Genomic DNA, 144,179 nt, shown 5'->3' on the forward strand with positions numbered 1-144,179 from the left:
CTTCGAACTTCTACTAACACAGACCTACCGGCACACGAGGAATGAGTGTGCTTGTGTGTGTGCTTCTAAACTTGATAAGGACGTTAGAGGAAAGCCCTTAGACCAAGAAGAGAAAATCCACCATTCTGCTAAATGACAGTAATTGCTCCCTGATCCTGTCATGCTGCTAAGGATAGTATAGAAACCTCTGAGAAAACTAGTGTAAGATAGCAGCATCGTTAACATTGTTTTAATGATTTTTTTTTTTCAATGAATTGTTATGGTGGTGTATCTGGTGATTTTTTACTATACCACCTGGAATCCTAAAGCTTCCTTCTTATGAAACATTAAATTGGATAGGTTATGACTGCCTGATTTCAGTTACTCTCCAAGGTATGCATCTCATGGGAGATTTTACGAATGAAAGCTTTTACCAATGAAACACATAATAGGCAGGTGTGAGGCAGAATGTAGGAATACATCCTTAGTTCAGTTATAGTCTGAAATTGGGAGAAATGCTAATAAATTCTTAAAAGCCTTTAATTTAGTGTGGCCCAAATAAATTGTGTGCTGTTTGCATGGGAACTTAGAGATCATAAAACCTCAAAAACTCTTATGAATTTGGACCTATGACAGCCTGGAGACATTGAACATGCCACAGGAAAAGCAAAAGACAGTGCAATTACTTCGGCAGTCTTCATCGCCCCAGTATCTTCCTGAGGGTTTCATGACCAACAGAACAAAGCGTGCCAGGATTCACATGCTACAGCCAGACCACCTACCAACTGAGCAAAACCAAGCAGCAAAGTGCAAAAAAATGCTTACCTTACTTTTAGTTACCTTTCATACAGAAGCAAGACCTGCAGAACCAGGCTCCTGAGGTGACAGGTTCCAGGTGGGGCATACTATCTGTCTGTATTGTGTCCTTTAATACTTTTTGAATTTCAAACATGTCTTAAGGACAGCTAAGCTTCTCCAGGTTGGGTAAAAATCAGTATTTGTTTAGAAGAGAAAGACCCTCTGAGTGAACCTATGCATACTCTAAGGAAGCATTTATCGCACAACAGTATCTCTGACAGTATTAGATGTCAGAGAATCTTCAGAGGATTGCTCCTTCCTAGCATCCCAAAAGCCTCAGTTAGAGCTTGTATCACTGAAGACAGTTATCCTAAGACATAAATTCATAGAGAAGTCCAGTCTTCATTAGCTCTAATTCCCATAGAATGGTTTGTTTCAACTCTCTGATCTTGAGGCTGCCCAAAGGCAGTTCTAGCTGCATGCCATAAACTTCAAGGGCTGTTCAGAAGTCATAGATCATGATGGTATCAGGTGAATGTCTTCAGCCCTGGAAGACAGCCAGGAGTGAATTGTAAGCTGGATTGCTGAACTGACTTTTCACCAAGTGGGAATTTTCTCCATCCTAGAGTTTCTTCCCATTGCCAACTGGAACTGACTTTGTGCTTGGTGCATTTGCTGTTGTATCCTCCAGAATGCTCTGCACTTCCAAGAGCTCCTTGGTACAGAATGGTACAAAAGGCAAATCAAGCTCAAGTAACTAAATAAGACGGTACTCCCTGCATCTGTACTGAACACAGAAACACGCATGTTCATTATTTAAAACACCCCCCTTCTGCCATTCATATGTTGTTGCTTTTCTCTAATGACGCTTCCACTTTGCCAGTGTCCCCTCCTGACCAAGAGATGCACAACAGCTGGTGAAACAGTACAAGGTCAGGGGAGAGTAGCTAATAGAGGAGTTAACTGGTGAAGCCTGGACACCACTAGGAGACATTTTCCGTGTCACTGTGTATTCAGCATGGAATCTGTGTCATCACATGGTGCGGCAGTCTTGGCAAATCTGTTCCAAAGCTGAGTCTGCTGGCACTTTGCAGCTACCATCATCCCTGCTGTCGTTGCTCTTTGGCTGCCTTACTGCAAATGGTATTCTCTTGTCACCTTTGCTGCCACACAGACATACAGAGCTAAGTTCAGTTCTAGCTTACCTACGTAGTGTGTCACTAGGCTGAATGGTATTATTCTGGATTCCCTTTTAGATGGTATTTGTCCATAATAGGCATCCTGTAAAAACAGGGATATAATTTTCTGCTTTTATCCAGGAATAGAGGGAATAGGGGAGGAATTCCTGATTCTTTTCGGACGTAACTGTGTTCAAGTCAGCTCAGTTCAGATGTTATTTTTTCAGTGAAGGTCATTCATCAGATAAAGATTCCCTGAACTTCAGGCACTAAACCTGAATTCTTTAAAGGGATGGCAGACCTTACTGGGAACTGTAGTTTCTTTTGTGTGTAAATCAACATAGGAGCAGATAATAAACTATGCTGGTGTTAAGGTAATTTTGTATCTGTCAGAGGCAGTTCCTTCTACATAAAACTCTATTCACTGTGGCTATGCAGTTATAAAAATGGAAAGGCATGAGGACACAGCAGCTCCTGGCTCATTTGTCAAATGTTGGGAACATATCATGCTTCCTACTGTAATAGACAAACTTGTTTTTCCTATTGTGCTAGTCCTTTTCTGCATTTCACCCCTTTCATGCATCCAATTAAAGTGTACATTATTTTATGAATTTTGAGGAATCCTTCAAACCAGTTACTCTGCTCCGATGCAAACGTTGTACAGAAAGTAGGATATTAGTTATCATTCCATTCTGCTGCTCTCATTTACCGTGGAGAGGACACACTTGTTGTTAGCTGACCCCTCTGGATTGCAGGCAGCAAATGTCAAAGGGATTTGCTCTTTACCCACCCTATGGAAGTCCTTCCCAGTGTGACTAATTCCCTCTGCTAACACGTACTTAAACACACCTTAGGATTTTTGCTTGTTTTTTTTCCTGAATCTGCATGCAGCTAAAACTTTGCGCAAGTCTCAAGGAGGATGAATTCCCACTTTACGCAGAAACTGGCTTGTACGTTCTGGGGGCTCACAGTAATGAGCCACTTCATACAGCCAGCATGTTGACACAGGTCCACAAGCATTTTGTACAAATCTACAAGATTTGAGAGTTGGGTTCATTATCCACATGCCACATTATCGTGCTACGACATAAAAACCGAGGAGTAACAGCCATGCACCGAGGCATCCTCAGAGAAGTAGAATTGTTGGTAGCCATATTTTTTCTTACTTCTGCCAACTCCTGAATAAAGCAAAACAATAATATCTGTACAGCCTCTACTTCTTTTAGGAAATTCCCTGACTCTGAAAGGTTTCATAAGTTCTTTCATTAACCTGCTATTATGTATCTAATGCATGCGTTTATTTACAAAAAAAAAAAGTTCAATCTTTTGATGTAGAAAATGAAATACTATTCTTTAAATGTTCTTATTATTTGAGCAGTTATAGTTTCAGGGTCCAGGTCTCTTTCCTCTGTCCTGTACAATTGAAAAAATTTTCAGGTTAATTTTTGCTGGCTTTGACATATTTTCACACCTCTTGTCTATGTATTTTACTCCCCACCTGCTCCTAGGTACTCTATTGCAAGAGGGAACCTGTGGCATTTAGGGGTAATGCAATTTTTCGGAAACCTTGCCCGCAGCAGGGGGACCAACAGGACAAAGTCCGTTTGTTCTACTTGTCCCAGATACACCAGATGATACACAAAATACGTAGACATGCATAAGTCTCACATTCATATATACAAAAACTGTGCGGGTGTTAGCTAACAAACTCCCCTCAAGCATTTTTTTCTCAAGCAATCAGAAGACTTCCCTGATACCAATACCAAGTAATTTTCATCTAGCGTGTTTGGACTAACCTAATCAACTTGATATGACTATATATTTTAAACGGTACAGGAGGACAACTGGAACAGTGCAGTACGACTTGGAGCAATTTTTACTCTAAACTTTACCAGACATTGTCTGGTTTAGTTTATCTTTATGGCTGGTTCCTTAGCTTCTGGCAAGGCAAGTATTTAAAAAATGAACATATGTTGCATAAAATGACAATGCATGTAATTATTTTACTCTGACATACATTTCTAGCGTAGCCCTCTTTCTGCAGAGCAATCTCTATTGCTAGCAATTCTGATCATGTCTGTGTGGCCACGTCTGTTAAAATGCAGCTGCATTTCACAAGTCATTCATTACCTGTAAATGCAGGTAAGCAACCTATATGAAGTTAAGATGAACTTTCAAATAATTCATCTAATGAAGATGGGGAATATTGTAGTAATTAGTGCTTTGGGAGTAGCCATTAGGGTTCATAAGCTCTTTCTGTGGATTATTGAATGTCTGATTCCTGGATTCGAGTTACTTACATGCAGTGCAGGTGCTGTTTACTCATCTGCCTTGTGGATCAGTTGTAGATAAATTTTTTTTAAGTAACAGCAAAGAAATACAAAGCATTGTGGTTAATAGCTTCAAAGAGTGCTAATAATAATCATACTTTTTGCCTACTGCTCCCCAGATAACCTTCCTGACTGGATTTTTGTTCTTAAAAACTGAAATTGAATGAGAGAAAACAGAATCAGAACTGCCTAAAATGTCAAATCTTAGGAGCACAGCTTGGAGAGCAGACAGATGGACCTAGCAAAAAGCAACTGCATATAAAAGTGCTATAATCCGTTGAAGCAGCATGTTAGTCGAGAACAATCAGATTCAAAATTGTTCCTCTGAAATTTTCTCGCTGGCAACCAAACATTGTGACTTTTGTCATCGTGCTACGAGGATGAATCATATGGGTGACAAGAGCCAGGGACTGGAGAGAAAGCAGCAGATGTGAAGACAGAAAAGTGAAGCCAGCACAAAATGCCGCTATCGCTTACGAGGGGAGGTAGTGATTATGGCATTAATCAACATTCCATAATCAATGGCAAAAATTCTGAGGAGTGCCAATATCTATTCATCTTTATTTATGCATATGCCAATCCTTCTTTATAATGTTGTCCCTGGGAGTAGTTTCTAGGTTATAAAGATTGTTGCCATGAAAAGAGATAATTGTAGTTCATGACCTGGAGGCCAAGGTAGTGCATAATAACGCTATTGTGCTCTGGGATGTACAGAGAGCTCTATAATGAGGGTGGAATGTAACCAAATACGGCATTCCAGTGTAAAGTCAACAATGCATTTTAAACAGAAAATTCTAGCTGTGCTATTAGAAATATGCTTTTGCCAGGATGTAATTACAAGAAAACCAAATTATATCATAAAAGTGACAGCATTCCTGACGTCAACAGCCAAAAAGGTACTTTACCCCATAAGCTTACCAGACCTGTGAACAATGGAAAGTTGTGTTGGAAGGCTGTTAGCCTGTGACTGAATCCTACCTTTGAGTGCATAATGCTTAACTCTTTCGTTGCCTCTTGAGCAATGTTTTCTGTCTTGCTCACCCCATAATTACATCCAACATCTGCCATATTTGAGACTAAGAACTATTTCCCTGTATAGTACTAAAATGTCCTAGTTATAAGCCTTAAAATTATCTAAGAGAGAGTCTGGCTTAGCAGCCTTTGAGCCTGCTGTTTCCAGAAGGCTTCAGCTAAGTGCACCAGGTAAGGAGGCCTCAGGGATGCTTTGCTGGTTTTGGCAAGGACCATACAAAAATCCTAAACCAATTCTGACTTCTCCACTCTACTGGTTGCAATTTCATTTTCTGTTTTCAGCATACTTTTAGAAGAATACTAGAGTGCCTTTTTTATACTCAGACATACAGATAATAAGTTGCATCTCACCAAGTTGGAGGCTGACATGCTTTTTTGAAAGAGTGGAGTGTTAAAAGTTTATGGGAAGTTTGACTTAAAACTACAGTCTACACCATGCTCCCCAGAGGAAAAGACAAGGCTCCTTTAAAGCTTGGAAATGATGCTCCATTTGCATTGCATGGTATCTGAATATACTGGATTAAGTTGCTTTATGTGATGTTATGTGACTGAACGTAACCAAGTATAACCATATGGTCCATAAAGTAACTTGTGAAATAGACTTGCCTTACCCTGGGAATAGATGTTGCTCATTTACGATCTCCAAAATATTCTATGTCTGAATTGCTTGCAAGTAGTGCAAGGGAACTAGGCTGTATTTTGAGGCCAGTGCAGCAGCCAGACAGAATCCTGACACCAGTTCAGATATAAAATGTATTTGTAGGTCAAAGATACAGAACAATCTGTATCATGCTGATTGCTGTCTTTAGTGTTTCTCAGTGCAGATCTGTTCAACATATAAGAACCCAGAATTACTGTTCCTGGTTATGTTAAACTGAACGCTATAAAGACTATCACATTATTCTGGTTAGTTCTCCAAGGAAAAGAACAATCTCAGAATCCAGTTCTACACGTCTACCCCAAGGATAAGATCATCTATTTGAAGTGATCCCAATACATTTCTCTGTAGCCTTAGTCCCTGTCTGCTATCTTTGACAGCTAATGCTTTCCCATTCTTTCAGAGTGTAGTTTAATCACGTAAAACTGCACTAACATTTCTCAAATATCCTAAATGCCCACTATTTCTGGTTTGTCCCTTATAATGATTTGTAAATCCTAGAAGCTTTCCTGACAAAGACGCTTCCTTGAAAGACGCTACTAGCATTTCCGTGTTTGTCATTTTCGGTAGCAACTGGATGTTACGAAGTCACTGGATGTTACTAAAATGAACCATAATTACAAAGTTAAGACTCAGATCATAGTTACTTCAATATCCTGGATTAATCGGAATTTGGAGCCTGGGTCTAGGCTATGACAAAAAGATACAGAAGTTTGAAACGGGGTCTTCCCCAGGGCTAAAGAAGGCTTGGATCTAGAATTTTCGCTTGAACTTTTTGCTAATATCTGAATTTTTTTTACTTCGAAGAATGGCTGGGCATAGCTGAATACTAACAGCACAATCCTGTGAGAACAGAATTGGAGCACATTGAACAGTTGACTGACTTTCTTTTCTTTGTTCTTCATTGTCAATAACACCCATGAAATTCATATTTTAAAATAAATAAAAGGACAGGGAGGAAAGAATAAATAATTTAGTCGGTGGATTAATCTAATAATCTTATGGTAATACTGGCAATAACCATTGTTGTTTTAAAGTATGATGAACAGTGCTGTTTTTATTAAAGCTGCGTGGAAAAAATGCACGCTCTGGTTCTTAAATATCCTAATGAAAATAGTTTTACTGTCAGATACATCCTTTCCCATTTGCCTTTGAATTAAGTTGTACTCGCTAGAAACCAATGGTTAGGTAAGTAAATTAAAGGGAGATATTTCTGATGAATGTCCAGAGGCGGTTCTATATATTACATGTTGTAACCGTATAATTAAAAAGTGTAGTCTAAATTCAAATATTGCATCAACTACCTGTTGACTTTATTACATCAGTACTTCTTTATTACTTATTAGATTTTTGGGAGGCACCCATAAAGATCTAAACCCCTGCTAAAAGTATAAATCTGGAGGTGATGAACTCTATTTCATTATGGAGATTTATGCCTTTAACAAAAAAAAAAGAGAATATTTGATATTAATAATAAAGATCCTTGCAAATTTCGTAGGGAGTTACTTGACTATATCATCTTGTGCAAGTTACTCTATTCATAACCAGTTTTGTGTGCTTTTTAATTCTGAACATCCTTCTTTTCTATTGTGTTAAGTAAGAGAGATTTTGGAAGTCATATAACATATCTCTCTGTGGATGTGTGCTCGCATGTGAATGTGCATGTATGTGGAGGAAAGTTTCTCTATACCTTGCACTCAGTGAGGTACCACACCAATCCACATAAAACTCTGTTTTCTCAATTTTTTACCAGTCAGAGGGCGTTCCCACAGATGTCAGTGGTAGAAGGATCAAGCCCTGCTCATAAATGTTGGATGAAAAGCGATAGAGATATTAGCTTCCCCACTGCTCAAGGAACTCGTTTTTGAGACCTATTTCACCTCCAGAAGGAGCCGAGTGCCTGAACTATTTAGACTTAAATTATAGTGATGGGGACCAAATATAATTATCTTACCAGGTATTGAATTCTCATCCACAACTGGCACTAACATGCAGTGATGAAATAGGCAGGAAAAAGAGGAATTAGCGGTAAAGAAATGTAGGAATGGATATTCATTCTTAGAGGTATGCATCAAAGCACCGAGTACTATGTCCTTGTCACAGTGTTTTCCACTGTCCCTCAGTTTCTTCCTAAAAAATAATTTGAGCAGGTGGCCAGAAAACAAAGCAAGCAAACTCACAAGCAATTAAAAAAACCTTTGATCTTGTTATTTCATATCTGAAAGTCCAATAGTAAGACACTAAATGTGGAAAAAAAGGGGAATAAAGTTTTTTTGACCTTTGTCCTTTGGACATCAGCTAGATCTTTTTTCCCCACTGTGACTGATAAGCATAGCTAAAAGGGAAAGAAGACATGCCAAGCATGTCCAAGTTTTTCATTTGCAAGCTTACTGTTTCCTTCCTAGAAAGGGAAAAACCTCTGCATGTTACATTATTAAGCTGCAACTCACAAAAATGGTGCCTCCTTCCTGTCACACTTTACAGCAGACTGAGGATATGCAAATCATGAGACTATAGATTTATTTCCCCTTATTTCACTAAATATGTATCTGTGAGGGAAACAGGCACAGCCAGGATTATTCCCACAGAACAATTTCATAAATTGCACATGTTCTGCACAGACTTTTAGGCACAGACTAAACATTCATCACTCCTTTCTTAGATTTTTTCCTCAGGTCTTTCATTTTATTTTTTTCTCCCCTCTGGCTTGTAAAAAGTTGAGCCATTTCCTCCATAAAATAATCATCTTCCTAAAATAAGAAAATAGAAGCTTCTGACAACTGTATATCATTATGGTATTCAAGCTACATAAAATAATCCCAACATCTGTTTCTCTGTCAATTTTCCAAACCCTAACCTACTAATAATATGCTAGACGGATGGAAAAACCAACTATCATGCTATCTGGATCCTTCTGATTAAATAAATGCATTAGGTTGTGTGGCAGCTTTTGTGACAACATGAAATCAGGGGAAAAAAATAGATGCAAAAAGGATCACAACAAAAAAGGAGCATATGCCATCAATAAGCAAACATTAAAAGTAAACTCCAGAAAAATAATTTTAAGACCAGTAGTTTATCAGAACAGATTTGAGACATTCTGGTTTTACAGTTACATCACTTACAAGATGGTTTCTTGCTGGTTTTGAAATCATGGCTGACCAATGAGGTATCAGCTTGGTATAATTTTCTTTTTCTGAGTATGTCTAATGCTTGGAAAGATGTTCTCTTGATTGACCTTGACATTTCACCCTGGATACTTGCATCCTGGGACTGCTTTAACATTTCAGTGTTAGGAATTCTACAGTGAAGGCTGTTGTCATCTAGTCATGCAAGAATATTAAGAATGTTCTATTGCATATGACTGTGACCTTGGTTAATGTTTAGGAAGCAATAGCTGGATTTGATAAAATAGTTTTCCCTAACTATGTTGGGACCATTGACAGGAGGGGAAAAGAGGCTGTCATGTAATCCATTTCTATGCCAGACTTGAAAAAGACCTTTCTTCTGCTCGGTACTTGTAGTGTGACTAATGACTGTAAGTACCTAAGAATGGCAAACTGAATCAAACTGGAGACCCTGCTGCTTTAATATCCTGTCTCCAATAGCAGTGAGCAGCTGAAAGAAGCATATAAGAACAGAACAAGTAGATAGGTGGACAGTGATACCTTCTCCCAGGTTCTGACAACCTGCATTGTATGAATTTCCAAAGCCAGAGATGGTGTTCACATCTTTGTGCTGAACAGCCCTTGCTGGACTTTGCTTCTCTCAATTTGAACAATCAGTTTTTGAGTTGCCTTTTCCTTGTGGTCTCCACAGCTGTCTGGATGCTGCAACTTGGAAGAATTAATGTTACTATCTCCTCATCTTTTTTGTGCTATTTGATGTGAAAACTGAAAGTCGTCTGTAGCTGCCTCATTCCTTTTCATCGACTCTGTATCTAACTTCCAACTAATTTTAAATTGCACATTACCCTATAACCCTAATACCTCCCTTTGTTTGTAACAACTGGCTTTATGAATGAAGGCGCAGTGATTAAATTACAGTGATGACATGCCTGCATTGACTTCTTTGCTATGCATTGTGGTATATGACAGGGTTTGTTATCTAAAGCCTCTCAGGTTATTAGTTGTCTGAAATAATTTTGCAAAAAAAAATTCAGTTTTTAGTGATATACTTTTAAGTATCAAAATGTAGCTGAGAAGGGAAAAAAATGGAATGAAGTAGCAAACTAATATGATAGAACACCTTCTAATTACAATAACGCACTCCAGGGCTCAAATTATCAAATGATAATTTACACCTAGGTGATTTGACAGCACTCGGCCTTTGGCCTTCTGCCTAACAACACAATAGGCGTAAATCATTACCAAGTGACTCACACCCTGTCATGTCTTATTGCTTAATTAATTTGTCTAAAAGGCTTTCCATGAGAACTTATAGCAAATGCCTTTGTTGTACATCTTTCAGTATGGAGGTCAGTACCTGCCCTCTTTGTCATTCTCAGCTCTCATTTCAGCCTCTTGTGTTTTAAAAGCGTCCAGCAAATTTTTGCTTTTACCATGCAGTCATTTAAATTTGTGCTTGCATTTTATGCTCTCTTCCTTTAGGTAAGTTCGTCTGGTGTTCTATGGCTGACCCGTGGATGGAGGTTAAACTCACGCTGAGATTAAGACTGCAGAGAGCCTAGAACAATTGATCTTGTGGGTCATTGGAAAATTGCACTCAAGCACTTAAGATATTATTTTTGTTAACTAGTAACTGTATGTTTACTCAAGCAGGAATATCGGCCTTGTATATAATAGAACAAGTAAAGCTATATTGTTGAGGTAAACATTAAATATTTTGAATATAAATAGTGTATAGTGTACTCTTGCAATGATCCAATCCTAAGCCCCATCAGTGTTCTGAAGAATAATAAATTTGATGATACAAAAAAGCAGTTAAACAAATTCATAGAGAATATACCTACTGATAGCCATTAGACAGGATGACCCAGCTGCAGCCTTGAGTCCTTAACTGAATTGCTGAAAACCAGAATGATTGTAGAAAGGAAAGGTCACTGTAATGCTGTTTTTATACTCTACCCTTAGAATTCAATTCCGACTCCTTTACTAGGGAGGATGCTAGGTCAGATGGATCAAACATGCAGAAAGACATATCTTATGTTCTTATGACATTGACAACCAGAATTTCCCAAGGACTGTTTTCTGCTAGAAAGACAAAGAAATTACAAGAAATATTCCATGAGCTTTGCAATGGCAGTATTTTTTCTAGGTGCTTACACAGGACACACAAGCCCTACCCAATCCCCCCAAAATGCTTCCTTTACCAAAATAATTTACACATCATACAGGCTGCCTTTCCTGGGAATGAGGGAACAAACAACATGTGACAGGTCCTTGCATCCGCAATAGTCACTGTTGGAAGATGCCCAGGATCTAGAATGATGAGCATGATACAAAACTGAAGGTAGGAGCCGTAAACGCATGTGACAATCAAGGCAAGGGAAAAGCTGGAGATCTGAATTACATCTTTGAGTAATCAATAGTCTTCTAAGGAAAAGCTCTTCTTCTTCTTCTACATTCCCCTTGTTCTAAATGTTATGTTTTTTTATAAAATCATCGCTCTTGTAAATTAAAAAAAAAAAAGGAATAATTTCTAGGGAGTGAAATGGCTCTGACTCAAAAGCTGAAGTCCTTTAGCTATTCTTGCAACAACAGGCACAGTGGGAGGGCCAGCAAGCCACCAGTGTGCCTCCAGCACTTCTTATAGGACAAATAATGATGAGCTGACTTCATGCTTATTCAAATATTTGGTGTTTCTTGCTTTGACTGTCACCTAAAACTCAGCAAATATTTAATGATAACTTGCTTATTTTGATTTTACTTTACTATTTGCAATTTTTCCATGATGAGATCATGATTTCTATCAGACTTTGTCTCATGGCTGAAGAGTAACTGGGGTGGAAATTGTCCTTGAACTATCTCAAGCCATGGAACAGTCGTTAGTGGCCACATGGAGGTTTTTAATGTCTGTGCAGGTGAATGCAGAATCAAGTTTCTGTCCAAGTAGCATTTATTTTCTTGGATACACCTCCAATTCTTGTTAGAAATTATATTTTGGGAAACTATCAATGTAAGGAAACTCCACTGCCAGGTTATTGCAGACAAAAGAACGGACGCAACTTCAGGAAAACAGAAATTAGCTAAATAGCTGAATAGCCATACAAATCTATGAAATTTTCACTTCTATCTTCAGATGGGATATCCTTCCAGCCACACAGAGCAGCAGTGAAACACCTGTCCCTAAGGAACAAAATCAAGACAATTTGTGTATGCCATAGAGATCACTTAAGAGCTTTGAGATGGTTAAAACTTGTGGGGTTTGACACAACAAGTGAGGACTGAAAGTCTTTTAATCTGAAAGCTACCCCAGAGCTCTTCCTTGATTATTAATGCTATTAATATAAGTAACACATCAGTGCTAGGAATGAAAAAATAGACACTAGACTACATTTAGCTTCCAAGAATCTTATTTCTCCTTATTTTTCTCTTTGAAAATGAAAGTTCACTATCTGCAACCTATCTTATCTCAAAATAAACACCTGCAAACTACAGAAATTTATTTCACTTCTTTGACAGCTAAAGAGGGAACATCTGGGAAATGCAACCCAGAATCTGGGCAGTTGGGAATTTGATTGCAAAAGAATATAAATTGTTTCCTTAAATACAGTTTCCAAATTAAGACTATTTTCTGAGAATATTCCTTATCAAAAGTACTTTCCTTCTAACACTTAAAAATGCAACTATTTCTTAACTCAAATCTCAAATGAACATGTTCCAACAAACACATTTACATTTTTTCTTGCTTATGTTTATTTGCCCTGTCAATAACAAACAGAGTCTTCACCTTTCCACTTATCTGAGATTGAGTTTCCTGATAAGACCATGTTTTTCTATGTATTTGTGTAATGGTAAAATCAAGATGCTGATGTCAGAATTTGGCTCTCCCTGCTTACAAGTGTGTTGACTTTAATTATGTAAGGGTGACTGGGACATATCTTCAGTTGTCTTTCAGCAGAGCAACGCTCACTGTTGTCTTTGCAGCCATTTGTTCCAGAGCCTCTTTTGTGTGTCCTGTTTTGCACAATGGAAAGGATGCCGTGAAGTAATAGATAATTAAGCCAACTGTGCAGTAGGATGCTTTGAAGAGGCAGGGGACTATATCAGCCCAGAGTGTTACTAAACTTGTTTTCATTCAATAGAAAAAACTCATAGAATTGACATAATTTTTCAAGCAGTTAAGGAGTATATACCGTGCAGGCTATGCACAATGCAGACATGCTCAGCAGTGCTCAAGGACGGTTTGTTTGTCTAGACCTAATCACAGTGATGCATGGATGAAAGCCATTAAAGTAATTTCAGGTTGTGAAGTGCATGTTTCTGGTGTTTAACTGTCCACTGAAAAAAATAAAGAGCTAATAACTGTGTTTTCTATTTATTTACTTTCATATAATCTCTGCAGTATGATGTTGATTTTATTTACCTGCTGTTATGTCACCTGCTTCGCATCATGGGTACCAACTGAGGGTATGAATATACTGCCACAGTGGTCCCTCTTCAGACAACCTCTTTCAGCAGAAGCTGGGCAAAAGGAGGTCACAGCCTGACTCCTGCAGCCCATCCCTGCTATACTGCTATTGCTATTGTCTGGTGATGTGGGTGCTCCTGGGAGACCTCCCTTACCCCACATCAGTCCAAAGGCGGTGGGTTCATCTGAAGGAGGCCAACCATCCAGCCCATTTTGTCTCCAGTAGATAAGGAAGGTCATTCCATGAAGGAATTCCAAAACAGGTCTTTGGAAAGAGAAGATCTAGTGAAGGAGTGATAATGAGTAATGGAGGGCAGTGCAGGGTGGCTGATCTTGTTAGGCAGTATAGCTGTATCATGAAGAGGAGACAGCAACAAGCTCAGAACTTAAGCAGTCATGAAACCAAAATTTTCCTAGCTTAGGAATAGCTTTTTTGAGAAAGAAATGGCTGTAAAATACATCATTAATATTTTGAAGGAACAGCAGGAAAAATCTCCTCTTGATTCTGAAGATTTCTTGTTTACAGCTTTGTCAAATATTTAGCTTGTTTGGGGACCTTGTATATAAGGTAGCCAATTCAACCAGTAGTTTTAGCAATTGTTACCTAATAGTTTTATATCACGTATATGTGGTTCCTACAGTGCAGGAGAACACGACTTGGAGATGGCAGATGACTACATTTTCTAAGAAGCCAGGTGAGCAGGTCACGTATTTTACCACTGTTAAGTATCTTTGCATTTAGCAGTACCTTCCTGAACACTGGCCAGCCCAAGTGTTCTGCCGTTATCAAGTGAGGCATCCCAGGGCACCAAGATCAGCTGTTTAGCCCAAAGGAAAGCCAGACCATGCGAATACATAATATTGCATAGAACACACAGACAAGCACAATAGTGATGATTTCAAAGGCGGTTGTATAGAGATCTAGCTGTTCCTTTCATTCCTTTTATTTAAAAAAAAGGAAATTAATTCAGTGTCATTTCATCCCCTACAACTGTTGGAAAAGTACCCATGAGTCTGGCTATCAAGTTAAAAAGAAACTTTATGGGGACCACCCAGAATCTGTCCTTGGTTATCCAGGGCAACAGAGCCTTAATGAAAGATTTTCTTTTTTCCTTGTTTTTGTCTTAAACTTTAAAAGGCAAGGAAAGCCCTTTAAGCACTTACGCAGCTGCTCAGACACTAGCTTGCTCTGTCAGTCAGCTTGGCCCACACTCTCTGGCTTCTGTTATCTTAATGCTGAGCTCTTCAGTAGTAACGTTGAGTTCTCAAACCATAAGCCACTTTTGACATTTTTATTAAAAAAAAAAAACGGGTCTGGGTTGTTGGATTTTGAAGATGCATACACCTCCTGTTACTGATTTGCTTATTCTTGGCCTTAAAAAATGCACTGAAAGGTATCATTAACTGTAGGATCTTCTTTATTTCTTTGACTTCTAAAACCCTGGTTCTTGCATGGATCAGCCTCATTTCTGCTCACTTCACATAACGTTCCAAACATAAAGCAATAAATGCAGCTTTCCCTGGTAAAAGAAGCATCTCTGCTATTTGCCAACACTGTCTTTAAAACAAGCAGTTTTCTTTACTCTGTTTCTGAATTCAGATGACCCCTATTTTGCAAACGTACTGACTCAAGCAAAAAAAAGGAAATTAAAACAAAGCAGTCTATATTGAAAAGTGGGAGATGATAATCTATTTAGGGAGACTCCCCTTTTGATTTTTATTTGAGTACAAGGCTAAGTTTCTACTCATTTGATCAAATTTTACTGTCATTACACCTGGCAAGATAATCAAAGGCAGTGTGACTATAGAACAGCAATTGAATTTCACAAGAATGACATGGCACAGTCAGAAAGATTAGCTTGTAAATCCTCTGTAAAGACTATATGCAGGACAGTGAAAAAATACTTTTAACGTCAAAATAGAATGCAACATTTGAGCAATAACAGGGCCTCTATCATTTTTTTCAGTTTGAATAGAAATTCCAGATTAGAAGTGCCCTTTAAGATTCATCAAACCTTTGGGGCTCATTTCCTGCAGTAGGACACAGGATACTCCACATAACAAGGAAGCCTTGCAAAAGAGAAGATTCATGCAGCATGACCCAAATGTGACATGAGAGCTCAGCTTGACCTATGAATTGTATCTCGGTCTCTGTCACCAGGACTGCCCTAACTCTGGCCACTTTTGATTAGGAGATTTATTCAAAGGTTTATAATAAATATTTTTCCTGCTCTTTCATTCTATTCTTTCTCATTGCAGCTAATACCATTGTGGAAATAGAAGCTGAAAAGAGTTCATTTGATGCAAATGCTTTACAAGCACCTCTAAATTGTGATCATACCAAATTTGCATGCCTGCCATCTGCACATAAAAACCTTGTCTTTGCTCCAGTGAAGCTGACTTGCTGAACTTACAGTCTCTAGATTTCTACATCTCCACACCATTGCACGGTTATTTGTGTAAACACGGACAATAGGAATAGCAGCAGCTGCCCATGTCCATCTGAGGGCAGAATGCACTCTTAATCTTCAATAATAATAGTGGCAATGTGTAACATTCAAATAAGCCTTTTCATCTTCAAAGTCCTCTGCAGGCACACGGATTCACCCAACATCCTCTGTTGTGGATATTATTAGCATCATTTTACAGGAACAGTTAGGGGACAAAGAAAAACAATGCGATTTGCCCAGGGCCAATTGTGGGATCACTAGCAGAGAGATTATTACGAATTGGCATTACCTGGAAACTTGGTTTAGAGACCATCAGAAAGAATAACATAGGAACATGTGTTCAAAGAACCACAAAGAGAGCTGACGCTGTTTGTGTGATGCTGTTCTTTCCTACGAATTTACAGGGATATATCCCAACCATTAACCTCTCTAACAAGAGAAAAAGAGGAAATTTTTAACTGTTGAAAGTCATCTGGAATTCTTCTGTTGGTAGTTCAGGGTGTCGCTCAGTGTATTACGATGTAGATTAGATCGATTTGTCGCAGAAAAGTGCAGCATACTGCAGTGAAAGTGAAATATCACCTGGGTTTTGCTTCACTGCACATTGATTTAAACCACATTGAACTAAACTGCAACAATCTAGAGGCTTCGGATCAAGCTATCCTCCTATAAATATATGATCAATCTTTTTATTTTTAAGGGATCACATTTTCATAGGAGCAAATTCCTGTGCAAAGACTGAAATGCAAAAGAGTATCAAAACTATATTACGGTAGCTGAAATACTAATGCACTGCATCCTGGATTGTACCTCTCTCAGAAACATGACATGTTTTTGATCTAAGCTTTGGAGAATAGTGTGGACAAAAAGCCTTTTCAAAGCAGAGAATAAAAATGGTCTTATTTGAAATTTGAGTGTAACGGCTGAAAAACACACCATCCTCATCTTTATTAGCCTGCTATTCAATCCACATGAAGTGAAGACATCATAACACTGCTATTATCACCCCACTGGATGTGGAGTGATAATAAATGGAAAGAAACGCATTACATACTATCCAAGAGACCTGATCCTGAAATGCACTGAGCTTCTTATTCCAAGGAGTCCTTTTAGCTCTCCTTGACCTCAGTGAGAAATTTGGGCTCTCCAGAGCTAGTGCACAACGCTCTTTATTTTTACAACTCTGGGATAGGTGTTTGGAAAATACATTTAAAAGAAACAGTTGCAAAATGTATTTACTCACTTTTTTTTTTTTTGTTCTTACATCTCATCTTAACATAGTACATCTGGCAACGTAAAGGTATGGCAGCTGAACACTATGTGAAAAATGATGTCTATTGATGAAAGAATGATGTCTATTTTGTCTGGGATTTGTAAATTGTATAAAGTTAAGGATATTCTGCAGGAAAAAAGCACATTATCCTTCCGGAAGTGGATTTGCACATATATTCTCCTGTAAAAAAATCTTTAACACACTCAAGTTCCTTATGTGAATAAATACAGAGTAGACACATATTACACCAGCAGTATAATATTGACTGGAAAAATGTGGGTTTTTTTTCCCTAAGGAACTACAGTTAATGCTAGAAATCTTATCATCTAGGGCGCTGTTGATTTTTCTCTTGTTCTTTATTTCTAGGAGACAGCTATAGGCATACCACTCACTCTCTAATATTCCTACAGAAATGGCAACCATCTGGGTGCTGGGGTGGGTGCACTGAGCCCTAGGGTGCCTTTAGCCAGTTCACTTGAAATCTCGAGTCTGTCCTGTCCTATCACCCAGCAGCAATGGAACATTTGTTCCCCGAAGGGCCGGCACGCTGCCAGCAGCAGGTGTTAGGCTGTCCTCTGGGATGAAGGCAGCAGGCATGAGCACTGATGTGTGCCTATGACAAGATGTTGCAAATCTGCTCTCATAGCGACGGTGACAGCATCTGGGACAGTGTTGTGAGTCACCATTCTGTAACCATTAAAAACCAGTTGCCATTCCTTTCATAATAATAAATTAAAATATCATTCCAAAGCATGCTGGTCTCAGGAAGAAAATTAAAGAATGCATGTACGGATAAACACATGTGTGTGTGCACTTGCACACACAGAGCTTTACAGAATGTATTATCAAACCGTGTTCAAGTGATTGTATCTGAAATTAACAGGTAGAATTGATTGATAGGATAGGTTTGTGGCTACTATTAAGACTGCATTTTTAGATTTTCTTAAAGGAAATACAATCAAGTAGAACATGTTTAAGAGTCAGTAAAAAAGTTACAAATACTATTAGGAATATATATCCTTTTGAATTAATGATTTTACAATTAATAGATAATGCTAACACAGTTGCCTCTATTAAGTCCAGATCCCTAAACCATTTAAGTCTTGAATTTTGTTTGCATAGGCTGAAGTTGTGCTTCTTCTGCCTATATTCAAAGCTAAGCAGAGTATGTGGCATTTTACAAGAAGAGGATTTATATAAATATCTGCATGGAAACAATAATAGATTAGCAGTAGCTGTCTGTTTCCAAAATGTCTGTTTTGAAAATGCTTGCATAGATCTGTAGGCAGGTGCACAGATATTGTTTCCATGACCTCTTCCCACGGAGATCATATTCTTCTACTTCAGTTTATACTGGATTTAAATATGGATAAAGCACATTTTAAAAATTCTCAAACAAGCCATACAGCAAATATCCAAATAATGCTGTCCCTTAATTTCTCTGGAGTCTTGTTTCAGCCTGGCATGCTTATCATCCTAGCGATCTAAATCCGAGACCTTCCATCTTATTGACCTTTGTTGAACATAACACATGGGATTGACGAACTCAATGACTGGGCCTCCCTTTGACTAGTGGCCTTTTGTCAGCAAGGCTACTGCTTTAATTTGGGCTGATCCTGACCCGGTTCAGATCAATGGCAGAACTGTTAATGATGTCAACAGAGCCAGGATTTCACCCTTGCCCTCGACACTTACAATGGTTAGCATTATCATGATGGAGTTTTACAAGCAGGGCTCATCAACACGAGGGGCTTCAGAAAGAGACAATTCATATGAGGGTCGATGCCTCGAGTCGCATTAAATCCAACACAGTTTATCCCAAGTAGCTTTTATCGTCATTAGTGTTTCCCTTCCATTCATGCTCAGTCTCTACTTTGCTTAACAATCCGGGTGGTTGTTCACTGCTTTTAGTCTACCGAATAAATCATTTGCTCACCCGCTTCTCTTTACACTTTCCTATAAGCCTCATTTTTGCAGGTTTGCCTAGTAATATCTCGTGCACTGCTGAAGACCAGATAGCTTGGCCCTGCTACATTTTCACCACATTTTGGTGAAAAATAAGTTATTCCTTCAAAGATAGACAAGAAGTTGGTTTCAAATGGTCCATCTTGTGGAAATACATTTTACTTTTTGCCTTCTATCTCTTTTATTTCTCTGTTTTTAAATAAAAATTTGTTCTGTTTTTTTTTCTTCTCACAAATGAAACATGCAAAATAGAACCTTTTTTTTTTTTGACAGTTTTGAAAAACCAAAATTATTTGTTAGTAGAACAGATTCAGTCAATAATTTGGTAAAAAAATGCAGAAAATATTGTAAATGGTAAAATATTTTTTTCTGGTCCTTTTCAAAATAAAAATGTGTGATTTCAGGATGCTGATACTTTTCAATTAAGAAAACTTCAGAATTTTCCCACAGAAACAAGTATTTTTCATTTAAAATTTGACCTAGATCTCTAAGACAAGAGTCTCTAGAACTTTTAAGTGATATAAAAAGGAAACAAAAGAATTCATTTAAATTTGAATAATAAATTCAGGGATGAGCAATTTTTTTTAATTTTTATTTTGTGACGGTATTGAAAAATCCATTGATCGCTCAGCTATTTTTTGCAACATATGGCAAACACAGAAAACCAGAGAGCCAGCTATAGTGGCAAGATCAAACAACACCCCCCACCCAAGGTACTCTCATCATACACTAGGTTAATTGGTTACCTATAATACTACTACTGACTTTAAATCTAAATCAGACATGTCGACATTACTCTATAGTTATTACAGTGTCTTCAGCATAAACACCTGATAAGACAGAAAATAAACTTCCTTATAAAAGGGAAGAGAGACAGAAAAACACACAAAAATATTAAGTGCAGCTTTGAACCTCTGATGTCTTTTTTAGGATTAGCTGCTGGGTACGTGTTTAGCTACGTAACGACATCAAATCCAAAAGGTGCCAATTACCAGTCACCCCCTTGACCCCTGCTAAAGCTTGGTGATGGGGACCTCTCAGGTCATGGTTCTTTTGATATTTTTAGCTGAACACTGAAGTTTTCCTTCAGTCTCCCACATCATTCACTCACCTGCTGTGTATTTAAGATCAGGTTTTCAAAGCCAGGCATATGAATTTGTGCATGTACATCTGCACATATCGACATTTGAAAATCCAGCCCATGGTTCAAATGAAAAAAAAAACCACAATCCTATTCCAATGTGAATTCTACAAATACCCCTGAAAAAGCTGAATGATTTATTGACATGTTTGACAAAGAAACCTCATACAGCGTCGTTTTGATGCATTAGATGTGGGTCTGATTTTTTGAAGAAAAAAGCCTTTGCTGTAAATCAGTAGCATGAAGAATTAAAACATGAAAACAAAAGCATATTATTTAAAGAACAGCCTGTTCCCTAAACTGTTACTGTGCTTGGTGCCAAACCACATTTTGTGATATATCATGTACAACCTCCTCTTGCATGTTTTACTGTTATGCTTCAGATGACTTGGAGTGAGAAAACCCCGATAGTTCTGTCTTAGACTTACCACTGCCATCAAAGACAGGTCCACTCATAGATCTGGATCACAACATGACAACTTCCTCCAAGGATGATGACTCTAAAAGAGGTGGAAAAGTGTTTGTTTACTTGGCAATGTTAATGAAAAGAAATCTGAGTTAACTAGAAATGTGAATTTACAGTGGATCTGTTACCCTTCATAAAACACTTGGTGGACGCAGAATGACAATGACCTTGCTTGCAAAGTGCAACGCATTCAAAGGCCTAGAAATAAATGACAGTGCCCTAAGCTTGAATGTGAATTTACAGCATATCAACTATAATTACTATGGGTATGCAAGCTAGTGTGTAGAGGTAAATGTGAAATAGTTTATTTCACACAGGGCTATGTTATGTTTCATTTACAATGGAGTAACAACAAGCACGCAGGCAACTACTGCAGAACAGCTCATGTCCACCAAATTCACGCTCAAATTTGTGCCGAAATGTTTTGTTTATATGCCTCTATCTTCTGTCACTGTATTTACATTAATCCATTTTCGAAATTCATCATTTTCCAAGGCATACCTGAGAGGACAAGCCTAACTTTCAGCACTGTGGTAGAGAGAAGGGTTCAGCAGCCTTTTATAGATCTTGTTTCTAGCCTCTCACTGAACAAACCCTAACTCAGCGACACTCACAGGCTAGAAAAAAACAGGTCTGACAAGTTAGCAACAAAAAAAAGCACTGGAGCTCTTTGTATTGAGGGTGATGCAGACACTCAAAGGTATTTCAAGTGTAAATCTTTCTGTGCCTTTTAATAAAAAGGATTAAATGAAAGTGAAATAGAAAGTTAGGAATGCTCATTCATTCATCCCTATTGCCTAACAACTTTCCCCTTTGAGAAAGGCCTTATGTCCTGCCTGAGCTCAAAGCAGAGAAAAATATTTGTGATCTAAGTAAAGGTGGAGCAGGTAAAACAGCTTGTTATTGAGATGGCTCCAAAACTGCTACTTCTGATTGCTTATACTCTTGCCAACTCAACCCTTTGGGCTGAAGTTCTCCATGTTGCAGAAAGCTCTCTTAGGCTGATTTGGGCAAGTCATTAGCCTTTGAAAAGGACCGCATCAAACAGCGTGATCTTGGTAGCTGCAGCTCTGGTCTGTTGCAAGCCATTTTGGGTCAGCGTCATGTTTGTCCCCGTGGTCCATTGGCAGTGTGAAAGGCAAAGCTGCCTTATGCAAATGCAGAAGAGCCTGTCTCATGTAAAGTAACTGGGGCGAAGAGCCTGAAGGAGTCACAGCCTAGAGCTGCAGGCTGGTGGGTAAAAGAATGAAACTGAGACTCGAGGTGCGGGGAGACTGAATAAAGAGATGAGAACTGGAGCCAAGGACCAAAAAAGATCGAGTTCTGGTAGAGAGAGGAGGCAGACTGAAGGAGGATCTGGGACCAAATACAGGAGGGAGCACCACTAGGTGGAAGGAAAGAAGGAAAAGGCTGGCTATGGAAAGGATGTAAGCAGAGTAAACTGCAATTGGAAGCCAAAGGGGAAAGCATGTGTAAAAGCTGCCACTGCTGCTAACCGCTCCATTAGCTCAGATAGAGAGATCCATGCTATGGTACAAAAAGTCCCACACTCAGGAGTGACCCACAGGGTTGTCAGTGTGATGCAAGATCTGTTTTCCGTTTTATTTATAAGCCTTTTAGAAAGATGACATGCAGGAACTATACTAAAATTATATATATTTCAATGCCAAGGACTCACAGGAAAAGAGATTACAGAATCAATGTTACTCCCTCAGCTGAAAGTGAACTCTCCCTGTTCATATGCATTATATCTTTAATAACATAATTGTGATCTAGTTTTTTCTACAAGACTCTTGCCTTATTCCTTGCATAGTTCTGACCTACTTTGGGATGAATCAGGGTTGTATAGTGAAGTAGACTCTTCTGGATCTCCACATATTGAGAAACTGGAGGTAATAAATGAGCGATTCCTGGAAGTGACAGGAAAGTTAAATCCACTTAAGACTGGGATCTGGATTCTCTGGGTGCCATTACTAAAGTCATCATGTGGTGTTAGGCAAATCACATAGTCAATGATATGTGGTCACTTATATGTACCTCATTTTCAGGGGACCCAAATTGATACGCAAGGGTTGGATATGCTGAAGTGCTGAACTACCTGAAGCTGAGGACAAAACAGAGCCATGCCTGGAACATGTGAAGTTTAATTTGGGTATTTCCATAATACATTTATAATAAACTCAAGTATCAGTAAAAAAGCAGTATCAACTATGAGTACATTGAAAAGCTATTTTTTTTAGATACACTGAAAATAGAAAGTAGCCAGAATCTAAAATTCTCTTTTGTACATATTAGTACTGTGAATTCAGTGGATTCCAAGGAGCAAAATGACTGACTTCAATACCTGACTAACGTCTCTCAGGTGATCCAATTGCTCCAGACTTTTACCTTGCTGCATTTTAAGAAAATAATGATCAGAAGAATCTGTAGTTAACCCCAAATTAGTGTATTAATATGAAGATGTAGTGGTAAGTATTTTAAAATAATTATAATCTTGCATTAGGATGCTTTTCTTTTTTTCTTTCTGTACCTCATTTCCTTTCACCTTCTGGTGGTATAAAGAAAATAAACTAAATCTTTTTATACATGTTTATATATGTTTGTCACATATATAAATGTTACTGTAAAAAGTGCTATAAAAGAGCTGAAGAGGAAATTAATAACTCTGGGCAGTAAACAAGGCCTGGGACCACACATTGAACTGTGAGGAAAAAGAGAAGCATGTCTATCTTGTATGTGAATAAAAAAACACACAGTCAAGTAAATGTAGCATAATGCATACGGAGAAGTTGTGCAATCTTAATTTCAGCTTTCTGATGTTTCAATCTTTGAAGTCCCCTGTCCTTTTAATATTCCTTAAATGTAATTTCTCTGTAATTGCTGTGTTTGCAGTGAGAGATTTGTTTTCCCAAATGGAGTTATTCACTATCAGACCAGAGTGGGAAGAGAGAGGCTCTGGGAAGGAGAGAAAGGCTGCAGAATTGTAGCTCACCTGTTCAAGTCTCTTGCACGCACGGCAGATAATTCTGACCAAACTGGAAGATTTTTCCTCAAAAATGTTCATTCCAGAAGAAAGAGGTCTTCACCTGGAGGAAATCACAGCAAAGAGCTGCTGTAACAGTTTATTCCTGAGCAGCTGCATGCGCTGTCCAGTCCATAACCTTGCCATAGTGAAGGCACACCCAGCTCGAGGGGGAGACAAGTGTGCATTGCACAAGAGTGACCACTGGTGGATGAGGAAAACCTTATGGTTTATGAGACAGCTTTGGTGAAGTGTGTTTATATTATGGCTGGGGGAAGGTGCAGCGTTTATGCTTTTTTTCCCAAAAAAGGGAAAACCACAGAAAGAAATTGAGATGAAAAGGAAACAAGTAAACAAATGTGGTTTTACAGAAACTGAGGGACAATTTATCCTCAGCACAGCAAGCAAAAACTTGGAAAACATTTGGAAAAGTCAGAAAACAAGTTAAAGTTGGTTGGCAGACTCTGACAGAGCTGACAGCTAAAACTACCCCTGGCATGTTGACAACAGTGTGGCATCAATCTGTGTGTAACAACCTATCCTTGAAAAACTCCATCCTGGATTTAAGCTAGCACTTCCTAACCTTTTCTCTACCCAGCCTCCAAACTGAAATGCAAAAAAAGTTTTCAGACATGACTTTTAACTTGCTTATGAGCAGGGGCCAGCACAGCCCCCCATCATGGTGGCAGCCTGCAGCCGCACTCCCTCAGGGGCCTGGCTCCCTCCTTCCCGCCTCACTGACTGGCAGAGGCCTCCCCTCCCCAGCTCCCCACTTGCCTCCTCACCTGGGGTCTTGCATCTACCCCATGTTCCCACTTTCTTTCTTCAGGACATGTTTCTGTCCCCTAAAGAAAGGCATGGGCAGGACGATGAGGAGTGTCATGACAACATGGCTTCTGTTACTGTAACCCAAGCCATTGTAGGCCGTGTGCTGCCTGAGGGGGCCCTGAGCACCCTTTCCCCACAAGGTTATTAGTTATTGCTGTCGGGTTATTGTACAGCTGCATTAGTTGTTCACACAAAGGCCAGCCCTTGAAACCTGTGGCTGCCGGTGCCTGACCCGTGCAGGAGGAGGAAGCAGCCACAGGAGTTTGTTTGCTATGGCTGCTGGGGGAGGGATGCAGCTGTCACGCTGGGTGAGCCCGAAAGCTCCTTCTGTCCTTAAAAGCCACAAATGTGATTCACAGGACTGAGGTCCCCTATAGTTTTCTGGCAACGTAAAGGATCTTGAGTGGGTCTGACATAGAAGCGGAAAGAGGTCACAGTAAAGCTTAAGCTTAGGCCCAGTAGCAGCCATTTCTGAGTTGCATGGCTGTTTGAGACGCGTACCTTCACACCGTGTTACATTGCTGTATGTTGTTGCATGAAGGTATACAAATGAATGCCATGACACCACTGTCCGTGAAATTTCCAGCTGCATCCACTGTTTGCTGGTAATGGCCAAGGCATCCCTATCTCCGAGCAGCTGTAGGGGCTTGCTCTGCCTCCGAGCAAACTATTGACCATTAGATCTCACCTGCGGTGCGGTGGTAGCAATAAGCACAACCAGTCTTCACCACCTGCAGCTTCAGTCCCAAGAAAAGGGGGTTTAGAAGGTTGTTTTCGTGCAACAACCTCACGTACTGCCATATAACATGCCACGGAAGTTACGCTTTCCGCATTGTTACTACACCTGGAAAATAGTCTTCTGTTTTGAGACCCTTCAGTGTTCTCAGATTATCTGTATTTATACAGTTCTTGTGGTCCTAAGATCCCTATGTGTTTAACTGGATGATGTTTTACACGGATAGCCTGAGTTGTGAGTCACTCTCTCCACCTCTCCTATCCATTGCTTGAGAGGCTCACCCCACTTCTATATACTTGTTTATATAATATCCCCAAGTGACTCAGCTCAAACACCTCAAACATATTAAAGACATCCGTATGTAAAATGCCAGCTTCTATGAGGGTGCAGCCAAAGGTTGCACTGCACAGCTCATACGCACACTATAATGACCATATTATTTTGATTACAGAAGAAAGCCGTGCTTTCTCAGTCGTGCTATGCCTAGCTATCATTTGCTGCCGCATACCACGTTGAGGTTGATACTTAGCAACTGATGGGGGGAAAATGAATTGCTAACATCTGTTTTATCATTTTTTGATGAATGAAAAACCAAATAGAGACCTTATTTGCGCCTGGATCATTCAAAACAATGAAATTTACACAGACTGATGTCATCATGTGTTGCATTTCTAGCAAACAGCTTACCAAACAATTTTAGAGATTTGCTAAAAGAAAAAAAATCTCATATATACTGCCACACAGACAACCTGTCATCCAGCCCAGCAGACCGCAGCCTTTGGACCCTTGGCTGGTGTGTCACTGGTCACTGTATTACACGTATCGAGACATCTATCAGAAAAATGAAGATTACTTTTCTTTCCAATTTCTCATTGCTAAAGCCATGTGAATAGTGGGTCTGTTTGGTTCCCAACTGCAAAAACAAATAAAAATTCCATCTTTAACACTTAGGAAACTGTCTATTTTTAGTTTGGTTTCCTATGGAAACAAGGCATCTGTGATCAGGCTGTCTCTGTGCATGTATCTGTCCTTGTGTACCCCCTAATAATTCTTGAATCTAGTGGCCTTTTCTAACCAAGTGTGACAAAATGACAGAAGTTTCAAGGTAACTGTTCTAACAAATGTCATGAAAATAAGTGGCCAGATAGATGAACAAAAAAATTTGACGTGGCCTAGCTGAAGGAAGGCTGCAGCATGAACTTACATCTTACGAGGCTCCGGAGAATCCATGGAGGTGAGAGCTGCAGTAAATAACACCACTATACAGAAAAGTTTCAGTCCAAGATCACACTTTTATGCACCTCAAATTCATAAGAACCCAGGCTTAATTCATTCCACTGCTCACACAACTATTTGTCTAATACTTGCAGAGGGCCCCCTTCACTCCTCAGTCAAAAGATTAGAGTCAATTCTCCCCTTTCCCTGTAACCAGCAAAGAATCTAGTCCCAGGTGTTCTCAAATCTGACCTGTCATTTGGGTCAGAGGATCAGGATCATGTCATACTAATCTATGAAATTACAGCTCCCCAAATGGTGTAGACTTCAGCATCAGAAAGCTTCAGGGAATGCCTGGAAGCAAGATGTCTTCGGGAATTAACCAGTGAGCCCTGCAAGGAGAAGAAAATAATGTAAGACTCAGCTCTCCTTTTTAAGCTGGCAATTAAAATATGTGAGTGTATTAAGAAATAAATGTAAAAGGTGTGTTGGTTTTGGCTATTGGGAGAATCAAGAGGAGAAATGGAAGCAGTAGCAAGGCATGGTGCTGAATAGACCTTGGTATGGAAGGATTGCCAGCTTAGACTATCTCGTTCCTTTTTTGCTGAATCCATCTCTTCCTATGTCTTCAGTTTTCCCAATATTGTCCAGAGCTGGAAAACAACCAGCCGAAAAAGGGGTCTTCTGGGGTAAGGAAACTGGAACAGAATATAGAATAGTTAATAGTACATATGTAAAGTTTATTTCGGTTGCAGATTAGAGATGTCCCAGTGGACTTGGTGCAGGCTAACTCTAGAACTGGAGTCACTGAGGCACAAGGTAAGGACACTCCTGTCTCTCTCTCTGAGCTGGATCTGAATCTGTACAGCTACACTTCTGCAACTTTGCATCCAAATTAATAAGCTCTATCCCCAAGGCAGAGCTGCTTCTGGATCTGTTTTGTGTAAGTACTGTGTAGAGACTTACTGGCCCAAGCTGGTGCTCGCTTGGGGCTCTTTGCACTGTGCTCTATTGCACAATAAAACACATCCAAGACGTATGAGGAACTGCGACTGTGGATGGTGTGTTACTAGGGGAGATAGCAAGGCCAGCAAACTGGGGAGAACGGCAGCTTCCACCTTCCCTGGAGAGCAAATGTTTTTCAAACCCTGCTAAGGTCTGCAGAGAAATCTCAGCTGAATTGTAGCTCTTTTCCACTTTCTAGGCTTATAAGAACTCAGCATCCTGGGATACAAATAAGCCTTTCGGTATGGAAATGGTCTTCCTAACAAGAAAATATCCCTGCTGTAGAGATGCTTCCCTACAGCTCTGATAGCTGCCTTGCCTCTCTCTTTGTGGTGGTCACAGAACCTCAGATGAATGGAGACGATGAGGGTATTTATCTTCACCATAGTGTGCTGAGGAGGAGTTCCCATGAAGTAAAGGTTTTGGATTTTCCCCAGATTAATATCACGGTTGCCATTTCTATGATGTAGCAGTCTGCTGTTACCTCATCCTGTTCTGTGTAATGTGCTAGTAAAATCAGTTACACTGCTTATTTGCCATTGTATGGACATTACAATTAGAGGTCTTCTAATTTCTGATCTTTTATATGGAATACTAATGGCAGTCTTTGAAAAATAAAAATAAGCAGACAAATTTTTGAGACCATTTCCCTGACGCTGAAAGATAATATCTTTTAGTTGTATAGGTTTTTTCTTTCCAATTTCCACAACAACACTTACCGTAATTCATTTTAAAAAAAGAGTTTAGAAAGCAGTGTATATAATTAATGTATTGATCTAGTTTTCCATTATGTTGTTATCACAGGTGAAAAATGTGCTTTTGATGAAATTGTTGATTAAAACTACTAAAAAATCCATTATATCTGTCTTACTTTTCCTTACCTAATGAAGCAGATGGATATAAAATGAAGGAATGCCATATTGACCTTTAATAGAAATATATATGGCATATAACTTGATACCTGTAAGATAATTAATATTAATCCACCCTTTTTATTTTCGGGGCTAGAGTTCTGTTACTAATAGCAGCTACATAATGTGTTGTATGTTTTCACTGAACAGGTCACACGCTGGCTGAGAGAAAGAAAACGTGGATTAGCTGGGGCTGTTCTCAGCATCTCTCAGATTCAGGACAGGGAGGAGGAACAACCCCATCTTCCTTGCCAGCCCTCTCATACACCTTCGTAGGTCAGCAATGTGCATAGTGCCTCTTCTGTGGGCAATATGTTTTAAAGAAGGAACATCAGATTGCTGACCAGCATGAGAAAGTGCAGAAACAGCTAAAATAGGATATTTGATGGTTTCAGCAAGACGGTCCCAGTTCTGCGCTAGTCGCTCCCCCTGAGCAGGGACCATTAGTACACTTGGTTTGCCCAGCACCTAACATGATAATACAGCAATGTTATTTTATGTGATAAGATAGTGGGGGCTATGTAAGTATGTGATTATGGCTTGCCTAGCATGGAATTACTCAGAAATGGCTTTTGCTTTCAAAATTCACATCAACCCTAGGTCAAATTAACTTTAAGTACAGACAAGTCCTAAAACAAATGCAGGGAACTCTGTAATAGGCTTTTAAGGAATGTTCTATTCATAAGCATTTTTTCTGACTATCCAGTCAGTGATTGGCCTTTTCTAAGATTTTAAAAAAATCCTGGATGTTTGCTGCATTATTTAGCAGCAGCTGTCCTTCATATTGGCATAACAATACAACTTGTGCCTCAATTTCTCCTTGGTCATTTGTTTAATGTTAGCATTTTGATCCCCAGCAGAAATTAGAAATTTTTTTTCAGGAAAAACAAAAGAATCCAAAGCAAAACCCCATTCTCTGGTTTGGGTCAAGTGCAGATCTTTACAGTCAAGCTAGCATGCCCAGCGCTGTCTCTGTGTTCACATCTCTTAAAGCTCCTGAACTCTTAGAGGGCATTGGTACTGATCACCTTTAGTCAAAGGTGCCCTCTGAGAGCCAGCTCACAAGGATGTGTGGAAAAATGCTTGATCCGCATTGGACATTTCTAGCTATTAGCTGAAGCAGTTCTGTTACTACATATCTCTATGGCAAAATACTCTCCAATTGTCAAAGTAAAGAGGTGAAGATGCAGACGAAACCTTATCTTCTGCTTGTTCAAAGCGTGTCCAGCTTTCCCAGCCATCTGAGCGCTGCCTATTTGCTCTGCCTTGTTTTCCCGTGGCATCACTCCCCTCCGTGCTGTGAGTGCCACAAGGCTGACCCCAGACACTTCTGTAGATACAGTATGCTGCATAATAACACAAGAAGGCTCCACATTTCTGAAACTAAATGTATTCTTTATTAGGAGCACTGGTTAGCGCTAAGCTGTGACTGCAGCCGGCGCTCCAGCCATTCTCATTCAGGCTGAATCCTTGGGTGCCTTCACTCACACAACCCCTGCTCCTCCCTTCAAATTCTAGACAGGCTGTTATCAGCAGTTGTCTGCCTGCTATATAGACCAAATGGAAAGGCTCCCCTTTCTCAGGATCACCACCTATAACAAGTTTCTCAGCTTCGAATTTCTTCCCTGTTTCTTACTTGACTGTACTTCAGTGAATTACCCTATGCTCCTTTCCGGGGTCTATGACTTCTCCCCTAAAGTCCTATGAAATTCTGCCTTTTCTCCCACTCCCTTCACTGTCTTGTGGACACTTACACCATAAACTGTTCCCCGGTCCCAGTTTCTTGCTTATTATCATCTGCCTGTTTCATACTTTGCCTGGCTTTCGTCCTACAGCATTCTGATCCCCTCGGGATTAGGAACATTGTCCTTCTCTCAGTTCTTCTGGGCCTATTTATATATACATACGTATACATATATATATATATTCCCAAGACTAGATTGTTATGCAAACTGTGTATGTTCAATCCATAAATAAAATATTTTGAGAATCTTTTTATATTTCTGTCTCTTTACAGTCAGCAGCATAGCTATCTCTTCTTTTAAAGATGCTTGCAACTCTTTTTCTGGCTAATATAAATAATGTAAATAATTCATGTATTTAGTAATGATAAATATTCATATTTCATTTGAACCAGACAGTGGTCGTCTAGATTAAATTAAACTGCTTTGGATTCAACAGCTGGCAATCTCCCCATGCCAAATAAGGGATTTTAGTCATACTTTATGTAAAGTATATAACTACCAGAAATGGGAGGTGAGGAGGAAAGGAAATGGACTCTCTTACCCATACATATAACACATCTGTCTATTGACTGTACTTTCTTCAGACTTTGCTACAAGCAAATATATTTATTTCTGGAACAGACTAAATGGGTGCTGAAAGGAAGAATACAGTTTGCATACTTTATGAGCATAGATAGCTATGTCAGAGTCTCTTACTATTTTTGGAGTTCAATTCTTAGTGAGTTGTATTCCTCTCGCCTGAGGAAGCTTGGTATTTTTGGGGGCCATTTGAAAAAAAAAAACAATACAGTAAAAAAAAAAGTAATGAAATAGAAGTCTCCTCCCCAAAGTAACCAAGACCTTTTCCTTATGTGTTAAACTCTTAAGCTGCATTTTCATTTGTCCATAATTTTCATCATTAATGAGAAACAAGAGCTTCATAAGCATGGAGCAGGAGTGAATTTTAACCGTGGAAGAAATTTAGGGATTCTGCTTTGAACGTTTGGAGAAATGGTGGTTTCCTTCCTACCTGTTCAAATCAATCATGCAAATACGGGGCCAGGGTAGGAAGAAAAGTGCTCATGTTTTCTTTCTCTGTTTCCTTGGTGTTAGTCTACCTTCCTAAATCTGTAAAATAGGCTACTGGGCAGGAGGACTGAGAGCAAATGTACCTTTTCTTGCTCAGGAAGTTGGAGTGCACATGGCTGTAACTGTTCTGAGCACTCTATATAAATCAGAAAAATTCAGAATTCAAAAGCAAACCTCGCTTCCTGACCAGATGAGGTAGAATCACCAGCCTTTAACAAATCTCAGGCAATGAGCTCTGCAGAACAGGGTAGAGAGATTTTTCCAAACAATTGCTCGAATGCTGCATATATCTTCATGAGGAAAAAGATGTGTTTTTTAAGCCAGTCTGAGTTAAATCATGTTAAAATCCTGCTGAAGACAAAGCAGTTGTATTTTAACTTGTGTTATCTAGTCGAGGTTAAAAATGAGCTTATTCCTAGGAGTTCATTAGCTAGGTAACATGAATTGAATCTGTATGTACTGCATTATGGGACTGGTTCTTGGGCTAAAGATACAGTATGTGTCTTTTGTTAGGATCAGGCTATTCTGGACTGGGCCTGTAAAGTATGAATGTAATTTCAAAGGTAGGTGGTGGTTTAGGGAGTCAAATTATTTTGTGAGTTTTCCCTGATTATCCTGAGATGAGGATAATGAGATGTTTGGGGTGAGAATATGGGGGGAATGAAGTGGGGAGAGCTTTGGGTCAGTGGGTTCCCTGAGAGGTTTCCCCAGTTTGCTGGCAGCAGCCTCATAAGTGACAGAGACATTAATAAATCCTTTGTGTTGTTATTTTTGCTTGCTTCTCTGTTCTTTCCAGCATTCGGCAGGATGTAGGGCAAGTAGGATGTGCCAGTAATAGGAGGCAAACACTGAGATGGCCAATGGAAATATTCTTCTTCCTATGCACGCTCACCATAAAACATTTGCAGGTGGGCCGTCTGGAATCACAGCCATGACTGGTGTTATTTCCTCATTTGTTGTTTTCTCCATCTGCTCATTTATTTTCCTGGTTATGGTCGTCTTCTCTCTGTCTCCATTTCCCCCTGCTCATTTGTGTAAGTAGAAATATCCTTCCCTCCGGCAACTGTGTAATATGCTTTCTCTTTTATGTATGTATTTGGCTTGCAAATAGGTAGCTTGAAAAGCTGAGACAAGACAGAGAAACCATCATCAAATTCCAGCAGATTCTTCACGTATTTAACTGTATTCCTGCAGATTTTCTCATCTTTTCCAGAGAAATGTTTTTGGCCATGGCATATCACAGTCTAAACACACAGTAATGAAGCTATATTCAGGACAGGTTATGTGGGAGATGAGACTGAAGCAGAGAACGCCACACGTAGTAACTGCAGGCTCAGTTACCACCTCACTTGTGCACAGCAGGGATGGGAAACGACTGGGTTTGCTGAGCAAAAGAAGGTGCTTTGCAAAATGTATGGCTTCTGCCTTGCTGCTGGAAAAGAGTGGTTGCATTGCTTGTGATGGATGCCAGTCGTGGGGTGCTTCTCCTCTATTTATGCTTTGCCAAGGAGAATTGCAAAGAAACTGAAATCTAACCTACCATTCTTTCCTGGGTTGTGAAGCTATTGGGTCTGACCTCATAAATGGTGTAAATCAGAAGCAAATTAATGGATTACAAAGGAGCACAGGGAGGGGGGAAGCCTCTTCTCTGTCAGATGGTGGTGAGGGCTACCGTACTTTCAGTTCCCCGCTAAATCTGCCCTTTCACAAAAGTATGCGAGAGTGCTATTATAATCTGTTATTGTTATTTTCAGCTACCCATTCTGCCTGGAAGTGAATTTTGATCTGCAGCACTGGGGAGCTGCTGGAGCCTGGTGGATAAGGCGCAAGCCTGGGTCACTGGTGGTGTGGATGGACTTGTTTTCTCTGTTAAAACATATGGATTTGGACAATGATTTGAAGATTTCCCCCCAGAAAAGGATTCTCATCTTTTCCGCAGACCCACTGTCTGACCTCTGGCCAACTCGGTCACCTTTCTACGCCTCTCTCTCATCCGTCCCATCTGTTTGGACTTTAAGCTCTTGAGAGCAGCCATTGTCTCTTAAAGTGTATTTATTTTGTACAGTACCTAGCACCGTGGGGCTCCTGCCTCAGTTGGAACCACTGGGTGTGACTGTAATGTAAATACTGAGTAATAATAATAGCATATGTGGGGGTGTAGAAACAGGGAGAGAGAGAAAAATATTTTCCCCATTCTTGTCTGCTTTTTGTTGTTGTTCTATTTCCTATTCACAGAAAGCATACAATACTGATTAATGAAAAATTTCTGGCTCCAGTTCAGTATCTGGCTTCAGTACATTTGCTATTTGATATCTGAGATATGTACAACATGTTCACAGTGAATTCTCCAACTGAAAACAGTAGAGTTCAAACCAAGTCAATTAATTCACAGAGTGAATGGATTCAAGCCCAGATTCTCGTGCCTTGTGGAGGCCTCTTTGAGTCTCCTGCCAAAAGATATCTGTTTATAAATGCAGTAAACGTAACTATTTGATACTTATAGCTCTTACAGCCTTATGTGATTTTTTCCTTGTTATGGCTGATCTCTGATAATTGAGTTACATTTTGCAGACATTTCAGGCATTCTCTGTCTCTCTGCGTTTTCTTCCCCCCCTGGCGCTACAGCTCAGCCAGTGCTTTGGACGGTTTCACATTTCCTTTCTCTTTGTTGCCTTGGATATTCTGCTGAAGTAAGGCATAACAAAACTGTATCCAAAATCCATACGTACTTCTAGCCAGGCTCCGTCTTGAACCTGCTTTGTGGCTCTTGCCTGTGAGAAACCTTACCATTTCTGCGGAAGGAGAGGAGAGATAAAACCTTACAGTGAAAATGACTCTGTGTTCTGCGTTGATGATCCAAGAACACTAATAATAGATCTTTGTTGAGCAGTATCTCTCATCCCTAACGTTCATGCATTTAATCAACTGAGGTGTATAGTACAATAAGCATTTTCAAAAAAACATTCATCACTTATGTTGATTATAGCAGGTAACATTATAAAACCGAATAGAAAAAACAATATGCAGGGAACATCTTTATCCATGTGAAAAATTGTTAGAACAATGGGGAGTGGAAATTTGGGCAGGGCATACGGGCTAGCATTTCTTCTCTAACAGGAAACATTCTGGATTTCTTTCTTTTATTCTTTAAATCTTGCTTTTGTTTATTTTTCCAGCTCTTTGTTGTGCCCTCTCCTTTCTTTCTCCCTCCAAGTGAGGGGACCCCAGGGTACCCTCTTTCAGTTGTGCTCTCCTCTCTTCTCTTCATACCCTTTGCCCATTTTTTAATCCAGCCATTCCGCGTACCCACCTGCTGTCTTTACACCCGCTGTCCTCTGACTTTCTGCTTCTAAACTGTTTCCAGTCATCCATCTCAGAGCATGGACATGTCTTCCTGGCTATTTTGCTACAGCTGAAATGCTTTATAGACAGAAGTTAACTCCTGACATATCCTTAATATTTCTCCGTCCCGTTTGTTCTTTATGATCCTTGGCTGCACCACTCTTCCCTTGCTGCTCAGGTCTGCAGCCTGGGATGATCAGGCTTGATTCATTCCAGTCTTTGGCCCAGAAAACAAGGAATTGATTCCTTTCCATCTCATGGACTTCTCCTCCATTTAGTCCAAAGGAATGACACCAGTAAAGATTATTTTCCTTGCCTCTGACAAATTCTTCTAATTACTCATCCTATTTTACCTCATCATCCCTAGTATTGCCTTAATCTTTTGGATCCTTCCTTACTTTCACCCCTACTATGTTCTTGCGTCTTTCGCTGCAGTACCCTGCTCCACTATGGCACCTGGACGAGTTGCTCATGGACCAGTATCTCATACAAGCAGCTCTGGTTTTTATATTATTTCTCATCGTGCATAGTGCACTGAGTGCCACTGTCTCCTTTTGGTTCCTGAGGTTCACCTCTATGATAATAACAAAACAAAATCAGTCAGTGAAAAAGACCTGGAGAGCAGGAAAATTAATAATATCCGTATTTTAAAAGTACATTAAAAATGCATACACCATCATATTATTCCCACTCTTCCAACAAGTTCTGTGTACCATTTCTATTCTGAATGGAAACTGCAAGGCAGGACTTGTTTCTTTCCATGTATTTCTGCAGCACCCGGCACAGTGGAGTCCCATTCTGCTGTATTATCATAAATGCTGCTGAGGAGCAGCTGTAGCAGATGAGTACTCCCTAACAGTATGCCGAAGCATTAGAATATTTTATTTAGCCGCCTAAAGAGAGGTAACATGAAGCTGGTACAATGTCAAATGAATATACATTGTCCTCAATATTTTTAGACTAGGAATTAGAGGACAGTTTGTAGCTGCCAAAAGTTCTGGAATGGCCTCACCAAAAGGATTGTGTTTCAAGAACAACTTAACGAATTAATGAAAGAGATTGTAAAACAGGATAATGGCAATCTTGAAACCGCTGTTTCTCATCATGAAGCTAGGGGTATTTCATTTGTTGATTCATTACCTGCAAAAGGGTGGTGAAAAGAGATTTGATCAGTCAACATGAATTGTGTTGTATTTGTGTGGTATTTAACTAATTCCATGCTTTAGGGCTTCTTTCCTCTATAGCACCAGAAACCGGCTAGATATGAGATGTAGTATGTAGTAGACTACATGTAGCATCTAGAAGTCTAGTATTAAAGATGCTTTCCTGTTTGTAACGGTGTATCTTAATTGCTCAGGTTGACTGGGGAGGTTTAGCTGCATATGCTCAGCTCACAGGATCTGGAGTCATTCCTGCTCCCTCCTGCTCCCATTCAATGGCAGATAGCTTTCCACTCTTTTGCAGCAAAGACCCGAAACTTGCTCGTGGTTCTTTGGGAAGCATTTTGTGTCACATGAAATGGGTGACCCGCGGTCCGTTCTGGCTTCAGCATCTGTGCTGGGGTTATCCGCAGCTGCAGGGGCTCAGGAGCATTGCCGCACGCAGCCTTTCCCAGCAGCTCCCCTCGCCGTTCGCCAGCCATCTCCTGCCCGCGTACGAAGGCAGTCGGGCTGCGCTTGGCAGATGCTGCTCAGCTAATGGGATCCCTGCAAAGGGTGCTATAACCTTCGGCAGGCAGTAGCACTGCTGTCAGCGCTAGCACGCTGAGCTGTTATTTGTGGTATATTTCGATAAGGAAAGATAGCTGAGGAAATAAGTGTCAAAACTTAAATCATTTCACATTGTAAACTGTTGAATTGCTTTAATCCTACAATAGTTCTGCTTCTTTCAGTTTATTTAAGTTCAGACACAGCTAGAAAATCAATTCCTCAGTATTTTTGCAACGGCAAGTGAACCTTGCCAGCAGTAAAAACGAGAGGAAAAGGTGAAGGGTTGAAACAGTAAAGCCTAGAAAATAATGAAAAGTCAGCATTACTGTGCTGGTAGCAGATCCCCAGCAAACCAGCAAAGAGCAAAAATGGTCATGTTAAATAGCCAGGAATAGCAAATCTAAGAAAGGTATTTGGACCCTGGGACAGTATTCCATAGCAAGCGATTCCCAGGAAGGTGCAGGAAAGCTTTTGTTAGAAATTCAGAGAAGTCAAGAGCAATTCTTTCTTCCATTTCTCTCCTTAGAGCATTTATTAAGGTTATCATTCTAAATCTGCCTCTCCTTGTCTTGAGGAATTCTCCTGAGTTTTATCCTAGGATAAAATCTTATGTGTACTAATTTAAAAAAGACATCCAACAGATTCTTCGCTGCATTTACCTTGCATATATATAGGTAGAATTTCATTCCAGCACTGCTCATGTGTAGTAGAAAGTGCTTACATAGCTTATATATGATTTCCCTCCTCCTGCTTAGGAAAGCATCAGTATCACATGGTTGGGGCATCCCATCACATACCACGGACATTGTTTAATTGAAAACATGTGAAACCAAATATCTGGTCATCAACCTCTAACTGAAACAGATTTTCAGAAAACTTTTCAACAATTTCAAATAAACAAAGTGTGTTGATAGACGAGTTCTGAGCAGGAGGAAGAAAGTCTAAATTCATCCATTTTAAGCTGTGAATTAATCATAACTTCAGAAACAGCTTCTGTCATGCCACAGGGTTGATGTCTCCCTCCCCAAATTTTACTCATACCTTCCCTTCCTTTCATCCTGATGATTAGAGCTTCCCTTGGGATGTCTGCTCCAAGACATGCATATCTAAACAACCACATTGATTCCAGTTTCTCACAGATCCTCTCTCTCTCCTTCAACCTACAGCTCGGAAATGCTATTGCTTTAAAATGTGTCCATAAAATGTCTCTGTCCAGCTGTCTCCTAGACAACTCACCCTCTTCCGTGTCTTGCTCATCTCTTTCCAACCCTCTACTCAAGGTTTCTTCTGTCCATCATTTTATTTAAAAAATTCTACCTCTCCTCATTACCTATTAGTGGCTTATGTCATGTTTATAGTCAGGTAATTTAAATTTTACTCATCTTTGCTCTATATTCTTTAGTGTTTTTAGGTAGATGGTGGTTCATAAAAGTAATGCAAAACAGAAAAAGTGGAATGAAACCGTCAAATAAAGCTAAGAGTGAGGCTAAGACCTATTTGCAGATGTTCAATGAAGTCAAAAAGAAGCTGATTTGAGGGGATAAATTATTCATAGCTAATTATTTGCTCTTCTTTAATGCTAAATATCCTACATTTCAGCCTCCTGCAGGCAACTCAAGCAGCGACTCCTGAGTTTTTTAACAGCAACAACCACACAGAGTTTTTGAAGTGGTTTTGGTCCCTCCGGGTTGACAGGTGCTACATAAAAACCAGACAGGATATTGTTATTAAGACTCTTGAGAGTTTGAAGCATAAAGTCCTGTAGAATGAGCTGAGATTGTATCTTCAAAACACACATATTACAACTTCAATGTACTCATAGGCTCCGGGCTGTTCTTTCGGCACAGGCTTGAGCAAAGAGCAGTGTGTCAGTGGCTCTGCCCCGGGGACTTGTTGACTCCAGCTCGGGGCTGAATTGTAGTTCATCATCTGCATCTACAGTGCTGTGAGGAAAGAAGATGAGAATGTATCATTTGCCTCACTGCACCAAGAGTTGCTGGTTCTCCTATGCACATGCTGACTTTGCTGTTTGCCCAAAGAGCAGTGGATAGACTCAAGTTTCTGGTCTTTCTCCATGCTTCCCGCCCGTCCCAGAGCAGGGAGCAATTGGGCACAAAGGTCCATTTCTCATATAAAGTGCCAGATGCAGCTTGCCTGGTTAGACCTGCAAGATTTTTCTCCAAACACATAGTTCAAGCCTCAAACAGACCATGCATGGTCCTTTTGGCTATGGATACTCTGCACTCTGGCCGATTTTATTCAAGGAAGTTGCTACCTGCTTGTTAGCCTGTAATTCAGATTATTCCAAGTCTGGAATATAGTTATCCATCGCTGAACTAAACTGTATATGTGATATATATTATCAATCCATTATAGTTGTAAATCCAATGTAAAGATTATAGTGGAAAAAACCTTGCTTTTCTTTCCTTTCTTTCCTTTCCTTTTTTCTTTTTTTTCTTTTCCCCAAACTGGAGATGCTTGTGTTATTCAAATGAACTCAGACAGCCCAGGTCAGTCCTTTGACAACCTAAGCCCTTCGGTAGTCGGTTCTGACTGGCACACAGCCACTCCCTTCTGCGCTTGCCCATAATGAAATCCATTCAAACATACCAGCTCCCTGAGAATGATGTGCCTCAATCTAAGATTACCATGAAGGAACCTACAAAACAGGCAGCTACAAAGCGAGGACTATTTATATGCATCATTTTATTTGCATTGTAAAAGGCTTTTCCAACACACAATGAGATCCAAGTTGTCTGCGATAAGTTTCAGGCTGGCTACTGGAGTGCATTGTACATTTTGTATATGTATTTATATGTAGATATATATGTCTATACTGTTAGAAGGATATTAGCTCAGCAACTTCAGAGTCATATCAGGCTATGAGAGGAAGTCAGTGTGTTTATACAGACACTGAGTAGTATGTTAAAGGGCTTGTTTTTTGGAAATAAAAGCTTAATTTCATTATCATAATGATGATAACATACAGCTTTGAATGGTATTAGTTCCTGTTTACATTACTCATGGTGTTGGTCTAAGCTGCATTTGCCATCTAGCCATAATTACTATTTTATTATTATTTTTTTCACAGTTAAGTGGAGCATTTTAGCACAGCTGAATTGCTGCAAGCCTTGGTGGAACAAATCTATTAGTGGTATGGCTTGAAACAATACACAAAAGAGCCCTGTGTGTGGTCTGCTCTACATGCTTTTCACTTCCTTATGTTAAACAATAAATCTCTGAGTCAGCTAGAACTCAGAGACTAACATCCAACGAGAGCCGCATTTTATCTTTTATTCATTGGCAGGAACATAGCTGTAGGAGGTATTCAAATCACACTTTTATTTAAACAAACACAGCTGGATCACAGCCTCTTAATATAGCAATTCTCTAATGAAAAATAACAACATAGTATTTATCTCTTTTCTTTTGTGCAGCTCTCAATTTGCTAAAATTAGGCAGACTTCAATCCCATACAAAATTGGCATGTTTTCATGACCAGAGCTCATAGCAACTAACTGCAAAATTATAATGGGAATGTAATTATAGTAGGGCATGTGAAATACACATCCTTTTGCTGCTGTAAGCTATATGGGGTTATACAATTATGCTGTAATAACATCATTTATCTTAAAGAAGTCAGACAGCTGATTTCATTTATTTAACTTGAGTTCTCCAGTTATTGTGCTGTGTCAGGTTAACATTAATGTATTGCACAAAGTAATACGGTACAAGAAGTCAGGGCTTCCCCGAGATGCATTGTTACCTTGTTTGCACAAGTTTCTTTTCTTCTTTACCCCTGTGAGTGTTTGGAGACAACCAACTGGAGTTTCTAGCTCTTTGGGAGCCTTGTAAAACATGTTTTTCTATCTTTGCGGCTGCACTGCTTGTTTCTTTCTGTGGCTGTGATTTGGATCCAAAAATTTGTAAGTAACTGCAGAAGGATAACTAAATAAAATAGCTGAGTCACCTGGCCACATGCTGAGTGAGAGTTTGAAAATAATCACCTTGCCATTCACGTGGTGTAATAATTAATATTAGCCAAATTCTGCACTCATCCTAGGCAAAACAATCTCATTGAAATCAAGAGGACTTTTGCAAGTCAGTCCAATCTTTTACCTCCCCGGGATTAAGCAGAGTACCCAGAATACCATATTTCTATGGGAGATGCAGTATTTAGTGATAATTTTTAAGATTATTCCAGCCAGTTGTAATACACTGGGAGTAGTGGCTTGGAGAGAGTCGCTTTGCAGAAACGGGACAGGGACGTGTGACACTAGAAAGATACTAATGAATGGTCAGGGAGGGCTGCGAGGTGCGGTATTCCCATTCAGATATCCTGGGAAGTTGTGTGACTCTCAGCACAGAAAGGATGTATGGAGCAGGGAGACTATCATCTGAGAAAAGCCTCTTCTTCGGGAGAGAGACTTTGATCAGGTATCAGGTATCGCTGTCAGCTATTTGTGTTTTATGATAATAAATAACTATAGTAATTATTATTGCTGTTCAATGGGACAATGCAGGCACAAGCCACAATGAAGTTCACATCTCTGGAAGTATTTTACCAAGCACTGGGGCGTATATTCCTTTCAAGTCCTGTTCTGTAGCTTAGGATAGCAACACCTTCCTAACACTATGTTTCCCTTTGCTTCTTCCTAATCAAGCATTTTTAATAGACAGGCACACAGTGAAAACTTTTCATTTCAGTCTGAACTCTCCATGTTCTTAGTGTATTAAACACGCCTTTTGTGGCCTGACAAAATATGCTGTTGTTGATGAAGGTAGCAAGTTCGGCTTCCCTCAGCAGCCATCAGTTCACTATACACACGTAACTCCTGAGGTAGACGGGGCTCGTTTCAGAAGGCTGGTGTTTAGCACACTTTCTGTAATGGATTTTGAAAAGAGTTCAGCCTGTTTAAAACAACAGCCATATGGCTTTCAATACTGGAGGGCTGGCCAGAATGTAAATGGATATGACACACATTGTCAATAAAAAGTCATTTTACCACTAAACACACATCTGTAATTTTAAGGACAGTTTTGGGTCCAAGTCCATATTTGTTCAAATGTATGGGGTACGGATAGCTCATGTGGGGCTGAATTTTGGCATTGTTATTTTGGATTACAAGCTCCATTTCCCAGTAAAAATACCAAATTTTGTTTGATCAAATTTGTATCAAATATCTTGGTTTTTGAACAAGATCGTTTATATTTGTACTTAACTTCCTGTGTTGCCCACTCTTATTTTTTGAGGTTTTCTTCTTCTGCCACTGTAGATATATCTATGATATAATATCTGAACTATGCTATCCTCCAGAAATCATTGGTCAATCTTCATTAAGTCCTATGAGGGTGAGTGGGGACTGAAGGCCAAAAAATCCCCCAAACACTGACTGGTCTCTAATTGCCAAACTGCAGCCTCAGAAAATAGAATTTTGCTTACAGGGACCTTTGCTTTTTACTTTTTGCCATGAAATGCAGTGTGCTCAAAGTGCAGTCAATGTTTCTACACTCTTAACTTCCCTTAAATAAGTGTGGCTTTATAATATGCTGAAGTTATTCATCATGGTGTTACTGAGAGCCAAAAATTTCTGAGTAAATGGTTCTTTAAGAAAGGTTTGTTTCCAAAGGTACAGTTGCAGCTGGTTATTATATGCCCATGAACACGTCTTTGAACCTTGGAAGCTAAAGCAAAAATATAGTGAAGAGTTACTTACAAAAATATAGTGAAGAATTCTTGAAACCTTTTCTCAGGTAAGACAGAATTTGATCGTACAACAGGCTATAAATTACAATATGGGATCTCAAGATTGTATCAAATAGAAAGCTTAGAAAGAGCCTGAAGGATAAGGGCACCTCAGGAAATTTCACCAATACCTCGTGCAGGCTCTCAAACAGCGAGGTATCATCTTACATTACAAAAGAAGCCACGGAAAAAGGCTAAATATTTTGCCTTTATCCCAGAGAGCAGTTCTTGAAGGGAGAGAGGACTTCACTCTTCAGTCAATGTGCGATTCCACTTCCCAAAAAAAAGAGGGTCTATTGTTTTTAGAGTTTCATTTTCTTTTTTGTTTCCCATCTCTACAGTTATCATGTCTCTCTAACATGATATCCATCATTTATTGGTATCTTTCTGGTGTCAGATGTCACTGACATTTAGCTATCCCAGTTTTCACTATTACAAATCCTGGAAAATTCAGGCAGGAGCCACTTGAGTGGAGCGAAACCTTGAGAAAGAACCTGAGCTTATGAACGCAGCCTACGTTCCTAGAGATGTTTGGGGAGGTGTGGAATAAAGAGTAGTCGGTGAGCAAATACTCCCAGAAACGCATTTGGCAAACACTACTACTCTTCCAGGGACTGTCCACCCCCAACTCAGAGTGAAAAACAAATAAATTAACCTTGGCGTTGTCCTTGAGGAACGAAGCTCAGTCAAAATGATTTCTTTCTATGGATGCCTTGCAGATCATCGTCATGACAAGTAACTTGTCTGGGCACTGTGACAATTTGTGGATTCTGTCTATGGATGTGAAGTTTCATTGAACACAGCACTCATGAATGCAGATATATTCCTTTTGGATCTAATTCCACTATGGTCCACTCCTCTATTAGAGATGGGTGTCAAACGTTAAGATGGGATAAAGCACTCAGCTCTTCCAGATGTTTATTCAAACCCATTTGAATAAACTAAGCTGAGGTAGAGCAGCCTCAGGAGAACGAGCTCTCTCACAAGACGTTTGATACTTCCTGTTTCTGACGTTACAAAAAATAAATATTTCTAAATACTCTTTCAGCTTTCGTGCTTCTATTCCTGATTAAAACCAGGAAATGTGGCGTTACGCTGGGGAGGTAAATGAAATCAAGGGAGGGAAATCCAGCCACTTCTTGATACTTCACAAGCATCCTGGTTCAGATTCTTGGAGAAGTGATTTCCCAATTCCCATTCCCAATACGCAGAGCTTAAGAAAAAATGCAGCGCTACCAATTCACAGGTTCGGCAGCGTAAGCCAGAGTGACATAACTGAAAGAATATTCCTTCCCCAAAATGAAGTGTGGTTATAGAGTTATAAAGCCAGCATGACTGTGTATAGTGGCAGTACGTTAGTGGTTCTTTCATTATTCTGCACAAGGCACCAAAACAAGCAGGACTTCAAACATAAATGTAAACAAACTTCACAGGAACCAGTGCTGGTTTCTAAGCACTGGCCTTCTGTGCAGCTGCCACATTTTCAGCAATCATCAGGAATGCCAGCACTGGAGCCTGCTGATCTAATTTCACCTTTAAGGTGCAAAGCTCTGGGTGTCCCTAGGAGAAAGACATTTTTGTATGGGCTTATGAGAGAGTACACAGAGTTTGCACTAAATGCAGGCTGGAAAAAGCACAACTTTAGCCATTTAGAAGCCTGTCCAAATGTGCATCCCATGTATCCTTTCTTATAGGGAGCTCTAGCCTGTCCATTTGGTTTTATGGTGAAATTTGGAAAGGGTGTCTTGCACGTTTTCCTTAATCACATGGTGCAGGAAGACCTTGTGTTTGCTCTTATGCATCAACATAGAGTTCATCCGCCAGTACATCATCAGCAAACACAGCCTCTCTCTGTCTGTGTTCCAGTTTGTCCAAATTCCATGTGGCTGTGTCAACACAGCACCAAGCCCAAGTTAATATATTTAGTCACTGGCAGGGCTTTCCCATTCAGGCTTGGCATGATGTTAACCACAAGGCTTTGACCACCCTGGAAAGCGGACAGATCGAGCTCATGTCTGTTCATGGCATGTCATATAAGTCCCTGAAGTACTGGGTACTGGAGTACTGGGGCCACTTCCACTTTGAACACCTTTTTCATCTGTTTACTTGCTTATTTTCTTAATGTATGGTATTCAGCTGTCTCCCCTCCTCCTTCCTTTCAGCAGCATCAGCACAAGACTAATTTTGATATAAAGCCTGGGGCAACTTGTCAAAAAGTTTAAAATCAGATTTTTGATGTATTATATCATCATGCAGAAGACATAAAATACATTTTATCAGATGCTTTTGCTGAATTGTTAAACTATCAGCTGTGTTTTCCCTCCAAAACCAGGTGGAATGGACTACTTGTGTTAATGACTCACAGGAGTGCCTACAACAGCATGGTACTTTGTTTATGGCTTACACTTCTATTGAGTAGTGGTACCTAAGGCAGGGAATATCATAATGGTAGGCAAAGTTTTCAACATGGAGTGCTGAGGAAGTACGCCTTTAGAAGTAGCCACAGATCTGGTTCAAGGTGTAGATTAAGTGACCAGCCCTTTTACATGGTTGTAGAATGCCTGGGCTGGTTGCTCCTGAGAAGAGGTAGAAGGTTTTTCCTAGCCTCTATCGATAATTTCTGCTCCACCTTTCACTGTCAAAAGCAGTAGTTGGAGTACCTTGTTCTGTTCCCATCCCTTTTCCCACCCGGCTTTGTCCCTAACCCCACATTAGGAAGAGGAGTGGAGAAGAAAGGATCTGAGTTCTGTGAAGTGGCGAGTATGTAGGTTATGTATCCCTGGTTAGTGGCAGCCACAGTACAAATAGGAAAACTGAGTAAATACTAATTTAAAAAATACTTTTAGACGCTTCTGCTTTAAATCACTTAAATCTCACTTCTCTCTATAACCTTATTCATTGTTCACAAACAGCAAAATTCCATAAAGTCCCATGTGGGGCAGAGAGCTTTTTAGTTTAACAAACCTTCTTGAATTGGTTTCTCCTGTGGGGCACTAGGCCAGGAGTGTGTGCAAAGCAAGGACAGAAAAAGACAGCAAAGCGAGGCATCGGTCAGCCAGACGAGCAGCACACCCATACTGCTTCGATCTCTCCCGCACTACCAGCACGCAGGAGGCTTTACCTGCAAACGCATGTTGAGTGCTACCTTATAGATCCAAACAGGCTGGAGCTCCGTGGACTTCCCTTTGAGGGAAGGATATAATGAAAAAGTGGGGAAGGGAACTGCTTCTTTCCTTCCTTCCTGTTTAGCCTAGACCTCATTTAGCATAATAAAAATCAAACAAAGAGGACTATGGAGACAAAATACTTGTGTTGTTTTCCAAAGTCTGCTAATCTTTAAATTTTACCTTGGATAGAGGAAAATGTTTGTTCAGAATACTGCCTTTTCACCCAATCACTTCACTGCCTCATTTACTGACAATAAATGAGATTAAGAATAAATATTGTTTCTACTTTCCAGTTAGATGTGCTGAACTACACAGCTATGGAAAAGGAGCGCAGGGTTCAATTCCAGAAGGCACTTCATTAACAAAAATGACATATAACCCCCCACCACACTTGGCAGCGACCTGAAAAGGGTTAATGAAGGACCTATTTGCCTCCCCCATCTGTGAAAAAGTGCCAATCAAAAACCAGCTGCTATAAAAGGCTGCAGCCCAGCAGGAATGGGAGCAGTAGGTGGAGAGGTGTTGGAGAAGCAAGCTGTAGGAGGCTAACCTGCCAAGGAGGGCTGATGGAGCTGGGAGGGGTAGGAAGGCTTGGTCCTTTGCTTGTTCAATGCTGGCTTGGAAGCTGGAGGAGAAGGTGGGTGTGGGGTCCCTGGTTTCCAGTGGGAAGGGGACTGAACTTTCAGATTTGGGAGCCCTGTATGTTTGGCCCTAATGCTGGATGCGTGATCTTCCAGGTTTTGGGGAGTGGTTCTGATGTTAACTGCTATCGTGGGGGGTGGGGAAAGTTCAATGGGCTTGAAAGAGCTTTCCCAAATAACTTCCTGCCCTCAGTGAAAAGAAGACAGAATAAAGGCTGCTGAATACCACCCCCAACATCAACACATGAGTTTCATTTAAAAAAAAAAAAAAACCTAAACAAAAAAACAACCCCAAAAAACTCTAATGTGATACTTGTATCACTCTAGACTCTTACCACAGAACTCATACTTGCTTCTCAATAATCCTGTTTTTACTACTGTATTTTATGTATATTTATGCTGTTGCTTGCTACGAATGTGCTGCAAATGACTTAGAAAAAAGAGGTGTTCACTGGGTTAGGTTTCAAGCTCAGTAACTTTCCCTTTCTGTCCACCCCCAGATGTGCCAGAGAGGCGAAATACAAACAGGGAGCCAGAACTTGCTGGATGCTACTGGAGAGAAGAAAGGAGTGTGGCATATGTACAGTCTTATGCTTCCTGTGAGAATTCTTTCCTCTGAGAGATTCCTTGGTTACTTCAGCCTTCACAATCTGTCTAGGGGGGACTGTACCCCTGTGGGTGTTGGTAAGTACAGGTATAATCCTGGGATCTCATTAAATTTAAAAAGCAGGTTTAGGGGAAAAAAGGTCATTTAAATTAATATTAGCACAAAAGTGTGCACTGGAGCTGGGAATGGAAAGGCTTAAGGGAGTTGGAAAATGCCTTCAGCAAAATAAGATGTGATAGAAACGATGTGTCAGCTATCAAAGACGTTGACTAAGAGCTGCAAATGGCAGTAGGAATACATTAATAAAACTTGAAAACAACAGCTTAAGGTGTTTGGTAGCTTGTTTCCTTCATATCTGTTGAAGAGATGGAAAGATGGTACGAGAGAATAGGGAATATTCCCCAAACTTGCTTATGTCATTCCCCAACAAATCTGGTGGGGACTTTGTCAGTGATCTGTTTCTCAAGTGCTTAATTTTGTACTCATTAGCTTTACCTGTAAAATAGAAAGTGCAAGAAAGAGCACGAGCCAAATGGCAGATCCCCAGATACGTTCGTCAGTAAACTTCTCTTGTGTAATTACAATTAAGCTTCCTCCATGTGACAGGAGTGGACTGGATATTGCAGCTGTCTGCTAACCCAGTAAAAACCAGGTCGCTCCCCTGCTTGTATGAAGGATGAACCTGTTGAGATTGGAACAGGGAAAGGGCTCCCTAGTGCTTCTTGCTGTTGTCCAAAGCCTTTTCCTATGGGAGTTGTGCTTGTTATATTTGCAATAGGACTACTAGAAATGTTACTGTTGGTATAGACTCTTTAATTTCATCTGTCCTGCATTATTTTGGTGTCTCTTCGGTATTGTGAGGTGAGTCTGCTGCCTTGTGTGGGGTCCTTGTCTGTGACAACCGTCCCTGTGCCAGGCTTGCTTGAGGCACTTGGTGGTCTCCAAGGTCTGTGCTCAGCATCTTGGAGTGCCTGCAACCTGCCTTTGTTAGTGTGCCTCTGTGGGAAGAGGACCTTGCTGGAGGTTGTGATCCTGGAGGAAACGGGTCATCTTGGGCAAAGCAAGGATTTCTTCTTGAAGAAGAGTGACTCCATCCTATGACTTGAAATCAGGATTCTTGATTCTTACTAAAGCCATCTTTCTCTCTGGTGTTCATGAAGAGACAGGTTTAGAGTTTGCTAATGAAGATGCAGTAGCAACCCCCATTGTAGGAATATCTACTTCTGGTATGCAAAGTTCTCTCTGCTGTACTGAATTTCCCCTTCTCTGTGTGAAGGTCTTCCTTGGCTCCTCTCTTCCCAGTCAGCTCAGCACACTTTAGTACACCTTCACGGGTCTGCAATATTTCACATTATTGAACATGGAGCATTAATGACACGTGTTCTGTTAGGAATATGGCAAAGACTGTAAGTTTAGCTTTTTGTGAAGACTGCATGATGTATTAACAGTGATGGCAGCTGACAAACTGCTTTGTCTGAACTCCTGTTTCTATTCTCACCCTGCCATTTTGCCAGGTCAGGGACTCCAACTATCACATTTCCTCTACTCTTTTCAGTATTCCATGCATCCTTTCCCCATATTTGTTCATAACTCTGCTTCACAACTCGCTCCGATCTCCCTGCAGCCTCCCTTGCTTCACCCTCCTGCCAAGAGAGGAGACTAGACCATGGGATGATGAGCGGGGATTTAAGAGCAGTGGTGGCCTTGGGATGCAGGATCTCTGCTGCGTGCCCCACGGGTGCAGTCCTTGCATTCAGCCTGGCCCTGTGCTGGCCGTTCAGCCCTCTGGAGAAGAGGCAGCTTCCGCTGATGAAGAGTTTGTTGGCAGTAAAATAAGTTAGTCTGGATTTCAAAAGCCACTTATTCATCAATTTCTGCTGTCCCACAATGTATGGAACGATTGTTCATTTAATCTAGCTTTCTTAAATAATGCTAGCTAATCTGTCTGCACCATGCACAGCTTAAAATTGAACCCTGTGTGTCATGTTTAACAATATGGTGGTCCTTTGCAGAGCTTGATATGCTACTCAGACACTTACCCGTATACTGAAGTTGGGAACCTCGCACATCCCGTAGCACAAGCCCAGAGTTGTTGATACGCATACTTGGATAAATAGATTGGTCCCAGTGTGCATGTGATGTTGGTGGCTTCCCTGCTGGGATGCCAGGATGTCACTTAATGCCCCTTGGCTCTGTAAGGTTTTAGATCTCGGGTTGTCCCCCGTTTACAATAGCTTTATAACGCTACCAGTGCGGGGCGTTATATTCTTGCAGTGACAAGGCCGGGAAATTTTTTAAGTGGAAGCTCAGATAAGTGTGGTTCTAGAAGCAGGGGGTGAATATGTGATAGAAATAGTGCCTATGACTTAATGAATGCTGAGTTACTCCATCTGGGACCACCACGGTGTTGGCTTCCTATGAATGAGAGTCCCGAGGGTTATTGCTAGCTGCTGCCCCAGCAATTCTAAGAAGCTGCTCTAGAAAGTAGCTGCATTATTCTGTGTTTGTCATGTCTGCACCTCCATCTCTTCAGCTGCTTGGGAAATATTCTTGGACAAGACATGCTTGACAGGTGGGGAAAAAAAAATCAAGCAAAGCAAAATGCTGGCTTCTTCCAAAGGCGGAAGTGTTACCACGTTGGCTGGGGCTCCAATGTTGCCATGATAGCCATATAGAAAAATGGCGTGGAAAGGAAAGCTTGAGTGTAGTCGGGAGTTCTCACAGTCCTGTTTTTGTGTTATTTGTGTTTGCGACAGTATCAGCTTTTTCCACATAAATACCCGGAAGGCAAAATTTCATTTTTTTTCTGCAAAAGCTCCAATAAACAATTGCTTGGTGCCTGCTCTGCAAACTGACCCTCTTCCTGAGATAGAAATGTGAGGGCTTTGCTTGTTGTCAATGAGCCTGTCATGGTTTTCAACATGTTACTTTGCAAGAAATTCATTTCCAGTGATCAGCTTATAAACCTGCCATAAGGAAGTGTGTTTTCACACTAGTCTAGTGTACTTCTTGTTTTCAAACTCTCAGGGACGTAGGAATACACCAGATTTTTGGCAGCACATGGTTTAAAAATCAGCACCAACGTATCTATTGAACATCTCAAATGGGTAAAGGAAAGGGCAGGTTTCATCAGGGGTCAGTAAACAACGAACATCTGCCTTGCCAATCTCCTCTTTTACTACAGTTTTGTGCAGTCCCAAAAATCCTTCAGACATATGTTGAACAGAGTTTCAAAGCACCCAAGCCTCCTGCTTCTGCTGATATTTTGGCCAGTGCTTAACCCTATGTAGTTCAGTCAGGATTTTTTTTCTGACTACAACTGAATCAGATTGGGTGGATTTGGCTGTGTTTCGGGCTGGGAAATTGAGGTTTCTGATTTCCAGCAGGTTAGACGTAGTATGGGCAGAAGCTCTCTAAGCCTCTTATGCAGTTACCCAGGAAAAACAGATGAGTGAAGTATTAACTGATGTTCTTCACCCCTCTTTGCCAGGTCTTGGCATGTGACACTTAGCGTTAATGTGCTTATAATAGTACGTCCCTGCCCAGTGCAATCTGCCCCAATTGGCCATAATAAATAGTTCCACAATGGTCTTCAGCCAAGTAAGTGTTTGACCTAATAATGCATCTTACGCTCTGCCTTGGAGCTCAGCAATGCCGTGCTGCGTAGGAAACAACAGTGCTCTCTGAAGGTCGACCTAAGCTCGTCTGCCAGCAAGGAATAGCCATCTGGTGACCCCTCGCTTAAAGCATCAGCTTTTATTCCATAAGCGTGCAGCCAATGGATTGCGGCAGATGCATTTAATTCTGAGCCTGGGCATTGCAATGGTGCACAGGGAGAGAAGTGATCCATAATGAAGCTCTGCTCCAACCCACGTGAGGCTTTATTGATAGACTGATGCCCAGCAGCAAACAGCAGGTCAGCTCACAGATCACAAGGAGTAACTCGCTCGTGCTGCTCCGCTCTGTCAAAGCGCTGACAAACTGAAGCTTGTGAGTAATCTTCAGGGAGAGTCACAAGCAAAATCAGTTGCCACTGCCCAATGTGGATACGCTTTGCTTTTAGTCTCTAAAACCCAGAAGGTTACCATCCTCTGACCCTAGTTCGTAGGTAGAAAATGAAAGGGGCCAAAGGCAGTATTGGAGCAATTGAGACTTAAGCACCATCCCAAGAGCATTTTTTGGTAATGTGGAGGTGTATGCCATTCTGTTCAATCCTTGTTTAATTTGCCCGAAATGTTAAGTAGTGCAAATAGTGACGCTGATCTTGGACAGAGGTGTCCACTAAAGACTAAGAAGAAATCCATTGTCCTGTTTAACGTCATTAGATCTTCTGTGTCTTAAAGTATTAGTTTGACCATGTCTGAATTGAAAGATGGCTCTCTGGCTTAAATGAAAGGAAGAAAGAAAACAAAAAAAAAAAAGAAAAATCCCATTGTCCATTTTTAATTAGGATCTGAATCGGGTGGGAGTGATGCAAGTGTGCTTGAAAGTGTGCTGATGCACTGCCTTTCATCCTCTACTAAGTAACTTGTCCAAAATACTGTAGAAATATAACTACACTGTGCTGGTAATGTTTCTCACCTGCTCTGCATGTTTTTAGGGAGCTGCATGTTGTAGTACGGCCACAGGTTAATGCTTTTTAGACCTATATGTTGCTCCAAATACTACTGGAAAAAGCATTTCTGATCCATGTCTTTGAAATGGAAAGAGAATTAGAAATGCTACAGATGTAGTAAAGTAGCATGGCTGAATTTTTTGATTATTTTTTCCTAGAAAATACAATTCTGTCAGAACTGAAAAATTCTTGATAGCAAGTTGATTTTAATGAAATTTCACTCATTTCTATATTCCCTTTCATGAAGAAAGAAGGCATATTCTAGCAATGTCAAAATGTTCTATTTGGACACTTTATTTTAAGCATTTTAATTTTCAAAGGACTTCTTAATTCCTTACTTATACAATGAACCTTAAATCAAAATGCAAATGGAACAATCTCCTGGAATATTTTGATCTATTTTTGAAAGTATTTTTCTTGGAGAACACAAATTTTGGGGCTTAGCTTTTACTCTGAATAAATGAAACAAATAATAAAATCCTTCTCGAAGCATATCATCTCCCTTTGTGACTCTTCTGATAATAAAGTGTTGTTCAGAGTTTCTCTTTAAGATAGAACAGGTCTCGTCATGATTTAAGTCTGGTGAAAAAGATTACGTTTTCTTTATTGTTTGAGAAGTATTTGCTTACATTTAACTTCTACTATCACACACACACACACGTTCAGCTTTCATAAAGAAGCCTTTCTGATGTGTAGGGACTTATCTCCACAGCAGTCACAGGGCTAAATATGTAATAACTGACAATGTCTAGAAGATTTTTGCCCCTGCTTGCTTGCTAACAGAATTTTCTCACAAACTAGACAAAGAATCACGTACCCTTTGAGCAGGAAATCATTGAATTTATTCAGCGAACGAGTCAGTAAAAAATGCAAAGACATTGACCTACTTATAACCTGAGTTTTGCTAACCTTATTGTGATCAGAAACTAAAATAGCATTTCTTACTCCTGTGTTCTGGTCCAAAGTAGTTGTCCTCCAACAGTAGCTGGTTATGTCCGAGATAGTGGAAAATGTTCAAAGTTTTGCATGAAAGAGATTATTAGGTGCTCAAAATGAGTCTAAGCTCCCTGAATTTTCTTAAGCCTCAGTACTACAGGAACATGCATTCAGGACCTGAGTAAGAGTAAAAAAGATGGCAAAATGTGGATTTTTTTCTATCATACCAATGCCTCTCTCTGAATAAAGGACTCCTTGGCCACACACAAGTGCCAGTTTCTTTCAGATGCCATCATGCAGCAGTGATACTCACAGTCATTGCAGGTCCCAGGTTCCCCTCCTCTGGTGTTGATTACACCTTGATGTCTGCCTGCAGAGTTAGAGACTATGTATTTTGATTAATTGTGGTACTCTGGGACAGTGAACAGGGCTGTAAGAGGCCATTTCTCCATGCATGTGAATCAGGTAGCTTTTGTTCCTTGGTTATTTGCAATGGAGAGACAAGACCAGAGGTAGACAGACCAGCAACACAATGTTTTTAGCAGGTCTGTAATACAGCCTTCACCACAACCAAGTTCTGCTGAACTTCATGTCAGCAGAAAGCCGGACAGACTTATTCAGGAATAGCCACCTACTCCTGGGGACGTCGTGTGGTAGCACCCACAGCCCTTGAGTTGCGGGACATGAGCACAGCATCCTTATGTTGTGCTCTTGGATGATCATACAAGGATGTGATGGTGCTGAGCTGAATGACCCTTTCGCAGCTGCCTTGAGCTGTACCAAGGCTTTGGTATTACTGATTGCCAGGAATCAGACTGTACTTACAGGCTTAAAGGTTTAAGTACCCACTGTATAATTCTTGTAGTACTGTAGTGAGGCAGGCTTGTATTAATACCGCCTCATCTTGGAAGCCTTCAAAGCCTGTCAGTACGTCTGATCGTGTTTGGCACTTAGATATGACAGTGAATGGTAATTTGCAAGTGCCTCAAATGGACAGAAAATAGTTTTCATTATTTTTACTTGATTTGGAGTAGTGTCAAGCACCCTGTAAGAGCTCAGATATTACTTGGGCTGCGGTGTTCCCTAACAGGTGGTACAGCATGTCCCATCCTTGGTGCAGGTCTTGAGAGGTTGGGTTCAATTCCTGGACTCAGCACTGATCTTCTGGGTGACCTTGGGCAGAGCAAGCAGCTTGTTTATTGCCTTTTGCAAAATGCTTTGAGAGTTACAGATGGAAGTGCTGTATAGAGGGAAGGCATGACTGCTGTGTTGATGGGTGTTGGGGAAACATGGGTTACGAAAGAACAAGTGGGTGTAACAAATAAGGAAGAGGAGCAGGAAAGTGGTGGAGAAGGTAGGAAGGGGTAGTTGCTCTTCTCTGCTGCTGTGGGACCTGGCTGAGCATGTCTGGGTGCCAACGTACTCATGCCCTTGGCACCAGGACTTCTGACAAATCAGCCAGTCTACTCTTGTGTTGGCTTTCGCTGCTTCTCTCTGCAGACCAAGTGATGTACTTTTCCTTTGAAGAAGCTGTAATTACAGAAGAGCCCGGTAGCACTTTCCTGTGGTGGTAATGGATATATTAGCATTTCCACAAAGTCCCTTGTGAGGGATTTACAGCTCTGCCATTAATATTAACCACACAGTGGGTGTATAAGCTGCTTGCCCAAAAGTATTCAAAAATAGTTTAAAACAGCATAGCAAATTTTAGCAGGCCTTGTCTAGAAGTAAACTTGCACTAGTTTGATAGAGTGATTTTAACCTCATTTGGTTGAAGTATTGCTTATTTGTATGTACTTGCTCATATCTGGCTTGAGGGTGACTTATTTCAGCCTATTCTGACTTTAACAAACTAGAGGCTATGCAGAAATTCTGTAAGGATTCCCTCTTCGTGCATAGCATCCCCTGTGCTGAACAGGTCTGGTATCTACTGCATTAAATAAAACAAGCTTTTCATCATACAAATGAGGGGCAGTACACAGAACCAGCAAGTATTTAGTCAAACTGGTTTTGAACATCACTAAAATGTAAATTGTGTGCAGCCACAGCTTAAAACTGGAGACAGGAGAAATACTGAGACTCCAGCTACTACCACGGTGTTAAAACTGAGAGGAAATATCATCGAATCACAAAATGGTTTGGGTTGGAAGGGGCCTTAAAGATCATCTAGTTCCAACCCCCCTGCCACGGGCAGGGACACTTTCCACTAGACCAGGCTGCTCAAAGCCCCACCCAACCTGGCCCCTTCCAGGGGTGGGGCATCCACAGGTTCTCTGGGCAACCTCTTCCAGTGCCTCATCACCCTCATATTGAAGAATTTCTTCCTTATGTTTAATCTCAATCTATCCTCTTCCAGTTTAAAGCCATTACCCCTTGTCCTATCACTACATGGCCTTGTAAATAGTCCCTTTCCAGCTTTCTTGTAGGCCCCCTTCAGGTACTGGAAGGCTGCTATAAGGTCTCCCCGGAGTCTTCTCTTCTCCAGGCTGAACAACCCCAACTCTCTCAGCCTGTCTTCATAGGAGAGGTGCTCCAGCCCTTTGATCATCTTCATGGCCCTTGTCTGGACTTGCTCCAACAGGTTCATGTCCTTCTTGTGTTGGGGGCCCCAGAGCTGAATGCAGTCCTCCAGGTGGGGTCTCATGAGAGTGGAGTAGAGGGGGAGAATCACCTCCCTCGACCTGCTGGCCACGCTGCTTTTGATGCCCAGGATATGGTTGGCTTTCTGGGCTGCAAGCGCACATTGCCAGGTCATGTTGAGCTTCTCATCAATCAATACCCCAAAGTCCTTTCCTCAGGACTGCTCTCAGTCCATTCTCCACCCAGCCTGCATTTGTGCTTGGGATTGCCCCAACCATGTGCAGGACGTTGCACTTGGCCTTGTTGAGGCCAAGGTTTGCATGGGCCCATCTCTCAAGCCTGTCAAGGTCCCTCTGGATGGCATCCCTTCCCTCCAGCGTGTCGACCGCATCACACAGCTTGGTGTCATTGGCAGACTTGCTGAGGGTGCACTCAATCCCACTGTCCATGCTGCTGACAAAGATGTTAAGTGGCGCCAGTCCCAATGCTGACTCCTGAGGAACGCCACTTGTCACTGGTCTCCACCTGGACATCAAGCTGTTGACCACAACCCTTTGAGTGCGACCAACCAGCCAATTCCTTATCCACCAGGTGGTCCATCTCTCAAATCCATGTCTCTCCAATTTAGAGACAAGGGTGTCAGGTGGGACAGTGTCAAATGCTTTGCACAAGTCCAGGTGCAGAACCTCTCAGCTCAGTTTAACACAGAACAGCACAAATATCCTTTTATCCTCTCCCATCTATTTTATTACATTGGGTAGGCATAAGAAAACATTTGTCTTCTATTTCTGTGAGTTAAAAATTACACGCACGCTTACTGAAATAAACAAAAGCTTTGAATGTCAGCGGTAAAGCTGAAGGCTTTTTCCCATGGATGATCTTCAGTATCAGGAATTCATGGTTCAAAAGGCACTTTCCTCTGGTAATGGAGTCTGGGGCGGTGTTACTATGTATGGCTTTTCCCATTCTGAGAAAATACTTCTGGCAGGAGGAAGGCAGGGAGGAGGAAGGAGGAGGACACTTCTCTACTGTGGAGATTTCCCTACAAGTAAGGAACAGGAAGCAATACAGGAGGCCTTGTACTGTCATCAAAGCAAGACTCTTTAAAAATCAAGTCAGATCCTGGGATGGCCACAGGATGGTGGACTGGGCACTTTACCAGTTTTATTTTTGCTTTATATGCTTTGCAATCCCTTTGCTTAGTTGTGGCTTTAGACTGGAAGTCCTTCTGCACAAGAACTGTCTCTTCTTCGCTTCTGTAGCGCACAGTGCAATGGGTTCCACTGGTGACTTTGCTCACCAATAATATTAATATTACTTACTTATTAATATTAATTACAGCTACTGCCATCACTTAATAAGTTGATTATAATATGGAGAAGAATGTTCTAAGAGAGCCTACCAGAGCCTCTTGATCAACTCTTAATCAAGACCCAGCCTGACTTGTAGTGGGTTTTTTTCCTTCTGTTTTCTGTTTCTGAAGATGATCTAAGTTAGGAATTTAAGAAAACAGAGAACAGACAGGTGTATGTCTAAGAACCTTTTCTGTGGGATATGCGTTTATGTTGAAAATGGAGTGCATGAATCCACATTTAACAATTTTTTAGCCTAAAAGGGTGGTTTTTCCTCCTGAATGTAAGGATTTTTCTTAGTTTAAAAGCATTGAAGTCTTATGTTAGGATGGTGAATGTCCTTAAGAATTCTTGTACCTCCATGAACCATAGCTGTAGCCTTTCTCCTCCCAAGAAACTCCTCTTGGTGATAAGCAATGGTGTTAATGAACAGCTGAGGAGCATTTTCCTGCTTTTCTCTTTAATACAGGAGAAATGTTGCAGTGAAAACTAAAATGGCAATTAGGTACAGAATTTGTGGAAGTGGCTTGATGCTACAACCTCAAAATTTCATAGCACTGCTACTCACGCTACCATCACAATAAATATTGGCAGGTTCTGAAGTGCTTGTACGATATAATAATGCTAGCATCTACATGAGCCAGTACATGGGAGCTAGTAACTTCCCGAAGGGAGATGCTGAATAATGTAACTAAATAGCAGAAATAATCGCATGTGTGAGCCCCCAAAGGTGGTCTGAAGGACTACAGAGGAGAAACTTTATCCTCCTGCTACCAAATCACAGAGAAAAAAGATGGAGGGTGTGTTGAACCCTTGTGACGACACTCCAGCCATCTGACTACATCAGTCTTCAAAGGAAGACGTCAATTTGCCCAGGAGGCAGAAGCCAGTGCATAGCAAGCTTCCAAAAAGAGTAGCTTCTATGAATTTTACGTGGATCTTGTGCTCTGTGTGTGGAAGACCTTTCCACGCCCATGAAAATAATCCTGGCACTTCAGCCTCATCTTGTCAGGCAAAGTGGTGGAGGTCCCCATGGAGTTTGTTTCTGTAAGACTAGGACTGGGAGTGCTGCTTGATTGAGTTCACACAACTTAATATACAGGAGGATGTTTCTGAAAATTCAGTCAGTCTAACATTTTAGTTATAATTGAATAATATTGCAGACTTGTTAAACACTCAATCCATTCCCTATTTAATACTTTCAGAATTGATAACTGATTCAGCCTGGGACATGATGAATGTCCATGTCAAAGTCTAATCATATCTGGCTTTTGTTCCAGCATATTCCAGAGACAAAACATTCTTTTATGACTCTCCTAGTCTATGCATTTTTTAAAACACAGAACAAAAAGTCTTGGCAGCAATCCAGTCACTAGAATGATATTCATTCCAGGAATATTTTTAAGGCCACTGCTTGCTGTTCATCCTCCTGGTATTCTTCAGCTGCTTGTTCCTCTCTTTACAATTGAGACATCCTTTTTTTTTTTTTCATTTACAAATTATATGTGGTTTCAGCTTGCTCTAGTAAGAAGACCTAAATTCTAATGATAAAAGCTATTTACCTGTATTTATTCACAAGCCATCACAGTTCTTTAAAATTCACAAAGCAAGTTTGAAGTAGGCTGTAACGTCAGAGTATGACTATGTATTTCAATCTTCATACCTTATGAAATACTCAGATGAACTACTACTACTTGCATTTCTATAGAGAAGCACTTTATCATGTGGAGAGTTCTAGAAACGGCAAAGAACCACATTTTTCTGATGTTACTGAAGCCTGAGTAACTGCTCATTTGCCTACCCTGCCTATGCTTGGAGATATAACACCAAGCTATTAGAGCAACATAAGGTACCCTGAAATATCTTAAAAATATCTTCAAAGGTGGTATGTGCACTCATGCTAGACATACCCAGTATTCACGACTTGGAGAATCTGGCCTATGGCAAAAGAGGAGTCCAAAAGAATCCATCTACTTTGAAGATACTAGGATTTACAAAAATAAACCCATGCAGTTACTTTCAGTCATAAAATTAATGACATTTGAATAACAATGCCTGGAAAAAGAAAGTTTGGTCATAACAAAATGTGCACTCCTTGAAGTTTTTTCAATTATTGATTGTTGGATTATGGTATTTGCAATAACTCAGAAATCTTGAAATGTTTTAAAGTAGCCTTTTCATTTCCATACAGAGATTGCAGAGGTGCTTGTTCAGCAGGATGTGAAGATGAACTCTGCATCCAAATGTATAAATAACTGATTAGGTTTTTAGTTTTTCCATCATAACAGTTGCTTTAATCGCCACCCTTCTATGGAAAAAGGTATTTTGATTTTTGGTTTTATAAAGACAAAAATACCTTGGAGATCATCAGTGTTTGGAATGTCTTTCTATAAGAAAGAAACCATAGAATCATAGAATCATTAAGGTTGGAAAAGACCTCCAAGATCATCGAGTCCAACCGTCAACCCAACACCACCATGCCCTCTACACCATGTCCCTAAGCGCCTCATCTACACGTCTTTTAAATACCTCTAGGGATGGTGACTCCACCACTTCCCTGGGCAGCCTGTGCCAAGGCCTGACCACTCTTTCAGTAAAGAAATTTCTCCTAACGTCCAGTCTAAACCTCCCCTGGCGCAACTTGAGGCCATTTCCTCTCGTCCTATCGCTGTTACTTGGCAGAAGAGACCAACCCCCACCTCGCTACAACCTCCTTTCAGGTAGTTGTAGAGCGCGATGAGGTCTCCCCTCAGCCTCCTCTTCTCCAGACTAAACAACCCCAGTTCCCTCAGCCGCTCCTCATCAGACTTGTGCTCCACGCCCTTCACCAGCTTCGTTGCCCTTCTCTGGACACGCTCCAGCACCTCCATGTCCTTCTTGTAGTGAGGGGCCCAAAACTGAACACAGGATTTGAGATGCGGCCTCACCAGTGCCGAGTACAGGGGCACGATCACCTCCCTGCTCCTGCTGGCCACAATATGTCTGATACAGGCCAGGATGCCGTTGGCCTTCTTGGCCACCTGGGCACACTGCCGGCTCATGTTCAGCTGGCTGTCAACCAGCACCTTAATATTAAGGCTATCATATGCAAACTGGCAGGGATCAAATACTTGTACCTGTTCTGACACTGAATAGCACTTTGTTAAAGGAACAATTCCAAGGTGACAGCTTGTAAACTTGCGGGTTATTTTAGGGCAGAAAGGGTCAATATGATCATCTAGCCCTGCTTTGTGGGTCATAGAAATTTAGCCATTCCTTTTGGATGTAGCCCTAAGACCAAGTCTGTCTGATATTTCAATGCTCTTATTCTCTTCAAGTTGTTTTTCTTCTCATAAAAAATAATAGCTTTTTGCTTCAGGAGTACTGCATCATTTTACAATTATGTCCAGCCCAAAGACAATTCTGATTTTGTAATCGAGGCATTTGAATGGGGAAAAAATAGGAAGTACAGTGATTAATTCTGATCTCTGAACAGCTTATCTAGGAAAGGGATAGATTTTCTCATCACTTGCAGGATTCAAGTCAAGATTTGGTATCATTTTAGCTCAGTAAGAAGGCATGAGTGCAGATAATGGACTAACATAGGGAAATTCTGTGGCACGCGTTATGAAGGAGGATCTGACTAAATGCACAAATGATCCCTCCTGGCCTTCAGACTGCTGAATTACTTCATGCATGTTAACCATAGTTTACGGTAAATGTGTGCAGTGGAAATTACCAACATAATGAAACAGGCTGTAAGGCTTTGTTGTATTTCTTTTTATTTTTCCACATGTGAACAAAATGTCAACAGAACTATGTAAGAAGATAGCATGTTACAAATGATATTACCTGTGCTCTTCTAAGACAACTTGCCCCGTGTCTCTAACTGTGAGGGGAAAAGTGGATATTCTTGTAATGGCTGGTGCATTTGTAATAATTAAGGGTTAAGATATGTGATTGGTACGAGAGGGGTGTTGATACTGGTGCACTTCTATGCAAAAATGATGGGTTCCCCTTCCAGCTCCCGCCTATTGCTAGCTGGCTAGCTAAAACAAATAACACTGCATGCTAAATATAAGTGGCTAGATCCTACTGTGGATCCATCTGCAAACATACCACGTGCCAGTTGCTCTAGGTAGGGTATCTTGGCATGGACATCTGTTTACAGGGAAAGCCTTTTTTTTGTTTTGCTGCCCTAATTGTTTCCATGTATCTCAGACTAGGGTTTCTCCCATTTCATGGACATGAGAGCAATTAGCCAAGAACTTACAAGCTCAGCAGTTAGGGGAGTAGTTTATAAACAAATCAAGGTTGCTTACAAGGCATGTTTTCTCAGATCCGGTGAAATGGTAAATACAGTCATCTCTCAATTAGTCTGACCAGCGAGGGGGAGATGGGATAACCTGGATAAAGAAAACACAAGATACTACAAAACACATGTAAATGAGTCAATAAGATTGTATGATAAAGGCATAAAAGGGAAAAGGTTTATGATGCTTTTGGCTTAGATTTATGGGTGCTAATGAGCTCCTGAGCTGGGAAATATACACAGTGTGCTGCTCTATACCTTAGCCCAAGTCTACCATGTATGGTATAAACACTTCCCTGGTTCCATGGCCCTAAGAAATCCCATTCCTCAGTGAGGACTCTGTGTTCATGCACAGGGCTGTGAGCAAGAGCAATGCCGCTCCCGAGTCGTGTCTGGCTCGGCTGGCCTCTGCACTGACATCGCCAGAGCTTCTGGTTATAGGGTCAGTGTGGGTGCAACACCCTCTGCGGTTATAGCGTAGCTGATCTGCTGCACAGGCACCCTGCCCCGTGGGTGGCAGAGCTCACTACGTGCAAGGCTTTCCTGGGATCTAGTTTATGAGTAGGTATTCTTCTAGCTGCTCTCTGTATTGTTGTTGCTCTCCCATACTTCTTTAATTAAATAGTTTCTGTCTGCTGTTCCAATATTATCTACTTGCCAATACTTAAACTGACATTTTCGTACACTTCTCTAAACACACTGCGTCAAAATTCAGCCTGACTTACACCGATGGGCTTTTCTGAGCTCTGAGAAAAACACAGTGGAAAGTCTCTTACACAAAGTTAACTTGTAAAGAATAACATAACCAGACATACTGTACTACGTGGTATCTTAAAAACTGCTGACCCGTGGTCATGCAGCGTGCTAGTAAATTGAAGTATGCTAGTATACCAAATGTCTAAAACCATAGCATGTGTGTATATAGCAAAAAAAAAAAAGATGAGAATGCCCTTTAAGGAGCTGCTGTTGTATAGATAAGTACTCTGTAGCACTTGCTTTCAGAATTAGTATTTATTAGCACAACAGATTTGGAACATGTAAATATTGTTAGCTATTCCTGAAGACTTAAATATCCACTCCGAGTTCAAGTTCTGCATTGCTACATATTTCATTCCTTCGGTGCAACTTGGGTTCTCAGCTGTCTAAAACTACACAAGGTTGATGCCGTTAAATATGCTTAATTTTTTAGAATGGACCCTCAAGAGTTAAAGCCCTCTATTCTGAACGGGCAATAATATCTCAAGGTATTTTTTCAAAACCCAAGGGCTTACCTCAGACAAGATTTTCTCTTTCTGCTGATGTTCCTCCTAATGGATACCAGCTGGCCAAGCGATGTTGGCAGGGATGGTGAAGGCATATGTACAGGTGTTGCACACGGTTGTAAAGCCATCAGGACCTTTGTGGTTCCCAGGCTGTTATGGATGGGAGCCTATCTCTAAGCCTGGTTACACTGCAGAGCTCCCGTCCAGCATCCTCATCCTGAGCAGCAGCAACGTTTACACAAGTCATTGAAGTCCACTGGGCTCCCAGGATGCGTAACTTGTGAGAAAGGGTTGGAGAATGAGGCCTTGAATATGCAATAGGCAAATGTCTACGACTACCTGCTCCCTTGGTAAAGTTAAGTTTTCTGCACTGACGCCGAAAGTTTTGGGAATCAAGCCCTTGTCTATTTTGTCACTGTCAAACCTGAGGAGGAGGATGCCGATCCACATCCACTTTGTAAATGTCTAAGGAGTTGGTTTTTTAAGAAGAGCCAGGTACATGTATACTAGTTGTCTCCTTAGCGCAGAGCCTCTCCAGCACTCTAACCCTATACTTTAGTCACTACTGACAGGTAGAGGGCAAATTTGCATAATGAACTGTTTAAATATTCAGTTTTATCAAGGCTTCAAGGCACTATTTGTCCTCCGCATCTTCAATAGCTAGTGACCCTATCTAAATCAACATCATTTGTCAAATCAAATTAGGCTTGTTGTTAATTTCAGACAGTGATGTTCATCTTTTTGATGCTTTCAAACAACTCTGAGGTAAATCCCTGTGACATAATGCTGCTTAGATATGCTAAATGAGTCACTTGTTCAATGCTGCAATTGTCAGAAAAATATGAAACTTAGCTCTAAGGTAAATATTGTTGGGTCACTTGAAATGTATGCAAATTTGACATTTCTCTGCTGATTAGCATATCTACACATCAAAGTTTTCTATATATCACATCAGATATTTTTGATTCAGGAGAGTTAAGGTCAGTGGCACTTGGCATACTCTTTACTTTGCATCAGACAAGATGAGAAATGAAAATCTTCTTAGGGAAACTTTCCAGCTGAAACCTTACTTTGCTGAAACAAGAACATTGCAGAGGAGCAGGGAAAAATAGCAGAGGTTCCTGGTTTTCGGTATAAAACTAATAAAGGAACATAAAGAGATTATTCACTTAACTAATGAATTCCAAAGGAAAAGAGAAAAAAAGGAATAGATTAGGTATTTGGGTGCAGAGAGAGTAAAAAGCTTCTCTTAATGTCTGCAATGAATTTGCCTATACAAAGTATACCTCCACATATAGATATGTTTGTTTGCTTTTGAAATTAGTCTTTTTTTAATGAAAAAAATAGGAGGAGGTATGTCCTGTTCTTTTAAAAATTGCGTTTTGATTTGTGGCTCAAACGCGCCAGTGGGAGTTTTGCACTGTCCTTCCACAAATCTGTCTGACCATGATGGAGTGCTGCAGTTCCTAAGTTCATTAGCTCAGTGGTTGCTTCCATAGATGCTGATATAACTGGTCACAAGAGTTAATTGTTCACACATTTTGCACATCAGGCCTTTAGAGATCATCAATAAATTGTCAGGGGGTTCAGGTCTCCAAAACTCTCTGTGAAAATCCATTCTGTTCAATGACAGACAGGTCTTGGTTTGAATGGTCCTAGGCTGCCGTGTACATCATCACGGGAAGGATAATTTATGTAGCCCCTTTGAAGTCCTGATACCTGAACAGATCTGTGTCGATGAGGGTAAGGAAGTACACAGCAAGCAGAGAGTAGGCACTCAAAACCCCGAAGAGCATCTTGCTGGAGAATAAACGCAGTGCACAAGTGCAGTGGCTTTCTGTTCTGCTGCAGTGGGGTAACTTGGTCATGTAGGGTTTTTTTCTTTCAAAAAGAGTGAAAGTATCTCAACTGCAGCATCCAGTGAATGCCAGCAAAATTTTGTTTTAAAAATAAAACAAACATTTTTCAAATTATTGGAGCAGAAAGATGTGTCAGACACCACTCACATATGTTTATTTTTCTTTTTCTCTCCTGTAACTGAAACATGGCCAAACTCTGTTTCCTTCTCCTTTACATTGTGTGAGTATGTGTGCGTATGTATATACAGATATAAATTTTATACTTGCTCTGCATGGAGACCTTACGTGCTACATTCTAGAAATGACTGAGTGGACTTAGACTCCAGAAAAGAAGACACAGAAATGCCGGTTGATCCATTATTACCGCAGGGCATATGGCACCACTCAACCACATTAGTAGTTGATGTTTGATGATAAATCAATAATAGCTTTTATCTTCTAAGTAAAAGATATTTTATTCTTTTCTGCCTTTCCCGCGATGGGTGATGTAAAACCAGGAACTGCGCTCACATTCTTAAGGCAAGATTTTAAAACTATTTTGGTGTAAGATTCACATTTGCAAGCTGCCCATGCTTCCCATATTGGCAATGATTTTGACAAATGTAAAAAAGTCACTAATATTTTGACACTTTCACTGCCCAACTATGATACCAGCTGGCTGTGAATTCAGTTATTCATTGTTCTGCTGTATTTTAAAGACTGGTCCAGAGCCAATGTACTGGACCAGCTCCATTCATTCATTTTCAAGATTGAAGTTTCAGCTAACTGTAGTGGCCATTTTTCAAATAGATCTGGAAACCTCTTCCAATTTAACAGGATCATACAGAACAGAAAAAGTCAAGTGTGCGTGTAGATTTAAAGCTCTTCTCTTAAGGGAAGGAATATATACGTTTCAGCATGAATCTTCACAGGATTTCTGACTGCTCTCATTTTTTTAAAGACATGACCAGTGTTTTCTTCACAGTAAAGCAAGCAAAAAAATATAATCTTTATAATGGTCAGATGGATTTAAAATAAAATTGAACTAAGGGATAACTGTTCTGAATTCTTAAAATGAGAAATCACTACACTGGACCCATGCTGCCTGAGATTCATAGCAACTCAATTGTTACTTTTAAAGAAACTAAAAAGAAACTTACACATTTTTGGCTCCAGATAGGCAAATACAACTTCAAAATGGACAAGGATGGAGCTCTCAGAAGTCCTTAGTGCACCTGCAGTGCAGACCAGAAGCACAGGACCCTTTGTAAGTCCAACCTTTTCTGATCTGAGCATCCTGGAGAGCAGGTATACATCTAAGTTAGCAGGTCCTTTTGAAGTGCCCTTCTTTAACAAATATGATAAAAATGTGCTTACTTAGTAAGTCTTCTTTATTGTGCCTGCTAACGTATTACACTATTTTCCAAAGCCAGTAACAATATTCATCCCTCTGGCTTGTAACTCACTGATTAAAAAACAGATTGCCAGCAGTCATCTGCTATTGTCTGGCTTCTTAAATTCTGTTTCTGGTTTAATTTACTTGATTGTTCCATGCACTATTCATGAGTTCTATAATATTCCAAACTTTAATTTCAACAGATTAATTCTTACTAATTATTCAACATATGAACCTGCACATGAGAATTGTACTGTATGCACCATCCTGAGGCACAGAATGCAATGTCGAATCGTTTTCTGATTTCAAGTGGAAAACAAACTAATTATGTGGAAATATGATAATATATTGTGCTGCAGGGACCAGCCCTTTGTCTGTTTAGAAATGTTTACTTATGATCGGCTCCCTGTGTTATTTCTTCCAGGAGGAGCTGCCCTTTCTTAATGCATAAACATTATTGACTTGTCCATGATTCTTTACTTCAAGAAAGCTGATTTACATAATTTTATATTACTTCCGTCTGGTGGAAACAAACAAGACATCCCAGGAAAGTAATAATTGAGCTAGCTGTAGCAATCTTCTGGAAAGATAAGACACGGAAGTCCTTGGAAATGAAGGATCACTTATTTCTCTTTTATTTCTCCTACTTTTTTTTTTTTTTTTAAGCTGTCATGCAGCTTTACCTCTGCACTGTTTGATTTGATGGTATCAGCATCCATCACTTCAGCACAGCATGGGGTGCAAATCAACCATCAAAAAATTCAAGCTAGAACACGCTTTCTCAGTTTTCTGTCAATGTACCCCAGTCGAGGCTAATTGGGTGACGTTGGTACTGTGAAATGTCGGGATACCGGATCACTCGTCGTTTGGGAGAAGCGCGGTGAAGTCCTGCCGCGGTGGGTGAAGCTGTCAGCAGTCTGGCCTCTGGTCTCAGCCTTACCAGGCTAGAAACTGTGGCAACGCAGCAAAACCCCACCGTAATGCTGCTCGGCTGAAAAAGAAATGATTTAGTCAAATACGGGAGGTGGGGGAGGAGGGGAAATAAGAGCCCCCCCAAAAAGTAATACATTTTTGCTTCCCATGCCATGTGAAATGCGATATGTGCTACAAACTGAAAGGTTGAAATATATTTTCAGAAATTAATCACCAGCGAAAAGTATAAAAATAAAAGAGAGGAATCAAGTTTCTTAAGGGACCCTGATCAGTAGTGGCATTATGTAGCAAGCCAAGACTCTACAAAAACAAACACCAGCAATGATGGAGGAAGATAAAATCTGGTCCCTAGGACTACATTTTAATAGACCTTGGGTGATACAACATGGTTTAGTATATATCATAATACTTTCATCCCCCTATAAAGCCAGCTCTTAAATAACAGGGAGAGTATTTGATTTTCCATCCTTCCATCTTCCCCAATACTTTGTAGGTTATGAACTTTATAGTATCTAAGCATTCCACTATTTACCCCATTTACTTTTTGCTTTATGATGGCAAAACGGTTTGCAGGCAGTCTGCTTTCTGCTTCATCTGTATTTTTGCTTTTATTTTTACTGTGCCTTGCCTAAAGACCCTGAGGGGCAATCAGAAGTACACGTAACGAATGCAAATAAAATTCCTATCCTAAAAGTTCCCATTCTAGGATCCAATTTCTAGGATCCAAATTTTAAGATGCCTAGCATTCATTTAGCCATTTTTCTTTAATAACTCTAATAGAAGTTTGCAAGTGGAAAAACGGAGTCGATGCTGTGACCCGAAGTTATTTCACTCCTCTCTGAAAGAAAGAATGTCTTCTCTCCCTTGTGCTGCCTTAGTATCTAACCAAATATTGAGTTAAAAGTCCCCTCATGCTCTGCATCTGCCTGTCCCAACCCTGCTGCTCATTACTGGTTGAGAGGAGGGATGGAAGGCAGAGCTGATCTTTGGGATTAATCCCTTCATTTGTTCCAGCCACTGGTTTTCCAAAGATTTTTCCTGCCACAATGAAAAATGGAGGAATTGATTTTTCACAATGAAAATGTTCCCAGAGAGACCAGGACAGCTCAGGAAGGATATGCAAATTCAAAGAGGCAGTACAGAGGGGAATTTTTAATTTTAATTTTAGATATCGCATTCAGGTTCGATATGAATCTAAAAAGTGCTGTCTTAAAAGACTCTGGTATGAATTTCCTGGTATCAGCTGGTTTTGTTGACACTTAATGAAGTGACCAGGGAATGAGGAGAAAGACGGGGCTATACGGATGTGATGGTTATTTTCCTCATGTGGGCTCAGACTTGAGAAGTAACTTGCTCCTTTGCTCAGAAATAAGGACCGTGAAAAACTTCCTTGGGAAATGGCTGTAGAGCATCTCTTAATGGTATTTAAATAATTGAAATGTAAATATCGCTGTAACCCAGCAGACTGTGTTTTCTCTCTGCCGCAGCGGTGCTTAGCGTGTTGGAAAGGCAACGCAAGGAAACCGCGGAGAAAGGAGGACGTTTCCCCAATCCCAGGGCGTACTACGGATCCTGCTACAGCCTGCAGCTGTACCACTGCCTCTAGGCTGCGATCTCGAACGATCTCCAGCTCAGCTGTGTCAGATCAGGTCAGTCCTTGGCTGAGAGATGTTCCTGGAAAAAAAAATCAGAGATGTTTCCAGAAATGAGAGGTGACTGAAGGTAGTTGGCTGGGGCTGGATCAGACCCCCCCCGCCAGGGAAGAGACCTTTCTGCTACTTCTAGCTCCGTATCTGCAACCAAACCAGCAATGCTGGCTGGCAGTCTGTGGAGTCGGTGCTGCCAACCGTGCAGCACTGGGCACTGCCCATTAGAAGTGCTGTTGCTCCACTTCACAGGTTGGGAGTGATGTGAATAAAGTATCTTGATCAGGACCGGGTAAAAACATTTCTAGCAGTGCAAGAACATGCAACTGTGCCTTCCATGTCCTGAGCTACTGCTTTGAGAAGGGCAGTCTTTTGATCTATGTATTCTGAGTCCCTTCAATTCAGCTTTCATAAATCCTGCGCATCTTTTTGCAAGAAGACAAGATTTTCAATTTTTTTTTTTTTTTTTCAGCACTATGACTGTACATGAGTATAAAATGAAGAAGGGAGGATTTTCTCACGCTTGCCTGGAGAGCTGGGAGTGCTCTGGGCTGGCCGATGTATTAATGTAGGAGATGCAGGGCTTGCTAGAGGTGGAAGGGTTGTTGCAAAGCTTGAAGTCGGTGCCTGACTGAGGGTACCACCACCCCCTTCCCTCCCTTAGCACAGTTTAAGCCCCGAGCTGAGAGCAGCTGGCAGAGCAGTGCCTCTTGCCCATATGGGTGCATTACAGGATCCCACCGAGGTCTCTGGGGTGTGGGGTGCTACTACATGTGCCGTCGGTTAATGCCTCTGCGCTGGCATGGAGCAACTTGTTAACTCCTGGCATCTCTGAGCACGTGGCTGAGTTGATTAAGCCTTCTGCGAGGGCCGTTGAAGGCATCAGGAAAGTTTGCTTTCTGCTGCTCTGATCTACCTTGAGCCTCAGACGTTCCCTGTTTCAGACACGAGAATTTGGCTGGGATTTGTGATGGTGTTAGGTGGTTTTGCTCAAAGAAGCAGTGAGGCAAGGGGCATCCTTGTTTCTGGATAAAGGGAGCTTTTTCAATCCCTCCCTCAAGTTACGTTCAGACTCTCCCTTTTTTCCCTTCCTTCCTATATGTGTGTCTCTTCATGGAAGGACAAGTTCCCCCTCTCAGCCCATTTCTCCCAGGTGGTCCCCAGCAGATTTACCTTCATCTCCTTGACTTGTGCTCTGCTTCTTTCACTGCATCAGCTCATCTCTGCCAGCAGGACGGGGCTTGCAGAACGTTTTCTATAAAGGACAGGCTCCTGCTCCACTGTCATTTGTCATTATTAATCCATAGAAAACCCGAGGAAGCTAAAAAATGGTAAGTCCTCAGCCAGGACATCTGAAGGGGACCATGTCTTGCACCCATGCTGTTTCTGGTGCTCACACCAGCTCCTGCAGGCTGGTGCTTTTGTAACCAGCCTACACCCTTTGGCCAGAATTTATGGACGTCGGTTAGCTTGGCTGCTCTATCAGAAATTGCCATGCTCAGAAGGTGCTGAGCATGCTCAGATTTACCATGTACATTTTTTGCGGTGTCTCTGCAGGGGTTAGCTGGTGCCACCCATACTAGATTTCACTGGAAAGAAGCCTGCCATGGTTAATAACTTAAATGATATATGCTGAGAGACTTTTGTGGAGGGAGTGACTGATCCAAAGCCTGTCGAATTAAATGCAAAGAATAGCCTTGTCTCCAGCAGGCGTTGAATCAGGCCCAGATTCATGATCATAATACACTGCCTTTTTTCATAATTTTGTGAGAATGGCTTTTTCTTTTGTGCAATAAACCATAGCTAAGGGGAGTGGGGAAGAAAGGAAGGCAAAGTGAACCACAGGAACTGTGCGAAAGGAATTTAAAATGAAAAATGCATTAAAAATTTAGTATGTGAGCAAAAACAGACTACTTTGCTCTGGAAGGGTGAAAGGGAGGAAAAATTATTATTTTAATATGTACCAGGCAAGAACAAGGACAAATTTGACCACGTCTGAGAACAGCAGAGAGCCACAGCCTTGGCTTACATTGAGAAGTTCTGGCAAATAGCTCTGTTAAAAAGAAGGAGTGAGAGAAGGAAAGAGCCAGATCTGCCACATAAGCTCCTACATGTTTGCATGAAGCTATCCCACATTTAGCTTTTGAGACTTTTTGCCTGATTTGAATGCATACGTTTGATAATGGGAAATGCCATATTTATATTTACTCCTTACGTTACCCAGGGGTTTTTTAAAAAGTTCAGGGAATGAGTACAAACGGTCCTGCAAGCTTCTGGGTCATTCATGCCAAGGCAACCTGATAATTAAGGGTCACACTTGGGAAGTAATGTAAATCTAATGGCACTGGGGGCTCATGTGACTGGCGGGTAACTCCGAGATCTTTAGTGGGGAAAGACAATTTTCTCACGTGAGCAGAGCGAGTTTGGGTTGGGTCCATCGGCAAGGACTCTTGGCTGTGCAAAGACTCCCAGTAAGATCTGTTGTGTCCCACCTGGTCACACTAGTCCACCTGTGAGCATCACCTTGCGAACTGAGACCTTAAAGAGCGGTGGTCAGACATCCTCCCAGTGTTTCCATACGTTTTGAGTTTTTCTAATGGGCTACACCTGAATTGCCCATGATTTTTTTAATTTTTATTTTCATGGGGAAAAGTTGTCTTCTAGGGGCTAAGAGACAAATCAAGAGAAAATCTGGCTGTGCCTTTCAGGACTCTGTAATTGAGTTAGTTCCTTTATGAAACTGGATGTGTGTGTCAACAGTGTCTGTATGGAGACTTCTGGAAAGAGCGTTATCGTGGAGTCTCTTAGCAAAAACACTTCTTTGGGTGATTTTTCCTTCTAAAAGCCGCTGTGCAATCAAGAAGCTACATACGTGAAAGCGGGAAGATGCAAGTATGCAAGTCTAGGCCATCCACATTAAACACCCAAGAGGGGGAAACAAGCCCCCTCATTTTCCTGCAGGAGTAGACACGAGGAGGAGATGTCAGTGCAGCTATGACATCTGTTTACATGGGGATTTTATGCACCTGTTCACTAGGCAATAACAAATGCTTACCATGGTGGTAGCTGTATCACACGGTACATATGCTGCTTCTGACATACATAACACCTCTTTAAGGAAACACATGGCCCCATATGTCATGAGAACTTGTTTACATTCTACAATACAGTAATGGAAAATATGTTTCATAATAAATGTTTTCATCATTTTTGTGTTTAAGGAAAGAATGGGAGTTTCACGTCCTAGCTGTCAAGCTGAGTGTCCTCCCTCATTGTTCTCATTGAGAGATGTGTGGCTGTGGACTAAACTTCCTACAAGCTTTCAAAGTTCAGAGGAGTTGGGGTCTCAACGGGTCAGTTTTAAGGGCTGATGCCCATTAAAAAGGTAAAATTAAAAAAACTAAGTTTGGAACACATATTGGGTGCAAATCAGAGTATTTATTTATTTGGCTTGCTATCAAATGACCAATTTCTGGTCGCTTTGACAAGAGCAAATGTCACGTATTGCCTGTGTAAAGCTCTTGAGATACCCAGGAAGAGTAACCCAGTGGCTTTGCAGCCCCATCTTTTAGTTCATTCACCCTGGAACCAGGAAAAGGAATCGTATCCCTTTGTATCCATAAAATCAAGCAGGTTCCTGCTTGAAGGTTGTCTAGTCCAACCTCCTGAGAAATTAAGTTGAATAGGTTTTAGCTTTGATATGGTTTGGTTGAGATTCTTCAGATTTATGTTGCCATTTTGAGGCTTTTCCCTTCTAGTAGTTCTTCTGTTTTCAATTGTCAGTGTTTCCACCACGAAGACTGCTCATACACAGGAGTCTTTGTCCTCCATTCAATCCTCGCCGCTGAGGCAAGATTTTGTCCTACAATTAAACTAACAGTACTGTAAGAATTCAAAAGAAGAAACTGTTATTTCCTATGGAAGACAGGTCAAAGAGTTAATAATTCTTATTATAGGGAATTTTTTTTCTTGATATTTACTCTAATTGTCACTTTCTGAGATTTATTTTTGTGGAGTTAGCTAACGAGAGTGAAATCAGACTCTACCTTATTAGGGGAATCCACTCGTTTACAGACAAAACTGAAGTGTGAATGTTAGAGGTATGTGGACAAACAACTTTTATTATTTTGATGTAAGGAATGATACATTGATATATTGTTTCTCTGTTTAGTCCTTCTGCAAAGCAGTATTGACCACTATTTCAGCAGTTCACTTGATATAAAAGAATGGATGAATAGATCGTTTATTCCAAAATATAACAGCCTAAGCTTGTCTCTTTGTGCAAAGATTTAGTGTTGTTTAACAACAGAGAATTTTTATGAGTTTCATAGCATGTCCACCCCAAGTACTTTTCATTACCTTTTTTCACCTCTACTTTATCTATCACACATGTATATTAAAAAAAAAAAGGCATTTTATTTTCTTTATTTTAAACTAGCCGCCTGATAAATTCTTTGGGTGCCTTTAACTGCAGTCTTGTGAGAAATGCAAACAGTGTTTGGCTATTTCTTCTTTTTTTTTGCATTGGTTTAGATTTTATGCAGTGCAATATTTATTCCTTTCTCCCAGCCTCCTTCCTGGACTGGAAAGTCCTCGTCTGTTTTGGCCAAGCTTGGACAAGCTATGTAACTCTATGTGATCTGACAAACAGGGGCCACAGCGCAGTTCAAAACCTTCTTATGAAATGTGTCAATGCTAAAACGATAATAAATCTATAAAAATAGATTAAACTGCACTTCCAGTGACATTTTCTGGCTTATACTTTCTCGGTGTTAGTTTCTGAGTTTCTTGGGGCTTGTGCAATATGTTAGGGCATGAAAGTCCTCTTGCCCATATGTATTTGAGGACAAAGATACATATTTTGAGCACTCTGAGCTGAGCATGTGTTTTCGTGTTTTCTGTTTCAAACATGCTGCTCCAGTGTACTACCACATGAAAATACTTGTGCTAAAGTAACCCATTTTGCAGAAAGTCTGACCTTCCCAGGATAGCACGGAGCAGCTCTGACCTTCAGCATCTGCCGGGCAAAATTTAATCCTACTCTTGACTCTGACACTTACAATGTCATTGCAAAAAGTTAAAACGAAACACCTCCCAAACTGTCTGGTCCCTGCGGTTTGCATAATAGAGAGAAATATGATATATTCTTTTAATACCTCAAGAAGCCTAAGGCCCTAATTCAACAAAGCGTATAAGTTTCATTGACTTCAAGGATGCTTAAAGTTAACCATGTGCTTCATTGCCTTGTTGAATTGGGGCCATAGATATAGTGATAATACATACCCTCTTAAAAACTGACCTGGCTAAAAGCATGGGCTTACCAGGCTTCAATAGCGCTCAGTTTCATTTATAAATAATTCCACTTTCTTAAAAGGATCCCTTTAACACACAAAAACATACTTTTTTTGTCCCTAGGATAAATTCTCAGCTGATGGAATCATACATAAGATTCTGTTTCTCCCCATACTGAAGCTTGGTTTTCATCCCACAGATATATAAAAAAATATATATATAAAATATAAATGTATATTTATATATTTTATATATATATAGGTTATTCCCACAAGTAGGCCCAAGACTCTTTTTGAATTTATAATAGTACATGGAATAGAGGAAATAGCAAATCTTGTTTGACTTAGAATTCTTGGCAGTCATTTCTTACTTTTAAATACTTTTCTCCCATTTTTTTCATTTTATTCATTACGACTACATAAATAGAGCAATTTTGAAAATATCGGGGACACATTTAAGTGTTGCATCTTAATCCACCTCTTTATTTTTGGTGTCCTTCAGAAGAGGATGAGGTTTTCAACTTTAACTGTGTTAGAGTACACAAGTACTTTTAAAACAGTGGTTGTAATCCTGTTTTCAGGCTTTTGTACGTTAAACATGCTAGTGAAGTTTGCAGTGAAATCTTACCTATTAATTTCTCCTATAAACTTTACTGAACTGGACTATTGCTCATGTACTTAGCTGTCTTGTTTACAGCAGAGTACTGACAAGCTTTATGAATGGGAGAATGGCATCATTTAAAAAAGAAAATAACTTGGAATCCCTAAGGAAGAAGAGTTTCCCAGCATTTTAAGGCAGCCTACAATGTTCCATCAGTCTGAAGCCAACGTTCTTTTGACTTATTTTCAAGTCAAGAAACAATATGATAACAACCTACAGAAACTTGGCAGGATAATTAAATAATCATTTTTCTTCCAATGTCTGATCATGCCGTAAAGAGAAAAATCACAAAGATGAGACAAATTTTATTTTGCTATCATATGCGGTGAGCAGTTTCTGAGAAATATCGTTTCCTCACTGCAGGGAACCAGTGCTCACTAATGACAGAGCCAAGCAAAATTTCTGAAAATTGTTATTGTAATGTTTACATAATGAGCTCATATTTTTTCCCTTATGAAGTACAGGTGCAAAATCTAAACACTCTGCTCCCAGAAGTGCAACTTCCCAGCCATTTCTTTCTTAAGCAGTCCTTGCAAACTTAACCAGCCAACTATTAATGGGCTATTGACAACTTAGGTAAATCTCTTTTTTTTTTCCTCTTGCAACCCTACCAATGCAAAAAACCCCACAACCCATCAACTCCAAATCTTTCTGCTCTTTAATTTTCTTTCTCTCTTTTTATTTTTTCGCTCATATTTTATTTTTCGAGGACCAGTCAACCTACAGAAGAGCATCTGCTGGACCCTGAGTGGGGAAGCAGACATGCAGAAGCCTTGCAAATGTAAAAGCCAGGAGTGGGTCGGACCCCAGATGGTGAGTGTTTGCTCTTAACAAGGAGGCTCTTTCTCCTTCAAAAGAAGGGAGGTAGCACCCTCTAGCACTGAGCCTTTGCTACCACTCCAATGACAGGCACTGCCAAACATAAATCAGAGTGATAACAGCCTCTGCTGGGGATTCAGACCCACATTTTCCTGCATGGAAGATAAAATCTTTTCTGGTTCTTAATTCAATCACATACCCAACTGGCAATCTTGCATATCAAAATGGGAATCCTGGGAGGCTGCTGGAATATGCAGATCAACAGAAGCTAATTAGCATTTACTTGCAGCCATCCTTAACTGATTGGCAGCACAGCTGTGGGGACCAAGCAGAACATGCTGAGTTGCATATTTGTATGGCCACCTGCCATTTGGTGGGATCCAAAATAGTGTAAACTACCACTTCACAATAACTCAGTGACCTTAGTTTTGAAGTAATATTGAACAGACATATTTGGCTAAGTGTATAATTAGTGCTTATTTCACCTGACATGCAGTTCAACAATAGGCTGTGCAGCAGTACCTTCTTAATTTGACATGTTGATGTCTTAATTGAGATTGACAACTTGTTAGAGAGGTACTATATTTCCAACGCAGGCTGAGATCTACCCGTCATCACCGACTTTCCTAAGCATATGAAACAATGCGCTTTTATGCCTTAAAACATACTCCAGCTATTCAGAACTGAACAATCGAACTTGAGTAGAGCTCACTGATGAAAGCAACGGGTCCATTTCTTGCAGGGGTTTTAGGCAAGTACTTTTATTGCTTTGCTCAAAATATGCAGTGTGGTGGGGTGTGACCCAGAAAATAAAAATGTCAGGAAGCATAAGAAAGAAAATAAAGGGGGAAAGCATGTTTAGGCAGAAGGAAAATCAGCATTGTAGGCCAATTCACACAATGGTGGTGAAGTGAAAATGAATGAAAGCTGTACCAATGATTTACTGTAAGCCACCGAGAAGAGAGTGGTGCCTCTCGCGGTTAAGCAAGCAAAGGTCTGTAGCCTCATCATCCTAATCTGGAAATCTGGGTTACCTGGATGTTGGGATACCTCTGCTGACTGGCAAAAATAACCAAAATAGATCAAATTTGTGTATCCGTGACAAACTATATGTAAATGACCTCTCTGAATTGGCATGTTTTCTCAGGGTGGCTGGACTGGCTTGTAGCAACAAGGAATTTGGTCCTGTTTCAGACTGCATGCTAGAGAACTGAAAAAATACATATATGGGTCTGATAAGCGATAGGAAGGGTACACCTAGGATTGCTGATCTATGTGAAGTATAATGAAATACATAGGCAGTGCTATAATACTCAGTGGAGGATGTAGTAGCGTGGTGATAGATAAGAATGGAGTTCTTGTTTGTGTGTTTCCAAAAGAGGACCATAGCCTGTGGAAAAATAAGTCCCTTCAATCAAAACTATATCCTCATTATTCCTGTGTCATATATGGACAGAAGCAAGACCTGGAGTTCATCTGCTATTCTTTACCTGACGAAGTACTACAAAAAAGGCCTGCTATGCCTTAACCATTACCTGCCTTTCTCAGTGTCCTTGGGATAAGTGTGTTCAGAGATACTTTGGAGGGACATGACTATAAGGCATTTCATGTTTATTAAAGCACACACACATAAACCACATTCCTGATAATGCAAAGGAATAAGTGGCCAAGTTAACAAAAACCCTCCCCTGCACCTTCATGAACTGCGTGAGCTACAGATGAAAAGAGCCTACCAGGCCATTAAGTCCAGGTGACCTGCTTCTGCAGAAGTCATTCCAATAATTGCTTGATGTTTGTTCTTTGCTACATTCTCCATCATTTTGTCAGTGCTCTTCAAGCACAGACAGGTGTTGAATGTTGCAGCAGGAGGAGAGCGACTCTGTTCTTGAGCCCTGGTGTGAAGGCTTTGCACATATGGCCCCAGAATTGCCTTGGCCCTTTCTGTAGCCACACTGAATCAAACCACCTGCCTCATTCAGCTACTGGAGGAGAAAAATCTCAGCTTGACTACTGAGAAACTCTGCCAGATAAGTAAATACTTCTGAGCTAAGGCTTCATAGCCAATTTATCACTATTGCAATCAATTCTGCAATATGTAGTAATTACTACAAGGTGATGTAGATGTAGCCTGCTGGCCCGAAGACAATTGGAAGTAACAGGAATTGTCCTGTTGTCTAGGATGCGCTTTGGATCACACCCACAATTATCACAAAATTGTGTAGTCCTGTTTCTGGACATAAAGAAGGATGCCCTCAGGTTAGGGAGGTCATATGTGTTAAGTCTTGCTCCTGCTCAGACAGATGTTGATTTTCCAGAAAGTTACTGGGACGCGTTGTTTTGTGAGGATCTGAGCAGGCTTGGTAGCTGGTTGAATGTAGGGTGGAAGAGTCACAGGAGTCTAAGCTGAGGGACAACTTGACAGCGTGTCAGGCACATTGCTGCAGCTCTGGGCTTTATGTATGTATGGGTATGGGAAGCCAGGAGCCTAGGGGCTTTGGCTTCTGAGCCCCGAGACTCCCATTCATCTGGGACTTCCAAGTTCCTGTCTCCGTATTATGCAGCCAAGTGGAATTTTAATTAGAAACTTATCCAAATTGTTTGATAATTTTTCAAACCTTTTAGATTTCCTTCTTTTCTCTCCATCAGAATGAAAACAAACTTTGGAATATTAAAATAATTCCTGTGCCAGAATTACATATCTTCATCCAACTCTACTTCTAAATTTGTGTCACAATAGGGTTTGTGACTGAGCTATGTCATGTTGCATCATGCTGTGTGAATGACAGCCTGACATTATAAGTGCTCATCACAGTGCTGTATATGTATAAAGATGTTGTAAGTTCTGCCAACAAACAGACATGGTCGTTTGGGAAAATGTATATTTGCTAAACCGCAGAAGTAGTAGTAGGGGCAAGGCAGTGAATTCATTCTCCATCAGCCTGCTATTGTTGTGGTGCTTGTAAGAGCTAAAATCTGATGGTGATCATGGCGTATTTTTACTTAGAGGGCTGATATGCATGATCCACACAAACATCTTCCTAGAGCCATCTGAGCTGGCAGGTGCTATCAGCTCCACACGGGGCATGTCTGACCTAATGGCTGATGAAACGGGCTGTTAAAGACCTTCTGATTACCTTTGACCATGAGTTTGTAGCAAATAACAAAGAGGCAGGGTCATTTGAAATTAAGGCAGGCATTGCAAGACTCTGCGGTGAGCAGCATGAACATCTCCAGGTGTTCCTGGGGAATACATTGGCCACGCATTGCGTACTGGTCAATATATTGACCAGGCAGTGCTGCATACAATTTCATGAGACTTTCATACTTTGACCAGAGCATGGCATTTGCACCATGACGGCTCTGTCGCCTTTCTGATGAAATGGGCTCCCTCTTAGGAGGCTCAAGAGACTAAAGAGGCCTGAATATGACAAAAAGCTACTGGACCCTGCAGAGGGATTGCTAGGAAATACTTTGTGCCATCCCTGAGGTTGGAGAGGATGATTCTGCTAGCATTAAAACAAATTATATCAGAACAGATTATATCTCATCTTTCTGCTAGCAAGGAAAGCCACTCTACCTGTTTAGGACCACGTTCTGGAATTTAACTTAGTGGAAGCGTCCATCTCTCGCATCCAAGTGAGATCCCATAAGCAGCAGGACAGTTCATCCATCAGGGCAGGCTCTGGGACACCCCTTCGTTAGGATTTGTCCTGATCCGTGGTGATGTTTCAACAGTTAATTGGACAACTCCATTTTGAAAGCCTGTGCGGCAAGCTGAAGTGGGATGCAGTCCTCGCTAAAGACTTTTGCTTCTTTTCCGCTATGCAAAATAACAAAAAAGACTAATCTTAAAACTGCTCTTAATGAGTATAACCAAAATATTAACAGTAGTAAACAAGAATACATTTGCTCATAACTTGTCATATCAGTGTAATAAATTAAGCCAGAAACACATTAACATTTGACAGCTTAAACAATGCAGGAAAAAATACAAACCTCACAGGGACTATGTGAAGCATGTTGGCAGTTTAACAGACATTTTGAGATGTAGATACATATATCAACCTTTCTGAATTTAGTCTTGATAACTCCTTTTCCTCTGTGTGCCAAAACACTGCCGTGTGAAGACTAATGAGTTCCAGATTTGTTTATCTTTGGTGGCTAAGGCAGATTCATGAGCCCCTTGAACCTATTTTACAGCGGCCATGTGATACCAGTGTGCAACACCAGAGGCAGAAACGTCTCTTTCGTGCTGATGGATATACGGCGTGTTAAAAGATCTTACAAGAAAGATGTGCTTGGCCATCTGATACAAGGGACCATGTCAAATCTGTTTTGGATGATCTATACGAGTGAATTGTCCTGCCTGTTAGCTTTCATATGTGTTTTATGTTTATGTTCGGAGGTGTAATAACAAATGCTCGGAATAAATCTCGCACATGAAATAGGGATTATTATGTCTAACAGCAAGACTTCATGTCGTGCACTCACCAGATTTTTGTATGGGTGATTGTTTTTTCCAAACTTTTTTTCATATTGTGTGAGCTCTCAAATAAACAGCGTAGCTCAGGAAGAGCCTGGGCCACCTCAGAGAAACTTCTTCCTTTTGCTTTTCCCCTGTTAGAGCTCTACTTTCTTATTTGGCTCTTTAGTATTTTGCTTTTCCATTAAATGGGATTTTTTTGGTGTTTTCATGTTTACCTTTGTTAAGATCTGCGGCTCCTGGTGGAAGGAGGGGTTATGAATATGCATCTTTATTGACGATAACATACAACAAACACTTTGTGTAGACTTTTGTGAGAGCAAAGCTGTTTCCTACTGGAGGTCCTAGCTGGTGGTTTCTTTATGGCCTAATCCCCTCACCCCCACGACTGTTTTTTATCTCTTGACAGGACAAAGTTGGTGCAAAGGCACCTTAAATAACTTAAAGCAGAGAATACCACGTGAGAGTCCCGTACGGCCGGTCGCTGCGGTGGACATGCCTCTCCTGCCGCAGCACCAGAGCTCTGGCCAGGGACAGGAGGCGCAGCCAAGGCGATAGCTGTAGGTAACAGAGTAAGCTTGAACAACCCTTGACTTTCTGCCTTCAGATTTCTTACTCATTATTAGCAGCGTAACAGAGGCTCTAATGTACCCTTTCCTCAGTTACAGTCCAAAAATGACTTTTTTTCCCTTGAATTTAAATGTGGTTTACATGTCTAAGTAACTTTGTGGGGTTTTTTTTCTGTTTTAGCAGGTGCATTTGGACTAACTGCTTCTGCAGAGTAATTCCTTCTTTAGCTGAGGCTGCTCTGTATCCTCCTGATTCTTGTAAGTAATATTTTTTCATAATTTTTGACTGGTGGGGCCAGGTCATATTTTTTAAATAAGCAACAAGAAAAGTCAATAATGAATTCTCCCTCCCCTCAATTCTGATTCGAGAATGATAAAATCCAAATGCAGCCGGAATCACACAAGACTTTCTGTAGAAGTACGACGGTATGTGACTGTGACCTGTGCAGAAGGAGATGCAGTGCATGGTATCTTGTAGCGTGTGATTTGGGAGGGAAGAGGAAGAGTAAAAGGTTTGTTAGAAAAACTGACTTATGTATAGGGAATATTTTTTGGGTTATTTGTAGAAAAGCTTACTTGCTATTTGAATATTTATTAAGTAATCTAGCACCTGGAGTCTGGTTTTCTAGGAACTGGCCTTTAGCTCTTTCTGATAGCGATACTAAACCAAGGACAGAATTTATTGCATAGCAAAGAGAGGTAACAAACGCTTTTGGGTTTCACTGCTCACGGGTGTCTCTGTTGTTTACGGTGTGCAGCACAGTCCCATGACAGCCCGATCCAGCCTGGAGTTCCCGCGTGCTATGCATTGTATGAACACATGGTGAGAGACAGTTCCTGGCCTGAAACGTTTACAACCCAAATAGATGTGGCAGGTGAGAAGTGCATAGCGGGGAATTTTCTTTTATCATAAACGGACATCTGAATTGGTGAGAGGGGGAAGTGATTCAGCCGTAGGCAGGAATTTTGCCCACTCCGGGTGGTTGGTGAGCCTCCACTCACAGGGCACGCTGCTCTCTCCAGCTCTCTATTTCATGGCTGTAAATGCAACTGTTTAAGTATGATTTTCTTCTGGACAGAAGAAAAATGTAAAAAGCAAAAAAAAAAGCCATCTCACATAAGAATGGTAGTCCATTTCTGTACCACAAGCGATGACTGTTCTTGTTCCAGTAAAATCCAGACCTCCTCATAACATACCTTATAACCTGTTAATTATAATTTCCTTCTCTAACACTTGGATCACACTACTAAATATTTTTAAATATCTATATATGTGTTTTTTAAGCTGCTGGGTTTGGGTTACACCTTTTCCATATGCCCAACCCACACAATCCCATCAACGCTTTCACACACCAGTCAAACACTCTATATTTGTGTGAAACTCACTGAAGGAAAAAAATTCCTATTACTACTACTACTAATACAAATTCATTTCTCACAACTATTAGTATTTTCCTGGATGCCGCTGAATGAATTTACTGCATTGAATGTCTAACTTTTTGTTGTATTGATTCAGTGAAGATTTTTGATTTATATTCATAATTACTCCAGTCCCATCACCACTTGCCTTATTTTTTCCCTTTTTGCTCGACAAAGCTCCCTTTACAAAACTCAATCACTTTCTGTATGAGCAATCCCCTAAAACGTTTTATATTCTGTTGTTACTGGGAATGATGTTCTGAAAGTTGATATACATTGCAACAGCAGGTGTTAAGACAGGCAAGTAGGGAACAAAAACTCTTAGTGCATGAAAAAGTCTAATAATAGACAATTTGTTCACCTGGCACTGGCTGCATAAGCATTTGAGATGAGCTCATTGTTATTTGGCGATGAGCTTTCTGCTGGTCGCACGGATGAAAATATGGAAAATCCAGGTTGTGGAAACAAAGGTTTGCTAATATTAGAACAGCATTAAATGGTGCATGGTAGAGCTGAGGAGGTTACAGGGTGAGCTGCGGGGTTTAAAGCAGTGAAACACTTCCGTAACTAGGAAAGCAATCAATAAAGACGCAGTTGTGTATATTCTTGCAATAAAATTACATGTGTAAACATTTTCAATAACTCTACAACTGGGCAAGCTGTTCAGAGCAGGTTTGCACTCAGAAGTGTAGTTCAAGGTTTTTCCAGGCTCGTTGAAAACGTGGCCATTAGTTAGGGAAGCTCACCATGAAAAGCAGAGTTAAGCAATCTGGTCAAAATTGAATCATCAATCCGTAAAGGCAATTCTCCACAGCAGTCCTGCCGGGGCTGCCGGAGCTGCGGGGCAGTGCTGGGAGCACCGTTATGTCCCGCTGGAGTCCCAAGCATGAGGTACACAGGGGTACGTGTCCAGACCCGGAGCAGTTGGTGTGAGGAAGAGGACGCTGATTCCTGGGAGCACATTGAACGCCTCCCTGCGTGTTGGTGTTGCAAGTATTTGGGGAGCTTTCTCTTCAAGGAGAGGATCGTGCCTGGTCTGGGGGAGCCTGGAGGAGGGGAAAGATAGAGCCTGTACTTGGCTGTTGTTTCCATCCATCCCCCAGAAGATAGAGTGGAAGCAGTGCTTCAATTAAAAAGGGCAATGCCACTGCTGAGTGTCCCTAGACCACCTTCTCCTTAGCGGGTGCCCTGCCCTGAGAAAGAGGGCCGTATGTGCTCCCCCCAGAACAGACAGCAAAATGGGCATCCTTATCCCCCAGGTGCATTTTCATGTCCTAGTCTTCTAAAATTGAGGAAATCACATTAATTATAACATACCATTAATTGTCATGTTTTTGTTTCTGAGGAGCCAAAATCCCTCTGATCTCGATTTTCTTTGATTTCTGTAGGAAATGCCACAGGACCCTGTTCCTATTTACTCCTCTGAGCCACGCACACCGTTGTTTGCCTGGATCCCAGGGAGGCTGAGGATGAGGAGACTATAAATGCCATTGGATCTCTTTCCTTAGGCAGACTGTGGAGAGGAACCCTGCGCCAGCGGTCACAACTGGTGAGCTCCTTCTTGGCTTCGGTTGTACTAAAACTTCACATTTGCTTCGTGAAGTCAGGTTGACCTTCCAGTTCAGTTGTTGATCAAAAGTCTCAGTTCCTTGAGACTATGGGTGCCGTTTCCAGGAAATAGTAAACTTATGGTCTTTAGAATTGCCATGTGTTAATCAGCCCCCATCACCATGCAGCGCGTTGGGCTCGCTTTCTAAACCACGACTATTAGGGAATATTTTGGGCCAAAAGCTTCCTCCCTATTAAGCCTAAACTATAGTGGATTGACAGTTGTATCACTCTCAAGCAGGGCTTATTTCACACTAGTGCTTTTCAACAACATCAGATTGGTATTGCAAACATTTATGACAAAGTTAAGCTCATGCGGAAGAGGTGAACATAATCCTGTACTATCCCCCAAAAACCCCTTATTAGAATACTAGATACTGATGACTTTAACAAATACTTCACAAGTAGGCAGTGGTTTAAAAAATAATATAAATGCCCGGTACCTCACACTTCAGATAGTGAATATGCTGGAGAAGTTTGTAAACTTTTAGCAATCAGTTCATGCATTGCTTGACCAGAGCAATTGTGCAGTGATGGCCTTTGTGCCAGTGTGCAGGTCTGTTTGGCCCATATATGTATCATTGAAAAGTTGAGGACCAAAGAGTTAGTTTCTTCATGTCATTGGTTTTGTTCTCCATTCATTTTTTTTCTCTTTTAAAATGTCAGCTGGAATTTAGCACGTAAGTGTTTAGGTATCTAAAGGGAGGCCACAACACTGAGCACAGATCAGATTGCTTTTCCTTGCAAAACTCCCCCCTTTGCATTCCAGCCTGACAAAGTTTTGTTGCAGTTACTCAGTACATAGATAACTAAATGCTTTAAATACTAATTAAAATAGATGATGTTTAACTGTTGGCCTATGCCATTTGTTTATGATGGAAGACAGCAGCGAAGCAGAATCATCTATTATCATTATCAGCAGAGAGTTTTTTTTCTTCTTCTCTTCTTATCCAAGCAATACATATGTCCAGGCACTGACTTGGTTCTCGTAAACAGCCTTGTTTCCAACAGAATCTCTTCCTCCGCCTTTCCACTGTCTTATCTTTCAGTTCACCCTAAATCTACCTTAAAACAATACATTCCAAGTTCTTTGATTTTTTTATACTTGAAACCTTATATTGGAATTGTTTCAGGCCAGAATGCTTGAAGCCCCTTCTCTGTATGCAGAAGTGTGTTCCCATTAATCAAAGGAAAAGCTGAATAAAGTAGTACAATCCCCATTCTCATTTTGAAAATTAAAAGGCAGCATTGTTATTAAAGGGCAGTTCTGCTAAATGTTTTCTGATGGAGGGAGAATTGGGACACACTACATTGTCCAGTGACTTTGCCAAAAATATGACACCAAGAGACACAATAAATGAATATATAAATAGTAATTGTTCTGAAATGGGTAGTCATAAATCACAAAGTGAGTTGCAGGACATTTTTTTCTTGGTGATACTTGAAATGTGATCTACCTTGAATTAAAAGAAAATCAGGTTTTCTCTTTTGGTTGCGTTGAAATGATATAGAAACTGGAAACCCAATTTCCCTGAAGCAGAATCCTATGCAAAATATGAAGCTCTGCAGTAAACATTAGACCAAGTTTTGCAAAGAGGAGGGGTTTGTTGAAGAGTGCAAACCAGCAATTTGTTGGAGTAAGAGGTTATTAATCATACAGCACAGGGTTAGCAGAGTTCTGGCCTTGAATCAGCAACGCACTACAACAAATTGAATCACTCCAATAAGAACAGATAAGTTGCTCTGTGAATCATAGAATCACAGAATCATTTAGGTTGGAAAAGACCTTTAAGATCATCAAGTTCAACCATTAACCTAGCACTGCCAAGTCCACCACTACACCATGTCCCTAAGCACCGCATCTACACGTCTTTTAAATGCCTCCAGGGATGGTGACTCCACCACTTCCCTGGGCAGCCTGTGCCAAGGCCTGACCACTCTTTTCAGTAAAGAAATTTTTCCTAATATCCAATCTAACCCTCCCCTGGCGCAACTTGAGGCCATTTCCTCTCGTCCTATCGCTTGTTACTTGGGAAAAGAGACCAACCCCCACCTCGCTACAACCTCCTTTCAGGTAGTTGTAGAGCACGATGAGGTCTCCCCTCAGCCTCCTCTTCTCCAGACTAAACACCCCCAGTTCCCTCAGCCGCTCCTCATGAGACTTGTGCTCCAGGCCCTTCACCAGCTTCGTTGCCCTTCTCTGGACACGCTCCAGCACCTCCATGTCCTTCTTGTCGTGAGGGGCCCAAAACTGAACACAGGATTCGAGGTGCGGCCTCACCAGTGCCGAGTACAGGGGCACGATCACCTCCCTACTCCTGCTGGCCACACTATTTCTGATACAGGCCAGGATGCCATTGGCCTTCTTGGCCACCTGGGCACACTGCCGGCTCATGTTCAGCCGGCTGTCAACCAGCACCCCCAGGTCCTTTTCCTCCGGGCAGCTTTCCAGCCACTCTTCCCCAAGCCTGTAGCGTTGCATGGGGCTGTTGTGGCCGAAGTGCAGGACCCGGCACTTGGCCTTGTTGAACCTCATGCAGTTGGCCTCAGCCCATCGATCCAGCCTGGCCAGGTCCCTCTGCAGAGCCTTCCTACCCTCGAGCAGATCAACACTCCCGCCCAACTTGGTGTCGTCTGCAAACTTACTGAGGGAGCACTCGATCCCCTTGTCCAGATCATTGATAAAGATATTGAACAGAACTGGCCCCAGTGCTGAGCCCTGGGGAACACCGCTTGTGATCGGCCACCAACTGGATTTAACTCCACTCCCCACAACTCTTTGGGCCCGGCCATCCAGCCAGTTTTTTACCCAGCAAAGAGGACGCCCGTCCAAGCCACGAGCAGCCAGTTTCTCCAGGAGAATGCTGTGGGAAACGGTGTCAAAGGCTTCGCTAAAGTCTAGGTAGACAACATCCACAGCCTTTCCCTCATCACTAAGTGGGTCACCTTGTCATAGAAGGAGACCAGGTTAGTCAAGCAGGACCTGCCTTTCATAAATCCATGCTGACTGGGCCTGATCACATAGTTGTCCTGTACGTGCCACGTGATGGCACTCAAGGTGATCTGCTCCATAACCTTCCCTGGCACCGAGGTCAGACTGACAGGCCTGTAGTTCCCTGGATCCTCCTTCCGGCCCTTCTTGTAGACGGGCATCACATTTGCTAGCTTCCAGTCAACTGGGACCTCCCCGGTTAGCCAGGACTGCTGATAAAGGACTGAAAGTGGCTTGGTGAGCACTTCCACCAGCTCCCTCGGTACCCCTGGGTGGATCCCATCCGGGATGTGGGTGTCTAAGTGGTGCAGCAGATTGCTAACCATTTCCCCTTGGATTGTGGAGGCTTCATTCTGCTCCCTGTCCCTGTCTTCCAGCTCAGGGGGCTGGGTACCCAGAGAACAACTGGTCTATTAAAGACTGAGGCAAAGGCAGCATTAAGTACCTCACCTTTTTCCTCATCCTTTGTCACTGTTTCCCCCCACATCCAATAAAGGATGGAAACTCTCCTTAGCCCTCCTTTTGTTGCTGATGTATTTATAGAAACATTTTTTATTGCCTTTTATGGCAGCAGCCAGATTAAGTTCTAGCTGGGCTTTGGCCCTTCTTATTTTCTCCCTGCGTAACATCACGACATCCTTGTAGTCCTCCTGAGTCGCCTGCCCCTTCTTCCAAAGGTCATAAACTCTCCTTTTTTCCCCGAGTTCCAGCCAAAGCTCTCTGTTCAGCCAGGCCGGTCTTCTTCCCTGCCGGCTCGTCTTTCGGCACATGGGGACAGCCTGCTCCTGCACCTTTAAGATTTCCTTCCTGAAGAACGTCCAGCCTTCCTGGACTCTTTTGCCCTTCAGGACTGCCTCCCAAGGGACTTTGTCAACCAGTCTCCTAAACAGGCCAAAGTCTGCCCTCCGGAAGTCCAAGGCAGCAGTTCTGCTGACCCCCCTCCTTACTTCTCCAAGAATCAAAAACTGTCATTTCGTGATCGCTATGCCCAAGACGGTCTCCAACCGTCACATCACCCACAAGTCCTTCTCTGTTCACAATCAACAGATCCAGTGGGGTGCCTTCCCTAGTTGGCTCCCTCACCAGCTGTGTCAGGAAGGTCTCTTCCACACACTCCAGGAACCTCCTAGACTGTTTCCTCTCTGCTGTATTGTATTTCCAGCAGACATCTGGTAGGTTGAAGTCCCCCACGAGAACAAGGGCTGGCAATTGTGAGACTTCTCCCAGCTGCTTATAGAATATTTCATCTGCCTCTTCATCCTGGTTGGGTGATCTATAACATACTCCCACCATGATATCTGCCTTGTTCACCTTCCCCTTGATTCTTACCCATAAACATTCAATCCTATCGTCATCATCATTAAGCTCTACACAATCAAAACTTTCCCTAACACACGGGCTACCCCAGTGCCTCTCCTTCCTTGCCTATCCCTTCTGAAGAGTTTATAGCCATAGTGCATGGTGAAGTTCTGCAATAGATCTTGAAAGACCTTTTCCCTCGCAAAACGGCCTGTGTTATAATGAAAAACAATCCTATTTGTTGTCATCATTTATCAACAGAATTTGACCTGTCTCATGCTGTCTGTGTAGATATCCTTCCCAGGGTTCATCTGCCATGCTTTTGGGTGGAAAAAATATCTGCAGACCACCTCTTGCCTTTTTTTCCCCTGAACAGTATCTGCATTAGTATGTGCACAACCTGGGAAGCTGAAAAGCTGAGATCTGCAGAGTTTGTAGGATGGCTGCGCACTGGACCTTACCAGAAGAAGGGCCTTTCCTCCTAACAGCTGGGGTCCTGTGGGCATGAGCCTGCAGGCCTAATCCAACTCTATGTAGTTATTAAACCAGATGCAGGATTCAGAGGGCACTTTAAAGCCTGGATCCTCTGTGTTCCCAGAAATCCTCTAGCCACCTCCCTCGTCTCTTCCAGAGGTCTCTCCATGGCCAAGTTTCTGCTATGCCTATAGCAGTGTGTATGTTGACGTCACTAGCTATAATTTGCTGGAATTACATTTGAAAGTAGACCCTTGATAAGATTTGGAAACAGGGACCAGCTCAATTATGCAGCTATGTGATCCTATTTTATTTACTTTGGTTTCACAGTCTGCCTCTTGTCCTGCTTGTTGTTTGTCACACTCCCTTGTGCTCTGGTTTAGATCAAAAGAGCTCTTCTATGCTTTCTGTTCATATAGCTTAGGATATAGGGAGAGACCAGGAACAAAGCCTGGGGCCTCGAAAAACACAAATTTGCTTGGAGAAAGCTGGTTTTGGAAAGGCAGGGGGAGAAGAGGTTTAGCGGTCATAAGGGGGCTAGAGCGAATGGGATGTAACTGGGACTTGATGTACCTCACCAGCCCTTTCATTGGGTTGCAAGGAAAAACCCCAATGTTTCTGAGCAGGAACATTTGCCATCAGCTGCAAGCCCACCTGGGGCTATTCAAAGACTACTGTATTTTTGGTATTCCTATAAATCTGAAGTGGTCAGATGATCATTACTTTCTTTTCAAAGTATGATCAATACTTTCCAGTATTATTCTGGAATAGTAGACGTGTAGGTTTTTTTCACTGGGTACCTGAACGCCAACGACATGATGTAGGCAGTTGAGATGCTCAGGCAGCCTTGACGTTCATACATTATTGACGCACTTTCTGATTTCATAACCCATTCTCATCCAACGCAGTGCTCTCCTCAGCAGCAGCAAAGAAGCTAATCTGGTTGCCAGACTGACTGATGCAAGGCCGAAATTTCTGAAGCTCAGTAGCAGGAGTCGAAACAGTTGGTAATTTAGGAGTTAGCTGAGTATGTTTCTTTAGTACAGCCTGCAGGTCAGCCATTACCTGCTAATAAATAGGTAATAAATAACCACTAACGGTGTCAGCTTCCTCCTATTTATTCTCATACTATATTCCGAGTCTATTTGTACCAGAGGAAAAATTACCTGGTTGGAAAGGCACAAGCCACAGCCAGCGCTCCCTGCTGACGCCTGTACAAGTCTGTGTGGAATTGGTGCCTCGGGCGGTCCCCGATACCTGCGGGACCGCAGGTAAATCACCGCTGCTGTAAGGGGACTTCCAGCCAACATTGCTGTGTCTCTTGTCTCATGCATATCTGCGTGGCCGACCTGGTCCCCAGCCAGGGATGATTCTCCAGCTGAGAATTTGGCTTTCCAGTAGCAGTCTGGTCTTTTTACGAGAGCAAGTAGTCAGGCAGGATTGCCTTCTTTCTCGTTCTTTCTCCTGTATTTCGTTTGGTTTACCCACCTTGCTAAAACTGGCTAAAAGGTATCTGACAGAAGATTGATGCAATAAATTTCATGCTATATCTCCAGTAAGTGAAGTATTTTCTGCCCATTATTCATCCAGCTCCTGGAGTTGGACAGATAGTTTGTATTAATAAAATATACACTAATATCAAAACATTTTTCAAGCCAAATCTATTAATTACTTTTTCCATTATCTGCCTGGCTCTACACATGAATAAATGAAAAGAAGCAGAGAAGACAGAGACATGACACGATCTGTTATGTAAATCACCCTGTACATCCCAAACCATCTTCCGGGGCAGTGCTAACTAATTTATGACAGGTCACCCAATAGTTATTAATAAGTTATTAAACTGATATAAAATTAATCCAGTAATATTTCTTGAATTAACAATGCCTGACCCACAACTTCAATCAGCCTGTTTGGTTTTGGCAAAAGGAGCCAAAAATCATGGCCAGTTTCAAGCTCTATGCTCAGAAAATTGCATTTTTCCCTGCACGTGGGTAGATGTTGAATCCCTCCTTAATCATCGGGAAAGATTCAGCCTTGCATTGCTTCACCGCGCAGTCTGTTTCCTCACGGGCTACTTTGTGCCCTCCCACTGCGGCTGTAGAAGGTATCGCAGATCCCAGTTTGCTCTGGGATATCCCAATGACATTAAACCCTCTCACATTTCCCGGCTTCAGGATTTGACTAACTGCTTGAGTCTGACTTTGGGTACCCTGAGTTTTCAGAGGCATGAATGCAGATTTGGAAAACACACTAACGTCACGAGTCCTCACTAAAGATGCATGTAAATATTAAAATGCATTTCCCCTTTGCCAGTGGAGCACGGCTCCATAGACTTACGCTCTCAATGCATCTGAGGTCCAGAACATGTTCTCTCCGTATCCTCTGAAGCCTTCACGTTTCCTCCTCATTACATTAATGGGTGGCCAGGCGCTGTGTACTCTGCTTGCCGCCGCTTGAATTTTGCATTGAGCTTTCAATTAGCAGGATTCGAACTGATTATTCTGGCAGCGCTTTCCCCTCCAGAAATGCAACTCTTATTGCACATCAATTTTTAAAAAGGCGTTATTGATACTTCAGGAGTTGTCAGGGGTGCTTTGGTGTGCCTAAGGACGAGGGAAGAAACTCGCCTGTCATTAGGATAAAACTGCTTCCCATAGCCATCGAGTCGCGTGCATGTGGGACGGCAGGCTCCTGCTGGAAGACCTGTCTTTGCAGCCCCTAACCAGAAAACTGGGAATTTGATGAGAGAAACTGGTAGCATAAGGCTCGATTCAAGCACAGGGGATATTTTGGCGACAATTTTTTAAAAAATGCATGAATATTGGGTGGGCTCTCGCATCCCCAACTCTGAATCATTTGAAGTTTGCCAGCCCTCATGTCTTTCATTAGTCAAGGATATTTACTTCATTTTCCATCCATTTTTCTTCCTTTTGTCGCCTCAGCTTTGCTGCCTTCAAGGAAACAATATATTGTAGAGAGGCTGCTTTGCCCTTAGGAAGCGTACGGCGGGTTATTTAGCTCTGATGCTGTTCTACTTCTCTTGACGATGCGGCCTGAAACTCAGCTGCTACCTATCTGTAATCCAACCTATTTTTCCTAAGCAAAGTTAACTCTTTATTTGTCAAGGGAATTACCTCTTATCTGCGACGATATCGGTCACACTGAAATTTGCTCCTCTCCCAGCGTGCAGATACAAGCCTGCTGCCTCAGTGGTACAGTCTGAAAGACATACGGCCAATTCAGCCCGAGTTTCTCCTAAAAGGAGTTCAGCTAAGCCTTCTGAGCACAACTATCTAAAAATGTTTGGAGCCTTTTTGTTCACTATACATAATTTTTATTAATGTCATCATTATTCTAAGGTGTTACTGTACATGTATGTATGGTTTTTTGCAGTGGTTAAGCTATTAGTGTTCTGTTACTGATACAGCAACATCGCAAAAGCTGGCGTTATTCATAGAAATGCAGTTGTCTTGTGCTAACGTTTTTGCAGACCAAACTTCATCTGGTGAGAATATTCGCAGGGAGTGAAGTGTAACTGGTTTCGGCACTCAGGGAACTATTTATATGCAAAATTTTGATTTTCCATTTCAGATATACCTGAGAAATAATTAGGTAAAGTTAAAATGGCTCAAAAATGGCTAAAGAGGTACTGAATTTGGAAGCCTGCGTGGGCTTGTGGGTGCGTACTCATGCCTCTCCAACTTTTATGAAGCTACTCTCCATCGCTTTGAATGAGCTGCAAGTGCCTGCATCGCAGTGCGGTGCTGCAGGACTGGGCTTACTCCAGTGAAAAGACCCTCACTGGAGAAGGGCGAGAGCTGCCAACAGCACATTTTGCAGAAGCCCGCTGGCTCTGGAGCCTGTCCCCAGCCCCATCGGTGTGAAACAGCCCAAATATTGCTGACCCTTCCGGGCATGATGTATAAAACCATCTGTATGCAACAGCTTTGGAGGAGGCCTGGTGGCATGGGATTTGGAGCTGGGTGGAAGGGGCTATATTCTGCCACTTGATTTATTGGCTGGTTCGATTAATTTGCTTTGTTGTGCAGGAAGACCATTACGTTGCCAGGTGTTTATTCCTATTGGATTGTGAATCCAGCTAATTGCCAGGACACCTAGAGCTTGTGAATAACCTTTTATGAAAACAAACCCAAAACTTAATCTAAATTTACAAAATAACACCAAGCACGTTGTAAAACAACCCTCTTTAGCTCTTGATTGGAAGGCACAAAGTGGAACAAGAATTTAGCACAGGCTGGGTTGTGGACGCCAAGAGCAAGCGGAGCTTTTGCCATCCACGCACAGGTAGGACCTGTCTCAGGGCTGTATCCAGGCAGGATGCTCATCTTCGGTATTCTTGTCTCTGCATGAGTAGACGGCAACCCCAGACCAGGGACCCCCCTCCTCTTCCTCTGCTTCCCAAAGCGGGAGGACGGCAGAGCGGTTCCGTCATTTACCCGGCAGGGCGGGGAGAGAAGCAGAGCCCGGAGCAGCTGGAGGATGGGGTCACTCCAGCATTAGCACAAGCCCTGAGCAACCCAGCAGGTAGGGCCCAGAGCTGGGATGCCGGCATCCCAGATTTTGTCATCAGCTCTTCCAACCCCGGTTTGCCTGGCCTTATTGCTCCGCATCTCCTCCTTGTCTCCCTGCTCTCCTGGGGATGAGCCGTGTGGGATGGGGACCACTTCTGACGCCCAGCACAAGATGGCTTTGCATCACCTGGAGCATCACCCACCTGGGGACCTACTCGTTCGCTCATTTGAAGCACACTGTGGCAGGACTTATACTTCTATTTATCGTTATTGTTATTCTTACAGTTTATAGGTGGTGCCTTTTTTTCCTCCCACATTGCTAGTGCAATTGTTAAACGTTTGAAAGCCGCTGGGCACGTCTGAGGGGTACGTCCTACTCGGTCTCTTAGGAAGTGATAACTTTCCTCCAGCTTTTTAGCAATGATGCAATAAATTATTACCCCACCATAGAATTTAATTGCACAGTTAAAGACATCATTTACAAGGCTTTTAGCATGCCCTGCTAAATTCTCCAGTTTTTCATCTAATCTCTGTAGGCCTTCGTTACATTTTCAGAGACCTCTATGGGTTTCATTCCTATTAAACGTATCAGTAAATCACAGCAGGAAAAAAAACCTGACACATTTCCCTAGAAATTTTCGCTGCAGCCTGTGCGCCTAACCTCGCGGCTTCGCGTTCAATAGGTCAGCTGAGACGCCATTTGTCATTGCTCTTTAATTACCGTGGAACCTCTAATCCAGGCCACAAATTCCTCCCTCCCCATACTTCTTTTTACTTCAGAATGCGTATCTAATAGCAACCAAGGACTTTTCCTATTTTCTCACTTGGAATCTGTTTTGGGAGCTTGGAATTGCTATCTAACTGAATCAGGAACATCTGTGACTGCGGGGCAGCTTGAGTGGGAATAGTTAGAGGGTTAGACAGATTTCCTGCATTTTAAGGCTCTTTTCCTCTGAAGAGACTGCTTTGGGACAATCCAATTGCATTTAATGCTGCTTCTTTCCTTTTTCTTTTATTTTTTTGTTGTTTAACCCCATCTTTTCTCCCCCTTTCTTCCTCTCCCGCTTCCCTCCAAGTTGTTTGGGTTTAAGAAGTAAAAATGATTTTAAGGAACCATGCCAGCATTTTGAAAAGTTTCAGTTTCAAACACATGAAAAGGAAAAGTCTGAAGGGATTCCTAGAACTGTATTGCAGCTTGCAGGTATGGCTTTGATTTTCCTTTTGGCAGGCTTTCGCCATTCACTCTTTCATTGCCCTTCCAAGAAACACTGCTGGGTGCCTAAAGACTGGTACGCTTCTTACACTTGGCAGGAGAAGATAACAGTAATGCTACAGTTTGTGCTTTGAAAGATTAAAAGCAACATTTATTCCTTACAGTACTTTCAAACTTCCTCAAGTTAATTTAAAATCCATTTTAGAGAACGTTTAACTACTAATACTGGATTTTTTAAATTTTTTTTTTTAATTCTGCACACACCGTACCTGTTATTTAAACTGAAGAAGTGGATTAAAGTCAGCGCAATTCTTTAAAGTGCATTAACTGCTTTGAGCAGTCCTTTCCCTCCCTTGCAAGGAATAGCTTGTGCCTCTGTGACTGGTCTCTTTATGATATCTCTGTAAAAGTTCTGGCAAGAAATGACCATACTTTGAGAGCAAATTTCCATTTTTCAGAAACTTTTTGCTCCTCCCTCCCCTTTTAGGTGGTAACCGACCTCATTGCTAGTCAAGTAGACAACAAAAGTGTCCCTTCCCCGCCTTGTGGGGCGGCTGATAAATTATTCATACGACTAATGAGGATTTTGAATTTTCAGGCAAACTGTGATGGCATTTTTAAAGGCTTGCATCACTTCGGCAACATTTCTCCCACACCTGCATGCTTCAGGCAATCAGGTGTTTAAAATTACCAAGGCAGAGCTTTGCCCCTTCTCCTCCTGAAAGCGCTTTGCTCGACAAGGGAGTCCTGTGGCTATTTTGTCTGTTTGTCTGCGTGAGGTTTTTTCTGTGCTAATTAGTGTGAGGGGAAAGGGGAATCCGAGAGGGCTGTGTTAATTAGCAAAAGGGATCACATACCTTGCCTTAAATTAATTTTGAAATGACAAGACACAGGTGCACTTTTAGTGGCGTTTGAATGTGTGTTAGCATTTAAGGTCCTTTCATATTTTTTTTCCTTTCCTATGGATTGATCTTACTTTAGTGGGAGTGTATAAGAAAAAAAAATCTCAAAGTAAGGAAGTTCCTGCTGAAGCGAAGAGCTACATGATGTGAAAGGGCTGATTATGTTTATATTACATGTTCTCCTCTGAAGAAACCAAGCCCCCCAGCTAGTAGGGGAAGAAAGGTCACTGGAACTGAAGAAACAACTGACTCAATGTCTTAATTCTGAAGGAAATGAGCCCTTTGGAGATGAGAGGGATTTTCTGATCTAGTTCAGTGGAAGGCATGCAACTATGAAAATAAGCTTTTCCTGTTACGTTGGAGAATAAAGCAGTGAATCAGAAGGACTTGGGATTGAAAGGCAAAAAAAAAATTACATTTAGTTTTGCTTTTACCTTTAAATGCTCCACAGGTGATTGGCAATGCTGTATCATTCTCCTAGGTTATCACCCACCACATTCTTAAGAAAAATTTGAGAGTGAAAGATTAAAAATAAATTAAATCCTTGTCGTATGCGGCAGCCAGGCTTCCATGGCTGGGCTGTAAAGAGCCTTACCATCACTGGTCTACCTGATGGCATCAGGTCCTGAGGTCCTCACATCTCCTTTCACACCCACCGCACATGAACATTTGAATGTGAGAGAGATGGTAGAAGGCCTACTGTCTGAAGAGCCCTGTATAGGGAATTTGGTACGTATGTATTGCACTTTAAATACGGACCTGAGCCTATATTTGAGCCCAAACTTGCCTTCGGTCCATACTTTGTGGAACTGAGTTTGCAGTGGCTTTTGCTATATGTGAAAATTAGAGCTTGCATCACTGCTGGTCGATACCCCAGGGAACGTCCTAGATGGGCTGGCTCACTTCACCTTGCTAGGACACTTCTGTCTGTCCTGCTTGCCCTTGTCTCAAGAGTGCAAAAGCCTTCCCATATACCAGTCACCACAAGGGAAAGTATGACCTATGGGCAGCATGAGGCAGGGATGGTTACAAAATAGTGTGGATTTCTACAGCTAAGGTATAGATGGTGAATTGAGTTTGGCTATAAACAGCAAAAATGGTCTTAAACTTAGCTTGTTCCCTTACTTGGCATCATAGGGTTACTGTGGCCATAGCCTTTGTGGTCATGGATAGGTACACAGGAATGCACGTGTGGTGGTAACCAGTTTTTATCATAGGTTGTTTTGGTGAAGACCGTGATAGCCCTGTGGGGCTGCCAAGGGGTTTAGAAATATGCTGAGGAATCTAAATCCTCATATAAACTGCAATGGATGAAGTATGAGCACTGTAAATCTTTACAGATTACTGGTCACTTGAAACATATATACTTGAGAGCTTTGGTGCATATGCCAGTCATTCAGTCATTCTTGGACAATAGTTTTGCTCTGAAATAAAGTTCACACCGTAGCAGTAGGCACAGAGCGTGCTTAGTGCTATGCTTACAACAAAAGTGACCATTTTGAAAAAGCAGATCACTGTGGAAGTTGATCAGAAATGCAACAGAGGATTGTTTTTAATGGCTTTTGGGGGAATATTAAGATTTATTCCTGTAAAGACTTACTCAGCATGTTGCACAAACTCCTCTTAGCGCGCTAATAAGTCAATGTGTTACCGAATGCTTAGCCATTATAATTACAGCCACATGTTGTCCTTTTTACAAATAGGTCTGGCTTAATTGCATCATTTTTCAGCAGGATTTATGTGGTCCTGTTTAATCTAAAATTAGTACATGCACAAATGAAGTGCAAACTATTTTCCATCACTGAACTGTGAAATGTTCTCCAGAATAGAGATATACCAACATGTTCCTAAAAAGATGCAATAAGCAGTCAGGCAACTTTGTGATTTGTGTGTGTGTCTGCACCTATACAATTTTGCTAAAAGTAAGAAAAAATATACTAAAATATACATTAGCTGCAAAATGAATAAAAAAGTCAGTTAAATGATCTAAATCAAGCAGTCTTTTTTGATTATCACTGGTAAAACAAAGGATGGGGGAAATCATAAATCTATCTTGATATTGCTAGCTTTCAGCATTGGTTAAATACAGTAAGAGCTAATGCGTTTTATATATTACATCGATCTATCACATGTAAATATATCACATTTATAAGATGCTCTATAGGCCAAGATTGTGTTGGCCTAAATTCTAAGTTACTCTGACTAATATTCCGTATTACCTACGTAGCTCTGAGGGCCTAAGGATATGCATAGGACATAGTAGGCATAAAAGTTTGGCTTACCTGAACCTAGGTCAGATATAGCATTTGCAATACCTACATACTGATCTGAAGTTTGGAACACATGTGATTTCCAAGAGTATTGGAACTTAGACATAAAAATACAAATGCAAAAAATATAAATGCAAAAAATAATATAAATCCCAACTAGACCCAAAAGCCTATTGCTGGAAGCAGATGAAATCCTCATTCCATTTGTATCTAATAAGGAAGAGTTACTTTGACTTCAGTAGAGCGGAGATCTTGCCATGCAGAATGGAGGTTTACTCACTGCTGTGAGGAAGTCTGCTGATTTTTAGTGGGTAAATCAGCCAAGAAAGGTCCCCATATTGCTTAAGCACTAATATGGAAGTGCTAAGGCTTGTTCTGCCTCTAAGCATGGGAGTTCCTCTGTCATTTTTGTTTTTTGCTGGTGTCATCTTGGTGATAATATGTGTAGCTGCATTGTAGATAAATGCAGTTTTTGAAAGCTACTCAGGTTTGGGTGATATGTGATTTGGGTAGAAAGCAGGAGAAAGGCTCTATTAGTAAAAATATATGAATGTTGAAAATAGCCCTTAGTTTAATTTTGATGTTCCTGACTTTTACAGCGTGAAAGTATTTTTCTTTGTATGTCTTAATGGGCCAAAATTTCAAAGACTTACTTAAAGCAGGGCGCCTAGTGACCTGTACGGTATGATTTTAGCCATGAGGAATGCTCATCGCTGTGGGTATGAATGGGTTAACATACTTACAAACAGTAGCTTGCAGGTCACTGCCATTTCTCCCTGCTTCAGCATGTCACCGCAGTAATTCACACCCTGAAACCTTAAGGCTATATCTGGTAACGTGCTGCAAACAGAAGCTTCAGCTGAGCTGTCTCTTAAATAGCGCCAGTCCTGAATGAGCAGAGTGATCCTTGGTGGCCCTTACCATCCAGAAGATACCTCTCTGTTTCTTTGTTTAGCTTAAAGTGATGTTTATGGTGTGTGTTATCCCAAAGCTGAAAGATCTGATGAACCAACAGTGGTCAGTCAGCTGGACTCATCGTTCCTGGCAGCCATTTACCTGGTACTTCTCACGTAGGCTTTTCCAAATGTACTTTTATGAAAACAAATAAGCACCATTAACTTCACTTGATAAGAGCAAAGCGTGATGCAGGAGTACGATGCAGGCATCACAGTCACACTTGGAAAAATCATGTGGAAAAGGAGGCACTGCTGAATTTCAGAGAACGTTTTCTTAAGGAGGCACGACATCCTCTGTGGGTGTGGCACCACTCTCAGCGAATCATGGCGTAAAGTCCTCTCTGGTGCAAAGGAGATTTGGACCACTTTGGCCTCTCGTGTTGGATGTACGAATATTGCTCAGAGCAAGAAACTGTCCTTGGAGCACGGAGCTTGGGTCTTCCAAAATAATGGTCCTACTAAATGAAAGAGAGGGAAGAAGGATGCTTTGCCATCTACTGTGTGAGTTAATAGTTTACTAACTAATAATTTTCTGTGCTATATGTATGGTTTTGAACATCATCAGGCAAACAGTTGAGGACTGTTGTATCGTTTCTCTGTAGCGTGTTCCTCTCCATACAGAGCGACCTTAGCCTGTCTGCATGCCAGGGGAGCGATCTCCATCTGTTGAAGACTTGTCAGATGAACTACTGACCTACACTGACCTAACTCCCTGCAACACCTGCAAGCTGCTCAACCGTGGCCGCCGGGCCACTGAGCGACATGGAGCAAGAAGTACCCGCGACAGCTTGGAAGAAACAGGGTTGCTTTTTTATAGACTTTAAAATAAAATATGAATCAAAATACCTTCTGATAGCAGTAAAGCTGGAAGCAATTTCAAGACTTTCTTAAGCAGAAAGGCTACTCTTGACTGTTAATTCCCAGAAATGAACACTGAAACGTCAGCCTGTCATCTGCTGAACACTTCAACCCCAGTAAAGGAAGCACCTGGACTCAAAAGATTGAAGCTCTGCTTGGTTTTCTCAGGTTGGATATTCTGGTATTTCTGGTGCATCTTGAATATGTAGAAGCGGCAAAACTTGTCTTGGGGAATAGAGGCATCAGCACCGAGAGGGGATAGATGATGTGCGTTACTGAGGCCAAACTGTGGTTTGATGTTCCCAAGGAGAGCGGTTCCCACAAGGTAGGAGCGATTTTAAATGAGCCGGTGACACAGAAAGTTGGAAAACGGATGCCTTAGGTACGGATGCCGTGAGGGACAAGGTGGTCCTCTGCCCTGCCAAGCTGCCGAGGGCAGCGCCTTGGGCATGGGGAATGGGTGTGGGGAGAGCTGTTCTCTGGAGGGCTCAGCTCCAGTGGACTCGAGAGGAGCCAGTGGAGAGATCATTGTCTGCTTTGAAGACTTAGTAAGTCATTTTAAACAAAAATGCCAGTGTTGGTTTAGGTAAGTTCCATGTTTTTCATGGGGAAGGTTTTTTCCCAACCTGCCCTGCTAGTGGATGACGTCCCCTGAATCATGAGAGTTCATAAATCTTTCAGAAAACTTTTGTTTGATTTTCAGGCTTCAATATGGTATGTTGAAATGTTTTTATTTGCCACGTAATTGCTCCTAGTGTAATTGTTTTTGCAATTAGAAAAGAATATATATTAAATGATAGTTACAGTTTTGAGTTTACCAGGTTTCAGAAGATTTTAATTTATATTTTTTATATTTTGCAATTTAAAAGAATTTTTTAAAAACCCAGAATCTAGGGGTGTGTTTCTTTATTTCTGATTCCTGTAGGCTGTCTGCAGCTAGCCTGGGCTGAGGATGAGCTTGAAAAGGATACTTATATGCTCCTGGAATACAAATTAATCCGTAACTTCTCCAAGTTGAATTCATGATATCCTTTTTTATCTTTTCAGAACAAGGGAAGACATAAGTTAAATTGTCACAAATGAACCCTAAACTGTTGTGAAACAGCATCTGATTTCCTAGATTAATCTGAAAGGTATGCTTTCAGAATTCAAAACCCTCTCCTTAACCTCCCTTCCACAAATAGCTTTATGCTGAGATGAAGTGTAGACAAATACACAATAGAACCTAAATATCACTTTCTAATAGGAACTGCTGAGGGGTGTGAGCTATATCCTCTCATAGCAACCATAGGCCACATCTCAGATTTGGAGGCTGAATGGATCCTATGCAATGGTTTCCATGGTTGCACAGGGTTTCGTGTACCCAATAACATTAATATTCCAGTCCTTAGTAGAATAACTTGTACAAAGGCAATTGTTCCTCTCTATTTCCTATCTTAAGTTATTACTGTGTAAATGATTGAATAAAGTTATAAAATGAAAGTTATTGTATTAAAACTTAAAATGTTGTTGAGATTGTTTTAGCATGAGCTCAAGCCCACAGTACTTATGTAAGCAAGATTTCAGGTGCCTCCTGAGTCAACTGAGTCAATCCTGTAGGATTTGGCTGGTAAAATAATGATGGGGGGGGTTTTAACAGCTTGTTAGTACCATTTATCTTAGCAAAAGCTTCATTGCCACTTCTTGTCTGGCAACATTAAGTACACTGACAATGGCTGACCCTTTTTGGAAGAAGGTAGTGTGAGGCTGAGAACTTACAGGTGGGATCTCAGTTGTGATAATGTGACTTATATTTTAAGTAAGTTATGTTGGATCAGTGAAAAATAATTTTTAAGGAAGTGCCTCCTTTTGTGTTTTAGTACTGAGTTGGAGGTGATTATTGTCCTTGCCTTTGTTGTTACCTAGGTTTTTCAAAGGCTCGCCTCTGTTGGAAATTGTCCACTACCTCATTTTTTATGTCTTTCTGAGAAATCTCAGCTGTTAATTGTGGTAGCTATTATGAGAAGAGCACTCCAGAACTACACCTTAGCCAGCAGTCAAAGAAAACTCCCCAGTAAACATTGATGGGCTTGGGTAGCTCCAGTTGACTGGAACTTCCGTACAACTTAAAACCACAAGTGCTTAGGCTGTATGAATGATTCCTTTCAAAGCGCCAATAACTTGCAAGTGCTGTCCTAGTTCTGGGACAAGCCATGGCTGAATGAAGGGTAGGATCATGGGAAAACCTTGCTGTGGGGAAGCAGCATCGTGTAGCTGTTCATTTGATTTACAGGAGAAAGAAATGTTCTGGGAGTCCTATTTGATGTTTCAAGCCTCAGTGGGTATATCCAGCCCTACTCAAGCATGGGGCTTAAGTATCCATTCCAGTACCGCAGAATAAAATATGCAGAGGTCTTAAGAAAGCTCTTCAGAAATACAACAGAGAGCTTAAAGAAATTGTCCAAATGTGTATGACTTTGATATTTATAATGGTTAGTTGCTGCTGAGATGTAATCAGGGCTGACTTCTGGCCTCCGCTCTACAACTGAAAGCTTGTGTGAGTGCGTAGAGCTCTCTAAACCTTCCAGTGATTTATCTGAAGTGTTTATTATCTGGCTCACAGATGTGCATTAAAGTATTGTTTACAAAGAAGAGCTCAATGTGCAAAAAGGTTAAATTCTTAGCTTGTGTAAACTGTTGTTTTCCCACTGAAGTCAACAAAGTTGCCTTGTGACGTACCTCAGCAGAGGAGCTGGTCTCTAACGAATGTTCGATGTATTGTTCTTGGCTGCGTCCATGAATATTTCAGAGCGTGCTGAAGCTAGGCTCTGAATGCATTCATTCATAGACCACTGTATAAATGATCAAAGGAGAGGCTTCTTGATCTTGTATATAATAAATCCTCTGCTTTCAGGTTTACTGAACTGGAGACTAATGTAGAAATACTCGTTCCTCACGTACTGATCAGGAAGTTGGAGTCCAGTATTTCTGACGTTGGACAAATGCCTCTGGAAGTCCATGAATTGCTTGGCACATCTGGCAGAGCAGACAGAAGCATCTCAGCCTTCATTTACAGCGGAGTTGAGCTAGGTACGGTCTGCCCGCATGGATCATGTCTTTGGAGACATTGCTCACTGCTTTAGGTCAAATAGTGGCAGAGGAGAAAGGGCATTTACCTGAATATCTGAAAAATGCAAGCAGAAGAAAAGGTGACTGATGTGAAAACAACCAGTATGTTTTGGGATAAGCTTATTTTTGGATTTCACACCATTTTTTATAGAAACATTGCCTGGATTTTTAACAAGGGTTTATCTTAGTTTGCAATTCATCTGGTTTTGTTTTGCATTTTGCAGGTTTCTTTACAGAACAGTGGTAAATCCTTAGAGCAAAACTGATGTGAAAGGGTTTTTTGGGTCATGAAAGTAGTACAGAATCCTCCTTAGACAGAAGAGTCTTTTGCCAGCCATCCAAGTAGTTGTACTCACATAAGAATTGTTTAAAAGCAACATTTTCTAAGGTTGCTTACAATCTGAAGATAGAGAAATCTGTACAAGGAAGACTAACAGTGAAAGTAAAGATCAGAACTTCTTCACTCTTTCTCGGTTTCTTAAGGGGATGTTAATTCTTTCTTCAATAACATACGGCACAGATTCATGGGATTGGCAGTGCTCAAATCTAATCTCAGTCAAAATAAACACTTTAAAATATTGTAGGACGGGGATTTGCTTATCTCGTCTACATCACTGTGGATGTCCCCCATGCTATACTGGCAGAAATTTTTCAAATCAAGATAGTCTTCATCAAGGACTCCCATAATGCATATCTTCTTCACAAAGGGCAGAGAAACACTGACAGGGGGGAAATACAGTCTTGTGAGGTAATATTTCCTAAGAAAAACACTTTTATTTCAGGATAAAATATTGTAACTTCAAATATTAACTTCTTTCAAATTTTATTTTTTTTCTGTAGAATTGCTCACTGGTACTGGTAAGGTTTGCCAGAAACCCTAAGCACGTGCCTGAAGGTACACACCCACACACTTCCAAAGACTGTCTGTAGGACACTGATGCATAAACTTATTTTCATACTTCAGTTTGTATTTAGACATATATTGCCTCCTCCTTCTATTAGGCAGGATTATCCAGAACTGCTATTATTGTCTAAACAGGAGTGGTCAGAGTGGTCCATCACAAGATGCTTTAGCAGTACTTCAGATGTAACTTCTTTAAATGTGAAATAAAGCCCTTTGTGAATTGTTTCCTTTAGTTAGCCAAACCAAACTACATTGCCCTGGTAATAGGGCCTGCCATCCAGGATCAAAAGAAATATGTAGTATAAAGAGTAACAGTGAAGATTTCCTGGGTATGGGTCTACAATCCCAGTACCAAAGCCCCACGTTACCTAAGATGGATGACAACCCCATTAGAAATCACAGGTGAGAGCAGATATTGGCTATTTGACATCTATTTCATGATTCTCTAGAAAAGTCATAGGGTCTTGCCAGCTGTACCTAAGCTGTACTGATTTATTGGCCGGTGTTGCGCTGCTGGGCATGAGTTGGGATGTTGTGGCTTCCTGGTACCTGGACTCGTCACATCTTTCTATGACCAGCAGTCTGAAGTGCTTTCCTGTGACTAAATGACATAAAAAGGAAATAGCGGTCTGTCACAATCACTGCCCATTATTAGCGATACAGAGTACCTGGGATTGCCTGCCTGAATTGAATTTATGTTATTTATAAAAAGTAGAGAGGGGGTAGCTTGCTAACATTTTTTTTGCCTGCTAGCTGGATCTTGATCAGAAGTAGCTATGGCCACTTTGCACACAATTAAAATCACTTTTGTGAATTTTGAAAACCCCGCGGGTTGTCACCCTTGGGAAGAGTGTATGCATCTTTCCCGTTCAGAATTCAAGTTGTCTGGATGAACGAGCGCAAGGTGGGCTTTTGAAGTTTTCAAGGGCTTATCATTCATACCATGTCTTCCTACGCTTAACTGACATAACTAATAAAAAACAAGTGCCAAAATTTGGCAAATTAGTGATTGGATTGCTCTGTGCATCTATGCTGACCCTTTGTGCAGTTGTTCAAGAGGTTAACGGAGAATCCTGCCCTTTTGAATGGCAATTTTGCCAGCAACATCAACTGGGACAAGATTATTGACTGTCTGAGGCAAAGCTTAGAAGATAATTGTTGTGTTTAACTGTTAATACTATAGCATTATCCCAGTAACTTGTTGATGGATCTAGGAGTTGCTTGAAGTCTATCTATACACACCCACACATGCACACACACTTGCCTTTGGGAATTCACATGCTTCTGTTAATACGTATGCAAAAGATTCACTGGGTTTTCTTATTTGTAAACAGAAAATGTTTGGACTTATGTCCTGATAAAGGGAGCTATTACAAACACAAAATCAAGCTGCATTTATGACTACGTTCATCTTAGAAGCTGATCAGTTCATCCTTGCACACTTACAGCCACGGTTCAAGACGCCGAAGATGTAGAAACGCCAAAGGACAAAGTAACATTGCATGTTGCTAACCCCCCACTACAGGGATACTTCACCCATTTGGAGAGCCAGATGCAGACCATTACATCCTTCACTCGGCAGGATTTGTATGAGATGAGAATTGCTACCTGCCACCCGACGTGTCTCATGCTGGGAGACAGGTCTATGAAGTAACGGAGCCTGGCTGTCTGCAGTCAGGACTGCTGTACTACATCCAAAGCAAGCTTGCCAGTCAGCAAATGCTGCATTAATCTTTCGGGGAGTGTTTGTTTTGCTTGTTTTGCTAGGCTGAGTTTCAAGCAACTGATACTGTGTTCATGAGCAGTTCTTCTGTTGCAGTCCATTTTTCAAAAAGAAGCGCAAAGACCGATGCTCCTAAGGTTGGGTGGAACATGGGTGTGAAGGGTTATATATGATCTTGCGTCAATGTGTGAGCTTACAGTGCTTTCGAGTGCATGTTAATATGTCTGTGCAGGCACGTTTGGGACAGTGGAGTTATGGCTCTTTGAAGTCTGATGAGTGTTTTTAAAAATATACCTTGGATGTGGTCTTTCTCTGTTGGCACTAATTCTGCTAATGGAGTTACCTCACTGCAAATGAGATGTACGTTTGCTTGCATAGTAATAGTCAAACCTTCAAGCTGCTGAAGGATAAACTCTGAAGGCTTCTGAGGGTTAGATAAGATAAATACTTTATTGCTCACAGTTTTTTAAGTATTGAAATGCCTGGAATTTCGGGAGGTAAATGACAATGTATCTGGCTTGTTCCTACTTGTACCTGCAGTGTTGCTGTTCCGTCCAGCTGTATCACTGTAGTTACAGTTCTCACAGGCACTTAAAGCCACCTCCTTCAAAGTACTTTCGCATTTACTTCCTCCAAGCAAAAAGGAATTTAGATACTCAAGTATCTTTTAAGATGTGGAAAATTCAAGTGTGATTCTGGAGCCTCCCAGGTGTGTAGGACCTCTAAATAGGAGGCATTTTTCTGGACTTTTGTTGTTTTGAAGACACTCAGTGCTATTTGTTGACTTGCAAAATAAAATCTAGCAACATTTCCACAAGTCAAGAGAATTTTAGCATCCGGGGTGAGAACAAAAAGATGCACTGTGATCTCGGGGTCTGCTTACGTAGTCTAAAAGAATGTGACTGGGCAGCCAGTCTACCATGATCTTTTATGATAACACATATCTAGTGGATGTTTCATGTTTTGCTGAGAAGAAATCTTTTACTTAAAATCTATTCTGCTAAGAGTACTCCAAAGGTAGTACTACACACAGCAGTATTTTTTTTTAAATTGTATTTTTGATGAAAGTATATACCCTCTGCTTAAATTTAAGGTGGAAGTTTACCTGAAGAAGGTTTGGGGTGGGAAGGGAAGGGGAATAGTTCAGTGCTTTTCTGTTTTCTGGCTTGTAATTGTTTTAGAAATTTTCTTCTCCTTTATTGTTACCTTAACCTTGCACCTTTTCCTCGTCACGATGAAGATGATTAAAAAGGCAGAATTGATTAAAAAAAAGTATGTTTTGAAATCCACCAGTTTGGGGGCTGGTTGCACACATTTTTTTGTTTCTTTCTGGTTTGGAATTATGTTTCTACTCTAAAGGTCAAATGGCCTGGTTAAGGTATTGGTCTGGAAGGACCCAAGGCTCCTGCAGACCTGGCATGCAGCAAGCAGGCTGGCTAAATGGGGAAAGCTGTCGCTCTTCCTCGCCTGCTGCAGACACGAGCGCCGTGAGAATTCCCTTGATACAGAGAAGTCTTGTGTTATTAGACTCAACATTTATTGGTGTGGTAACAGGATAGTTCCTTCAGGCTCAAATAAACATTATAAAACTTCCCTTCCCCAAGTCAACCGCGTAAATCGGATGTAAGAGAGGGTTTAGCATCTTGTATTTTGCTGTGTACCTCTTTGTGAAGAGTAATGCAAATCCTTATGATCAGTCTTCAGCTGTAAGATGTATGTGTATCATAGGGTTGGGCTTTGTAGAAGAACGGTTGTGTCCTGTTATATAGGATGCTCTATAGACTGCTGACAATGATAACCTGAATGCTGTCCAGCTCTTGGTGATGGAAGGTCCCCAACATGGATGGATCGCAGTGTGGGGTATGTTGTATCAGATGTGAGTTAAACTATGGGATGCAATGCAATGCCTACAAAATATAAGCACGATTTCTCTTGTAAAACTTATCCTCATAATTTTCCTAAGCAATGTTTGATTCTTTTGCATGTATTTTAGAAAAAATAACAGAAGTTCCTTGGAAAAACATAAGGTTTTTATATGTTTTACAATTTCTGCAGTGAGAGTATGCAGACTTCAGGCTGGTTACTAAGAACAGCCCAATGTATATCCGAGGGTGAAAAAATAATCGTGTCATTTCTTTGGAACATGACCTAAAGTTCACTGAAGTGAATGAAAAGGCTCCTGTTGGTTTTAAGTGGATCCAGCCTTTACACAGTGAACAGAAGACGTGTGTCTCATCTGCTTAAATGTGAAAATGTTATTGGTAATTTATGTTGATGGAAAGAGCACGTGGTAACTTTCTTTCTGCATTTATCTAACGGGAGGCAAAAACTTCAAGTGCGCAGTTCAAAAACATCAAGGATGCATTTGCCTACTACCAGCACGATGATAGCGACACAACCAACGATTAGGCTGTTTTCAGAATGTTTGATGGAAGGCAAAGCATTAGGCACAAGTTTCCCATTACCATCCCACCCAGAGACGACAGCTTACCATTCCTGGTGAGCGGTGTCATCTTCAAGCTTGCAGAAGGAGAGATGGTTCTTACTAAAACACCTATGTTGATGTTTTCTGATTTTTATTCAGGTGATGATCACACTCTCTCTAAAATAACCGAGCCATCAAGTGCCGGAGAGGTTATCAAGGAATCCACTGCAGATGGGCCAGGCAGGGTGTTGCAGTCTGTGGAGGTGACAGTCTCCTGGTACTGCTCGACAACGAAGCAACTATCATTTGGGCGTGCGGGAGTAAGTTGGCTACGCGAGCTAACAACGCATAACAGCTGTTGCCCCCGTGGTATGATGAATGGGGTACCTTGGGCTGGAATTCATAGAGGACTAATGGGAGAAGAGAAAAACAGCAAATGGCTACTTAAAATGATCTGTGATGCAGCTTATATTTTTAAGATATCCCTGTGCTAGTGTGCTTGCAAAGGGATCTCTTCCACAGCCTTGTTTACCACCATCATTTTGGAGAGATTTTTCAGGACTTCATTTGAGTTCATTTTATCTGATAGTCAAGAACCTCCTCATCTTTGATGCTCAAATAAATATGTTGGGTTTTTTGTTGTTGTTGTTGTTTTTTTAAGATAACATAACATTCAAAAGATTTGAAAGCCATGCAGAAGGATATTGCATAGCAGGAAATTGTGCAGAAATAAGAAGGGTGAAGCCACTCATGAGTAATAAAAATAACATGATGCCTCATATGTCCAACTGCTGTTTTACGTTAATGACTTGATTAAAATCAACAGAGTTGCTCTGGATTTTCAGCAGTATTAAAACAGGTAAGAGCAAAAGGAAAAAGACCAATTGATTTTTTTTTCCCTTTCTTTAGGTATGCTGATTCAATTTGTTTCTTAGGAACACTTAAACAAATATAGAAAATGAATAGAAATGTCAAGATTGAAAGATAATTTTTATTAATTGATGAGCTGAGAGCTGAGCTGGTAGCAGCAGAGCGGGATCAGTCAGTGGTCAGATACCATATGCTGGATCTCCACGTTTTTCAGCCATCTTCGAGACAGATGCCTCATTTACACGAGCCAGAGGAAGCCTGGAACTACACAACTTGTTGTGAAAGAAACTAGCACCATCACAAGGCATCACCTCCCCTTTCCAGACACCCAATCTCCAGACAATTAACTTCCGTACACTGTTACTACATTGTTTCTCTCACACTTCTCTCGAGTACATGTGAAACTGTCGAGCTGAATTACACTTTATAAGGTGATAGGGAAAAGATCTAACATCTATTTTTCCCTTTTACAGATTTTTACAGTGTGGGGAAGCTAATTTTTACAGCCTAAAAACCAAGCAAACAAAACAAGTCCTACTACTTCTGAACTGACATCTTTCAGGTAAACAGGAAGAGCATCTGACATCATTTGCAATCATCATTACAATTTTTTAAAAATCTCTGCTTCCATAAACAGATGTTGGGAGAGGTATAAGAACAAATGATGCTTATTGGAATCTGAATTTTTACATTGAAGTACACCAAACAAGGGCACAAAAGTAGGAATTTAGGCCTGGGCAGAAGCCTGGCATCACTTTCTCAATCCCACTTCACACCGTTTAAGGGGGAGTTGAACATCGTGCAGCCTCACTGCAGAGAACAACGTTCCCCATCTGTGCATATTCTTGAAACCTTCTCTATGATACTTGCAAAAGGGGGCCAAAATCACTGATTTTCTTGATGTTTCACTGAAATTTGTCCTTCATGGACACCAGTGCTTTCCAGCAATGTAAGCATTTTTCTTTTTGGTATGGGACAAGCTATATATTTCAAAGACCTGCATAAGCTCCTGGGTGCATGTTCACCATGGCAGGCAGCAAGAGTTGTGCTCGCTCCTGACTCTCTGTAGAGTAAGAGATTTGCAGTTTCTGTGCCAAACCAGTCAAACCCCACTTCTCACATCATTCACTAGAAAATGAAAATGGCGAGCCGTACATGACACTGTTGTTTCTGTTCCCTGCCAGCACTTCGACACATCTGGCAGGAAAGTTCACTGTATGAAGTGTTTTCTACCTTAGTGAGATCTTTTCATGATATTGCTTGAAAAATCCAGGTCTGCCAATTCCTTTGCTGTATAATAAGCTATGCAGCTTGTTCCACGCACTTATTGCCTGACTTCTTCCTATAGTTTTGAAATGTTCCTGCTTTGTACTGTTTGGTAAGTAAGTCCCTGCCAAAGTCAGAGCATAAAGCTTGTTCAAGATGCTGGCACTCCTTGAAAGTAGCCAGGCAAGCATTTTCTACACAAGTGCAAATTATTCATCGAATTTCTTCCACCTGGGGTTTGTATTTGTGCATGTATTCTTTTTAAGTGTTTTAGCAAGTACTAAAATCCCAGGTATGTTCAGAGGATCAGCAAAGTTCATGCCGGTATTAAATGAATATTTGTGGAGAGTGAATTTTAAGTATGCTGTGTAAAGCCTATAATGCTTACAGCTATATTCTTCAGCTAAATGGTTAAACTCTGCCCTAAGACCAATTTCTCCAGAACAGTAGGAAAGTAGAAAAGAAGTGAGAGTATACTTGTAGTGAAGAACATACAACCATATGAGAAGATTATTAAGGAAATTATAATAGGCAGTTGAAGTCTTGGAGGCGTTCGAGAGGCTTCATTTCTTCCAATAGCAAATTGTTTATGGGGAGAAATAAAGCTAAACCTATTCGCTTTTTTTAAGTGGCTCTAGTAACTTGTAAGATTTGTGTCAGACTCCAAGTAGAAAATGATCATCAATTATATTTCAAAGAATAACAATAAAAGCTTGGTAAGAGAAAAGCAGTACTGAAGCTTTTTCAGTAAGCTCAGTAGCTTTAATTGCTATGCTTTTTTTGGAGGATGTTTTTAAAAAATCTGAGCCCATTTTCTCTTCTGTAGAAGTATTGCAATTCATCTACAGTGGTTTTTTTTGCTTGGTCTTGTTCTTGTCTTTCTCAAACTCACATTTTAGCTGTGCGCCTCTGGCTATTAACCCTGTGGATTTCTTTTAGATATGAGAAAGCTTGTTTCCAGTAATCCGTAAGCCTCAAAAACCACCACAGTGGGGTAAGACCCCACTCACCCCCCGCTTTCACCGTCAAGGAGAAAAGCATCTTTGTGCTCTTGTATTGCTGGGGAGTCACAGCAGCTTCACTTCTGACCCAACAGCCTTGGACAGAAGCAGGTAGCCTTTTCCTTGTTGGTTTTTTTGGTCCATCTTTCAAACCAGGAGGCAGGAATTTCTCCTAAGAGAGAGATAACTTTCTTCATAAGCTTATGCCCTGTGGATAGCCTGTGGTTTCCTAAGGGCCCCACGCTATCCTCGTTATCTGATTGGGGATGGCAGTACAGGGATGTAGAGGCATAAAACCCTTCTGGGGCAGGCAGATTAAGAAAGGTTTTCATTCCCACTGAAGTTAGAGGCCAAGAGAGATGAACTAAACAGCACGTTATCTGCTTACAGTTTACTCAATGGGGTGGGCAGTATTTTATCTGTAGTACGACGGGAAGAAATATATCATTAAGGTGGTTTTTCTACTCGCTGCTTTGATTCGTGGTGGCAGGTCAAAAATGTTACGGCTCACCTGGTAGTTTGAATGATCTTTCATTAAATTTTAGTCTTGCAAGTTGGACTCCGCATCCTTTTAAGTACAAGCTTTTCATCAGAGGACTGGAAATGGTTACTTGTGCCAGTTAGAGTCCAGGCAGTCCTGTTAAGCTCTGAAATAGGGACTTGCAAAGCCTTTGGATCTGCTGACATGCATTTCAAGCTTTCAAATCTGCAGGGCAGAACCCGGGGGAGGAAGACTCCTCCTATTGCAAAAGCACAGGCACACTTGCTTAGCATCAGAGGACCTTTTCTAGCCCCAACCAGCAGGCAGGTTTGCTGGTGGAGTGGTTGGATCCTGGCAGGGTCCCTCTGGCTGCAGCAAAGTAAAACCCTGCTTCATGCTCCCATAAGGGTCTGAAAGTTTTTTCTAATTAAGAAACCTCCTCTGTCTGGGTTCATTGATCTGCATGGACTTGCCATGGTGGAAGGAGCTTTGTTTGCAGGCTTTTAAAATCGGTTGCTGAATTTGGGTTCTGCCTTTAAAAATCTCCATCGCCGATTACTACCCAGAGTTTCAAAAATAGACACTCTGCTGTGGGATCTGGGGGGAAAGTGAAGCCTGTATCTTATCCATAACTGTGTAATGATGTCTGATAATTCATATTAAAACCTGTTTTAAAAAGGAGCCTTCTGATTTTGTGAGGAGGAATCCTAACAGGGCAGAGGGAAGGAGGTGGAGGGGAGCAAAGATCAAGGAAGACTGTGGCGTAAGCTTTCCCTTCTGTTACCTGCAGGCACATTTAAACCAGCTGTTGCTGTATTAAAGAGGGGTTTTTTTTAACATCTAAGATATATGCATAAAAATATGATACATTTATTCTGCCAATTTAACCAAGTGTTTAGAAACAGCACCTTCTACTTTAAATACTTCTCAAAGGTAGAAATGGCTGGAGCTTTTCTCTTGCCATCTCAGCTGGGTGACAACCCATGTGGTAAGAAGACCTGGTTCAGCACAGCCGTTTCTCCTTGTACGGGTGAGGACTTCCCAAGGCTTGATGTCCTGCCCCACCAGAAGCTTTGGTGTATACTCTTTAGTTTTTGCTGTCTCCATACCCTCATGTGGATGTCAGTCACGAAGCCACTTCTCTTGCCCACCTCCGTCTGGCAGAATAAAGCAGAGGGACCAGGTCCCCGTGGTAGGCGTTAGCATAACATCAGTGAAGCCAGTGGGACTGATGGTGCTAAATCCAGAGTCCAGAGCAATATTTTAAGTGGGAGCAGCCAACATGATCAATTGAGAAAGTGGGCAATGCTGGACCTTAGTTATTCCCTTGCTCCCCTCCCCTCATATTTATAGGTTTCTAATTTCCGCTGGATAATGAATATCGCTCTTCATTATAATTATGTTAAAAGGTACCAGCATGATGATTCAGAAACCCTTGAAGATATAGTCATATTTTCAGCAACAGATGGATTTAACACTGCAGATGGAGTGTTAAGAGTGCAGGTAATAACAAACTCAGCAATGTACTGTACTGAAATATAATTGGAAAGTATTAATCATATATTGGTTACTTCAGCTTCACTAAGTAGATGTTTAATTTTCATCAATCTTTTTACCAAATTCCCGGAAAGATTTCTGCGTAGACAGAGCGTGGCTTCTAGGTGAAACGATTGCCGAAGTTATTAATGACTAAGGCCTTGATCTTGCAGGCATGTGCCCATGGCTTACCCAGGCATGCAGAATAAAAATCATTTGTGTTAATAAGGCTGTCAGATGGGACCCCATTCATATGGCCCAAGTTTCAGCTGATGACTACTCAGTAATAAAAGCGAGACCCCCTCTGAACTTGGGAGCTGCTGGAAACCCACCAAGGGGAACGACTGGCTGCAGGGTTTGGGGTAGAATGCAGGCAATTTGAAAAGCCCTGTTTTATAGCAGTGAACCATGAGTCTAAGTCTTTGCAGGACTGGGAGTTAGCATCTAGACAAAACTGGGAAAGGCTGGGGGTTTTGCTATTCCTTATTATTTTCTCTAAGTACAGACCTTTTGAAATTATCTGCATACAGAGAAATGTCTGCTGCTATTTCCATAAACCCTGTCATCTTACTGTTTTTTAAATGTGCCTCTTCCTAAAGGTTGTATTTGAAGCCTGGGTAATTCAGGGGAGTTTTTGTTCTGAGCAGGCCAGGCAGGACCAGCGCAATCAGTGATGCCTGGTTGCATACCATGACTCTGATTATTTAATTAATGCTATTTCTAACTAGGATTTCATTTGTAGGATCAGAAAGTGGCCTGTGCTCTGGTGTGCCACCTGGGGACGCAGGGAGCGGGGCGTGCTGTAGGGCACAATTCCAGCTCACGCAGGGAAAATCTTCATCTATTTTATGGCAGAAACGTGATTTTTGGTGAAAATGGAAACATTTTTCTTTTGAACATGTTTCTGTGGATGGTTTGTGTTCGCATTCTTCTCTGTGGGTTCGGGCATCTGGTGAAGCTGCATCTCCATTGATTTCCTTATGAACTTTCCTCTCCCTGGTGGGAGTCCATAGCCACGGAGTGCCATGATGACTATGGACTGAGCAGGCTTGTAAACAACAACATAAGCATTCAATACCTAAATTTTAAGTCCCATGAAATTGAAATACTTGGGCTGAATGCTTTGGTTCTTTTGCTGAACTATTTAGTTTTCTAGCTATCTGTGGACCCTGAAAATGTAATGAAAAACTGGAATTCTCTCTGGAAAGTTGATTCTCGCTTGATGGTACAATATCTTTATCTTCGCTGATGGGAAAAAAAAAGATCAGGTAATAAAATTCAATGTGACTGGAAATAAAATGGAGCATGACTGGAAACCACAGGTAAACATGCTTAATAATGCAAAATTAGTGGGCTGTCTACTTTCTGACAGGCATTTGTACCCCAGAGGGGTACAAACAGGTACTGATCAATTGACCATGATAATCAAATAAGGTTCTGTGAGTATAAATGACTCTAAATATGGTGTCTCTTTAAGGGTACCAGTCAAGATGACTTGTCTGTAACACAGGTTCCCACATTGCTGTCGCGGGGAGGGGGCAGCGTGTTGCTGGAATATGAAGACAAATAGTATTTTTGCTTAATTTTCACTTACACTTGGAAATAATCTCTGCCTTATCTTACCTTCCTATTCTGTCCAGATTATGTGGGTGAGCAGCGAGCCCCAGAGCTGCAGCAGGGATTGCAGGCAGGGATGGGTGTCTGGAGGGAGGATCAGCCAGGATCACCTCTGAGCATCTCTGTGCAATGGACGCTGAAGGTGTCGGCACAGAGCTGATGTACGCGGCTGCCCAGGCTCCAGCACGTGGGGTGATGCAAAGGACGAGAGTCATGATGGACCAGTTTTCCCAGTTGGATGCAATCTGGAGATCCGTCTCCTATGTGCATACTGGTAGGATAAACTTCTCATCTTTCTGCAATGTTTGAACCTTCCTTCTCTCTTTTTTCCCTCCTTATTTGTAAGAATTAATTAAATCAAAAGTGATTTAAATTGTCAGACTTCTTAGTTTTGATTTAAATAATATATTTTAAAATGTGTTCTGCATTTATAGTGGGGAGTTATGTTCCTTAGGAGAGGTTCAGTCTCACTGTTCACCAGCAAGACAGGACATTCGGTACTTGTTCCTGAGGAAGAGGCAGGTAATATACATGTAAATATACATGCATATACATGTAAATAATTTAACTTAATTCACATTAAAAAGCTGTATAGGTCTGTAGAGAAGCTACTAGGAGACAATAGATCCCCTTTAATAAATCATCTCGTACTTTGCTCTGAAAAGCTTAAACTCCAGCTCAACCAAAGGGGGTTTAGCAAGTAGGTGTAATTTAAATCACTGGGACCCGTGAAATCTGCAGAGCCTCTGTTGTCTCCCCGTTGACATCGGGACTTCTACCTGTCCCTGTTTGCCCTGCATCATCTTAGGATATGCAGCTTGATCTTTCCAATTACTGTGATGATTTTTTTCATTTGTGATTCGTGACAAAGTGCTTTTGGATGAAAATTGTAATTCAAGCAAAATCACAAACCACTAACTTTATGAAGGCATTTTATTTGCTAACTCAAGCTGTGTGAAATGTGCTAGATGTATCAGAAAATAAAGGTAAATATTTTGTATTTTAAAACTTGATAAATTATTGACAAAGGAAAAATGCCCAGAGATAATCAATCTGATGGTTTTGTCACCATTTATCCCTCGAGGATTTAGAAGTAGTGGATCATGCTTTCATGCTGGTCTGCTCTCATCATTTGGGAGAGAGAAAACAAACATTCCTGCGTCTCAGCTCCTCATCAGGGTCTGAACTTGAATGAATCAGCTATTGAGCTGAAGGAAATGAAATATAAATTGACATGAAGAAAATGTTCTCCCTGCAGCTGCAGAAGCAGCTATAGTTGTCAAAAGCTGATTTTTATCCCTTCAAAGACCAGTATTTTGGGTCACATTCTATTCAATAGCTGGACTTTCTGTAAAAGTTTGGCCTAAAGGTACTGTTTTAATTTTTTTTTTTTTAAATTTATTAAAGTAAGTTTAATGAAAGATTATCTTAATTTCAGTTGCAACCTTGGGCACACAGTTAGAAAGGAAAATCAGAATACAAGCTACTCTTTTTAAATGTTGCTCCTATTTCTTCCTTGTTCGTTATCACAAACACAGCATTTAGTAATCTCACAGAGTAATTTAAAAATATAATGAGTATTTTTTTTATTTTGAGACTTGTAACTCAGTAGCGTGTGTTGCAGAAGTGCTCCTGTCTGGGGGTCAGAGGGTTGCGTTTCCTCACCTCGGTTTTGCTGGGCCTGCATGCACAACTGTGCAATGACATAACGCTGTAACTTATTGCACAGGCATCCTAAACGAATACTAAATAGTCTGTTTTGGGGGAGTGATTTCAGACCATTTAGTTTTCCAAGACTGCACCCTAGACCCCTCTGGCTGCTGCACTGAATTACCTGGAATAAATTCCTTCAACTCAGGTTGTCCTATTATCCTTGTTGTCTTAAGTGGAGCCGTTATTTAAATGTTATCTTTTTCTGGGCAATTTCTTTGTTATGCAACTTTCCTGACTTTACTCTGAAACTGTGCTTAAATACACAAGGGAACATGACACAGTTTCTCCCTGCTCCTCTTCTCATGTATGCTTGGAGAAATGAAAGAGCATTAAAAGACAATCATCTTGTAAAATGCATTCATCATACAGGGGAGAAAGAAAAAACAACTTGTTTGTTGGTATTTTGGAGATGTCTTGTCCAGACCTGTCATCATTCTGTTCTCTTCCACAGCAACTACTCTACCATAGTACAGATATCAAACTTATTATCAAACTTAGATTATTGTTCAAGCCATTGGCATGGAGAAAAGCTCTACTTCAACACGTTAATCTTTCTTTCAAATTCAAAACCTGCTTCTCTTCTTCTCCACCTACTTTTAGGGTTTTTTTCCCCATCTGTGATGGCAGCATCTTCTGAGATAGGAAAGAGCTTTCCTTGCTGCTTTGCTCTTTCTCCCAGCAGCAGTTACTCATCCCATAGGCAGAGTGGACTTTTTAATCACTGCCAGTGGTGTGCTGCCCGTCTGAATACTGCTCCTTGTGGGTATATCTTCTGCAAGTAGATGCCTTCTAGCTGCTGTTAAATAATATATATCTACCAGAGATCAGCTGCATTGAGCATTTGTGGAAGTTGGGTCTTGGCCTCTTGGATCCTCTAAAACCTATTCCATGAGAACCCTTTGGTTTTCTTAGAGCTATTTTTTTTTAAATTTTCTTAAAGATGTAGTTGATTTTGGGCATGACAAAAAGTCGCTTTGGTACAGCATTGAGACCTGCTCAATTTACAGGATTGAATGTTACATGCAAACATCTTTCCTTACATAACTGATATTTCTTATTTTAATACAGTACATTTTTAAAGCTGAACTTTGAAGCTGATCCCTCTGTAATGCTTGGTAGCACTCCCTAACTAAACAGAAGCCTTTTGTTATTTTTAAAGGATTTGTACACTATCAGATGAACAGATGCTAACATGCACCTGTAAGTCTGTCTCCACTGGGAACCATATTTACCGCTACTGTTTAGAAGAGTTTGGAAAATTTTTGAACCAACTTCACAATGAAAGAATAGGCTTTTATGTAAAAAAGCTAGAGCGAAAAGCATCTGCTTTGTATGTCTAATTTTTTTTTTTTTTTTTGCTAGAACTAAAAATTGATGTATATCTTTTGACTTGAGAATTTCTGTTCAAAATACCAACTTTCTGTGGAAAAAGGAGATGGAGAAGATTTATCTGAGGACTTGTCAAAATTCTGTCCAGACATGGTGATGACAACTTCTGTGTTTTAGCTACTTATCATAATTTGTTGATGTTTTAGATACTCTTGTTTGATATTTGTATTCATGTGGCTGAAGCAAAATTGGGGCCTATTTGGGGTTTATTCCTGATTTTGCCATTAACTTTAATTTTCCAAGACATTGGCCAATTTTTTGTGTTTTGTTTTAGCAACTGGTGGATAAGGGTAAAAGGGTGGGGTGAGCAAAGCAACTTGGAGACCCTTTAGCCTTAACTCTGAACTTCCAGCATGAATTAAGTATTAGTTGTTGCAGAGCACTGGGCAGGCATCATCTGGACATGCAAGATCCAGAAAGACAAAGTCAAACCGAAACAAGCATAGAGAAAAACTAATGGCATGATCAGAAGAATGGAGGGTCTATCGTTAGAGAGGATTAAGAGTTTGGCTTCTTGAACTCAGCAAAACAAAGCCTGAGAGGGAGATAGAGTTACCTCCAAGTATCTTGAGGGAATAAACAGAGGGGGTAAATAAAACCTAAACTATTTAGGCTAATAGGCAATATTGGCACAAACCCAAACAGATTTAAACCGCCATGAGAAAATTCAGGCTAGCAATTAAAGGATGGTTTCTATCCAGTAGAGGAAAAAGATTCTGAGCAGCTCTCAAATGGAGGCAAGAAACTTCAAAATTGGAGCATAGTCTGTCTGTGAAAGGGGCTTTATGTCCCGACTATTGATGACTGGAGGGGACAGAAGGTGACAGATCTCTGGGTGCTCCCTTCAAAACTTTAGCTGTGATTACCCCTCCCACCACCAATGAACACCCAACAACCCACGGGTTTCTAACTGTTTCCAGCTCTTGAATTGGTTTGTGTGTTCCTTCTGAGTGTGATTTCTGGACCGGTGCTCTCTGCTCCTCCCTAGGGCATCATCCTCATGCCTCTGACGGAAGGACAAGTGCAGTGACTGGTTGCTGTTTTGATGAAGCTCTTCATCCACCTCTACCACCTCATACCACTCTCCCAGTTTATAATCTGAATGCTGCATCCCTGCCCGTCGATAACCAGTGGGTACCTTGTGTAACATGATTTTGCTTTCATATTTAACCTAAATTACCACCTGCATATATATATTTTTTTAAGTCTGTATTTAAGCCTGCATTGTTTTGGGCCAGACTGCCGTGGCAGGACTTACCCTGGGTTGAATCAAAATCACGCTGTTTCCCCAGTTGTAAACCCCATCATTTAGCAGGGGGAGACTGTCGCACTCTCACAAACTGGGTTGCATGGGAGCCGGCAGCAACACTCTGCTTCTCTAGAGATGAGTCATGCTATTTCAAACTATTTGGCTAATTAGTAAACTGAGATCTGCTGCTTTACAGACAATATATACCATTTTCTTTGCCTTTGTGCACTACTTTCCATTTTGGATCCTTTGCCATTAGGATTTGAAGCATATAGACTGCATCTAATCCAATTTATCCTGTTCATCTTGGCAATGCTTCCAATGCTGACAGCTTAAAGAAAACACTTAATTTGACTAAGTGTTTTCAGTTTACTTCTCAAAATATTTAAAATCATTAAAGCCAAAGTACCCCTGCCCTGCAATACCCACAGTCCTGACCTACTTCAGCGAGTTAATTACAATTTGTGTGATCCCGCGGTCTTTGCTCATGCTGCAGGCTGAAGGAGGAGTTTACCTGATTAAGAGGGGGCTGAATGTTTGAGAGTATGTTCTCTTGGTTTGATGCTTTGTAATATGACTTTTAAAAAAGCACTTCAGCTCTTAGAGCAAAAAGGGGGAATACTGGGGACACGGGGTGGCATGTTGTCTCTCCTGCCTCGCTGGGCTGAGTGCTGAGCTCCCCGGGCAGATGCTCTCCTGCTGCAAGGCTGTTGGAGTCCATGTATTCGTAGCTATTTGTATTCATTGCTCATGTGCCAGAGCTGAGGCACAGCGGAGGGATGTAGAGCAGCCCTGGAAGTGCCCTGATGAGCACAGGTGATTATGCACGGTGGTTCAGCAGCACTGGAGCGTGCCAGTGCTGATGGGGTCACGGGCTGCATCCCCATCTTCTGCACAACTCACTCATAGCTGAGGACTTGTCACAAACCCCTCTGTGATGGCATCTCACCCTTCCCCTGCTGCAACTCGACAGGAAGAAATGTAATCTAGGCTTACTGTAATTGCCAAACACAGATCCCAGACACTGAGCACGATGGAAGAGAAAGGAGAATGCGTAAATGAGAATAGAAATGGACCAAATGGATTTATCAGTGCAAGCAGTAATGTGTTATACTAGTGTGAGGCAAGTGTAGTTGCAAATGCCATCATAGATAACACTGAGGCAGCATAAGCATCAGTACATGCTAATAAGAGAAAATATATCCTGAGCTCCTCAGTGGTCTTACACCTTCAGCTCATGCCACTGTGTCTCTTCTGCCAGTGCAGGTCACAACAGCTCATTTAGCTGCTGTGTCCAAAGTTTTGGGAGATGTCAATAAACTCCCAATATTCTGGGTGTCTTACGATCCGGTTTGTCAGTTGGATTCATGTTGACTGTAGTTAAGGATTCAAAAATTATGAAATAGTTATCTAATCCCCATTTCTTACAAAAATTGCATTAAAAAAATCCTGTTATGAATGGCTGATTTTGAATTGCTGGATAGGACCAGGCGATTCAATATTGTGGTTTGGTAGCACTGGAGCATCTGTCTGTGATGATGAGGCAGCCTGAAATTGCCAGTCATCGAAGGGCAGGTGATACGATCATGCTACACCACCACAGAGATAGCTTGATTTGGCACATCGATGTGATATAATTTTCCTCTGTGATTTTTTTTTTTCCTTTTAAATGATTTGCTCAAGACTTCCCTTTCAGAGATGTGTGCTGGCAAGTTGCAATACCATGGAGAAGAGAAGGTCCAGAGCTGCAGTAGGAGTAAGGAACTTGGAAAATGCAGCTGGTGCGGAAGAGCGAACAAGGTCACTGGTGACAAGGCTTTGCTCCATCTGTGCAGGCACGCTCGTGAGCAGAAGCATTCCAGCAACGTGGCATTTTGTCACATTATTCTTTTCCTTTTAAATTTCAATAGCTAGTTATTTGCCTGCCTTTCGTTAGGAGACAAAGCCCCTCTTTGTGCAGCCACACAACGGGGCTATCTCATGTAACGGAGAAATGAAATGCAAATTTCTCCGATAAGGCAGGAATGGTGCTTGTCTGGGGAAGAAGGAAGCATTGTCTGGCCGCAGGAGCAGAAGAAGGTGGTGTTGCCCAGTGCCTCTGACAGTCAGTCCCAAAAGGTGGAAGAAACCACAATTTGTGGAGTCTTCTGATAACATTGACATTAAAACCTCCCATGTCCCCATTTCATCTTTCATAGGACAGAGGCAAAAATTACTCTGCTGTTTTGTGCAATTCAGAAAAGCACTTTAACCTGCACTTTTTTTTTTAAAGTACACAAGCAGATCCCCAACTGTCTGCACAGAGCAATATGCATGCTAAAGCATTTTGTAATGTTGGGTCTGAGTAATTTGTAACGGACCTGGAGAAGTTTAAGTGAGGATCATTAAAAGAAACTCTTTTAACCATCCTTTTTTTCTTTTTTTAAATGCATTTTTCAAGGAATTGGGCATTTTTCCATTAAGTGTTAATATTTTTCTTTATCTTTTTCATTCAGGTGTGGTACAGAGTAAATGACTAGTTAAAAAATAGTAAAGTAAAAGCAAACTAATGCTGGAGCAAAGGCAAACCTTTGAGATATCACTCAGAAACTTGTTCATTCAGTATCAGCACCCTGATAAGAGAAATACTAATGTGCGTTGTGCATATGAAGAGCTATTCAGAGTTTAAATTGGTGACACAGTCAGGGGACAGTTTAACCTCTGGCGTTAGCTAGAACTGGGCAGCGATATGAGCCAATGCAGTAGTGCTAATTAATGCACCCTGAGGGGACACAACGAGGCACTGGCCCTGTACACCTGAGACATACTTCTGTTGGCGCCGAGGTGCCAATCAGAGCATTCTCTTATAAAAATAACCCATGTTAAAAAAATAAAAAAGGCAAAATTCCAAGTAATATAGATAAAACAAGATTTAGACGTAAAATAATAAAGTGGACTCAGTAATGCATCTCTTTAGTTCATTAATACAGGGCAGGATGAGCTCCGCTGTAGCTGCCGTTACTGAAATGCAGAAGCTTCGTTCCCGGGTTGGGCAGCAGCATCTTTGCTAACCTCGCTCGCCCTGCTTGGGCTGAGAGCTGATAGAACTCACACCCATCGTCTCGGGCAATCGCCAGTGGAGAGCAAGGATGAACATCTCAGGGCCACCACCTCTGCGGCATGGGGTATCTGGGAAGGGATCTTTGCCTACACTGATGGTGGACAAAAAATAAACCTATTTCGGACTGGACAAGAAACCAAGAAGGGATTTGATTCCTGTTCTGCTTCTGGTTTAATATTAGTAGTGCATTGTCCTTTGCAGGCTTTCAGTCTCAATGAATTCAGTAATAAAAATCACCAAATACTCAGCAGTTCTCAAGCTGAAAACCACTGCATAGAAAATCAAGCTGTTATGGAGTATGATAAGGTCTTGCCTTCATCAGATGACCTGTTCTTGATAACCGAGTCAAGGAAGCAGTTTGTCTAGACTAGCTAGAGTGATGTTAATCTGGGTTTGCCTCGGTAGATGCTTTTGGGGTGAATGAGGGATCTTAAGCACGTATCCGTTTGAAATATCTCAATGTTTCTGATGAAGAAGACCCCAAGAACCTTAACTTCACATCAAAGACAAACCCTCAGTATGGCTTGATAGAAAATGCTCTTCCCTCAGCTGGCTACGAGAAGTTCAATGCTGGGATTGATATAAGTGAGTATATACCCTACAATATGGTACTATTCCTCTAAAATATTTTATCAGAGTTTAATATGGTAATAGTGCATGGTTGTATGGGGGACTGCAACTGCCTGGATGGTAGGACAGAGGAACCATTTGGCAAATCAGGCCAGACCAAATGGCATTCATTTGGTTAATCACCAGCTATTAAAATAGCATCAAATCATAGCAACCTATTTGTTTATCATTCAGTGCACAATTTTCTGCACAGTATATTCATAACTGCTGTACCCAAGCTAATTTTAAATGAGCCAAAAAAGCCATTTTCCAGCACTTTCCTGAGAAATGGATCTGTCGACTGATCAACCTCTCTGCTTCTGGGGCTAAGCTCCCCACAAAATCAGAGCTGATGCCATTGGTGTTTAACTTTGAAATAAGATGATTTTGGATTTACACTAATTTTTAAAGATTTGTGTGGTTCTAACCTCTTGCATTACTCCAAGATTCATTCAACTTCCAGTGCCTCCAAGAAGGTTATATCCACTATGTTCTCTCCAAGCACATGAAGGTTCAGGCATCATTGCAGATTGCTTTGTGATTTCTATTAGAGACAACTTCAACAGTTCCCTGGTGCTTCCTCTCTTTGTCACCATGAATTCAGCAAACGATGAAATTCCTTTTCTTCAACTTAGGAATATATCAGTAGCTTTGATTTTGGTCTTCAAAGTGCTGATCTTCCATTTCTGAGGGCTGATGGTTTGCTGCTGGAGTAGGAGCCCCTTACAGTTACGGGGAGCAGAGCAGTGGAGCTGTGGTCTGTGCAATGATTAAACGATCTTAGTAGTGAGGACAAAAATGGATGAAGATGTGGTAGTAACGAGTACACAATTAAGTTCTTCTGCTGTTTGTATTGCAGTAGAGCTTAGGAGCCTTAGAGGTGAACCTCTGGTCTCAGCAAAGCTAAGGAATGGGTGGTACCTGCCCAAAATACTTTTTTGATATAAATAAATAAATAAATAGAGAGTTCAAAATTTCTCCTCTGGCATTGTTGGTGTCCTCCTAATCTAGCTTCCTCACCTTTAACACAGCTGCAGAGAAATGAGGACAAATTCTGGCTCTGAAGGCAGACCTAGCCTTGCACAGATTCCCACTGCATCCACACTCTCGTGTCAGTGAAACAGGTATGTGCTTATTTTTAGGAATGTGGTGGGATACGATGAAACCTCAGAGCCATCTTAAGGCTAGCTGAATCGTTGGCTTGGCATTTCATTCTGCACGTCAGTTGATTGGTCATTTTATCACCAGTTATGAAGTGAAATTAGGTAATCTTGATGCCATATGGTATACAGTATTTATAGTTTAGTATGTTTTCCATATATGTGCACTAAAGGCTGCTTCAGGGATTTGTTACGGTCCTTGTGTTTAGAGGAATTGGGTCTTGGGTGAAAGAAGAAATTGACAGTTGTTAATGTTTGATTTAAACTGATACATTGGAGGCCACATGGGTGATCCCTAATTAAAGTCAATTTACACTTTCTGTCCTTCACCAGGGAGGCTGCCAGGGCTCCCCAGGACCAGACCCCGTGTCCACCCAGCTCTGCTATCTCTGGTAGCAATTGGGAGGGGGTGACCCCAGGCGATGGGGGGAAGAAGCCCATGGGAATGCTTAACCTCCACCCCAGCTCCCCTCCCAAATGACCAGGAGCACGCAGTGTCTCCTCCAGGTCTCGACACAGGTAGGCTTAACCCGGGAGTATCCCTCCAAGGATTATTGTCAGCGTTAGGTTTAACTCCAGATTTCTTGCTTTCCATCAAAATGCTCCATTCCCCTTGAAATCTTGATAAATAAGGAGCTACAGGATTAATTATGTGGGACATTAGTCACTCAATACGTGTCATTATTTTCTCAAAACAAGCCTAAATGAGCACCACAGAAGGGTCTTAGAGAGCCGCATTTGGAACTGACTCAAATGCGATAAAACGGGAGAGTATTCTCAAATATTAGTTGCCTGGTACAGGTACCTGCACTGGGGACCTTAGTGAGTTGTATGGTGTGAATACCCTTCATACAAGTTCTTGACTGCTTCTCATCAAAAAAGATCCCCATGCATCTCTTCAGCTCCAGAAAAAGTAGTAGCAACGCTGTGCTAAGCTTTGGATAGAGCACGGGTGTTGGTCTGCTTGAGACCCACATCCCTCCTCCCGCTCCTCATCTATGTCTCTGCTGCCAGGCCGTGGTCACTCAAAGTTGTGGTAATGGCAGACACAAGAGAAACTGGCTGAAGCTGGACCAACAATTTTTAAAAAGCAGTAAATAAAAACAATGAACAACAAACCCCGAGAGAGAAGAAGCAATGCTCAACTGCCTTGTAAGGACCCAGCGAGCACTTGAACAAAAAGGAGTTAATAAATGTTACAGTCAGGTTTTTTGGATAGGATTCTTGCAGAATATGATTTCATAATCCGCTGTCTCTAGTGAACAACAAGACCTCTGTAAACACTCAATATTCAAATAGAAAATTGTTTCTTGTAGGCTTCCATGGCACAAAATAAAAGCTCTGTAAATCTGGGCCTCCATATGTGGTTCTCAGCTGGTGTAAGTCCCTGAATGAATTACATGTGAACAGAGAAATTAATGCTACACACATGGTGGCCAAACTTGAAAGCAAAAATTGCAACTGAGAATATACTGTAGTGGATTGTGAAATATTTGAAGATAAATGGAAGCTTGAGTCCTTGTTGATATAATGCATCATTGATGCATTTCAAGGGATACACCTCTATCACAGTGAGATAGTACAATACTAAGATCACATTTGGGAGAGTGTGAGGACGCGCTCTTTAAAATCAAAGACTGAATTTAAGCAGAAGGCAAGCTAAAAAGGCAAATATGCAATATTGACTCTCGAGCATAATTTTGAACAAAAAATAATTGGGTAAAATACTTCCCCTTTTTTTAAAATCCGGGCCACTTACTGTTGCAGTAAATGTGTATCCTATCCAGGTTTTGAAATGATTGTGCTCTAAAGCCGCTTTTGTTAATCAGTCAATGTTGATGATGAATTACCCAAGAGTTTTGGTACTTTTGAAACAGTTGTGATCTTTTTGTTGTTGTTTTTTTCCCCCTTCTCCTCTCGGCAGAGGAGGAGGGAAGAATGTGCATGTTACAGTGAATTCTAAATGAGGGCTGTGCCTCCCCTGTTTGCAAAAAGCCAAGCAAAGCAGTAAAAATAATAAATAAAACAAATGAAACCCTCTTTAATCCATTCATGAGCTCGAGTGTTTCAAGTAGGCCATAATATTAAGACAAAGAGTTCTGAAAGAGATGGATCAGAGGAAAGGGCTATTGCTTAAACAATGTCAGCCTATTTAATTGAATTACGTATTTGTCAGCAGCGTATTTTCCCATGTCCGGGATTCTTACTGTTGATTCAAGGCTTAAGGCCTAAATAGAAAGGGCAACAACTGCCGTGTATTTTGATCCCGAACAAGCTGTGTCCTTTGAAACGCCAGGGCTCGGCGTTGGGAAGAACGCCGGAGTGCTTTGCCACAACAGAGGGCACCACCAAAAGAGGTAATGAAAATATGTTGCCCCCATGGATTCGACCTTGCCGCAGCATACTGAGGGAACCTGGCTGACGATTTTTAAGCCTGATGTTATTTCTGTAACAGTTTACTTGTATTTATCACAGGGACAACTAGGATTGGGGTAGTGGACCAAGAACGGGGCCAGGAGCCAGGAACTCTCAGCTCACTCTTTTCTCTGAATTGATTTGGCAGAGGTTTTTAATATATAAAATCTATAGTCATGGGCAATTGCAAATGTTCATTGCCTTATGGTCAAAATTTAAACTGTTTTCCTGGTTGATTTGTTGCACACAAGAAGCGGTTGTGTTTCCCTTCCCTCGATGGGTATCTCATGCCTCATACTCCACAACAGGGCTGGAGGGAGCCACTGGGGCTTGGACAACAGCAGCTCAGGCTGGAGCAGGAGAGAAGTAAAACTGGCCAGCTTTAGGCCAGAGTATCTGCTCTGTTTCCATAGGGAGCTTCCCGCTCCGGCATGCCCCTCGGTCCCAGCCACCTTCCTACTACTGCCATATACGTAAAAACAAACAGAGATTTGACTCTTTTTTCTCTTCTGTACCCATACTGGTTTTGTTTATAGGATGAGTTTGAGGACAAGTGGTCCATGATTATGAAGAGCATGATCCGTCCATTGTCCAACTCTTTGAGTCATCTTTGCCAAAACTTTGGGAGCACGTTCCCACTGGCATGTCAAACAGGAGCCATAACATAACTGGAGTAAATATGTTGGCAGGGCACCCTGACTTTGACAGGGATGACACTAGAAAAAGGATGCTTGAAATTGGTCCCTCCACGCAACTGTTCATATCACAAAATTCTGCTGAGTCACTTTTTAAAATTCAGCCAAATACTCTGTAAATCTTACTGAGTGATATTTGCCCAGCTTACTGTGTCCAGATCCTCAATCACTTTTCATTTACAGCGAGTGTATATTGCCTAGGTACCTTTTCCATTGCGTTGTACTCCAAATGCCCACAAAATCCCATTTTTTTTAGAGGCTGGAACAGCTCTTCCCTGATTAGTACATGAATGACACAGATTAATTCCTGCTTCTGCTTACACTGATGCCAGTGCCATAAAATAAGTTGACTTTGGTGCTGTGGGATCATGCTCTCAATATCCTGAATGCTGCATGCAGAATCTGCCTATTTTAGACTAAACTGCACTTCAATTGTACTTGAAGGATCATGAAAAATGTGAGCATGGGCATCATGTTCCTTGAAAGACATCATAGATGAATTGGGCCAAATAAGGCACATCTTTATCTGCCAAAATTGCTAAGTATGGGGTGCCATAGAAGCAGTGTGTGTTGAATTTTTTTTTTTTTAAGCTTTCATTTCAGGATTGGATGTTTTACTTGAAGAAATGCCTTAATGAAATACAGACTAACAGGCTCAACAGAGCAATGATCGGGAGAAATTCTGTACTTTATGGCCATGCAGCGGTCTGACTACTTAGCTGATAGATCTTAAAAATCTACGGTCCTTCAAAGTACATTTGTCCCTGCTAACAAGCCCACCCATCTCTCTGCCACTCGTATCAGCTTTTTCCAATGAATTTTTCTGTCGTTGAAAGAAGTGTCTTCCTTTTGCCTAAAGTTCAAGGTGAGATGATATTTCTTTCGGCTGGCTCTAGTTCTCCCAAGCTGTGTTGAGGCACAGCTTTCCCTCCTGCTGAACACACAATTTTAGCAGCATTAATTGTAGGCAATTTTTTAAGAAGTGCTAAAATAGGTTCCATAAATAGGAACGTTATGACCTAAGGAAACGACTTACCCAGGTGGAAGGGTCTGCTGCTAGTGCATCTATCAATCTGGCTCCACAAAAACAATGCAGCAAAACTCTGAGGTTTTAACCTGCCCTTATACAAAGTAGGTTAATTTTGTAATTCCAGTTCCAACAGAGAGCGGAACCACAAAACCAGCTCATGGGGCTGCTTCGGTCTATCTAAAAAGCCTGTGTGATCCTGTTACCTCTGCACTGGAATCTTCATTTGTCCTCCCAACAGGTAGGAAGAGAAGTGCCACCACCTCCATTCACAAAGAAGTGGGATGCAAAGTGGCTAAAGACTTGCGTGAGCTGGCTCAGGGATGGTACATTGAAACAGAAATTTCAAAGCACCGGGCCCATCACTAGCTTATCCTTCTGCAATAGAGCAAACGGGCTGTGCGGCGACAGTGGAAATTTGAAGGAGTTTTTGTAAGATCAGACAGAAAATCTTTTGCCACTCTCTGGCTAACTGAAATCAAAGGCAAAAATGTTTCTGTGGAATCTAAGGATTTCATTTGCCATCTTGCCTAATTATTTTATGAAGCTTTTAGTTTAAATATGATTTCAAATAACACCTGAAATACTTTATTTTAAACACTCTTTTTTTTTTAATACTACTATTTCACACACTACTTTTTTCAGGTTTTGGGGGATTTGTATTTATTTTGATTGAAGCACTTCTTTTTCTTTCTTTTTTTCACACATCATGCAGTTTAGAGGCATTTTAAACAGTTTCTGCTCATGTCCGAGCTCTGGTTCTGATGTGTGCGAAGAGCACGGCTGCTCTGAACCCACCACATGTTAAAAGGATGAATATTAACTTTTGTTTTTTCAAAGTGACTCTTTAATTGAAAAATTAAATATTTAATAAGCTATTTCTATCCAGAAGGGAGGTGAAAAAAAAAAAACCCTGCGGTTCATTCCCAAGCAAAGCTCAGGCTGGTGTCTGGTACACCGTCAGCGTGAGCTGGCGGCTGTAAGGTAACAGCAATTAATGCTGACACAGCCTGCACACAGGATACCCTTAGGGGGTGCTGGTCTGCACCCCCAGCTCTGCTCCCAGCCCTCAGTACCTTACCTACACCCCTTAACATATAGCCTGTGTCCAGTATTTCAACTGGAAAACATGTCTGGCTGTGGTTCTTTATACGAGTCCTTACTCCATCAATGTGTTGGGGTAAAATTTGGTTCTACTCACATAAAACCTTGTAATCAAAACAAACGGCATTTCTAATGGAGCAGGGCCCTCCTGGTAATGAAGGGCAGCAGCGCTGTTGAGATCACTGGTTTGTGTTTCTCTCCCTGTTCAGGAGACTAAACTAATTTATGTATGAAATCAAAGCAACCCACCAGATTAGCCATATAACTAGCTAGCTGTGTTGTTTAGATTCACTTGTTTGCTATCTCATGACACCCAAGTGAACAAGCTATATGTCAATGAAAGCGTTGGCGCTCTATCGTATATTATAGACTAACTTGAAGTGCAATGGGGCTACAAGCAGTAGTTTTTTTTTTCCAGTGAGCATATGCTGCGAGTGGGAAAGGACCGTATAATGTAAACGAAGGTTTCATTAGCGATGATATGTGGCAGTTCCCGGGTAAAGGAAGAGAAAGCAAATCTGGGAGCACCTGTAGACTTCGCAGGCTTGTACCCACGTGGAAAAGGCACGTGCAGGGATGTACTGAGGGCAATGATAGGAGCTGCTTTTCCCTCTTAGCCCCCCCTCGGGCCTTCCTGTAAATGCATGTTTGCTAGGCTCCAGCAGTTTGGATGCAGAATGAGTCCTTCTCTGTGCATCTGGCCTCCAGAAACCAGTTTTTGCAAACAATAGGCAAGCACTCACTTCCACTCGAAGTTTTAATATTTCTATGAGAAAGGCAGAGGGTCTGTTGGGAAATATTTTTGGCCAAATGTCTCCCGTGTCCCATCATTCTGGTTTTAAAAGTTCTTGTTTAACCTTTTGAGAAATCTCAACAATTGGCCTGGCTGTGTTTCCTCTCCCCCGACTTTTTCCTTGCAGCAGGTAGGGGAAGGTGCCCCACGCGTTACGGGACTGACCACGCCGAGTGCTGAAGACCTTGCCGACCCCGCGGGCGCGCTGAGCATCTCCATCATTACCCTCCCGCCAGCTCCTGGGCTGATATTAAATGGACTCTGTGGCGGAGATGCTGGTGGCATGAGCTGCTGAGCTCAGCAGTGCTTCATCAGGACGCGCAGATTCACAGCTCTTTCCCCGGCTGAACTCAAGCAAGGTCTGAGCAATGGCACTTCGCCTTTCCTCCGCTGCCTTTTACTGCGTAGCTGCTTTTCGCTGCATCAGGGCTCTGGGGATGACAGACGGCGGTGCCGGAGGGAAGCTGGCTCGGCGGGGCGGGGTGCTAGCACCCCGTACCGAGGTTTGGGTTCACTACAGCCCTGCGCAGGGCAGGTGGAGCCCGTGCCGAGGGGGGCTGGAGGCAGGGGCGGGCGAGGGGAGCGCGGGCTGCGGATGGCCTCTGCTGGGAGCCGCCGCTCACTGCAGCCGCCCGCCAGCCCCGAGCCCCGGGGGCCGGCTGCGCCAAACGAGCCGGGATTGACCTCCAGGAGGGAGAGGTGAGGCCAGGGCAGCGCCTTGCACCGTGGCTTGTGCACAGACCTCTCTGTAAAACGACCCGTGCTCCAGATCCCTTGGCTTTTGCTGTATTTCCCTCACGCAGACCCCCGCAGGGGCCGCTGCTCCGTGGAGCCACGCGCTTTCGTTGCCCTCACGCCCCGGCCCAGCCGAAGGCAGGCAGGCAGCCCCCCGAAGGCAGCTGCCAGGCTGCCAGCACAACTGCCTGCAGACTCCGCTGAGGAACCAGATGCAGCAGGGGTGGGGGGAAGGAAAAAAAGAAAAAAAAAAAAAAAAAATCCCTTCCGCAGCTTGGCATCTGCGCGGCACACGTGCCAAGCGGCACGGGAGCGGGAGGAAAGGAAGCGGCTGCGGGCTGGGGGCTATTTGGCAGCCCCGCAGCCCACAAACGGTTTGGGTTTGAGCTGAGAAACGAGCGACGCGCGCTAATGTAAAGTGTGTGTTTTTTGAAATTTGAAAAGCCTGTGTTGAAATTAAAAAAAGAAAACCCACCAACCGGTCAATTCTGCAGGCTGAGTTCAGCAGAGTCGAAATCCCCCTAATAACGGGCTCCTTTCGGGGTGCGGGGGGTCTGCGTACAGGCTACGTGGGGTGCGGTCGCAAGGAGGAGCCCCCACCCCTTATTTATTTCAGGAGGCATTGGAGGTGTCCTGGGCCTGTTCAGCACCGACGGTCGGCTCGTACAGCTAACAACCCACTTGATTGTTTAATGTTCAAGCCTGTGCAAGCTGCTTGAAGCAAGATATAAAGCAGGTGTTAGAAGCCTCTGGAAAGTTTGCTGTCAATTACTGTGATTTCCTCTTTCCAACAAAGACTTAAAAGCTGAATGGATCTTTTCAGTTATGTAAATGCGCTTTTCCATAAATACTTATTTTGCAGCAGAACCCCCCAAAAAATGCCTGTGGGGGCTAGTGTGTCTAGTTAGGGACTGATCTAATCCCGCTCACATCGGTGAAGTCGCAGAGGTATTCAGGCCGGCGGCGGCCTGGGTCTGCTCTGAGCGTGGGTGTTCGAGGCTGCCATCCCGCTGTGGGTGTGGGTGCTCTCGGGGCGGTTTGCAGGGCATTTCTGCACCCCCCCCCCCGTGCACCCTCTGCTCTCCAGTGGGCAGCAGGACTGGGACAGGATGTGGTTTTCAATTTTGCAAAATCTTAATCGAATAGGAATTGTCTCTCTGCTGCTGATTTATTAGGAGAAAACCTTCCCCGCGCCCTCAAATTTGAGAGGAATTTATTTACACCAAGGCCATGAAGACTAATCCATCGTTCCTTGTTTCTGAAGAGCCAGAGGTTTTATTCAGCTTCTGGACTGTGAGCTGAAACTCTTTTGCAGGCATGGCTGGATGTGAGTTTTTTTCTCTTCGCTGCAAAGGCTGTGTGCTGGGGACTAGCAATGCAATGGGTGAGACTGGGAGGACTGGGCTTAAGCTTCACTCTCAAACTGGTGGATGTCTGGTGGCTTCAGTAGATGACGATGCCTGCCACTGGCAAGGTGCTTTTGGGGAGGGAAAACTAAGGGGAACTGTGAGGCGGGCTGCTTTTACATGGCATCTTAAAAATCTTTGGAGAACAAGAAAGTGGTAAAGATTTTGTTTCTGTACCTCATTAGTTGCCCAAGGTGACTTTTAGTGGATTAAGCTAATTATTTTGAGGAATGGTTTTTCTTTAACGCAGTCTTTACAATTCAAAAACCATTCAGATAAATATTCTTTTTTTTTTCCCCAGTGCATTCAAGTACCTAAATTTAGCAAATTCTAGATGTATTTACCTGCATGCACTCGCGCTGATGACTACCCCAGTGCCAGTTAAGCCCTTGCCATGAACAGCTTGATCCCGTGTTTCCCTGTTACCTTGCTCCAAAATGGGTTGAAGAGCTGTGTATGGGTAGGAGGCTGCACCAGGTCTCCAGGAGCATTGTTTCAAATCCTCCTGCGGTCACTGACTTTCTAGGTTACTTGTTAAATTTGGCTTTTGCCCGCCTGTGTTTTCCTACCGCATCAAGGGTTTGGCAAGCCGGGGCCACCGACCGAGTGTGAAGCACTTGGATGCCATGGTGACAAGGGCTATGTTTGTCCCCAGGGAGCACGACATTTAGGGAGAGCTCTAGCCCTGCAAAGCAGACGTGTTGAAGAACACATTGTGTATGAGTCTCTTTTAAGTGTCCCCAAAATTTACTGAAGAAGTTGCCAGTATCTCACTAGCGATCGAGGCCTCCCATGGGGACTGCTCCAAAGCGTGCCGAGCTTGGCTCGCGCTCTGCTCCGTAAGTTAGCCGGGGAATGACTTCCAGAGCCCCGCTGTGCTGCTTCTGCTCTTGCATTTGCAGGAATCGCAGCAAGAATAAAGGATCCACGGAGGGCTGCTAAACACGGACTTAACCCCTTGGGAGGGGTCCGAGCTACAAGTCACTGCGAGGTGGGAGACCACAGAAGAGAAATATCAAAGCCGTCTCCCTAGGAAAGCATGGCTTGGGAGAGAGAGCAGCAGTGGGGGGACAGTCTCAGAGGGGCAGCACCCCGTTTGGGTGCTGGCGTTGGGCTGTGAGTTGTATGGGTTTGCATGTGGCCTTGCCAGGCAGGTCCCATCGCAGGACTGGGTATCGGCATCGCAGCGGCAACAAGGATTTCTTTCAGCGGAAGCAGGACGGGCTTTCTGGGACATCGAATCTGTCGTATTTAAAGATCACAACTGATGTCTTAAATTCCAGGGAGTTAGGTGCTTTTTGGGGAAATAGTACGATCGCTATGTTCTAAGTTTTTAGAGAATCCGGGGTTTTCATTTTAATTTCCCCTTCTTTCCTGTAGGACTGATGCTGCTGTACATGCATGATGACACAGAAAGCCTGAAGGATAGTTTTACCATGCAGCTGACAGATGGCAAGCGCACAGTCCAAGGGACACTTTACATCTACATCATGCCAGTCAACGATGAAATCCCTCATCTTTCCAGGTTAGCTGTCTAAGTGACATTCAGTGCATAAAGACTTACAAAGAAAAAAAAAAGACAGAAATGGAAGCAACCCGTTTCCCCACCAGTATCTCCAAGCCCACCCACAGTACAGAGGAGCTCTTGCTTTCATTGCATGTGTGATCCCTGAAAGCTGGTTCGTAGCAAGGCTGTGCATGCTGCTGCCTGGTGCAGGACCGTGACAAGCCACACAATACCATCCAGCAACAACCATTCATGCAGAAATAGCTGGTTTGTGGTCTCTGAGCGGAGGCTTGTTTGTATTTAAGTTAGTGGCAAATTCTGGTTGTCTTTAATTAGGCCAGAGTTGCTCCTTTTTCACACTCTATGACTCTCTCCCGCTTCCTTTATTCCATTCTCTATGTTTTCTCTATTCCCTTTAATCTATTTTTAACAGTGAATCTTGTTGGGCAGAACATGATGTGGGTTTTTTTTTTTTTAATATTTAAGGCCCAAAGACGGTTGAAGGCAGTGTTAATGCTCACTTTGTTCCTTTCAAGAGAGCCAGAGTGCCACCTCTGGGAATAAGGCTTCAAACAAAGAGGGGGGAGCTACACAGAGAGTAATATTAATTAATTGTCTCTGTTTGCAAGCAGTAAAGTCCTTCTGACATCCTTTCACCGTAAAATAGTCTATCATAAGCTTTTTGAATGGCATGGCAAGTCTAAACCCTGTCTTGAGCATGCAGGTATGAGCTTTTGTTTGTTGGTTTGAGGAACACGGGAAGAAACCTGGCCTGGTGGCATGTTGTGAGACTGGAGTGTGAGAGATGTGGTTTCACTCACTTCTTGACCATAACACGTGTTTTGGCCTAATTAGGGTTTCTACTCTCAAGAATTCACAAGTTAAAAAAAAAAAATTCCCGTGGACCTGCTGAATCCCTCCAGAAATGCCAGATCCAGTCTGAAAAAAGAAGATTAAAATATTGATTTTGCTTCTTGCCTTGTGTAGACCCTTTAAAAGATCTCCATGGGCCATAGGGGAAAAAGCGTCAGTAAGGCTAATGCTTCAGTGCCCTCTCTGCATGGTGATGGTAACAGCATTTTCTTGACTCACAAAAATAGTTTGTAGAGCTAAAAATAATTTCTATTCTCATCCTACAAGAACTTTTGGGACTTGAAAAACAAAACTTTTGTCTCAAAGAGAGAAGAAAATCAAGCACAAACTTATATCCAGGTCCGGCTTTTCCCATAGCAGGGTTTGAATCCCCATTTTCAGGGCACGAGAAACTTGTTTGATCACAAAATACCTGGTGAACTCTTAGTTGTGAAGACAAGTACAAGCTTTCTTTTTGAGGCATAAATCAATGCACGTATGAAATCCCACGTTGCTCTGCCAGGGTGCCTGGGGCCCCTTTGCTGGGGTCCTTTTTACAGGGGAAAGCAGAAAAATCCAGTGCGGTTGCCCCTCTCTGGAACGGAGCAGCAGCCCGTGGTGCGCACAGGGGGGCATCGACGCTCGAATCGGCTTTGGCTCCGTTCCCAGAGCGTCACGTGTGTATTTTGAAAATTTTCATAGAAGTAGTAAACAACAAGAAGTTACAAAATGGACACGTGTCCCTGCTTCCTACCAGCATCTCCTTAGGGGCTGGCGGGCATGGAGCCGTCGAGCCCCTTTGCTTGGGGGGAACGCTGCCAGCCTCCCCCTTCCCTCTCCAGCCAGGTCCTCTCCTTGCAAGGCTCGGGTCTGCTACCATGTCTTCTCCTTCATCCTACTCTTCTCTGCCTGTTCCCTTGGTCTGGTTTTCTTCTGCTGCACATCTTTCCGTACTTTCCCCCATTTCTTGCAATTTCCCTCTTGTTGTCTGTCTATCCTTGCTGCTATTTCTGTTTTCATGCACCTGAAATGGCTTTGCTGGATCCGTATGTTCGCCCCTTCCTAGTGTGAGCAACCCCATGGAGACACCCCTTATTTAATCTTTTAATTTCCATGTTATTTTCTAGTCTGTCAGATGCGAGCTTCGTATCTCAAATCTTGCTTATGCACTCCCAATCCATGGAGCAAATTGAGCCCTTTTTTAAGGGAAGGAAATGTGCCAGTATTACCATTTTCCACCAAGCCATGGAGCTGGGAGCGTGCTCTTCTTCTGCTCAGAGCCATGAATCCAACTCGTAGTTTCATCAAAACCCATGAGGCTGAAGGACAACGTAAGAAAAAATCACATGCGCGTATGTGGCAAAGCTTTCTGTCCCAGTCCCGCAGGAGCAGATTTGTTGAAATGTTTTTTAAAAATTCTATCTGCTCGATGCTAAGAGGAGCCTGTTCATGCTTAATAGATTGGAGAAATTGTTCAAAAATACTTCATCCATATGAAAGCGCGAGCCCTGTACTGCTGCCAAGAGAAGTGAGACCTGTGGTGTCATGCCGAGTAAGTGATGGTCACATGAATTAGAAAAGCTTAGGTACAGATCCCTCGCTACCACAGTTTTCCCCAAGATGTGAAAATATAACAGGGGAAATACTAAGCAGCATTCAGTCTTTCCAGCCAGATCTGCCTCTTTTGGACACGATCACAGGCCGCGTACCAAGAGGTGTAAGAGAGACCAAAAGAACATCTTTAAACAATCTGAGCTCCCTCTTCCACCACTTTGAAATTTGAAGTAACTAAGAAATAAGGAGCCTCAGGAGGAGCTGCTGCCCGTCGCCCTGTGCTGGGTGCTCTACCAACGCATCAGTGCCGTTCCTGCTGCAGGTCATGCAGAAAAGCCAATGGCCTTTCTTGCAGCACATGCATGTATTTTAATTATCCTTATCCAACTTCATTATCTTAGCTAATTTTTGCCCAGCCTCTCTCCTTAGTACAGCTGCTTTTCCAACGCCAGCCTGGAGAAGTCCCTCGGTTCTCAGGCTCTTCAACTTCCGTCCTGAGGAGCAAGGGTGACGCTGGAGGCGTTGGGACATAAATTATGCTTTAAGTTTGGACAAGAGAGTGTGTGAAGTGAGTAACCTCTGGGCAATGTGGAGACACACTGAGCTCAAGGAAGTCTGGCTCGAACCATTAACCCCCCTCACGAAACGGGCAGCGACTGCCACTGGTTTGTTTTTTCACCACCCTTCTTGTTTCTTTTTTTTAAATTTTTTCTCCCCAGAAGTATGGGTTTGGAAGTTGAAGCAGCTGAGAAAAGCCGTTTCCAGTGCCAGGTCAGAAGCAGATACCAAAGATGCTCCAGGGGATGAGCTTGGCCGAACTGTCCCGGTGTGCCCAGGTCTGCAGATGAAGGCAGGAGTGGCTTTAGGGCTTGTATTTCTCCTTTTTCCTGGGGACGAGTGAAAGCCCCAGCCAGCTCCTGCAGCAGCAGACTTGTTCTGGAAATGGTTTAGTTCATGACTTGGTTGATAGGGTAAGCAGCAAGACCAAATAGAGGGTTTTATTTGAAACTTTCTCCTGCATTTAGGTGACTCTGGTAGGTCTCTTGCAGGATTTCTTTCTCAGTTCCTCCTTGCCTCTGCTTCAGGGATGCCCATAGCCTCTGCGCCTGTCCCACCGGCAGCTAACACAGCACATCTACGGACAAGGGGCAAGCTAGTAGCCATCCTCCAGCATCGCCCTGCAGCATCCCAGCCCTGCCGGGGAGTAACTTGGAGGAAAAGCTTTGCCTCTTGAGTTCAGACCCTAGAAACTGCTTCTTGCTACACATCGCCCTCCACCATCCCTCTCCATAATGACACATTTTAGCTGACTTTTATATTGGTTCACTAAGCCACTGTGCCGTCTTCTTCCTTTTATAATTAAGCAACTCGAGAAATCCTTTGAGGTCAATAAATTCTGAGGAGGCTTACATAAAACAGAATATAAAGTGGAGAGCCCTGCCATCAGAAGCCAGTAAAAGTCAGCCTCTTTGCGCGACACCTCTGCAAATGGCATTATGTCATTGCCTAATATTAGTAAGAAACGGTAAGATTATGTTTTTTGTTCAGAGCTATAAAAAGTAATGAGTCTCACATAATTTACTGAAGCGAAGGGGAGGGGGGAGAGCATGAGAGGGGAGGAAGGCGACTGTAAAAGTGAACTTCCATTTTTTTGGGCGTCCAGAGTGCATGAGGAAATCTAGCTCATAACACCCAAATAGACTTTAATGTGCTCTGTCCCGTGGATTTAATTTATTTTGGTTTGCTTTGCTTGCCGGGAACACACACACAAAACCTTTCAGGAGTCAGGTGGTCTTGTTTCGGTAAATACAACATAATAATCAGAAGCTGGAGAATATTATGGGGTGGGTGAGGATGGCGTTATTCATCCTGGGTCACGATACAGTGCTGTGAATGTCTCGGAAGCTGCTGATCCCAGCTCGGTGAAGTCCACAGTATTATTCTCAATCTTCACAAACAGGGTGACATATTTCCGGCGCTAAATATTTACTTTCTCACCGTAGGAACGTAAGCACCCATCCAACAGATCTGTGGAGTCATTCATTTCGGAAGAGGAAGGAAGGGATCCTCTAAGGGAGGCTTTGTGCTACCGACCTGAATACGCAGGTTGTGTGGGAGTTAAATACGAGCTGTGAGGGCTGGGGACGCAGCAGACCGCTTCCCCGCCGTATGGCAACACGTTCGTGAGCAATAATCCGTAATAAGGGCCGGACTTTACACGGAGAGCCGAGCACTTGGGCAATGGCTGGTTGGCTTTTCGTCCTGCTTGGTCCTAGTGAAGATGGAAGCACGTTGAAATGGGGTGGGAAGAGGCCCCCGCAGACTGTGCTCAGTAAATACCGGTACTAAATCTCAGACTGGGGCGGGGCGGGGGGGAAATATTCTAGCAGTGATATTCTGCAACCAAAGGAGAGGAAGGCTTTTTTTTCACACGCCATAACTGTTCACTAATGCATGCATGAACTAACTGTCCTTTCTGTCAAGCGCCTTCATTAGTATTCTTTTTCTTTCTGTACTGGAGTTAGACTGAAAGAAAGATTATATTGAAAGTTGGCTGGCTATCAGTTGGTCCAATTTTACGTGTTTTAAAATGTGTGCTTTTTATAGGGCTAAAAATTGGTCCGGAGTCTCTGTGTGAGCAGCAGCTAGTAGGGCTGGTGGCTGCTAGCTCTCGCTTTGGATCCCCAGTTGATTCTCATGTGCTGTGGGATATTCATCCCAAATACGTGCAAGTCCCTCAAACACCACCGAGCTTTTCCGAAGCTCATCAGTGCTGATGAGCGGGGAATAGCGCAAGAGCCACCAGCGAGAGCTAGTGTCAGGATGCGAAATAATCAATATCAATGCATGGAAGCAAGTATCCAAAAAAAACAATAGATATGGTGGCAGCCCTAGAAGGTGCTTCAGCCTGGTGGGTTATAAGTGGTTCTGGGTTGGAAAAGATGCGATTTTGAATGCGCTAAGCTACGTCCTGCCCACTTCTGCTCCTCCATGCTCTAGTGATAACACCAAGCTCCTGTTCTCCTCGCGGTACTGCAGTCCTACTCTCCCCGCGTGTGTCTCAAGTGATCCCTCTCTATGTATTTCCAAGAGATCACTAGTATTTTCTAACTTGCCTATCTCGTAATTTTTCTTAACCTTTCTATGGGTGGCAAATAAAAACGGTCAATAAAGGACGACTTGCTTAGGGCCATCAGAGCTGCTCTTGCCCTTTTCTCTTTTTCCTTTCTGAAATTTTATCTAAGAAGTGAGAACTTCTGGATTTACCCAGAGTAGCAAGGTATGGGGCCACATAGCAGGCGCGTGTGGGACCAGCACCTCTGATAATGTCAGCAAGGGCTGCCAACCCTCCAGAAATCCTGCATGGGCCACAGCATACGTATGGTGCATGGCTTTATAGCCCATGCGCTGCCGATCCAAGGCTTTCTGGAGCGAGCCGGTGCTGCACAGTTACTCTCCACATGTGCCGCAGGTTTGGCACGTCTCTGAAGCGTTGGACCCTCCTCGTACGTGCTGCTCCGAACGCACCCGCTGCAGACAGCTGGGAAGCCCCCGCCAGCCAGATGGTCGAAAAGCTCCCTGCACCTGAATCCTTAAAAGCATTTGTTTTCCAAAAAATTGTTTGTTCTCCAAAAAGGGTTTAGCCGAGACGCGGGCAGCTCTAGCTCCGTGCGGGGGGCTGGCGCGTGAAACCGCACCGTGTCCCTTTGCCCGTGCGTTATGAATGTTACCGTGTCACCTGGGGTGTGAAGCTGCTGCTTGTGGTGTCTAGACTTGTGATTACCGAAAATTAATTAAACTGAAGGAAATTAGGCTGGAAGGGGAGTAGGCTCCTGGGAGGGGAAAATGGAAGAGAAAATAGGATACTGATGTTAACCCTTTCCAGCTACTGAAATCAGAAGGGCTCTTAAATGCTCTCAAGGCCACTTGAATACATGTGGCTAGTGAATTGGTGTGGTTTCGGGAGCTCTGCTCCTTACACGCTCAGGCCCCATGCAGGCGGTGTCTGTAGCCCAGGTGTGATGAGCACATCAAAAACGGGCAGCCCGTTCTCCCTCTGCCCGTGTCTTTTAAATAAGTCACTTTATTGCTAGCCAGACCTGAAATAATTTACAGATCAGCAGCAGGTTTGAAACGCGCTGGTCTGATTGTGGATAAGGTCAGGGGAACGGAGGTGCTCGGATGTAATCCGATAATAAATCAGAGCTTTATGGGGACGGGACGGGAGGCTGGATGGGCGGCAGAGGGAGGCGGTTGCCGACGGCCCGGTCTCCTCTTGCTTTTGCATAGCCTCTTACCTGCTCTTCTGTCTCTTAAAGTCTCTCTTATATAGCTTTTCAGCATGGTATCTGAGTGCTTTGTGCCTTCCCCTTGGCACGCAGCCACCGTCTGGCTAGCGAGCAAGTACAAACTGTAACACCTGGGTGTCAGCTATGAACATTAGGGTGTGCTACAATGGACCCATCTGTAGCACTTGGCACATGCCGGAGATTTTTATATGTGGTTGGCTGAAAAGCAGGATCAGAGAGAGAGAGAGGAGGGAGAGCAGGGGAAGAGGTCTCCGCTGGGCACGCGGAGAACATCATTTTGGCAAAGGTGCCAGTAGGTTTCCGTGGGCTTGTCTGCTTCTTCGCTCAGCTCATGCATTCAATAAAAATATCCAGGTTGTTTCTAAGAAAAGCAGGAGTAGATTTCCCCAAAGAGCAAGTTTAGAAGCCTCATTCCTTGTCTCTGGAGAACAAATCTAATGCTATAACTAGATTTAATAAGAATACATTTAATAGTAATAGATATAATAAAACCCTGATTTAATAATAACTAGTTTTATTGTTCTTCCACATGAACCAGGTCCTGCTGACTGACCCCCATAGGGTTTCTAGCTGGATTTGGAGAGGGAGGTGCTCTGGTTTTCAGGCTGTGGCAGCTTTGACAGCGTTGTGTCCTGGAATAAATTTCAGCCGGGAGGGTATGGACAAGGGCTGCCTTTGGTATTTCCACACCGGTATCTTGAGCCCAAAGAGGCATGATAGTTTCCAGTTTTACTCGATGGATGGGAAAAAACATGTGCCCATCTGAAAATGTCTATATATCCATGAGAAATCCCAGCAAAGGTAGGGAATGCGTCTACAGCAGTAAAAGGAGCCGTAGCTTATTGCATCAGGTTCACCTAAGTGAAAACTGCAGTGCATTGAAAGGAGAGGAAACATATTTTTTTCCCCTTTATGTGGCACTGATGTGTTTTAAAATGCATGGGCAAAGTTTGTAGTTTGTTTCCTCCAAAGGGGCCAAGTCCTCCTGGCATTCTTATGAACAAGCTCATTAGAATAAAATCCATTATGCGCATAACTAATGACACAAATTTACAAATCTGTTGACAATTATGACCACATCCCTCATTGCATTTGCTTGTAGCTCACTGAAGTGACCAGGCGAAGGAGTTCAATCCAGAAGTTTTAGAGCTCAGGAGCTCCGAGTGCAGCCATGTGAGATTATTTCCCAACTGGATTACAAAGCTGTCACTAGGCAGGGCAACTCGGGAGGACCAGGGCACGAGACCGTAAACTGTCCTCGGGAGACCTGAAGTCATTTTGAAGGCAGGGCGAGATATTCCTGGCTGCAGAGACCTTTTTTTTTTTCTTTTTTTTTTTTTTCCCTCTTTCAGCGGGGGGGGAAACACATGCGCGTGCACACAAACGAGGGCTGTTCCAAGTAGTGCCTGGCGTCCTCTGGAAATGAATAGAAATCAAATTGAGACGCTGGTGTCCTCCGAGTGTTAAATATTTCCAAGTTCTTGCCAGGCGGGTGTAATTTATTGAATGTAGGTTTTGTGAAATAGTGCTCCTGTCAGGGGGAGATTGGCACCAGAGAAATGAAGGCGGCTAATTCTCAGGGGGTCCTCCCTGGCAAAAAAACCTCTATTGAGTCCTCATGCTACTTGTGCTCATAACTGCTGAAAAACCAGGAGTGCCATCTGCAAACTGTGATTCATAAACACTCTGTCAGTCTGCCATCTACCCTGACATCATAAAATAACAAGAAGCAGCATTGTAATAAAGAGAGGAGGTTTGCAGTCGACCAATTAAATGCATCTAATTTATTTCTGTTACAGCTGAGGCTTTATTTATTAGTAAACAGCTGCATTTGTTACACTTTTTTTCCCTTTTTTTTTTTTTTCCCCCCTCTTTACTAGGAGTGTGCCAACTGGCACTTTTGATAATCCATTAATCCTAAATAATCATCTGGGTACTTCATGGTTGGTAGGGGAAAAAAAAAAAAAAGGCAAAAAAGGTTATTAAAAGTTAAAATGTAACCTTGCAAGGAGGCTGGAGAGCGCTTCTCCGACGCGGGTTTGCATGAGTTATGGTGAGCTTAAGTTTGCAGGCCGAGTCTTACGTTCGATTTACACCTGCGAGTAACTGGCGTGGCAGCCAGCTGAAAGGGCTATAAATCCGGGAGCAGGATCTGGCCCTGTGGATTTTGTTTTTTAAGGACAGGCTGTTTGTGGTACAAGAGGAGCATTTTGCGTGTTTGGTTTACTTGTCTCCTCCTTTCTCAGCGCTAACTTGATCCTCAGCAAAGCTAAAAATCTGCTAATTGGTTGTCAAAGTCTAATTAGCTGATATTACCAAAAAAAAAAAAAAAAAAAAAGAAGATAAGTTTGCCTTTTATAATTGGAGCTGAACCCCCCCCTCCTTCCCCTCCCCTTGAACCCCCTGGTGTGTGTTAATTGAGCTCCAGGACTTTTCAGTGTATTTTAATGCTCTCTCCTTTTCAGTGCCCTAGAAAGCTTTGCCGTTAATGAGACAATAATATGTACAATCAAGTAAAAATGTAGTAAAAAACGAGGCGAAGCCGTATGGAATCGGGATGGTGTGAAGGTGTGCAGATGTGTGGAGGGAGGGAGCGGTTCGCCAGCCTCCCTAAAGCAGCCTCATACCGTCAATAATGTCCCATAATTTTTGATTTACCTTCCTGGGCATTTCCTTCCCCTTACAAGGGGGAATGCTTTTTTGCTTGAGGATGTGTTTTACCCGTTAAGCGGAGACGGCTGTACTCTGTGCAGGAGTCAAATGAACATGATGAACATCCTCAAGAGGCCAAACTAGGTGAAACATGGGTCTCCACTATATTTTATTCTCTCTGCATGGGTGTATACAGAATAATAAATATATAAATACAAAATCCCCTCTGTAGCCAGAAACCAAGCCCACCTTGAAGTCTGTAGGGGCTCTCACACCTCCATCCTCTCCTGTACCATGCTTCCCATAGGACCCCAGTACCTCCCAGTGGTGAGTTAAACACCGTGGAGAACATCTGCCCCGTACTCCTCCTCCCACGGCCACCTCTGAGGGAGCAGTGCGTGCCACGCTGTGCCGTGTTTTGGTAGCTCAATTTTAAAGCCTATCTCTTGTCATATATTAAAAAAACCAATGTTAAAAAGAAGTGAGCACAGGTGGGTGCTCTAATTATGGGTGCTCTTTTTCAATATGTATAATAACGTTGAATTTACTTACTCAGTCATGTTTTCCTCTTTCTCCTCCTCCCATCTTCCTCCTCCACACCTGCTTTCAATCAGATCCCCTCTGCCCCGCCTGTCATCCTATCCTCTCTGCTGCTTTTACCACAAACCCACTAATGTTATATTTCAAGTCAAACTTTCAAGCCCACGACATTTAAGCAAGTGAATCAAAAAATCCGAGTGGCTTCGCCAGCGTCACCAGGCAGGGAGCCGGCACGGCCCCGAGGAGCGCGCGGGGGATGCTGGCGACCGCTCGAGCTGCCGAGGTGCAGCCGGTCGTGGGGTTTCACCCATCCTAGCAGTTGGAGTCTGTTTTCTCTTTAAATCTGAAAGTGCTTTTTTTTTTTCTAAAATCTAAAAAAAATGAACATATTAAAGCCAAGTGTTGCCACTAGATGAACAACTTCAGATGTACGTGTCTTCTTGTCGTACGTCGCATACGCTTAGCCGTGTGTAGTCTGACCGCGATGGGTATCAGGCTGAAAAAAAGAAACAAATAAGAAAAGTAGTGAATCAGGCTACCTAGAAGACCAGATGTATATTTATGTATTTATTCTTTTGATTATTGGTATAAACCTGGAGACTTTTTAGGTAAGTTATTTTAAATAATACCTGCTTCGTAGTGAATCAGGCTACCTAGAAGACCAGAGGTATATTTATGTATTTATTCTTTTGATTATTGGTATAAACCTGGAGACTTTTTAGGTAAGTTATTTTAAATAATACCTGCTTCGTGGTAACCAAACTGTACTGGTTGATGGCTGACATCCCAGTTCAGCAGTGTACTCAGGTCAGCGTGGCTTAAGTATGAGCTTGAAAGCGTCATCCTTGGGCTCATAATTAGGGACTTAAGGAGCCTGATTTTTCCCCCAGCATTAAGCAATGGGAATGGGTAACCTGCTGCTCAAAGGAGTAATCAGGAGGGTCTTCTCCATGGCATGGGTTTTGGGGCAATTTCCCATCATTGCATCTCTCTGGAGCAGATCTGATGGGGTTAGGAAAGGTCGGGCTGTGATTCTTGAAAGGCTTTTGGTATTTTTGAGTTTGGCATACTCCTGTTTACAGACGCCATTAATGGGGCAACGCAGCAGGGTGGCACACAGTAACAGAAAGCTTTTCTAAAAGCTAAAACCTAGGTGACCATCGCTGTCACCTGCTGAGCATCTAAAAAATGGGAGTATCAAAAGACTTCCAAGCCTCTGTGGGAAACCTGGCCCTTTTTTCCACATGGGCAAGAATGAAGTTTGGGTTAACTGCACTTGCCTGTTTCACTGTTGCCTCCTTATTTTATCTTATTTGTTTGGATTTCTTGTAAAGAAAATGAGTTAACATGAGCATGGCATCTCTTTAATCAGCTTGGGCTTGACTGTGGACTTCTGTAACCCTTGAGCAAAGTGTACAGCAGGTTGATGTCCTGCATCCCTTGCTGCTTCCTACAGTGTTGTCCTATCCTTTGCCTTTCTAGGTCCTCTCTCCTCTGCACTCCTCCTTGATCCTGGATCACTTTTGGAAACTGAAAAGGAGTCCCTGTTCAGTGAGATCTTATACAAATTTCATCTCCTTCAAAGATGCAACGAAAAAGTAAGAAGCACCCAGCTTCTTCTCCAACACAGCACAAATTATTTGTGCGATGCGAAATGCTCCAAGACTGGTGAGTTTTGATAACGTTCATTGCGCTGGGGAAGGGGCTGGTTATTTTCCTTTTTGATGATTTTTCTCAAACACAATTAAAATTTTTGCTAGATGAAGGCAAGCTAACTAATTGTATTTATATTTTGAATGACTGCGATGTCCTTAGACTAATTTCCTCAGATAACAGTCACTTCTTGAATGCATCAAGTCTCATTCACAGTTTTTGTTTGCCATGCTAGCTGCAGTGGAGAAGTGGTGTTAAAAGGGTTAACAGCAAAGGTGGGCCATCAAATGGGGTGGAAAGCATGGAAATCAGTGCAGATTTTGTTGTGGAAATAAATTTTTAAAACCCCCAAGCCCTGACAACTGCTATTCTCAGATGTTGCTGGCAGCCTTCTCCATTTAATAGGAACCTGTTGTTTCTGAAAGTCAGTTGGCAACATAATAAGAAGGCAAGAAACAGAAAAAAAGCTCCTGCGGTCTCCGGGCTAGAAATGCCACTATCGTATATTGTCATCAGCAGGTTGACTGACAGCAGCGGAAGCTGATTGACGTTATTCTCTTGCTTTTGCAACATCCTCGGATAAAAACTTGTCTCTGCTTCTGCCTTTGGCAGGTCAACCGTTGCGCTGCCACCCTGATTGAGATATGTTTTTAAAAAGAAGGAGGGTTATGATGGATATGAAAGGATGAAGTGGATATGACTAGGTAAATCATCGCTACTCCTCTTCTGAGAAGACCAATGTTCAATTTTCCAGCAACCTCAATTTTCTGGGGCTACTCTTTTGTAAATGTGAAAATTGCCCTGGCCCTTGGGCGATACAGTGGAGCTCTTCATAAATAAATCTAATGGAGCCAGAACCTCTCTTGCTGAGGTTACAGCATCACTATCGGCTTAAAACACAGCGTTTGCGCTTAATGCTTAGTTCATTAACGCGTTCTGTCCATTGGCTCGTTTGGAGCTATTAACGTAATTGTTCTTTCTA

Source organism: Calonectris borealis, chromosome 8, assembly GCF_964195595.1.
Source record: "Calonectris borealis chromosome 8, bCalBor7.hap1.2, whole genome shotgun sequence".
Lineage (NCBI taxonomy): Eukaryota > Metazoa > Chordata > Aves > Procellariiformes > Procellariidae > Calonectris > Calonectris borealis.